The 144,179-nt window shown below is 36.0% G+C and overlaps 2 protein-coding genes across 2 annotated transcripts; both read left to right on the forward strand.

Moving 5' to 3' along the window:
• Positions 1–6,755: 6,755 nt before the first annotated feature.
• Positions 6,756–97,101, forward strand: PSMD14 (proteasome 26S subunit, non-ATPase 14). The gene is made up of 12 exons (XM_059927983.1): positions 6,756–7,079; positions 13,428–13,562; positions 15,846–15,897; positions 57,651–57,722; positions 57,951–58,070; positions 60,136–60,206; positions 61,202–61,352; positions 75,205–75,312; positions 81,555–81,629; positions 84,499–84,624; positions 94,181–94,243; positions 96,688–97,101. The coding sequence occupies exons 3-12, from the start codon at positions 15,850–15,852 to the stop codon at positions 96,784–96,786; spliced, it is 933 nt and encodes a 310-aa protein (XP_059783966.1). The 5' UTR covers positions 6,756–7,079; positions 13,428–13,562; positions 15,846–15,849; the 3' UTR covers positions 96,787–97,101.
• Positions 97,102–101,989: 4,888 nt separating this feature from the next.
• On the forward strand, positions 101,990–109,619 carry TBR1 (T-box brain transcription factor 1). The gene is made up of 6 exons (XM_059927165.1): positions 101,990–102,681; positions 103,273–103,427; positions 103,783–103,904; positions 104,530–104,688; positions 105,650–105,711; positions 108,764–109,619. Exons 1-6 carry the CDS (start codon positions 101,990–101,992, stop codon positions 109,617–109,619), a joined length of 2,046 nt encoding a protein of 681 aa, XP_059783148.1.
• Positions 109,620–144,179: the final 34,560 nt, after the last annotated feature.

Below are 144,179 nucleotides of genomic sequence, written 5' to 3' on the forward strand. Positions count from 1 at the left end.
AGTTTCACTATTGGGTGTAGGCTCCTTGGAGCAGCATTCCAATCTCAGTGGACTGCTAAGCCCATATATCTGCCTGGCTTAGAAAGGAGGTAGTCACATGCAGTCTAAAGTGTCATAGAAATCTAATATTATATTTGTTTCTACTTTAGAAAAATAAAATGATAACATAGAAGGAAATCATGTTAGTTGCACATCAGTTGCTTTTCCACCAAAAAAAAAAAAAAATCACTGGTTACTATGAATTTGACTCTGCTACTTACTAGCTACATGACCTTTCCCATGCAAGGTGTCCTCTTTGGGTTTCATTTTACTGAAGTGCAAAATGAAGAGTTTGAAAGTATGCAAAACAATAATAAGAAGAAGAACTTCATAGTAAAGAATGTGCCAGTCATGAATTGGCATTTCAGAAAAGAGTAAATATAAATGGACAACAAACATTTGGAAGATGTTCAACCTTATTAGTAATCAGGGACATGCAAATTAAAGCAAAGTGATATATCATTTTATTCTCATTAGTTGGACAAAAATTAAGAAGTCCAACAAAATTAAATGAGAGTGATGATTTAGAGCAACAAGAAAGTTTGAACATTATATTGGATTACAATTTAGTATTATCAAGTAAAATTGACAACATGCATGCCTTAGAACCCATCAATTTTACTTCTAGGTATATACTCCTGAGAATCTCTTGGTCAGATAGGCCAGGGAATACATAGAATGTTTATAGCAGTGTTGTTCATAATAGCAAAAAACTGAAAACAAAACACTGGAAACGACCCAAATGTCCATCAACTGGAGAATGGATAAATAGTGATATAGTCATACAACAATGAAAAACCTGGAGAAGAGATATGTACAGACAACAGAAATTTGCAAGTCTTCAGAATGTACATGGTAATTAAAACTTTCAGCCTGAATAAAATCATACATAAAGCCCTATAGAATGAAAAGAGAAATGGGTGGAGAATGGCAGAGGAAAAGGGATCAACAAATTCTCTTTTCAAAAGGCAGAGGAAACAAAGGCATAGAAAACCTTTGTTTTAATTCTCATCTAATACCAACTTCCTTTTCCCATTATAGATTGAATGCTATTTTCTGTGTCTTCCATATAGTTTCTTTTGTTAGAAACTCTTTTTTTATTGTGCAAAATTATTTTGTAATATAAATAATTATCCTTTTTTTAAAAAACATATACATATATATATATTTTGGCCCAGCAGCACAGCTTGTGGAATCTTAGTTTCCCCACCAGGGATTGAACCCGGGGCCCCTGCAGTGGAAGCATGGAGTTCTAACCACTGGACCGCCAGGGAATTCTCTCTCTCTTTTTTTAAATCTTTAGAATATACTGGGTTTCTGAACTTAAGGCACATCAGTTTGGAATCATTTGAGTTACTCTATGTATTTCACTTACTTTGCTAGAATACAGTAAATTAAATTTTAGAGGCCTCTTGGAAACAGAGGTTATGCTTTTTTACCCAGTAGTAACTTGAATATAGACTCTGGATTCTGATTTATCCTCTCTTTTATTTTTAATAATGTGGTAACATGCACATTACTTTTTTTTGGCTGCGTTTGGTCTTCATTGCTGTGCACAGACTTTCTCTAGTTGCAGTGAGTAGGGGCTGCTCTTTGTTGCAGAGTGCAGGCTTCTCATGGTGGTGCCTTCTTTGGTTGTGGAGCACGGGCTCTAGGTGCGTGGGCTTCAGTAGTTGTGGTGCGTGGGCTCAGGAGTTGTGGTGCATGGGCTCAGTAGTTGTGGTGCACGGGCTTATCTTCCTGGACCAGGGATCGAACCCGTGTCCCCTGCACTGGCAGGCAGATTCTTAACCACTCTGCCACCAGCGAAGTCCCTGATTTACCCTCTTTATGGCATCTTTTCTTTATAGATGCTAAAAAAAATTCTTTGTTGAATTATTTGCTCAAACAGTCAAAGAGCAATAAGGAAATTACTTGAGAAAATTAAATTTTATTGACACCAAGGATACTTAGGCCACATCACCAAAAAAAATTTATGGCAATATCAGTAGTGCCTTTTAAATTAAATGACAAATTGGAAGTGTTTAACAACATATGGTCCCTTTTTCTTGACATATATGATTAAGAATATATCTTTTTATCAAAATGTAAAATACCATCTGGCAGAAGTAACAATTATTCTATTGGCTTTATACATTAAATTAAATCACTGTACTTTAAAAAGTAAATATTTTCCTATTTTTCTTTTTTCTTGTACTAGATCTATATTTATAATATTCAAAAACTGCATAATTCAAAAACTATAAGTAGATATAACAATTAAAACTGATTTTGAATTTTGAACAGAAAACACTGTTTCTTAAATTTTTTCCAAACATTTCTTAAAAATTCAAATGGCAATAGCTCTTTTCTAATATTCATAATTGTAAAGTTAGGCTATCTGAAAACCTACTGTTACAATTTCTTGTTAGACACATAGTTAGACATTGTATGAAAGGAGTTATATGTATATGCATGGATTGCTCTTTACAAAAAGGAAGGAATTTTTATAATAAGGTTGATGCATTTTGAACAGGTATGTATTAATGCTAATAGCCAGAGTTATTCATTCAGTTGACGAACCTGTCAGGTTCAGAAGATACCAAATGAACAGGAAAGTTTCACTCTGACACATGTATATTATGTATTTAATAAGGTAACTTTTTGGCAACTTATGATTTTAGGAAACATATCAAACAATTCACAATTCTGTGCATATAGTGTTCTCCAAAGCTACATTGGGACTAACCCAAACAATGAATGTTTTAAGTATTAGATGTAATATTCATATCAGATATGTGGCCTGAATTCTATAAATTTTGTTGTTTATTTGTTTAACTTTAAAGAATTGATTATTTCAAGAGGGATTGTAGGGGCTTCCCTGGTCGCGCAGTGGTTGAGAATCTGCCTGCCAATGCAGGGGACACGGGTTCGAGCCCTGGTCTGGGAGGATCCCACATGCCCGGATCAACTGGGCCCGTGAGCCACAATTACTGAGCCTGCGCGTCTGGAGCCTGTGCTCCGCAACTAGAGAGGCCGCGATAGTGAGAGGCCCGCGCACCGCAATGAAGAGTGGCCCCCGCTTGCCACAACTAGAGAAAGCCCTTGCACAGAAACGAAGACCCAACACAGCCATTAATAAATAAATAAATAAATAAATAAATAAATAAATAAAAGCTTTATTTAAAAAAAAAAAAGACGGATTGTATATGCATTTTAAATGTTTCTGATCCTTTCGAGTATTCTTAGCAAGCAAAGTACTTGAACAAATATTACTCCAATATTCAACAACAATTTTTAGTACCTACTATGGCTGGGCCATATCCACTGCTTATTTCTTTTGTTATATATTTTTTGATTATTTTCTTAGTGGTTGCTCTGGGGTTTACAATTACCAATGTAGAACAATGTAGCTTGGATTAATACCAATTTAATTTCAATAGTATACAAAAACTTTGCTACTATATAGCTTCATTCCCTCCCCCTCCTTTGTGCTACAAATTAGATCTGTATACATAATATGTCTATCAACACAGATTTATAATTATTGCTTTATGCAGCTGTATTTTAAGTCAAATAGGAGAAAAAAGAATTATAAACAAAAAATATATTTATACTGTCTTTTATAATTACTTATATAGTTACCTTTACACGTTTCCTTTATTCCTTCACGTGGATTTGAGTTATTGTCTAGTTTCTTTTCATTTCAGCCTGAAGGACTCCCTTTAGAATTTCTTGTATGGCAAGTTTCCTAGTGACAAATTCTCTTTATTTTTGTTTATGCGTACATTTTGGAATGTACTAATTTCTCCTTCATTTCTGAAGGATAGCTTTCCTAGATATAGAATTCTTGGTTGACAGTCTTTTTCTTTCAGCATTTTGAATATGTCATCCTACTGCTTTCTGCTTCCATAGCTTTGGTTGTAAATCTTATTTAGGATTATGTGATGAGTAGCTTCTCTCTTGACACTTTCAAGATTCTCTTCTTGACTTTGGCTTTCAACAGGTTAATTATAATGTGTCCAGGTGTGTATTTCTTTGAGTTTATCCCACTTGGAATTTATTAAGCTTCTTAGATGTGTGGATTAATGTTTATCATCAAATTTGGGAAGTTTTTGACCATTATTCGTTCAAATATTATTTCTTTTCTAGGACTCCAGTTAAACATGGTATGCTTGATTGTGTCCGACAGCCCTCTGGGGCTCTGTTCATGCATCTTTATTCTTTTTCTTTTTTTCTGTTACCCAGACTGGATAATCTCAAGTGACATATATTCAAATTTGCTGGTTCTTTCTTCTGTTAGCTCAAATCTGCTGTTGAGCCCTTCTTTTTTTTTTTTGAGAGTTATGTTTTATTTGGCAGGAATTTTTAGGCCTTCAAGCCCAGGAGGCAGCATCTCAAGTAACCCTGAGAGAACTGCTCTGAGGAGGCGAGGAGGGAGCTAGGATATATAGGAGTTTTGGAACAAAGGGCAGGTAGTTGGAACATCAAAAGATTACTGTTAATTAAAGAAAACCAGGTATCCCAAGTTAAGGAATTTAGCACTTTTCTATGTATGGGAAGATGCAAGAGTCTAGGCTCACTGAAATCATTCCTTTGATATGTACCTCAGTTATCTGGGGTCAGTATCCGGTGTTTTCACATCCTCAGTTTCCTCAAGGTGCTGAGCCCTTCTTATTTTTCACTTCAGTTGTTATACTTTTCAACTCCAGAATTTTTGTTTCTTTTTTTAAAAACAATTTCTTTATTAATGTTATTTATTTGGTGAAACATTCTCATCATACTTTCCTTTAGTTCTTTAGACATGGTTTCCTTTAGCTTTGTGAACATATTTAAAATATCTTAAAGTCTTTATGTAATATGTGCTTCCTCAGAAATATTTTCTATTGATTGCTTTTTCTCCTGTGTACAGGCCATACATTCTTATTTCTTTGCATGTATCATCCTTTTAAACTTTTTTATTTTGAAAACTGGACATTTTGAATAATACAGTGTGGCCACTCTGGAAATCATATTCTACCCTCTCCCCAGGGTTTTTGCTGTTTTTATTTGTTGTATTTATTGTTGATTTAGTGACTTTTCTGAATTCATTCCTTAAAGTCTGTATTCTTTGTTGTGCATAACCACTGATGTCTTTGCTCAGTTAGCTTAGTGGTCATCTGATGACTGGACAGGGATTTCCTTAAATGTCTTCAACCAATACGTTTCCTAGTCTTTGTGGAGGGGCTTAGTATGTGTGTTGGGGCGTGACTTCAACAATCAGCCAGGGAGTTTACAACTCTATTTTTGTATCCATTTCTTGCTTGTGTAGAGCCTCAAGGTTAGCCAGAGGTGAGAGCTTAGAGCCTTCTCAGGTCTTTCCTGAGCATTCACACAGCCCTAGGCATTCACACAATCCTAAGCATGCATATTACTTGGATTCCCTGAAAGATGTCAGAGTTTTTCAAAGTCCCTATGGACATCACATTCCCCAGCTAAATACTTTAGTATGGCTGGAGCAAGGGTGCTTCAAACAAAGATGAGAGATTTTTGACCTCTGTATTGGATGAAGAGCCACTGGTGAAATTTTAAGCAAAGAAGGAGCACGACTGTATTTGTATAGCAGAAGGAACCTTTGCCAGTGAAGTGGAGAATGAATTATGGGTGGACAGACTGGAGGCAGAGAGATCAAGGAGATTAATGCAGTATTCTAGGAAAAGAGTAATGAAGGCTTGAGTTAAGGTTGTAGTAGAGAGAAAGGAGAAAGAGGAGTGGTGGATTGGAAAAGCTATTTACAGATTAGACCCTTCGTGATTTCCAGGGTGTTTCATTGGGAGGCCAGTGCGAACAGGTAAATCAGAGGTAAGGTCTGTCTATTCTCAGATCTGATTAGGGAAACTAAATGGAGGATGGGGTCATCTACCAAAAAAAAAAAAAAAGGGAGGAGGCACAGGTTTGAGGGAAAACATAAAGACGTGGATCCAAATATAATTAACATTACCTGTGATTGAAAAAATTTACGTATTTTTTAGATAAAGATCTTTGAGTGGGAAATTCTGTGTAATTGTGCCACTCAAACAGTTTTGGATTCAGATGCCACAATCCTTCCTTTCCCTCCATCCAGTAGATTCATCACCATTCTTGATTTAGGAATGCTTTAAAGATGCTAGTCATTTAGAACATATCTGAAAAAGTGAGAGGGACTTGGTAAACGTGCTGCCCTAAACAGAAATGTGATATAAACTTGTCAATAGTTATTTCTTGGGCGGTTTTGCTCTCTGAAAACCTAGCAGAGCAGATAATGGGTGAAACGCTATTGGTGATGATAATTACCTGGAGAAACGTGAGTATATGATTTTTTAAACCTTGTAAATTAAATTGGGCTTAAAATAGATAGTTTTACCGTTAGGGAAATGTTTGTTTTCCTTGAAATTCAACCTTTGCAAATTGGTAAAGACAAGAGGGTGGGTAGACTGCACTATGGAAAAGAACATCCGACCGATTTCCGCTCTTTTCACACCTCTCCCTTTTCTCTCTTGCTTTTCAGATGACCAAATTAATCTTAGTCCAAGTGAACCTTTTAGTTTTGAAGTAGGGCCGCGGTGAACCCCAAAACGAAGAAAGGGGTTCCGGCCTTCGCATTCCTGCAGTTCCATCTCGGCGCCAGCCGGGCGCGCAGAACTGGGGAGGGAGAGGTGCGGGCAGGAAAGGGAGGATGTCGGAAGGGTGGGAGCGGCCCTAGCGCTAACTTCCGCCCCGCCCTCCAAGCCGGGACGCCTGAAGCAGGGGGCCCGCGTAGTCTGTCCCGGGCGCTCCTCCTGGGACGCCCGCTCAACTCCCGAGTCGTCTTCAATTGGCCGTCGGGGAAACGGAAGCCGAAGCGGAGCAGTGAACCCGGAAGTGCTTCGCGGCGGAGGCCTGGGCGACTCTTTTGAATGGAATCGGGCTGATTCATCGCCGGTTCGCGGAGCCAGAGCCCGGCCGAGTCGGAGCTGCTGCTGTCGCTCTCGCCGCCGCCGCTGCGTCACCGCTGCTGGAAGACAAGGGTCCAGACCGCGGCCTCCTGCTCCGCCCGCCTTCAGGTAAGACGGGGAACGCAGGCCCCAGCGGTCTGCGGAGGCAGCCGCGCTAGGCCGCTGCCAGCGCCGTGCTTTCCTGAGTCACGTTGCTCAGCCGAGTTTCCACTGGGGCCCCGGGCGGTGAGGGTGGAGTCCAGGTTCCTTCGTCCTCCACGCTGTCTACCCGGGTCTCTGACTAAGTTAGGTCTGGATGTGGTCTCCTTCCTCCAAGCGTTTCTGCTCCGCTGAATTCACCACATCTTGGGAGCCTCTCCTCTCTATTCAGAGAGGACCCTTGGTTTTGGCTTCTGTTTGTCTGTGTTCTGTTGAAACTTACCCCTGTGTTGAAAAACTTCCCGCCAGACAGGAAACAAGGGCGAGAGAATAAAATTAACTTTCCCGTTGAATGCATGTTTGCTTTATCACTTGTGCTAACCTTAGGCCTTGACCTCTTTTCTCATGGTGTTAGGTTTTCAACTGCTTTCAGAAACAAACAAAACCCCAGAGGTGCACTGGTTTTTAACCTTGAAACTCTTTAAAACGAAGTATGGTTATTCCTGCTCTGCCTTTTAACTTTCAGTTTGTCCCACTTGAGTAGTCGCTGATGAATTGATTACATTTCCTGTTTTCAATAAAGTAGAAATCTGCTACTGTGTGTTACATCTTGGAACTTAATTTTCCTGGGGTCACTGCATTGTGTCAGGCAAAAGAAGAAAAATGTAAATTTCTCGAAGGAGTTTGAATATAAACCTAGTGACCTAAGGAAAAATTCTTGAAATTAAAATGGTATCCAAAAGTTGGGAAAGGCAAGGAAGAGGCTTTAAAAATTAGCAAGAAATGTACTTCTGTAGTGAAAATCATTTTTTTTCATTGCTCACAAAAGTATTTAGTGCTGCTGATTTAATGTTTGTGAGTAAGCAAGAAGACAGCCACTGATAATGTTGAAATAAAAAAGAACTGAATACAGTTATAGTGGAGATGATTAATATAATTAATGGTGGCCTTCTAGTCTTGTCCTATAAAGCTAGCAAGTGGCTCATTTAAAGTTTAAATTATGTTTCTTTTAAACATATAAATTTAAATGGGTTATTGTGCATTTGAAGAGATTAAGGTACGCGGTGGCTCAGAATTAACTACAAGATGTGTTTAGTGAAGTGGTATTTAGTGAGAAGGCTGAATATTGTCTAGAATTTGTCCCAGGACAGAATTGCATCTGGCCAACAGAAGAAAGTTTTGAAGTCGTGATCTTTCAATGAAGCCTCACCTGTTGACTTTGGGAGATTTTTTTTTTTTTTTCCCCAAGGGGCTTGATAAATATTATATCGCTGTTCTAATTGAAAAGCTGGATTTTTAACCTGTTTGACATGGGTTTATTCCATTTTTATACTTGTCTGTAACCCTTGTGTTTAATATCTAATTTCAGAACCCATCTTTGAAAACAATAACAAGGAGCAATTGTGCTTCTATTTAACTGTTTTAAATGTTATAGCAATGTTTGTTTCATAAGTCATTGTCCCCCTGTGAAAGCCTTACCTGAATACTTGTGATTTAGTACTCATGAACTTGTCATATACCCAGTTTGTTGCACTCATTTGACACTCATATTCCGTTTTATGATATTTTGGTGTCCCCATCTGTGAAGTGAGAATTGGATTAAATAATCTTTCCTGGCTCTAAGATAATAACAATGACAACAGTTACTGAGTACCTATGAATGTTTCAGGCACTATATTAGGTGCTTTGCATTTTTTTCTTACAACAGACTTGCAAGGAAGATATTATTCTCATTTTATAGATGAAGTCTAGAGGCTAAAAGAAGGTAACTTGTTCACATCATATAGAGGGTAGGTGATGAAGCCAGGATTCAAATCTAGGTCTGATTGCCTCCAGAGCCTTTCCGGCTCAATACTAATATTCTTTCACTCTATGTTTTTTCTATGGGTTTATATCGTGCCTCCCCAGGTAGATTGTAAATTCTTTCAGTGGAAGTCACTAAATTCCTTTGTGGCTCTGTTTCCGTATCACCTTATAAACAAGGTAGTATGTAATAAATATTTTGCTTCAGTGCAGTAATTAGGAGATAGCACAAGAAGATATTCATGATAATTCCATCCTCACTATTCTAAATGGGGGGAATCTTACTTTCAAAACCTTATTTGTATAATTAAGTTTAACGTTGACTCTTTCTATTTTTTCCACTGAAGAAAGCCCTTAAGAAAGTGAGAGAAAGAAGTTCCTAATTACTTTCCACAAATCAGACAGTAGAGGAATTAGAAATACAGTGAGATCACAAATACGGAGTAGTTAAAGGATTTAGCATCAATCTGAGAAGTAATAGTATATAACTGCAGCATGGGTTGAGGAGTAAAAAATGAAAAATGAGCTAGGAAACAGTAGAAAAACCTCAACAGATCAGGGCTTCATGATTTTGTTAGCTCAGTTGTGAGATGAAGAAGTGGAAAATCATCAGGCTTTTGAAAGTACTGATACTTATTTTGCACTTTTTTTTTACCAATTAGGATTCTAAACATTATGTGTGACATATTAGGCACAAACACTTTATTCATATTATCTCATAATGTTTTAGTTAATCAGATCATGAATAAGCTGTTGAGTCCTCTGCTTTTTGATAGGTGTAAAAACTTGGTTTAGATCCATAGACCTTTTGCATTGCTTTTATTTCTAAGCACTGGAAGTATTCTTTTATGTTCTAGTGTAACACTTTTAATTTTATGAACCCCTTTGCGAAGTTCTGCAAAATGCAAGTCCCTCTTCTCCAGTGTGATTCATTTAGTACTGTGAAACATGCCGTGTTTTGAAATTCACTAAATGGCAAACTCTATGGGAAGAAGAACCCATGCTGGATGAACTGTAGCTATGCTCAGGATGGTGGTGCTGATGACAGCAGCTAGCATTCATTGTTTACTTGCTATGTGCCAAGCATTGGTTAAATGTTGTTTATGTTCATTATCTTATTTAATTATCTAAACATCTCTATGAGGTGGATACTATCATTATCCCTATTTTGCAGATGAGGAAACTGAGCCTGAGAGAGGAAACTGACCCAAGGATACAGAGCTAAAACGTGTTAGAGCCAGTATTTGAACCCTGGCACTTAGATTGCAGACTCATAGCTCTTAACCTCATATACCAAGAAAAACAGTCATCACCATTTACCATCTGGGTCCAGTAGACCTTTTAAAATTTCTTACACCTTTAAGTCATTTGAAGGTATATGTACCTGAAATGGACAACACTGTTGGAATGTAATTAACTGCTCATCATCCATCATGCATGAACCTGGAACATATCCATCTTATAAAGATCAGTTCCACATTTTAAATATGTCTCTACTCTAATAGGCCCCAGCTTATCTTTTCTTTTGGTTCTACTTGCACTCGCAATACTTTGTATGTGTGTATGTGTGTTAAAATATGCATATCATAAAATTTACCATTTTAGCCATTTTTAGGCATACAGTTCAGTGTCATTAAGTACATTCACATTGTTGTGCAATCATCACCACCATCCATCTCCAGACCTTTTTCATCTTCCCTGATGCAATACTTTTTAAAACAAGCTTATAATTTTGTTGAAGTGGAGATGTCCATCATCTTTGCTTATGAAACATTTTTATTTTTAGATTTATAAACACCAATTAGAGTTAATCCAATTATTTTTTAAAATTTCTACATTCTTTCCTTTTACTCACCTTTGTGTACACTTCAGCATTTGTCCACTTATCAACTGTATCAACATCATAAAAGATAACAGAATATGTCATCTCTTTAGCAAAACAGGTTCTTGTTGTAAAATAGTGTATAATGAAGTCCTTGTTGAATACTAACTGGATGAGAATGTCATATTTCCTTTCTGGTCTTAGAAATATATTGTTCAACTCATTGCTCCTTTAAAAAGTAATTTTTCGAGGTAAAATTCACATAACACAAAATTAACCATTTTAAAGTGAACAGTTCAATACCATTTAGTACATTCATAATGTTGTGCAACTACCTCCTTTATGTAGTTCCAAAACATTTTCCATTCTTCTAAAGTAAAATCCCTTATCCATTAAGCAGTTTCTCCATTTTATTCCCTCCCTCAGCCCCTGGCAATCACCAACCTGCATTTTGTCTCTATGGATTTATATATTTTGGATATTTCATGTAAACGGAATCATTCAATATGTGACCTTTTGTGCATGGCTTCTTTCACATAGCATAATGTTTTGACGTTCATCCATGTTGTAACAATTACCAGTATTTCATTCCTTTTTATAGTTGAATAGTATTCCATATGTTCCATTGTATGTATATATAGAATTTGTTTATCCTTACCCCCTTTGATGGACATTTGGGCTGTTTCCACCTTTTGGCTGTTGTGAATAGTGATGCTATAAATATGCATGTACATGTTCTTGTTTTGAATACCTGTTTCAGTTCTTTTGGATATATACCTAGGAGTAGAATTTCTGGGTCATGTGGTAATTCTGTGTTGAGCTTTTTGAAGAGCTCTCAAACTGTTTCCAACAGTCATTAATTTTTAAGTTCGAGAAAATTGATATAGGATATTGTCAGTGGTCTGAGATTTTGTTTATATTAGTGGTTCTGAACTGGGATGATTTTTCCCTTCTAGGGGACATTTGGCAATGTCTGGAGACATTTTTTTAAAATTGAAGTGTAGTTGATTTACAACATTGTGTTAGTTTCAGGTGTACAGCAAAGTGATTCAGTTATATAAATATATATTTTTCAGATTATTTTCCATTATAGGTTATTACAAGATATTGAATATTGTTCCCTGTGTTATACAGCAAATCCTTATTGCTTATCTATTTTATGTATAGTAGTTTATACTGTTAATCCCATACTCCTATTTTATCCCTCCCCCACCCCCTTTCCCCTTTGGTAACCATGTTTGTTTTCTATGTGAGTCTGTTTCTGTTTTGTACATAGATTTATTTGTATTATTTTTTAGATTCCACATATAAGTGATATTATATAATTTTTATCTTTCTCTGTCTGACTCACTTCATTTAGTATGATAATCTCTGGGTCCATCTATGTTGCTGCAAATGGTAATGTTTCATTCTTTTTTATAGCTGAGTGATATTCCATTGTGTATATGTACCACATGTTCTTGAACCAGTCATCTGTTGATGGACACTTGGGTTGCTTCCATGTCTTGGGTATTGTAAATAGTGCTGCTATGAACATTGTGGTACATGTATCTTTTCTAATTAAGCGTTTTCATCTTTTCCGGATATATGCCCAGGAGCGGGATTGCTGGATTATATGGTAGCTTTATTTTTAGTTTTTTAAGAAACCTCCATATTGTTTTCCATAACAGCTCTACCAGTTTACATTCCCACCAACAGGGTAGGAGGGTTCCCTCTTTGGAGACAGTTTTGATTATCACGGCTGGTGGCATGCAGTGCGTAGAGGCCAGGGATGCTGCTAAACATCCTATAATGCCCAAGACAGCCCCCTACAATAAAAAATTATTTGGTTCTGAATGTCAGTAGCGCCAAAGAAACCTTGGCTTATGTCAGGTTTGTTATCATTAGAGTGCTGTTACTTGTTTCTTTACATTCACCTTGTGATTCTCTAATAATTGCGAAACATTTTTTCTCTGTCAGTTTTCTCTTTGCCGTTATGGGAGGAAAATGAAGAATTCTGAATTCTCAACTGTGTTCAATGAAAGCTAAAAAAAAGACTGCAAAGATGATGTCTCCAGTCTTTTATATCTTTTTGAAAGATGAAGCAGTGCTTTGGGCAGCACAATAAAAACTGAAGGATGATGCAATGGCTATAATTTATTTCACTCTTGCATCATTTGGGATGATTGTTACCATTCTTCCATTTTCTTATTATTTTAGTCTTTTTTGGCATAGTTGGGAATAACTGATTAAGACATGACGAAGTAATTCCTAGGATAATGAAATAACAAACCTTAAAGATATAGGAAAATTAACCACTAAGATTCCACAGTATGTTATAGATTTCTAATAATGTGCAATGAACCTATATGGTAATTGCTCAATAGAATGAATTTTGTTCTATTTAAAAAATGAATAAATCTTCTTTGTTCTTTAAAACACCTCTAGAAAGACTGAAAGTCATGAAATGTCAATCTTTACATATAATTAGAACAGAAAAGAAACTTTAGAAACAAAATTTGGATAGGGGTAATCACTATGCTCTATAGCTCCCTTGGATGGTATTTCATTCTGTACTCTCAGGAAATGGTAATTAAAAATCAATTTTGATTTCTATTTTGTTTTTAGGAATTTTGCTTCTTTTAAAGCTCTTCGTGTATTTCCCTCCTTAGTTCTCAAAATAATTGTATCTTATTTTATTTACTTTTTTTTAGGAGAGAAAAAAAATAAAAATAAAAACTTGGGAAAAACTATACCTGCCAGTATTAGCAAGAGCTTGAGTTAAGAAGAAATTTGTCAAACTCAACAAATTGAAGCCTAACACCACAAGAGTTGTAGTTACTGACCAGGTGAGCATTAAGAATATATTTTACTTTTATCTATCCTTACAGGATATGTCATAAAGATGTTATGAAAATGTATCAGTTTTAGCACACATCAAAAGCCCAGATTGAGGGGCTCATGAAAGTCATTTAGATAACTAGCATTTTTGTCCTTGTCTGCTTTCTAGAAACTTTTTTTAAAGTAGTATGATTTAGAACATTTATCGATGTATTTCATTCAAAATGTTAGTATTTTTATTGAACCTTATTATCTTAAAATATTTAGTTTGTTAAATTTTTTCCTGTTTGCTGAGACATCTAATTTTGTTAAAAACACAGATTTGACCTGCCAGATTTTCTTTCCCTCTGCTCCTCACATTGCTCATGTATATTCACAGCATCTGGAGTCTGTGTAAAGTTATCAGAAACAACACAGGGGGACTAGATAAACTGAACACAGCTGGGAATTGACTTTGGCCTGGAATATATAGAATGTCTAAAGTTTTTTTTTTCCCATTTGTTCTTTACGTTTGTAAGCTTGAACTAGGCCAAAAGAATTTTTTTGAAGGGGGTAATATATTGTAGAGGAATAAACGTATTTTATATTTTAAAATACACAGGGTTTTGTTTTGTTTTCAGTCTACAGCCTTTAAAAAGTGGCATGTATCGAATGCCATATTTGAGTTGAGGAATTTTAATAAGAATTTGATGGAGATTTTATTTGTAAATGTTGCTATTAGGAGGGTGAGTTAAGGTTATAAAGTGGAAATTTTGTTTGGACTATCCAGTTTTCTTATGTGCCTTTTCATTTTTTAAAATGAGTTTATCTGTTGTCAGTCTCACAAACTTGTGGAGTGAAACAAGCCAGACAACATATATTATTTTGTTACATAAAATTCAAGAGCAACAGAAGTGATCTGTGCTGTTGGAAGTTGGAATTCTACCTTTGCAGGGTGGTAGAGACTAGGAAGGGGATACGAGAGGTTCTTAGGTGCAGACAAGGTTCTCTTTCTTCATCTTGGTGGTGGTTATGGTGGTGTGTTCACTTTGTACAGGTTCCATGGCTGTATCATTTGTGCACTTTTCTAAATATGGACTTGAATGAAGTTTGCTGTACCAACAGTGTTAAATATTCACAGGATTAAATTGTTTGCAGGATTCAACAAATATAATTAGGCAGTAATGTAATGATCATAAGTACATTATTGAAAAGTTTGTATAGCTGGTCTAACTAGTAAAACAACGTGGACAAATGACTAAAGTAATCTGTTAGCATTTAATTTAGAATATAATTTGTGGTAATACCATTTTCTAAAGCATACACCTAGGAAGAAGAGGAATTTTAAGGCATAGTAGCAATTTTTAAGTAGAAAAAAATGCTTCATTGTCATGTTTAAAGTATTTAAGTTGTACTAATATTAATTTTTATAATTTGATTACTCCTTTTTGTGTATTTGTGGCCATACTAGTACCCTTGTTGTTTTTTCCTTTGATTTCTTCTGTGAATTTTTCAAGCTTATAAGAATATCTTCTGTAGTTATTCCAGACATAAAAAACAAATCAGATTGATATTTCAAAGTTAATTCTCTTTGTACTGATTAACTCTAAAATTGTAATTGAGAACAGCAGCCAAATTTCCTTAGTGAGAAAGGTGTATATCTTTACAGTATCTGAAATAATGCAAACTATCTGTGTGGATTCTAGAACACTATCTTAATGCATTTAATGCAATATTACTTTATATTTCTTTTAGTATAATGAGTTCGTTTTTAAAAAGCCTTTGATGCTAATTCAGAGATCCATAATCTGCTCACAATGTCTTTCACATGTAGTTTTGATGATAACTGACAAGCTGTAAGTTAATTAGCACAGAACTTACTAATGAGGATGTTAAAATTTAATTTAAAAGTGAGGATTTTTATTTGTACACTCTGGACAAATTGAAGGAAATTCAATCATACATATGATAAGCATTTCAGGCACTTTTTCCTCATTCAGGTACTTTATTAGGTAACAATAAGAAAATATAATTAACTTAATGATAGCAAAGTTTTGAAAGTATGCTAAGATTGCTTGTCTTTAAAACTGGGGATAACCCAAAACCAAAGCAGTAAAATAAGGTCTGTTAATTAGCATGGAAGACAGCTTCTTGAATTAATATGTGGTGTTAATTAACAGGAAGTCTGATGTTGTGTTGTAATTACCACCAATATTTTTGACATACTGAGTGACTGAAGGTGAATTATGTAGATAGCAATTGAGTAAACACTTTTGTGCTTAGGAACATTTTTCTTTGTTTCTGTTTTCTAGAAATATGGACAGACTTCTTAGACTTGGAGGAGGTATGCCTGGACTGGGCCAGGTTAGTATATAGACTCTAAGTGTTTCTTTGTGTGTAAACTATAAGCCTTTCACTAGTTATCCAAAGAGAAAGAAATCAGTCCCAAGAAAATCGCCTCACAGATAACCTTATGGTAAGAAGCTTCCCTTACTGCTGGTTACTGTATTCCAACATTAAATAACTTGTGGAGAAAATGTTCTATTTTCTTAATTTAATTTTCTCCTAGGAATAAGAATTTTATCTATTTGCTTTGATTTAAACTTTTGGGATATGAGAGATTATCAAACTTGCCTTTTGGTTAAAAAAAAAAAAAAGACTCAAAGTATCTTACTTCTGGGTTTACAATGTAGACTTTAAAAGTAACACATGAAGAAGTAAACATGGCATACTCTTGGCAAGATCCAGAAAACCCAGAATGTATGTACAATCTTAACACTGATAAATTCCTTCTAGTAATTATGATACATGGATGAATTAATAAGTAATACCTCTCTTTTCTTTAAATTTGGTATATATGGTTTCTTTTACATTCTTATTAAAATTAAGTGAATTTTCAGTTGTTTTAATATTATCATCTGTCTTGTTCCATACTGTTGGGGCAGATGGCCTCCAGATAGATTTCTATCTCAGGATATTCTCTCTGCTTTCAGCTAAAGAAGAAATTTCTGCCTCTTTTGAATTCTACACTGATTATCTTTCCAGTCCTCCATTCACAAAAGAGATGACTGTGTTAGACTTTTATGTAATGTATTTTATGTCCAAATTTGGGGACTATTTTTATAACCCACCTTAAGAACACTTTTAGTTGTCAGCTTTTTCCTATTTCCATATCACTGTCAATGACTTGTCTTCCTTTATTCAAAGTAGTCTAATATTTTGACTATTACAAAATAGTTTTGTTTGAGATTTCATGAAATTTTCAATGTTTTGTAGGTACTTTTACAAGGGTCTATCATGGCTTATGACTAATAAACCTTTTCCTTTTAGAAAGTTGAAATCATCTTGTGATCCTATATTGCATCCTTGCACAGACTTCAGTTATTTTTCGTTTACTTTTGTTAGTTTTTTTTTTTTTTAAGCAGTGAGGTTTATTTATTTATTTATTTATTGGCTGCGTTGGGTCTTCGTTGCTGCACGTGGGCTTTCCCTAGTTGTGGTGAGCGAGGGCTACTCTTCATTGCGGCACGCGGGCTTCTCATTGCGGTGGCTTCTCTTGTTGCAGAGCACGGGCTCTAGGTGTGCGGGCTTCAGTAGTTGTGCCGCGTGGGCTCAGTAGTTGTGGTGCACGGGCTCTAGGGCACGGGCTCAGTAGTTTGGCTCGCAGGCTCGAGAGCGCAGGCTCAGTAGTTGTGGCGCACAGGCTTAGTTGCTCCGCGGCATGTGGGATCTTCCCTAACCAGGGATTGAACCCATGTCCCCTGCATTGGCAGGCGGATTCTTAACCACTGTGCCACCAGGGAAGCCCCTACTTTCGTTAGTTTTGAATATTTCTCATGTTCCTTTACTGTAAGCGTGTTTCTTCATGATTCTTCATTTTTGTAAGATCTGTGTAATACATTCTCTTAAGAGGCCTAAGCCTCTCTGAACTTGACCCTTCTAAAGCTGCTTCCATACATTTGCAAACATTCTAGGTAGCTTCTAGAATTTCCCTAATTCATTCTGAAATTAGCAATAACAATGTGTAGGCATATGAAAGTGTCAGAAGTGAACTGAGGTGGTATGTAGATACTGCACATTTACCTGCAAATTACAGGTAAAGATGTTGCCTTAGTAGAATTCTTAAGGGAAGTTGCATCAAATTTAAATACCAAAATAACTTTTTCCTTAAGTAGTAGATGCAGTAAATTATATATCCATGCCAGAAATCCATGCTGGGAAATTGTTGGACATGAAATAATGGGTTGACTGACCACCGATTGAGTTACATCATATCTCAGTGACCACTGCAAACCTTTGCATTGAGTGGAAAACTAAGTGTTGGTTGAATAACCTGTCCTTGGTTTCGGATAATTTAATCAGCACGTGTCCCCCCCTCAGTTTGTATTCTTATTTGAACTTAAAAATGTGTTGCCTGAGAATCTGATATTTCATGTGTTTCATCTTCCTGATTAGATGACAGACTCTCAAGAGAATGATTTATGGGGTTCTTATTTCTGTGTTACCTCCTTTATCAAATACTGGGTGTTCAATGATTACATTTTTTCTTAAAATTTTATTTTACTCTTGTTCTAAACTAATTTGACAAATGGATACGATGTTACTTCTAAAACATGAAATGTTAAGTGTATTATTTTTTAATAAACAGGAAAAAAGTTAAGTGTATTGTTTATTTTTTAATTTTTTTAAAATTTTTGGCCGCGGCGCATGGCATGCGGGATCTTAGTTCCCCAACCGGGGATTGAACCTGCACCCCTGTGGTGGAAGTGGGGAGTCTTAGCCACTGGACCACCAGGGAAGTCCCGAGTGTATTGTTTATTTTTAATAAAAAGTCAAAGATCTTTGGATTGATAATAGCTACTCTTTCCATTAGATAATGCGTAGCAGCCAATAAAAGTAGAAAGGAGATGGAAGTTGTTTTATCCCTCTAAAAATCAATGGGAAATGTTACTATCTTACCATATAATATAAAAGTGAGAATTTCCTCATAAATAGGGGCAGGTTACTTGCTGTTAACTTTGCAGATGGCTCTTTTAAGACATGGAAATAGTAGCAGAACAGGGTTTTCCATCCATTCTACTGACTCAACTTTCTTTGACTAGAAATGACCTTTCTCTTTTCCATGGCTAATGCTTTGACTTATTCTCTGATCCCATCCTCTCTTGAAACCTTGCTCATCTCCACTGACCCCTTCCTCCGCCTACGAAGATGTTTAAGTGTCCTGTATCCCAAAAACAACAGAACTTCACTGCATTCTGCCATTAAACCTTTTCTTCCATTTATTTCAAGAATTCCTGAAATAATAGCTTATACTCACATATTCTACCTCCTTACCTCCATTGACTCTCATAAGATTATATTCTGGCCTCCTCCTTCATTACTGTACTGGAATTGTTCAAATTGCCAAGTCTATTGGCCTACTTTTAGTTCTTTTTTCACTAGACTTTAATATATCACACTGTTCACAATGTCTTTCTTAAGACTTTTTCTTCCATTAGCTTTATCATGGTACTTTTTCCTAGTTCTTCATTATGGTATGCATACCTATAAAACAACTTAAAGTTTTTCTTAAATATTACATTTTTAAATGTTAATACGTGAACAGTAGCAGGCTAAAATCATTAAATCTGTCCACAATCCCCTACTTCAATCTAACTTATCAGTAGTGAAGCAGAAACAGATGTTTTATTAGAACTATTAAAATTTGTAAACAAATAGCTATTATTTCAAATGTGTGTTTTTATTTACTTTGCTAAAGTGCTTTTGAACTTGAAATTACTGAAAGATGTGAGATGATTGTATTAAAAGTATTTACTGCTGTAATTTGACTGCTCGGTTGTCTTCATAACTATCCCAACTTAGGTCTTGGCAACTAAACTATTTCCAAAAGCAGTCAAGACTAAACCCAACAGATGGGCCTAGCCAAAGTATAGTCTGCAGTATCTAAAAGTTTTCTTTTTTAATAGTTTAATGATAGTTATTTTATTTATTTATATTTTGGCCATGCCACGTGATTTGCGGGATCTTAGTTCCCCAACCAGGGTTCGCACCCGTGTTCCCTGAAGTGGAAGCTTGGAGTCCTGACCAATGGACCGCTAGGGAATTCCATCTAAAAGTTTTTGTTTAAGTCTCTTGGTCCATTTTAGCTTTAGAAAGAGTCAAGATAAGCTTAAAAGTAAATGAAACTTAAGTAAAATGTCAATGACATTTATTATCTCGTCTTGTATTTACATTCTTTAGGCCAGTATTTTGAGTTTTTATGTGTTGGGTGTTATGCTATAGGGAACACCAAGGTAAACAAGAGCATTGTTACTTAATCTAGGGACCTAACATTCTAGTAGACACACAGCAGTTATGTTTCAAGTGCCTGGCACATATTAACTACTTTGAATTAGCCAATACTAGTGCTTATTGTAAATAATGTGATTTGTAGAGGATGTGGTACTTAATTTTTTTCCCAAAAAAGGAAAGTGAGACTGAATTGAGGAAATGATGCTTGAGCTAAATTTTGGAATATAGCCAACACATATTGAGAAAGGCCTGGAGAATAGGTGATGTGAGGGGAAATAATGGGAAAAGAAGATGGTAAGGGAGTTTGGAGTAGATTATAAAAGGTACTGAATGCCATTTTTAGTGATTTTTACTTTTTCCCCAGTAAGTGTTGTACTTTAATGAAGATTTTTTTTAAGCAGAGCTGTGGGATAACTGAATCTGTGTTTTTGAAAAGTAATTCTAGTGGTAGTTTGAAGAATAGGTAGGAGGAAAGAGTTTGAAGGTAAAGTCATCAGTTATATGAAATATTTTTGTCCTTTAACCTTCGAGGTACATAGTAGGGTTATACTTTTCCATCATTTTTGAACTTAGCCTGCTCATGATTTTGCTTTGGCCAATGGAGTGTGAGTTGGAAATTAACAGGTCACTTTTAGGTGGAAGCTTTAAGAATCAGTGTGTGATTTGCCTGCCCTGGTAATCAAGGAAGCATGGAAATGGAATCTCCCTTAACTGAGAGAGAGTGACATACAACCTGCAAGTCAGAAATCCTATGATTTTTGTGTGAAATTCCCTAATTTTTTTAGTCTCTGGTTTTTAAGAAACATGATATAGGCAAAACTAAGCACAAACCAAAAACATATGTGTTGCCTATAAGTTATCAGATTGTACCTTTCTAACACAGACCTCAGTAAATTTCAGATGCAAAAATAAGGGAAAATACTGTATGTGAGTGGTCAGAGAAGGCTTTCTGAAAGTGGTGAGATGTAAGCTACATTTTGAAGGATTATTTCAGGTCGCTAGACTTAAAAAAATAACTTCATGAATTGGATATGATCTATTTTATTTGTTATAACTCCCAAATCCACACAGTATACAGATTTTATATTTATAACCAATAACTATTTTTTTGGTTTCTGTTATGAGTCTTGGAATAGAAATGTTCTTTCAGTTATCTGCCTATCAGATTTTGGTCTAACATTTTATAGAAAGAATTAATTTAACATAGTAATGGGGGAAAATGCCTGGAATAAATGAAGAAATAATAAACTTTCATGAATGATGAGTCTCAGTATCACATGCCAGTTATCTCCAGTTAATCATAAATTCAATGCAGTTCCAATAAAAATATCAACCAGAATTTTCATGGAATTAGGAAACTGATTCTAAAATTCATATAGGAGAAAAAAAATCCAAGAAGAGCAAATAAATTCTTAGAAAGGAAAAAGAAACTGCTCTACCAAATATCAAAATATATTTTAATGCTGTGTGACTCAAGTAGTGTTATATTGGTATAGAAATTAGTCAGATAGATCAGCATAATCAGATAGAAAGTCCAGAAATAGACTCATGCATATATGGGAGCTTGATTTATAATAGAGATGGTATTAAAAATTAGTGGGGAAGGAGAGGCCTGTTCATTAAATGATGCTGAAGCAAGTGGCTTTCTATATGGGGGGAAAACTAATATTAGATTCTTACATTATTCCGTACACAAAAATGTATATCAGATGTATTGAAGACCTACCTGTGAAGACTAAACTTTATAATTTTGGAAGACACACCTATTAGGATGGCTATTATCCAAAAATATGTAGCAAATAAACAACTGTTGGTGAGACTGTAGAGAAATCCTTGTGCATTGCTGGTAGGAATGTAAAATTGTGTGATCTCTGTGGAAAATGCTATGGTGGTTCCTCAAAAAATTAAACAGAATTGCCATATGATCCAGCAATTCATGTCTGGGTATATACCCCAAAGAATTGAAAGTAGGGAGTCAGATATCTGTACAGCCATTTCATAGCAGCATTATTTGCAATAGCCAAAAAGTGGAAGCAACTTGTATTTATTGATGGTTGAGTGGATAAACAAAGTGTGGTGTATTAAAACTGTGGAATATTATTCAGCCTTAAAAAGGAAGGAAGTTCTGACACATGCTATGACATTGATGAACCTTGAAGACATTATGCTGAGTGAAATTAGCCAGTCAGAAAAGGACAAATATTTTATGATTCCACTTAAATGAGTTACTAGAGTAGTCTGATTCATAGAGACAAAAAGTAGAATGGTGGTTGCCAGGAGTTGGGGGTTGTAGTGGAATGGGGAGTTGGTGTTTAATGGTACAGAGTTTCACTTTGGGAAGATGAAAGTTCTGTAGATAGATAGTGCTGATGATTGCACAACAATGTGAATGTACTTAATGCCACAGAATTGTACACTGAAAAATGGTTAAAATGGTAAATTTTATGTTATGTATATTTTACCACAATAAGAAATTCAATTACCATATCTCTGTAATGAGAGTAACAATATCTACTTCAGATGATTCTTATAAGGATTAAATAAACTAACCCGTGACCATGTCAGACACACAGTACATAGCCCCAAAAAATATTTTTTGGAAGAAAATTTCATCCTTTATGACCTCAAAATAGGAAAGCAGAACTCAGAAGAGAAGGTTAGTAATTTGACTACCTCAATACATTACTAACTCTTGCCCTAACAAAGACAATAGAAACAAACTTAAAAGACAAGTAGTAGAGCAAGAGGAGATGTTTGCGACACGTTCATTCACAACACATTTAGTGGAACCATAAATCAGTAACACAAAAAGAACCCAGAGGAAAAAAGATCATGAAATGATAATCTGTAGAACAAGATTTGCCAACAAACATGAAAAGATACTCAACCTCACCGTATATCAGGGAAATGAAAAGTAAAACAAGTATTAGATTAGTTTTTTAAACAAAAGTTTGTTGTTTTAAGTGTTAATGAAGACTTGGAGAAGCAAGAATTCTCATGGAAGCCTTTTTCCTTAGGGTTGGTGTGGGTGTGGCAGTTTGGATTACTGAAAAATTGCAAAGTACTTAAGTGTCTATCTGTGCCAAAATGCATTATGATGGAATATTATGCAGCAGTTAAAATGAACTAGATTCTATATCTCAATATGCATAATAGACCTTACAAACATATTAAGAGAAAATTTCAGGTTGTAGATAATATACATACAATATGAAAGCATTAATGCTAATTTTAAAAACATAGAATAACTTTTTTTTAAGGGCATGTAACTTTAGTAAAAGTATTACAAGTTCTATAGCAGCACTGTCCAATAGAACTTTATGCTGTGAAGGAAATGTTCTATATCTGTGCTAATACAATAGCTATCAGCCACATGTGGCTATTAAGCCTTTGAAATGTGACTAGAACAAGTGAAGAACTGAATTTTAAATTTTATTTAATTTTAATTTTAATTAACTTAAATTTTGTAGCCACATGTAGCTGTTGAGTCCATGATAATGTGCCTAGTGTGACTGAAGAACTGAATTTTTAATTTTACTTAAGTTTAAATAGTCACATGTAGATAGTGGCTACCATATTGTATAACACATGCCTGGATAACTCATACCAAATTCATGAGAAGGGAGGGAGACAAAAGGAATTTCCACTTCATAAATAATGTTCTCTCTTTTTAATGAACAACCACAAAAATTAAAGCAAAAGAACAAGTCAGTGAATAACATTAAATAACATTTTCCTTTAGTAAAACTTTTTTTAAAAAGCTGCCAAGTAAAACATAATCAGAAATTCATTTTATTTTTCAGTACTTTTTTTCATGCCTTACTTAGACATTCCATATTCTCCTTGGAGTTGAAGAGGGTAACACTATAGCAGTTGCCAGAGACTAGATCATGCAGGGCCTTGTAGAAAATTCTCTTCCAAGTGAGTTGGGAGGTTGTTAGAGATTTTTGAGCAAAGGAGTTATGCTCATCATACTTCCATTTTTAAAGAACCTGGATACTCTGGAGATGAGACTTAAGGCAAGAATGGAAGCGGAGACATGAAGCTACTACGGTACTGTTTTAAAATAAATTACAGATTATGATTTATTTTTACTGTGTATTTATCTACTGGAGAGATTCTGGTGTGGCTTCAGCCACATTTGAAATAAAACCTTTATTTACTGCTGGTGCAGTAGCATGAAAATGAGCAGGTGTTTACAAAAGGCTTTTTATGAGTTCTCTTTATGTTCCTGAGCTCTGTAACCTGTCTGTATTGACAGTTTTTACATACTGATGGGTGCTTCTGGTTACCTTTTTCCCCCCTTTGATTCTTTGAGTATCCTGATGTGATCCTCTGAACATTTACAAAGAGCCTTTCTAAACATTGTTAGATTAATTTGGCCATTTTTGTTCCTATTGAGAAATAGGGAAGGGTCAAGAAATTTTAATTCTTTTATTTCTTTGCTTAACTACAAATAAATAGTGATTTTGCTTTAGAAACAGAGGAAAAATACAAAATGCTTTTAATTTTTTTTCATTTGCTGCTCTTGTCATGTAATAATTTTATTATTTAAAAAAGTATAGTTCCTAATTATTCTATTCATATACTTGAGCTGATGTTTCTACTGTAGAAAATTCGAAAGAGGTCAGGTCAAAAACAAGCTAATTAGAGCATACTCTTTCTAGGTGTCATTGTAGTATAATTCTTCTGAATAGTTATTAAACCCCATGAAAAATGTGCTCCTGAGGAGTCTCAAAATCTGTTCTTGAGAGTTCTCAAGTAAAAGGGAAACAAAACCAACTATCTGGTGGGTGCACTATAGTTAATCTGTGTTCTTTTGTTTGAACATTCTAGTTGTGACTGGTCTTTCAACGGGAAAGGTCTTTGACACTTGTGAATGTTAAATTCTGTCTTGATATGAAATTACTGTAAATGACTTTGCTTGAATACTTTAGAACATAAGGGGAGCAGTGACGTGTTTTCAGTTATAGTGAAATTGTCTTCCAAAATTAATCACATTCTGATGAAATAGAAAATCAAAATTATGAGGAAAAATGAAATGTTAAGATTTTAAAATTAAAGTCAAGGATATGATGGATCCATGACAGCTGATACTGCTTTTGGTAGGAAGGGTATATGGGGTGAGAAACAAGAGAAGATACCTCTGTCTCATATAGGAAACTAAGATGTTACAGCATAATCTTAATATTCCAAATGTATAGGATGTTACGATCATAAAAATCCAATTTATGTCTTTTCCTTCCCTACCCTCAACATTGTTTTACGTGTTAGATTTACTGGTAACCATGCTCATTTGGTACACTGATCTTTGGGTTTCCTATCTTAAACTTGTGTTACATAGTTTCTAATTTTTCAGTTCATATTATCATTTGGACAGTTCTTTAGGTTATCATACTCACTTAAAATGTGAACAGACATGGCCAGTGTTCTCTCCCACAACATGCATTCAGGGTGGTTCTTTGTGGAATATTTTCTGGGTTGAGCATCCTGGAAGCATGCCACAAGAGCAGGGCAGTGGTCTGCAGTGGGCAGCCTCCCAGTGCTGCTTTTCAAACTGTTGCCAGTGATTTCACAGGAGACTTCCAGGAGACTGAATGAATGCCTGTGTTGGGCACAAAGGGAAGGCTTAGGGACAATGAAGAGTTAAGTAATGACTATGATAGTTACACTTTTCTCTCATTCATTGTATATTCATTTCCTCTGTTTTTACTTGATTACGTTCTTACCTGCCTGTGGCATCTCTCTGTTAACTATTAGTTCTTTGTTACCTAGTGTTGTAAACACAAGAGCCTGAGTAATTAGAAGCAAAATGCTTATCAAAAGTAGATAGTAGAATGACAAAACCTAGTTTTGGAAAAGTACCCCTTTCTGTTTTATAGAAAAGGTATTCTTTTACATCATGGGAAACTACTTATTTTATTACCTAGTAAAATACATTTTTGTTCCCATTATATTGCTATATCACTATAGGGAGTTAATTTTGATTTTACTTTAGCTTATAACTAGTTCCACAGTTTCCGGCTACTATTTCCTTCCCACTTGCAGGTTCTGGTTACTATATGCATTTCCTAGTTACTATTTTATAGGCTAACTGAGGTCTTCAAATATTTTACAGCTCAGTCTTTCTACAAGGTTCTTCCTGGGGATTTCCTTGGCATCTATGAAAATTGTAGCAATATAGGGAGATAGCCAGATACTCTAAACAGGGAATATAAGTTTCAGTGGGATCTGGAGCAAATGTATGGATCTGTAAAGAGAACTCACATATTTTGACAGTTGTATCAGGATTCCCCTCTAGAGTTTATAGCAGTGGTGTGGAGAAAGGGATGAGAGCCAAATGGATGAATGCTGAGGGCTCCCGTGTTTTAATGTGAGATGTTCTATGTATATAATCTCCTCGTTTAATCCTCACAACAATCCTATATGGGTAGGGATAATTATTTCCATATTATAGGGTCAAGTCACGGAACTAACAAGAAGTGGAGCTAGAGTTGGAACACAAGTCCTTCTGATGCCAAAGCCTATCTACATCAACAGCATGTCCTCAGGTAGATAATATCTATAATAATGTTGTCACTGGCTACTTGCTTCATAAATTAAAAAACATTAAACAGTCTAGAATTTTTATTGTAAAATGTAGGTGAAGAGAAGATTCTTGCTTTACAATTTTTTAGGAGACCTAAAATATTTGAGAGGATTTTCCTTCATTATGACGTGTAATACTTGGCCAATGTTTTTAAAATATTTAAGGAATGAGTAAATATTTCATTCATTTTATTCCCTGTGACAATGTATATCTTGACATATTGATGAAGACAGAGGAAACAAATAGTACAACTTTTTAAAGAAGGTTTATACTTCTTACTCCTTTTAGTTTATAAAACATTTTCCTTACTGTTCAGAAACTGATTAGTGCTCTAAACTAATTGTCAAAATGTGTGGTTTCATTAAAAAAATTATTTTTGGAAGGAGGCTTCTATTATTAAGCTAATTTGAATGACCAATCTTGTTGTACCTTGACTTGTAATAATGAAAGAAGAGGTACAGAGAGCTGTTTTATTTGAATAATAGACGTGCCAATTAGCCATCAAGTGCTTCCATCTGTGAAATTGTTGATCAGATGGGTTAGCTGGGATGTTTCCAGACTAGGGCATCATAAATGGCACTTGAAAACTGTCACTCTGATGATGAGGTTTCAAGTATTACACTGCTTGATGCTGTGGAACCTTTTTTTCCTTTTGCAGTACCATGTTTTTTTAGAACATACTGATCCCACTTATGAATTCTGTGGCATCAAGAGAACTTGGGAGACCTGCCACTGATGTAAAGTTCCGCCTAATCTGCTGCTCTGGTCTGTGCTGAGATTAAACCAGAGTATTAACAGCTTCTTTCATGGCCTTCACAGTAATGTTGGTTGGTGATCTGACTGGCACAGGCAGGCAATGCTCATTACCTGTGGGCCATGGAACTGGCGCATGTTGGCAAGTTTCTTTGCACTTTCCCATTAATATAAACTCAGTCTCAAGTGTCTTACTCCCTTAAGTAAATGTATAATAGTCTAAGCTATGTAAGTGTTGAGGTTTCTATGTAACAATTGTATGAAGTGAATTTAACATCTGCCCTATACATTTTTGAGGATTTAAGTTACATATTGGTAATTATTACATTTAAAAATTTAATAACAACTTGGAAATATAAATTTCTGGAAATAATTGTCATATGTCCTTCTTCACAATACTATATCTTTCTTGCTTGGTCTTATACTTTATAGGATGATTTCTTTAGTAAGTTGACTTCCTTGAATACTTGTGGATATGATTAGCTATTGGAGTCCCTGAATGACATTCCTGTCTGTTAGGCCTGTATCATGCTTTTCTTTTCCCATAAACCCAGATTCCTGAAATTTGGGCAGGCTTCCTGGTCACCAGTCTGTGTGGGGACAAATTCATGTCCTTGTCACTTTGTGGACACCAGCTTGCCCTTCTGTCTGCCCTGGCACAGATCTCTGACCTGCCTAAACTCATTGTGAAAGGCAGTATGTTTTGGGCAATGCTGAAAGAAAGGCACGCTCTGGAGCTAGACCAGATCTAAACGGTGGCTGAGCTCCATGGACGAGGAAGAGAATGAGAATGCTGTGTCAGTGTGCAGGAAAGTGAGTGGTTTGGGATCTTGTTCCTATTCATTTTTCTTCCAGGGTAGATTTTCATATATTTGAACCATCCGCAGGTACTTCAGCCTCCCGGAGTGGACCATCTATCCCCCAGTGAGAGAAAAGTAACAATTCAAATGTTTTGTTGTTCGTTATTTGGGAGTATCTGACCACTGTGCCTTTTTTGTTCTCAAAGGTTTGGCTGTTCCCTCTCCTAGGCAAAAATGTCCAGTAGTTAGTGAATAACATTGATTAGGCAACAGGTTTCTGTTTTACAGGTGAGGAAATTGAGGCATATAGCAATTCACTTGTTCAGTGTACTATATCGTTTGAAGAAATACGACATTTGGAGAAAAAAAAAAGTGACTTCAAAGCAGAACTGAAAGACTGTTGCTTTTAAGTGCTCCTCTGTAGAGCAGTAAATGGAAGTAAAAGAAAAGAAGAGAGATGTGACAGTGTGACCTGTGCCTTTTGACCATAGTTGCTCTTTCATAGCTTGTAAGCATTTTTTTCCTGATGTTTTTTCTGTCCCTGTTCCTTAATTCCTCAGAAATAGCAACTTGGTAATCTTTTGCATGGTATCCCAAATAGTATTGTGAATAGATGAATGCTTAAGGAAGTTAGGGTAGTGGGCAAGAGTATTTCTAAGAAGTCTTAGAGAGGTGATTTCTGTCCCTTACCCTCTAGCTGTTATGCTTTAGAACTTCTGAGCCTTTTATGCTTCCAAGAGCATAAATCAAGGAGTTTTTTTGAGAACCAAACAAGATATTTTTTAAAAAAGGTAAATAGTTTTAAAATAGGTAGTATATGACATGTTACAGAGTTAAGACATTAATTGTGCGTATGTTGAATGTGTCCTTGCTGTTTCTGTCCCCTTCCCTAGAAACACCTGTTATCAGTTTCTTTCTGTTCTTCCAAAGATATTCTATATCAATGCTGTCTGATAGAACATTCTGTGAGGGTAGATATGTTTTATAGCTAGCTGCCTAATATGGTAGCCACTAGCCATGTAGCTATCAAGCCCTTAAAGTGTGGGTGGTATGACTAAAGAACTAAATGTTTAAATTTAATTTTAAATAGTTTAAAATTTAAACTTGCATGTGGCCAATGCTACTATATTAGACAGTGCAGTATACATACTTAATAGTATATTCTGGAGATTGTCCCATTGCATACTTATACATATAAAGCTGCCTCATTTTCTTTAAATGATTGTTTGCTATTCCTTTTTATGGATGAACCATGATTTATTTAACCAGTCCTCTGTCAATAATGCTTAGGTTGTTTCCTATCTTAATGTTTTCACAAGGATATTTACTACAACATTGGCAGCTTTGAATTTAGGCTTCACCACTTACCTTGATCACCTTGGACACATTGGTTGACTTTGAGCCTCAGCTTCCTCATTTATACAGTAGGCGCAGTAGGATCCACTTCGCAGGATTATGTGATTATTAGAAGTAATTTATGTAAAAGACTCAAGAATGGTCTAGGAGCTCAAATTAGGTGTAGTAGATAATAGCTTTACTGTTACTTATTATTTTAATAATGAGACCATAACAACCCCAGAGGCTGATGTTTAGTGTTGAATTGTGGCAGAAAATTGAGAAAGCTTTGCTTAGCCCATTTTAGGTTTGTAAGTATAGACAGTCTCTACCTTTTATTCACTTGACTTCTCTGAATTGTACATAGCCATCTGTAGATTACTTTTCATATGCTAATTTAGAACTTTTGTATATCAACTGGCAAAATTGTACATTTAAAGCTCTTACATGGTGCCTTGCCTGTCAGCCAATGGTTAAATTTAAGCAAGATCACTGTCTTAATACAACATTGCTTGTGTTTGGATATTTTATGGTATATTTGAATATTGGTGGAAAACAGGAAAATAAAGATGCTTATACTATTTAGAAGCAGCCATAAAATTATATGGATTATGGAAGTATATTATGAGTTTAGATATCATTTTTTTCTTTAGTATTTTCAGTGATGTTGCTTATAAATAAAACCCTTAGAATTTTATTGAAAGAGTAAACTTTTTGCATTGTGATTCCTTGACCACAGGTGAGTTTTTCATTCTTAATACTCTGGCAACTATTAATAAACTTGTTTTAAGTTTTCCTTGACTTCACTCTTCATAAACATTAAGATCTGTTAACAACACCTTTGCACTTCATATGAATGGTTTTCTTATTCAAAGTTATTAAAGAAAAGTTAGATTAATTTTTTAAAGGCAGTAATCAAAATTTTCACAAGTATACAGATTAAGAACCAATTTCAAGCATGTTCTATATCTGTGTATACTACAAAGGAAATGTGCTGGCGGGTTTTTGTTGTTTTTAATCTGAGTACCTAAATGGCATGTTTGTGAGTGAAACTCAGTTAAAGGAAAAACAAAGTATTAGCCTTTTTCTATCTAAATTTAGTATTTATTTCTAAAGCATATATATATTATATTGAAATTAGAATTGCTAGTTTTTGATAGACATCAGTAATTTAAGTATTAGAAGTTTATCTTTAAAAGTAGTAGGTGGAGTGGTAGCAGCCGTGTGCCAGGCACTGTATTATATGCAGTACATATGTTGATACCATTTAATCCTCATAGTAACCAGTACTGTGGGTATGATTAGCCCCATTTCACAACGGAAAGTGAGCCTTAGCTTTAAGCTGTGTAGTGAGGATTCAACCTCACATTTAGTTTTTCTGATTCCGAAATATCTATGCTGTTTACAATATTTTAGTTTGGGAAGGAGTTTTATCAAATTGTTGATAAGCATCATCATCTTCCTTATGTACTGACTTTATAGGAATTGCCCAGTGCAAATGGTTATTCTTTGTTCATGGTGATGGTCTCAGGGCTACCTCTGCAGATGATTTTGAGCAGTAAGTAATAATATTTTTCAGTGTGTAAACAGTAAGGTACATTTGTGTTAATTGAAATGATGCACTGAATCAAAGGGATTGGACTGTGGGTCAGGAGATTTGGTTCTGACGTGTAGATTGCACAGTTGTTTAAATTATCTGTGTTTATTTTCCTGTCTGTATCTGTTCCTATCTGTATGTTCAGTAAAAGTGTGATTATACTTCTTTGACCACTTCGTTGTTTTACGGATCAGTAGAAAAACGATGAGAGGATTTAAAAATGTTTTGTAAAGTCATACAGCACTCAACGAATACTTTAAAATATTGGCTGTCTCCAAGCACATAACGTTGTGGTGAGTTGTCAAGCCTTGATGAAGCATCCCTAAACTAGATTGTCTCCTAAGACCATAATTTCTCTTAACTTTTGGAGCTGTCTTTGGAACTACAAATTATGAGATAGGAGGTTTGGAAACTGCAGAGAGAAAGGGGAGTGAGAGAGGGAGAGAGAGGGAGTGTGTGTGTGTGTGTGTGTGTGTGTGTAAGTAAACACAGGTGCTGTAAACCACTTAACATTGTAGGTAGAATCAGGAGTTGATTTTTTTTTTTTTGAAAGATAAGAAAACTGCTCTTAAGTTTTAATTGGGCATCTTTGAATGAATGCTATTTTTGCCGTGATGCCTGAATTTGCTGAATTGCTATGACAGATTGTATTATCTACCCTATTTGTAGGCCTTTTTTCAATTTTATGCTTACGAAAGAGTTTTATTTTGTAGTCACTATATTTGAGAAAGATCACAAAAGGAGGTACTTGGGCGTTAAATAACTTCACAATATTCTTGAGTTATAAGAAGTTAGGATAGAAATATTTATAAGCCTTTTATTTTTGTTTTATTTTTAATAGCTTTATTGAGATATAATTGGCATACACTAAACTATACATACTTAAAGCACATAATTTGGTAAGTTTTGACACATATACATACACCTGTGAAACTGTCACTACAATCATGGTGGTGAGCATCCGTCTCCCCCCTCCTGCCAGATTTATTTATGCCATTTCGTAGCCCCTCTCCTTTCACTCTTCCTCATTCCTCAGGCAACAACTCATCTGCCTTTATACATTAGTTTTCATTTTCTAGACTGTTAAACAAATGGAATTTACAGTAGATTTTCTTTTTCGTCTGGCTCTCATTACTATATTTCGAGATTCTTCTCTGAGTGTTTATCAATAGCTCGTTCCCTTTTATTACTAAGTAGTATTTCATTGGCTGGATATACCGCACTTTGTTTATCCATTCACCTATTCATAAATATTTTAGTGTTTTCTGGTTTGGGGCTATTACAAATAAAGCTGCTATGAACACTCTGTACATGTTTTATTTCTCTTGGGTAAATACCTAGAAGTGGAATGGCTGGATTATGTGGCAGGTGTGTGTTTAACTTACTAAAAAACTGCCAAACTTCTCAAAAATGATTTACTTTTTACATGCCCACTAGCAGTGTGAGAGTTCCAGTTCCTGCACATCCTGGCTAACACTTGGTACATGGTATGGTAAATTTTTAAAATTTTAGCCATTCTAAAAGGTAGTGGTATCTGATTATACTTTTAGTTTGCATTTTCTTAATGGCTAATGATGTTGAACATTTTTTCATGTGCTAATTTGCCATTTATATATCTTTTTTAGTGAGGTCTTTGTTAAAGTCTGCTGCCCAGTTTTTACTGGGCTGTTTTATTAATGAGTTTTCTGAGCTCTTTATGTATTCTAGGTATGTCGTTTATCAAATACGTGATTGCAGATATCTTCTCCCAGTCTATGGCTTATTTTTTTATTCTGTTAGTGTTTTTCAAAGAGTGGTGTTCTTAATTTTGGAGTCTAGTTTATAAGATTTTTCTGTTATAAATTATACTTTGGTGTGATATCGAAGAGATTTATGCCAACCCAAGGTCACAAAGATATTCACTTATGTTTTCTTCTAGAAGTTTTATAGTTTAACGTTTTATATTTAGTTCTGTGATCCATTTTGGATTAATTTTTATATATGATGCAAGATACGGATCATGTTCAGTTTTTAAAACATTTTTTGCATGTGAATATCAAATTGTTACAGCATCAGTTGTTGATTATTTTTTTCTCTACCTTTGCATTTGTACCTTTGTTGGAAATCAGTTGTCCCTATATGTATGGCTCTATTTCTGGAGTCTCTATTCTGTCCCGTTATCTATTTATTTATCTTTTTAAGCCAGTACTGCACTGTCTTGAATACTGCAGATCTATAACACATGTTGAAATCAGGTTGTGTTAGTCCTCCAGTTGTTGTTGTTGTTGTTGTTGTTGTTGTTTAACAGCGTTGTTTTGGCCATTCTAGGTCCTTTGCATCTTCATATATATTTAAAAATTAGGTATGTCAATTTCAATAAATAAATATCTGCTGGGGTTTTGGCTGATGGTATATAAGACCTACACATCAATTTGGGGAGTATTGACATCTTAACTGTATTGTGTCTTCCAACGCATGAACATAGTATATCTCTCTATTTATTTAGATTTTCTTTAATTTTTCTCAGTAATTTTTTGTAGTTTTCAGTGTACAGAATTTTTATATCCTGTCATGTTTATGTCTAAGTATTTCATATTTTTGATGCTATTATAAGCAGTGTTTTTATTTCACTGATTATCTTGTCTGTGAAAACAACAGTTTTAGGGGACTTCCCTGGTGGTGCAGTGGTTAAGAATCCGTGTGCCGGTACGGGGGACATGGGTTCGAGCCCTGGTCCAGGAAGATCCCACGTGCTGTGGAGCAACTAAGCCCGTGCACCACAACTACTGAGCCTGCGCTCAAGAGCCTGCGAGCCGCAACTACTGAAGCCCACGAGCCTAGAGCCTGTGCTCTGCAACTAGAGAAGCCACCGCAATGAGAAGCTCACGCACCGTAACGAAGAGTAGCCCCCACTCGCCGCAGCTAGAGAAAGCCCGCTCAGCAACAGAGACCCAATGCAGCCAAAAAAAAAAAAAAAAAAAAAAAAATCTATTGAAATTTAGACTCGATATGAGTGAATTAGTATATATAAAAAAAGGACAGTTATACTTTTTCCTTTCCAATCTGGATGCCTTTTATTTCTTGCCTTATTAAATTGACTGTAAATGTCAGTAAAATGTTGAATGGAAGTGGTAAAAGTAGTCATTCCTATCCTATTCCTGATCTTAGGGGGAAAGCATTTATTATTTCACTATCAAATATGATATTAGCTGTATGTTTTTTAATAGATGTTCTTTATCAGGTTACAGAAGTTCTCTACTATTTTTACTTTGTCAGAGTTTTCATCAGGAATGGATGTTGGATTTTGTCAAGTCTCTTTTCTGCATCTTTTGAGATGATCGTGTATTGACCCTTTATCATTATATAATGACCTTCTTTAGCCCTTGTAATGTTTTTTGCTATGAAATTGATAGCATCCTAGCTTTCTTTTGATTGCTATTAATGTGGTGTATCTTTTCCTGTCTTTTTCATGTTAATATATTTGGATCTTTATTACTTCCTATTTGAAGTAACTTTCTTGTAGGCACTATATAGGTAGGTCTTGTTTGTTTTTAATCCACTCTGATAATCTTGGCTTTTTAATTGAAATTTTAAGATTATTTACATTTAATGCAATTATTGATATGATTAAGTTTCAATCTATTATATTGCTGTTTACTTGGTATTTTTCTCATTTGTTCTTTTGTTGCTTTTTCCTTTTCTACCTCCTTCATGTGTTATTATATTACTTCACTTATAGCATATGAATGTTAAAATAGTATATTTTGTATCTCCTCTGGTATGTTACTGTTGTTATAATTTTTAGTCTCACCTGTTATAAAATCTGTAGTATGTTTTTATTATTTTTGTCTGAGTAGTCTTTGTTTTTGGTGGCGGTGGTAAAATATACGTAACAAAATTTGCCAATTTAACCATTCTTAAGTGTACAGTTCAGTGGCTTTAGGTACATTCCCATTGTTGTGCACTTAACACCATCATTCATCTCCAAAAGTTTTTCATCTTCCCTGTACCTATCATTAAACAATAATTCCTCATTCCCCTCTCCTCCAGCCCCTGGCAACCACCATTATACTTTCTGTTTCTATGAATCTAACTACTCTAGGTACCTCATGTAAGTGGATTTATACAATATTTGCCGATTTGTGACTGGCTTATTTTACTTAGCATGATGTCTTCAGGGTTCATCCATGTTGTATCATGTGTCAGAATTTCCTTCCTCCCTCCCTCCCTCCCTTCCTTCCTTCCTTCCTTCCTTCCTTCCTTCCTTCCTTCCTTCCTTCATTTATGGCTGTGTTGGGTCTTTGTTGTTGCCAGGCTTTCTCTAGTTGTGGTGAGCAGGGGCTACTCTTCATCGCGGTGGGCGGGCTTCTCATTGTGGTGGCTTCTCTTGTTGTGGAGCACGGGCTCTAGGGCATGCAGGCTCAGTAGTTCTGGCTTGCGGACTCTAGAGTGCAGGCTCAGTAGTTGTGGCGCACGGGCTTAGTTGCTCTGTGGCATGTGGGATCTTCCCAGACCAGGGCTCGAACCCGTGTCCCCTACATTGGCAGGCGGATTCTTAACCACTGCGCCACCAGGGAAGTCCCTCCTTCCTTTTTAAGGCTGAATAATACTCCATGTATGATATACTATGTTTTGTTTATTCATCTGATGATGGACATTTGGGTTGTTTCAACCTTTTGGCTATTGTGAATAATGCTTCTGTGAACATTGGTGTACAAATATCTGTTCTAATCACTGTGTTAAATTCTTTTGGGTATATACCCAGAAGTGGATTTGCTGGATCATATGTTAATTCTGTTTTTAAGTTTTTGAGGAACTGCCATACTATTTTTCACAGCAGTGCATTATCTTTTAGAGATTTAAATAATAAGAAAAAATCATATATTTACCTATGTAGTTATAATTTCCTGTGTTCTTTCTTTTGTGTGGATCTATATTTTATTTTATTTTATTTATTTATTTATGGCTGTGTTGGGTCTTCGTTTCTGTGTGAGGGCTTTCTCTAGTTGCGGCAAGTGGGGGCTACTCTTCATCGCGGTGCGCGGGCCTCTCACTATCGTGGCCTCTCCCGTTGCGGAGCACAGGCTCCAGACGCACAGGCTCAGCAATTGTGGCTCACGGGCTTAGTCACTCCGCTGCATGTGGGATCTTCCCAGACCAGGGCTCGAACCCGTGTCCCCTGCATTGGCAGGCAGATTCTCAACCACTGCGCCACCAGGGAAGCCCTGGATCTATATTTTTATCTCGTATTATTTTCCCTTTGCCTGAAGGACATAACATTTTTTGTAATGCAGGTCTGCTGCCCATTAAAAAAATTGGACTATTTTTCTTTTAATATTGAGCTGTAGAAGTTCTTTATATACTGTGGACTCAAGCCTCCTTATATGATTTACAAATATTTTCTTCCAGTCTGGGGGCTCTCTTTTCACTTTCTTGATGGTGATCAGCCTTCTCTTTTATGATGTGTGCTTTTTTATTTTTCCTTTGGCCGCACAGCGCAGCATGCGGGATCTTAGTTCCCTGACCAGGGATCGAACCTGCACCCCCTGCAGTGGAAGCACAGAGTCTTAACCACTGCACCTCCAGGGAAGTCCTATGACTTGTGCTTTTGATGTTATACTAAGAAATCATTGTTTAGCCAGAGTTCATGAAGATTTACTCCTCTGTTTTCTTCCAAGAGTTTTATGATTTTAGCTCTTGCATTTAGTTCTGTGATCCACTTTGTGCATGGTGTGAGGTCATGCTTTTGCATGTAGATATCTAGTTTTCTCAGCACTATCTGTTGAAAAGACTCTTCTTTCCCCATTGAATTGTCTTGGCTCCTTTATCAAAGATTTATTGACCATAAATGTTGGGATTTATTTCTGAACTTTCAGATCTGTTTCATTGATCTCAGTATCTCTCCTTATTGTTCTGTAATACTTTAAAGATTTTTCTCTTTATCACTGGTTTTTAGTTATGATATGCAGTGTATAGTTTTCTTCATATTTCTTGTGCTTGTGGTTTGTTGACCTTCCCATATCTGTAGATTTATTATTTTCATCAAGTTTCAACAGATTTTGAAATTATTTTTTATAATATTTTTTCTGTCCTCCTACCACCTTTCCCACCCTTTCAAGGATCCTGATGACATGTATATTTTTCTTACAGTAGTTGTCCCTGCTGATGGCTCTGTTAATTTTTTTCCAATGTCTTTGGTCTCTGTGTTTCATTTCCTATTGCTGTGTCTTCAAGCTCACTCAATTTTTTCTTGTGCAGTGTTTGATCTTTCATTAAATCTATCCAATATATTTTTCATCTTACAGCATTTTTTTCTATCTTTTGGCCACCCATGGACACCCTAGAGATAGAGCTCCCCCAAGCCCCTCTAAATTCACCGCATATTTTATCCTGTTGCCACTGATGTATTGTGGCATTCATCATAAGAAGTTTAATTTGGGTCATTTTTATGTCTTTCATGTCTTAACTTATTGACAGTTATAATAAGACTTTAATGTCCTTGTCTGTTAATTTTAACATCTATGTTGGTTCCAGATTGGTTTCAATTAATTGATTTATCTCCTCATTGTGGGTCATATTTTCTTGCTCTTTTGCATGCCTGGTAATTTTTTTACTAGTGCCTGACATTGTGAGTTTTACTTTGTATGTTGGCTGTTTTTTATTTTTATAGAATATTCTTGATACTTGTTATGGGATACAGTTAAATTACTTGGAACCTGTTTGATTCTTTCTATTTTGCTTTTAAAATTTGTTAGGTGAGACTGGAACAGTGCTTAGTCTTGGGCTCATTATTTCCACTACTGAGGCAAGAACCTTTCTGTCTAATCAGTGCCTTGTGCATTTTAAAGTTTTTCTGTTTGGCTGATGGGAAAAGCATTATTACCAGTGCTATGTGAGAGGTAGGTACTCCTCCCTCTAATCTTTTTGGGTGTTCTTAACCCAGCCTTAAGTAGTTTCCTCATATACCTGCACTGATTAGTACTCAGTTGAATATTCAAGGAGGACCCTCAGAAGATCCCAAGGTTTTTCTCCCTTTGCAGCTATTTTCTCTCTGGTAGTCTGTCCTGATAACTCTAGCTGCTTTGGTATCCCAGTAACCTCAGCTCTTAACATCCCAATTTAGAGAGTCCAGTAGTCTTTGCCTGGTTTCCTTTCCCCTGCACCGTAGCCTGGAAACTGTCTCAAGGCAATAAGCTAGGGTAGTGGCAGGGTTCACCTCCTTTGTTTCCAGGTTCTCAGAGATCACTGTCTTTTGTTGCCTGATCAGTGTCTTGCAAGCTATTGTTTTATATAGTTTTATCTTTTTTATTTGTTTCTGGTGAGAACGTAAATTTAGTCCCTGTTACTCTATCTTGGACATAAGCAGATGTCTTTTTTATTTACTTTTTAATAAGAAAAATTTGTGTGGGACTGGATATTCTAGATGGATTCTCTTTTCTAGTGGAACTTTAGAGAGATCAGTGTTAAAATTGTACTTAGATTTTAAGAAAATATGCTGACATTGAATAGTTAATTGAAACCAAATTAACAGAAAGTGCTGTTCTTTCTTAGCGTTCAGAGATAGTAAATAAACAAGATAGGTTATTGCTTTATGGACACATAAAATTTAATGTGTAAGGCAGGATTTCTTAAACAGGATAGATAGCACAAATACTAACAGGATAGATTGATAAATTTACATTGAAATTTAAAATCCGTTTTCCTTTATAAATGTGATTATAAAATAAATAGTTAATATTTGTGGAACACTTAGATGTGCCAGGCACTGTTCTAAGTACTTTAAATATATTAACTCATGCAGTCTTTCCAACAACTATATGAAGTTGTGTTATTGTTAAGAGTCCTCATTTTTTCAGATAAAACTGAGGCATGAAGAAATGTAAAAAGCAAAGTGGGGAGCTGCAGATTGGGAAGGATATATCTAACATATAATGGACAAAGCACTAGTCATCAGTATATATATTTTGCTTCTACAAATCAGTAAGAAAAAGACATACATTTTTAAATGGGCAAAAGATAGGAACATTAGAAGAAGAAACACAAATGGTTTATAAACATGTATAAGCTAGTGGTAGTGTACAACCACCTTGTACATTTTGGTAAAATCTAGTAACGATGAAGATTTGCTTATCCTACATCCTAGGAGATCTTTTCCTAATTATATTCCCTAGGGAAAGTCTCCCACGTGGATACAAGAACATTCACATTGTGAATGGGCATTGTTTATAACCCTTCGGTACGCCTTTCTTAAAGGGCCGGATAGTAAATATTTTAGACTTGTGGACCAAATGGTTTCTGTTGCAACCACTCAATTTCACTCTGCCATTGTAGTGTTAAAGCAGCCATACATATATAATACAAAATGAATGTGCCTGCCTGTGTTCCAATAAAACTTCATTTTTCAAAAACAGTCAGCTGGTTCTCCCACAGGCCCTAGTTTGCTGATCTCTAGTTTATAATATCAAAAAATTGAAAACAACCTAATTGTCCATCAGTAGGAGAATGTGTACATAACTTTGCTTAACAGTGGCCTTTTGTAAAGTAGGTGATCTACACATATCAGCATGATTAATCTGTACTAACATACTGGAGGAAAAAAGCAAGTGGAGGAATAATACATTCTAAGTTTTAATATACAATTTAAAAACATACAAACTCTATAAAATATATTACCTATATGTACTTACATAGTGAAAGTATAAGGAAATGCATGATATCACCAAAAATTAGAATAGTGGGTACAACAGGGGGTATGGAGAAGATGCAGTAAATCAGGGAGGATGACGCAGGAGCTTCAGCCTAACTTTTGGTGATGTTTTATTTCATAAGCTGTTTAGTGAGTGTATTATTTATTAGGTCTTTTGTGTCTCTTAAATATTTTATAATAAGGTTTAAAAGAAACAGAGTTTAAAAGAAATTAACAGTGGTTGGTTTGAAAAAAACATTTGTTGTTTGCTCTGTGGATAGATGTCACTTGGCTCTCTTTTTCTCTCAACTGCTCACACACCTGCCTCATTGGCCTCTCTGACACCCAGGAAGGCAACTTTCTACTCTTAGGCCTAAAACAGATTAGTTCCCTAAACAATAACCCTCGTGTCCAGTCTGCTGCCTAATTGGTTTACTATCTCAGTCTCTTGTTCTCTTTCTAAGTATACTTCAAGCATATTAGTTTCCTTTCCTCTAGCCTCTCATTTATTTGGCCTTTTGGATATACTTATCCTCCTGGAGAAGGGATCTAAAGTTCTTAACGGAGACCACACAAGCATAGGATTGCCTTTGGCATTTTCATGTGTGCTTGGCTCACAGAGACATCAGAATGCCTTGCTTGGCATGTTTGTGGGTGAGATAATGATCAAAAAATAAAAGCCAAAACTGCATTTATTTATGAAGAAATTGAAGAGCTATTTATTGAGCATCTTTTTGTAATTCCTCAAGTGTCCCATGTCATTCTTCTCATTCATTCATGACTTTGTATAAGGAATTCTCTCTAAACGAATGTCCTTTGCCTCCATTGTTTGTCTAATGAATTACTACTTACTCTCCTTCCACAGTGCTTAGATAATCCCCTTTCCCCAGAAGTCTTCTATGGTATGTCAGTGAGGAAGGCTGGGGTATGCTTTAGCAACAACCCTTAAACCTCAACCGCTTAAAACTACAAAGCTTTCTTTTTTGTTTGCGCTGGGTCAGCTGGGTACTATTCTGTGGTGTCATCCTTACTCTGGGACTCAAGCTGATAGAACATCATCACTGAGCACTGGCTCTTAAAAAGCTTTGACTGGGAATGACAGGTCACCTCTGCTTACATCTCATGGGCTAAAGCAAGTCACATGTTCACATCTAACTTCAGTCAAGGAGATGCAGTTCTATTATGTTCCAGAGAGAAGGGCTATAGCAGTAATTGTCACCCATGATGTCTCCAAACCTGGTTAATCTCTCATTTCATATTTCTGTGACACTGTGTAAAACCTTTGTATTTCACTGAATTGAAATGATAATAAAACCCTATAGTAATATTGAATGTGATATGTTTGGCAGTTGGCTGTAGACCTCTGAAGTTCCTAGCCAGGTAGCTGGGCAGACTTACCTCAGTCATTTCATTAACCTTGCAATAATGAAATCTTTGCTTTATAAGTTTACAACAGTGGTTCTCAACCTTGGCTGTACTTTAGAATCACTCACCCCAGGGCAGTTTAAATCAGAGTCTCGGAGGGTGGGTCCAGGCATCAGAATTTTTTAAGCTCGCCAGGTGATTCTGAGGAATAAACAGGGTTTAAGAACCACTGGCTTCCGTGTTCATTGCTTGTTTGCTTTTTGGGGAGGCCCTTTGAAAATAAGGCTTTATTTTTATTATATCCCCAAGGCTTATTCTCTTGCCTATTTTTTTGGTACCAAACCCATATTACAATTATATATATATTTTTATATTTACTTGTATAATTGTCTGTCTCCTACATACATTTTAAGGACTAGCACCACATGTAATTGGTTCATCATATACCTAGTTCATGTCATAGTATGTAGCACATACAGTTTCCCCAAGTCCTTCTTTTCCTTTTTCTCTCCCTAGCCATGCCCACAATTTTTGGATTCCCTCTACTCTGTATGGTACTTTTTCTTATATAATACATGGTTCCTTGGTCTTTCTCTTCTTTCATTAGATGAGATAAATAACATATTTGAAAAAATATAAAGCAAGATGCACCCAAACAGGCAAGGTTATTAAAGTGTTCTGTGTTAACACCTCTAGGGCCTGGCTTTTATGGCTGCTTAGTGGCTCTAATAAGCTGGTCACAGTAGCATCCACTTAACCCTCAGCTCCTCTGATCAGTGATCCAACTAGTCTTGAACTCTGTCTTCTCTTCCAGGGATACCCATTGCTTGGATGTCAGGTAATCAGCTTTTTATAAATATTTGTTGAAAAAATATTTTATTTTGAGAACTATATGTTAAAGAGAAATAGCCCTTGGCCTCAAGACTGTAAGTCAGATATAATATTTGTACAACTTCTATAAACCAAAGAGATACTACATATTACTATAAGCATTTTGTATGGAAAACACGCCATCTTCTCTCTTGTCTTATAACTGTGTATTTCTTTTAAGCATGTCAGAGAACTCCAAACTGTTTGATTTATATTCTGAAGTGCTGGATATTTTTCATAAAAGGCAAAGTGTGGATAAGAAAAAAAATGACCTTTAAAAAAAGTCACATCCCCAGTAAAACACCCATTGAAATGGAAGCAGTATTAACTCATGTTTGGCTTCTTAAGAATCCATGCTTCAGTCAGCCCATTTTATTTTTTTAAAAAGCTTTGAATGGTAATGTACAGGATGATTGCTGTTTCATGTCTTTGTGCCTTTAAATGTCAGTTTCTTTCCTTGCCACTCTCCTCTCTTTTTTTTTTTTTTTTTGGCTTGGAAAAGTTATACATATTTTTCAATTCTTAGTATAAGGGAAAATTGTATCAAATACATAGCTCTGGCTTCTTTGCCCCCTATACATGCTTTTGTGGTGCTTTTATAGTTTTTCTTGCCTGCCTTCTGGTTTGTAAACATTTTGAGGACAGGGGCCTGTTTACCTTTGTATAACCAGTACATGGCAGTGTGCTCTCAGGTCTGTGGTTGTTGAGTGAATAAATAAAAACATGCATTCTTTGTATATGTGTGTGTAACATTCCATACATGACTTTGCATACTATACTTTAAAAGATGAGCTACTTAGTGAATTATGAATGCTTCCCAAAATAACCAGTTTATTTGTGGCTGACTATATTTTACATGTTTTGTAATTTAAATACATAAATAGTTGAACAGTATAAAAGGAGAAAGGGCCACCAGTGACTGTAAGAACTTTAAAGTCAAAGCCAGTTGTAGGGTCTGTTGTGCAACAGTTCTGATGCCTTAATGTTCTGTTGTAGGACTTTCGAGGTTCTGCTTGATTCTGGGACCCTATTTCCAGTATAAAAGATAGCATGTTTTAGCCACTCCTAAATGTTTCTAGTTACAGCTTCTGAAGTTTGACTAATCAAACCTCTGTGGATGATGCTTCTTTATAGCAGAGGTAGTTAAACACTGTGCTTGTTCCTCCCTCATTGCTATGGGGCAGAGTGAAAGTCACCCAGAGTGGGAGACAATAGGTCCTTGTTCTGGTAAGACAGATTTCACAAAAATGTCTGAAGTGGTTGGTGCTTATGGCATTTTTTACACACACACATACACACACATTTTCAAGTAGGTGAAAATGTTTCAAAGTGAATATCAAGGGCGGTCTTAAAGAGAAAGAAATGTCACAGCTGGGCATTGTTCACTAGGCCGCCAGCCCCTATGTTATTTTGATCAGGTGTCTTTTTAACCAAGTAATGGTGTCATCTCCCCTTCTCCCCGACTGTTACCTTGCCTTACCCCACTGCCTGTTCCCCACTGAAATTTTTATATTCTCAAAATATTGGCTCCAGGGTGGCCACTTAGCTTTGCTGTATTGGAGGAGCTAAGTAGGGCTAGGGAAAAAAGTCAGTTTTCAGAGAGGAGGAACTGAGTTTGTCATAATTGGAATGCTTGAAAGAAGGAGACGAGTGAAAAGAAGGAGGAAAAGAATAAAGAATAGGTTGTAGGAATATAGCATGTATGATTCCCATTTTTTGACATCCTCAACCATTAAATTTCCCATTATTATCTAAGCCCTTGCTGATCAAGTTTTTAATAAGTGTATTGTTGGTTATAGTTACTTGAGAGCCCAGCTATGTTACAACAGTGGATGAAATTATGTCTCTGTTGTCATGCTGGTAGTTTTTTTATTGATTTATCACAAGGCATAATTTTAAGCATTATAGATTTTCTAATGTTTAGTTCTTACTCTGATAATATATATATATATATATTTTTGGCTGCGTTGGGTCTTCGTTGCTGCGCGCGGGCTTCTTCTAGTTGTGGCGAGCGGGGGTTACTCTTCGTTGCGGTGCGTGGGCTTCTCATTGCGGTGGCTTCTCTTATTGCGGAGCACAGGCTCTAGGCGCGCAGGCTTCAGTAGTTGTGGCTCGTGGCTCTAGAGCGCAGGCTCAGTAGTTGTGGTGCTCGTGCTTAGTTGCTCCGTGGCATGTGGGATCTTCCTGGACCAGGGCTCAAACCCGTATCCCCTGCATTAGCAGGCGGATTCTTAACCACTGCGCCACCAGGGAAGTCCTCTGATAATATTTTTATTAAAGGAGATACTTCCAAGATTACTCAACGATGAAAGGTGTAGCATATGTACGTTAATTTTTTAAATTGTAATATTTAGAATATTATTTATATAGTTGAGTTTTAAATATCTCTAATGCTCATATGGGAATATTAGTATTTATAAATAAGGCATTTCAAAAGTAATGCATCATTATTTTAACATTTCTATTCTTATTCTTCTTTCCTTCTTTTTGTCTCTCTTTTTTTTTTTTTTTTTTTAAAGAATTAATGTGCCATCTGGAAACCTCTGAGATCATGCTATAAAAGGAATTTTGGCTTTTTGGCAACCAGTCATCAGGATATGCTGTGACTGTGCACCTTATCAGAATAATGAAACTTAATTAGAAAGGTGTTTATCTCATATATGTTCCAAAACATTTTCATAATGGGGATTCTTGTATGGACATTGTGGAAATAAAAAAATTATTACTACTCTATCCCAGGGTTAAGGTGGTTAAGTTATCATCATGAAGTAGTCCTTGGATCTTAAACAGAAATGTAAATCAAAACCCTATGTGGCTAAATGGTTCTGAGCTATTTTTAAACACTATATCCTATATCTTTTTTCAGTGTTAAAATAAGAATACATTTAGTTTATATGTTTTTCAGGGGGAGAGTTGCAGTATTACCATGCAATTAACTTGCTCTGTTCTTCTCTTCTGGAATAATGTAGTCATTGGAACTGTCAGCCAAAGGACCTTTATTTGGAACTTTTTTTTTTAACTCTAAAAAGTAACAAGTTTTTAAAATTAATTGAGAGAAAACAGCTGAAAGCATGCATTGAAAGGGTTAAGTCGACATGAAAGAATTCATTTCCACTTTAATGACCTAGCCTTGCTGGGTTAGGACTATGGGGAACATGCTTCTGACTTGTACTCCTATTGCCAATTAACACCTCCTATTACAGGTTGCCTCAGCTAGTCATTGAAGCTTAGACAGTAGAAATAGTTTACATGCAGCTTGTTTTTCACACTAGTCGTTTAATACTCACAAAATTAAAGTATTAAAAGGTTGTTTCTTACCTTGCTGGGTAAGAGATAAACAATACAGTGGTAGTTATTTGTGAATGTTTGAATTTGCTTATTTTCTGTTCAGGTTTTTTTTTTTCCCCTTCAGGGGTTATTAACTGAGGAAACTGAAGGTGGTGGTTTTATCAAATTTTAAATTTTTTGACAGAATTTGTCGAGGGTTATGTTGCATACCATAAATTAAGAATTATTTTCTGTCAGCTTTCCAATATATTATATGTTTAGGTTTTATTTTGTTTTTAAAAATATAGTCACCTTCATTTGTTAATAAAACTTGTTTTCTCTTTGTTGAAAAATATTTTAACAGACCTCTAAAAATAATTCTATAATGCAGGACCAAATACACACCTTAAAACAGCCATTATGAAAATAAATAAGTCCAGGTAATATTTTAATCCTAGAATAACTTTTTAATAAATTTTGAAATGCTTTATGTCATTTCCTAAGGTAACTTTATATTTTTGGGGTTTTTTGGAGTGTTGCAGTTCAGTGATACTACTTATTTTACATTTCTTTTTAAGTGACACTTTGGTTCATGTTTAATCAGCAGGTACTTTAATAACATTATAAAATTGGCTAAATAATTGATACCAGTTCACACTAAGAGAAAGGTGGAGTAATATAACTAATAGTGTTAACATATTTGTTAAAAGGCCTGAGTAGGTAACACTTTGAGGCATTAGTTTTTATCCTGTTATAATGGCAAATGCCTTTTTTTTTAACACTTAGTCAACAAGGGCTGCCCAAGTAAAAGTCACAGCCTTTTATGCTGGATCAGATTTTAACCTTCTAAATGGGGAGGGAAAAACCTACAAAAACACAAAAAAACAACTCATGTCTCATTTAATTTTACCACATTTAAAATTTGTGGACCTGGATGATAATTTCTGTTTTACTAAATGTGACAGATAAAACTCGTACAGAGGTAAGTTTGATGCCCTTGTGGGGTCCCTAATAGGTATTATATCACTGGTTAGGTAGATTTTCATGTACGTATAAAGGTCAGTCACACTGCTTGTGCCTATGGCTCACCTATTTTACCCTGCAGTTCTGTTAGATAGCTAACTTATACTCTTAGTCAGTTTAAAGGTATGGATTCCCCCCTACCTCATTTTAAACAAACTTATTTTAAAGAGTCAGACTTACTTAAGTGATTTCAAAGTTGTGCCTATAGGATTTGAGCATTGTGGATTTATATAGCAAAAGTAATTATTTCAGTTTCTTATTTGTATGAGGGGTATGTGCATTTTAGTTCCATGTTTTTTTACAGAAATATATAACTAAATCGTATTCCAGTTTTCAAATTGTTACATTCATTTAAGTTTTAACAGTAGACTATAAAGTTGTAGAACATTCAGATATTTCTTATTTTACTTATTTGTTGTCAGTGATGTGTGTGTGTGCTTTTTGTGAAATACAGACCAATTTTCTTTAGTTTTTTATTTTATTTTTTCTTTTGCTTAATACCACTTTAGTTATAAAAGTACCTTCAGTTATTCTCATAGTTGTTTTTAAAGAACCTTGGAGTTTAAGTTACATCATGTTCAATCTTTTAAAAAAAATGACTTTCTGTACTTGTTTATTGTGGTTAGATAGTTGTTATAAGGTCAACAGAGTTAACTTGACTAGTTCAAACACCATGTAAATTGGTAATTTTAGAGCTATGCTGTTGATTAAACATCAGAAAGAAACATTTTCTTCATTGTTTATTTTTTAGAATAATAACAGCCTAAGCCAATTTTTGAAATTCAAAAAATATTTGGGCCCAGGTTTTCATTTGATTTATATCACTGTATAGTTTTTTACTTTAGTTTACCCAGCATTTAGCTTAGTTTCTTTTTTTTTTTTTTAGTTTCTTAAACATAATAAATTCTCAGTAAATGAAAGATATTTGAAAGTAATTCAAATTCTGTACATTTATTCAAATTTTTTTCATCCTGTGAATGGAACACATGTAATTTGTCATTGTATGTGATCACCATATGTCCATTTTAGTTGAATGTAAACATAGACTAACAGTAGTTGATTTAAATCTAACATTAAAGTTTGTATCACTTTCTACTTGTGAAATCTTTTGTTTCTCATTAAAGTCATAGGATTGTAAATATGAGACATGAGGGCAGGGGTAAAGGGACGTGGAAACTTTCTGTGGGTGAGGAATAAAAACCATCCTAAATCTCTTTTCCTGGGTGGCACCTCCCAATCCTGGAAGTCCCTTTCTGTGCCCATTACCACTTCATTAGCCTGACTGCTCCTACTCTGTACATTTCTCCACCTTGAATCCCCTGACTCACACGTTTTTTTTCTTAAGTTATTTAACATTTGATATAGAGCTATACCTCGATATCTTTATTTGCCTAGGGTATAGCCATCTTGCGCCTCAAGTATCTTGAAAATTCTTACTTGATATCTCTGCTTCTGTAATGAACTAGTGTCCTACTTTTGTTGTTGTGCATATTTACTCAGTTCTTTAAAATACGTTAAAGTAATACTCAAATAATTTGGTGTGCTTACATATGTACAACCATGATTTAATTATTTGAATAAGGTGATATGTTTGTGAACTGTGCTTGCCTTATTATTTTTCTATCATTTGAATGCTGTGATTAAAAAAAAAAAGCCCCAAATGTTGTGTGACTTGTTTCCTACAGTATATTTTAATAAAAAGGCATATTTTTGTTTTCATAGTAGTGTACATACTATGTTATGAGTAAATTCAGTAGTGCCTTTTGGTCTGCCAAGCCCCCTGTGCCCATCTAGACTTCAGAAAATAAAGGGAGGACCAGAAGTGTTCCCCGTTCTTAGTGGGCATACTAACTGCTTTTAGGTAGGAAGAGCATCCTAAGGACTTATTTCCATTTTCTTTAGTAGGAAATGGCTCCAGGTGGAAGAGGATTCTAAAATTGTAAACAATGGAAAGGAACTAAGCTTCCAGAATAGAAGTATATTTGGGCATATGAAAAAGGGATGGTATGCTGTAGTGGAAAGGCCACATTGCTAGAAGTCAGAAATTACATTTCAGTCCTGATGATCTGTGCCAATGTGTGTTTCGTCTGCCTTTCCATTTACATTATAAGCTTCTTGAAGCCTTCATTTAACCATGTAGCTGTAGTACTAGGCACATAGTAAATACTTAAATATTATTTGGAGCCTGGTCTTGATCTCTGCCTCACATTTGAAAAAATGATAAATTTTTTCAGAGCCTGAAAAAGAAAGTCCAGATTTTCTCTGAGAAGACCATGTGGACCATGGAATGAATTGGAAAACATCAGGTTAAACAAAGATAAACAGATTTTTTCCACTCCAGGATTTTTCTTAGAGCCTCTAATATTCTAACATACAACATAAATTTGGGGGGTAGGGTGGATATTCATTATATTCCAAACTTACTTAACTAGGAGTGAACTCTATGGATGGTATTTTCTTGAAACTCTTTTCCCAAAAATGAGTATTTTAAAAATCTCTGTCACACTGCAGAATAACAAAGAATTGATGAAACTTGGTGATATATTGACTATAAGGACTGAAGGAGAGTAAATGAAAATTTTGCCTAGGTTTGTAGTTTGAGACTCAAGATAATTATAAGTTGGGAAGGTTAGTTTGTAGAGAAACATGGTGAGTTTGATTTTTGAAGATGTTTAATTTGAGATGTCTCCCTTAGGAAATAATATGATTGGTAGTATTACTAAGTGAGGAGGGAACCCTTAAAAAAATATCATCTGATTTAATTAGTCATCAAATATTCGAACCCCTCTGTAACATTTTCCCCAATATGAACCACTTACGTTTGAATAACTCCAGTTACAGGGAACTCATTAACTGGAGCTCTTCTTTAGATAGCTTGGACCAATACAAGATTTTTCTTACATTGAACCCAAATTCAGTCTCCCCATAGCTTCATTCCATTAGTCCATAGTTCTACAATCTGTATAGTCTAAATCAGTGGTTCTCAAATTTTAGCAAGCATCAGAATCACCTGGAGAAGGCTTTCTAAAAACCAGGATTTCTGGGCTCTGCCCCCAGAATTTCTGATTCAGTAGGAATGTGCATTTATAACAAATTCCCAGGTGGTGCTGGTGCATCTGGTTTAGGGACTGCACTTTGAGAGCTATTAGTCTGAACTTTGTCTGACAGCTTTTCATATATTTGAAGATAGTTGTTTTGTACCTTGTCTTTTCCAAGCTTTATAAAGTTCTTTTGAATATTTCCTATATATCATGACTTTAAGTCACTTTTCCATACTTGGTAGCTCAGATTCTGAGAGTGAAGAACTCTGAAGGAGAATCCTTTACATGCAGTCAGGAGCCAACCATAAAAAGACCTCATGGTTCAGTGCTCTAAAATACTTTGCACTGGTAAATGTTGAAACTTGTGTGGTGTCTTATAGGTTAGTTCCTAATTTACCTCTGTTTGTTATCATGGTCTTCAGGATGGGAGAGGAATCTGCCTCCATGTGAATGTACTTCACAGCCATACTCCTTTTTATTGGCTTTCTTTTTAAATTAAGGGAAGGTTCCTTCAATATTGTAAGTTAAAAATATTCAATATAGCAGCAGGCTAGGGTACTTTCAACTTAAGGTAATATTGCTGATTAAGATGGCTAGAGCCATCTGAGATCTCAGAGAAAGGAGCTTTCAACAATATTTTTAAATTATTGGTTGTTATTTGCATTATTAAAAGAACTATCATGAATATTCTGGTTCAAGCAAACATCTCTGTTTATTTACTTAAATAATTTCTAGGAGTGCAGAAGCGGGTTAAAAAGTTTGTACAGTTGTAAGGCTCTTGATATACATTGCTCAGTTGCTTTTCTGATAGTTTGTACTAATTCACATTTCCACCAGTAGTGCTGAGAGTGTCTCTTTTATCACACCCGCTCCAAAATTGGGCATTGTAAAGCTTGTTTGATAGGAAAACAACAGCAACAACAATGTCTTAATGTGTTAATTGGCATTTCTTAATTAAAGGAGGTCAACTAGTGAGGTTGAATATTTTTCATATTTATTTCATTATTTCTTATGTAATTAGTTGCTTTATATTCTTTGCCCATGTTTCCATTAAGATTTTAGTATTTCGTTAACTTGGGTATTGACTTTTTGTCATAAATGGGGCAACTATTTTTTCAGGTTTTTTTTTTTTTTCCTTTTAACTTTTTTAGTACAGGTATACCTCGTTTTATTGAGCTTCACTTTATTGTGCTTTGCAGATAATTGTTTTTTTACAAATTGAAGGTTTGTGGCAACCCTGCATCCAGCAAGTCTGTTGGTGCCATTTTTCTAACAGCATTTGCTCACTTTGTGTCTCTGTGTCATGTTTTGGTAATTCTCAATATTTCAAACCCTCCACCAGCAAAAAGATTATGACTCACTGAAGGCTCAGATGATGGTCAGCATTTTTTAGCACTAAAGTATTTTTAAATTAAGGTATGTACCTTGTTTTTTTAAACATAATGCTATTGCACACTTAGTAGACTACAGTATAGTGTAAACATAACTTTTATATGCACTGAGAAACCAAAAAATTCATGTGACTTGCATTATTGTAATATTCACTATATTGGAGTGGTCTGGAATTGAACTCACAGTATCTCCAAGGTATGCCTGTATTCAGAAATTTTAGATTATGTTGTCAGTTTTATATATATATTTTTTGTTCAGTTGGGTTTGTACCTAGAATGTATTTCCTCGCCCAGATCAAATTTAGTTATTTAGTTATTTAGTTATTTATTTATACCGAAATATTATCCATTAGTAAACAGTAACTTTCCATACCCCCCTCCATGCAGCCCCTAGCAGCCGTCATTATATTTTCTGTCTTTACGATTTTTGACCTGCTCTAAGTACTTCATCATATAAGTGGAATCACACAGTGTTTGTCTGTTTTGATTGCCTATTTGACTTAGCATAGCGTCCTCAAGGTTCATCCATGTTGTAGCATATTGCAGAATTTCCTTCCTTTTTAAGACTGAATAATATTCCGTGGTGTATGTGTATACCACATTGTGCTTATCCATTCATCCATCGGTGGACACTTGGGTTGCTTCCACTTTTTAGCTCTTGTGAATAACGTTGCTGTGAACATTGGTGCACAGACATCTCTTTGAGAACCTGCTTTCATTTCTGGGTGGTTATATACCCAGAAGTTGAATTGCCAGATCTTACAGTATTCTATTTTTAACTTTTTGAGAAACCACCATACTGTTTTTTCACAGTGGCTGTACCATTTTATATTCCCACCAGCAGTGCACGAGGTTTTCCATTTCTTCACATCCTTGCCAATACTTGTTTTCTGTTTTGTTTTGTTTTTTATTAGTAGCCATACTAATAGGTGTAAGGTGGTATCCCCTTGTAGTTTTGATTTGCATATCTCTAATGATTAGTGATGTTGAGCATCTTTTCATGTGCTTACTGCCCATTTATATATCTTCTTTGGAGAAATGTCTATTCAAATCCTTTGCCTATTTTTAAATCAGGTTTTTGGTTGTTTTAGGAGTTCGCTATGTATTTTGGGTGTATAATTTACAAACATTGTCTTGGCACCCTTGACACTCTTATTAAAAAATCGTTTGACCATATATGCAAGGGTTTATTTCTGAGCTCTGTTCAGTTCCATTGGTCTGTATGTCTGTTTTTATGCCAATACCACATTGTTTTGATTACTGTAGCTTTGTAGTAATTTTGAAATCAGGAAGTCTGAGTCCTCCAGTTTTGTTCTTTTTCAAGATTGTTCGGCTGTTCAGGGTCCCTTGAGATTCCATATGAATTTTAGGATGGGTTTTCTATTTCTGCAAAAGTTGTCATTGAAATTTTGACAGAGATTGCTTTGAATCCGTAGATCACTTTGAGTAGTTTTGACATTTGAACAATATTAAGTCTTCCAGTCCATGAACATGGGGTGTGTTTCCACTTATTTATGTCTTCTTTAATTTCTTGCAGCAATATTTTGTGGTTTTGATTGTACAAGACTTTCATCTTCTTGGTTAATTCCAAGTATTTTATTCTTTTTGATGCTATTGTAAATGAAATTATTTTTGTAATTTCTTTTTCAGATTGTTCATTATTTGTATGTAGAAATGCATGGTTTTTTGAATGTTGCCTTTGTATCCTGCTACTTTACTGAATTCACTTATTAGATCTAATGTCCTTTTTGTGGATTCTTTAGGCTTTTCTTTGTATAAGATCATATCATCTGCAAACAGAGGTAATTTTCCTTTCTAATTTGAGTGCCTTTTATTTCTCTTTCTTGCCTCATTGCTCTGGCTAGAACTTCCAGTACTATGTTGGATAGAAGTGGTGAAAGCAGGCATCCTTGCCTTGTTCCCCATCTTAGAGGAAATGCTTTCAGTCTTTCACCAACATGGGATATTATGTTCACTGTGGATTTTTCATCTATGGCTTTTATTATGTTGAGGTAGTTTTCTTCTATACCTAGTTTGTTGAGTGTTTTTTTCATGAAAGAGTGTTGAATTTTGTCAAATGCTTTTTCTGCATCAATTGAGATGGTCATGTGGTTTTTTTTTTCCCCTTCATTCTGTTGATGTGGTGTATTACATGGGCCAGTTTTTGTTTGTTGAACCATCCTTGCCTTGCAGGTTTTAATCCCACTCAGTCATGTGTCTAGATAGTCCTTTGAATATGCTACTGAGTTCTGTTTGTTAGTATTTTGTAAGGATTTTTGCATCGATGTTCATAAGAGATACTGGTCTGTCTGTAGTTTTCTTTTCTTGTAGTGTCTTTGGTTTTGGTATCAGGGTAATGCTGGCCTCATAGAATGAATTAGGAGGTGTTCCCTTCACCAATATTTTTATCATGGTTTTGGTTATGATTTGATTTTTTAAAAATGTAAATCATTGGGACTTCCCTGGTGGTCCAGTGGTTAAGACTCCACGCTCCCAATGCAGGGGGCCTGGGTTCGATCCCTGGTCAGGGAACTAGATCCCACATGCCACAACTAAGACCTGGTGCAGCCAAATAAATAAATTAATTAATTAAAAAAAAAAAAGTAAATCATTGATCTGTCTGGGTAGTGATAATGTGATATGGAGAAACAAATTTAGTTTTAAATGTTTTCCATATTGAACAGTTAAAAAAGAAAAGATAAAATAGAATATGTTCGATTCTATGGTGATAACTTTGAATATAAATGAAATGAAACTTTCTGGAACAATATAATATTCCATCTAGTTTCAAGACAGGTAACCTGAATTTAGTAATACCACTGCAAATGTTATAAAAATTAGCTCCAAAATCAGCTTCAGAGCCAAATGTTTCATTAGTGAACTTGTCCAAATTTAAATTTTAAGACATGGATAATTTAGTATATATACATTTTATTAGAACATAGAAAATGGGAAGTTGTAAAACTTTCCAATTCATTTTATACATCTAGCATAATGATATCAAAACCTGACAAATTTAACAGAAAAAAAGAAAATGCCAGGTCAATCTCACTTACATAAAAATAATATATATAATAATATAAATACAAATTATATATAAATATATTTTAAAATTTAATATAAAAATAGTAAATCAAACTTGAACAATTTATCCTGGAAATAGAAAGGTGATTTAATACTAGGAAATCTATTAATGTAATACATCACTGAAGAAAGGCAAGGTAAGTAAAATATAGTGGCCATTGTGGCTTCTTTTGCAAAAAAGAAATAGTTATGTCACTGACAAATTTCACCAATCCTTTTGTTTTGTTTTAATTCTTATTTGTAAGCAACATATACATGAATTTCCATTTTAAACCCATTATAAAAGGCCTTTAACAAGGGACTTTATCTCATTTATATTTTTTCATTACCAATATATTTGGTCTTACCTTATGTTGTTCGCTATTTTTGTTTTGTTCCCTTCTTTGTTCCCTGTTTTTTATTGTCAGTGTTGTGTTAGCTTTTTCTTCTCCAGAGATTTGGTAAGGTGTATATTCAGTTTTAATGTTTATTGTGGTTATTTTAAATTTGTTCAAAAGACTCTCAAATCCATATTTCTGTAATAGTCTAAACAGGTCTCTTTTTTCCCCTCCTATATGTCAAACAGAGAGTTTTGTATACTTCATTTCTCTCCATCGCCCTATATAGTTATTGGGTGATATCTGTGGTTTTGAACCCTGGTTATTTATGTTATTTAGCTCTCTCTGTTTTTAACTGCTTTCAGTGGTCTTAACAAATTGTTTTATATAATGGATTTTCCGTTTTTAATTTTCTGTTTTTGATTTGTGGGGTCTCAAGTGGATCATTTATTCAAAAAGTTCTTTGAAGGACGATACATGGAATCATATTTTCTGAGCCCTTGTGTATTTAGTAATATATTTGTGGGCCTTCAGACATTTTTTTTAGTGGAGTGTAATGTTTTTGACTCCACAGGGTTTCTCTCTTAAAAGTCTGAAACTTTTGTTTCATTGTTTCCTGCCATTTAATGTTGCAAAGAAATCCAAAGTCAACTGAGTTGCATTTTTTCTTCAGGTTATGTAGTTTTTCTATTTGTATGGTTTTAGAAATTTTGCTTTATTCATGTAGTTAAGATTTACCTAAGACTTTACAAGGTATATAACACTTTTCTTCATTGATTATTGCCTGACATTTAGTGATGCAAAAGTTGAATTTTTTTTCATTCAGGAAAGTTTTCTTCAGCTTTGTCTTATTGGTGCTTTCCATTTCTTATTTTATTCTTAGGATCAACTGTATTTCTTAGCTTACATCTCCTTCCTTTCTCCTCTAGTATTGTATTTTTAATAGTTTTCATCTGTAACTTTTTTACTGTACATTCTAAGACATCTTCAAAAGTTTATGTTCTATATCACTGAATTAAACTTGTCATAGTGTTTTTACCCTTGTTTACTCCAGTGTAACTTCAATTCTTAACTATTTTTCATCTTTTCATCTTGGTCTATCCTCCAACGTTCTATTTCAAAGATAAGAAATCGTCTTGTATTCTCCTGGTGCCAAATAGTTTTCCAGAATTTTGTATATGATTCCTATTTTTAAATGACTTTCCTCTCTTTGAATTATCTGAATGCTATTCCTCAGGAGTGTTTGCTGAAAGGCAATGTATGTAAATTGTCCATAGCTCCACATTTTTCTCAACTCAGGTCATCTTTGATCTACAGCTGTACTGGCTCTTACATAACTGTTTTAGTTCAGTTTCCAAGGTATTTAATGGAGTTTTCTTCACCTTCATTGCCTGGTTGTGTGCTATTCTGAACAGGTGAGCATGATGATAGAAAAGTGATAGCATCTGCTCCAGAGATCCTTAACACATGTCCCCTAGACAGTGTTTTACATGGGTTACTCTTTTTTTTTTTTTTTTCTTTAGGTTGCAGTTCACTGTTACAAATCCTTCTCTACTTCTTGTCAAGTTGTTTTCTGGGAAGTTTATTCTAACTAGATCAAGAAACAGAGTAGTAATAGAGTGAGAAGGGTAACAGGAAATATCACTGGTTGCTGTCTCAAAAAACAACAATAGAGAAACCAGCTACATGGTTTTCTGTTAGTATGTTTCTGAACCAGAAGAACATAGTGAGAGAGGAGCTAGCGATCTTTGTACTTACTTGCATATGGCTTGTTCTCTCTCCCAGGGTAACTGGTGGGTATTTTCCCTTCCTGTTCCATTGGCTTGTACTACCTTAACTTGTTCATTCTTTTTTTTTTTTCAACCAATACTTAGTGAGTTCTATGTGCCAGGCACTTTGCTAGGATAATGCTGAACAAAACAGAGTGTTTCTTCTTTCATTGATGGCAGAAATATTTTCTGAACTTTGTCAGTAATGCATTTTGGTGATGATGTGATGTTTTATTTCCCTATTCTTTTTTTTTTTTTTTTCTTATTAAGTATTTCCTGGCAAGTTGAGAAAGGCTGTATTAATAACTGTAGCCTAGATACCAGTTTTAACTTCTTTTGTCATGGGCATTTTTAAAGTTGCTCTGAATCAGGAAATAACTTTTATGAATACAGTGTTCATTATCCTGACCTTAGAGTATTATTTCCCAAAAAACATCTTGTGACAACTAATTTACTATTTCTTCTCTTTTTTTCTTAAACTTTCTTAACTTTCTTAATTAGATGAATAAAATTATCATATCAACAAAATTATCTTGTTTTATGTGGTGACCTCAACGAATGTTTTGGCATGATAGCACTTTAGCTTACCTTAGAATTTTTATATCTATTTGAAAGGCAAGCAGTAAAGCTGCATTAGGTGATAATAATGATAATAATGCAGAATTCGGTTCTTTTTAAAATATGTTATCTGACATGTATTTTTAAACATAAAATTTGAAGGATTTTATTTTTCTCACCACTTTGTATATAAGGAAGTAGAGGTTATTTTTGTATGTGATGCTTATATTTAGAGAAAACTTATTCTAGAACTTTTTATACTCAGTATAAAAAGTATATGAGCTTTTAAACAAAACAAAACCAAAAAAAAATCACAGAACTTGGCATATAAACAGACAAGAAGCACAAAGTACACACAGACCTATAAGTGTGAAATGTAATGAGTAAAGCAATTTTTTAATTTTAGTAATAAGCAAATCCATAAAAGCAAGATAGAATATTGACTTACAATTTAGATAGCTAACATGTTCATTCTGTAATTGTAATAGAGTTATTGTTAAGGAAAGGGAACTTTAAGCAAAACAGGACCTGGCAATTAAAAGTCACATCTCATTTTAGTTTCCCAGACTGCTCAGTATTAAAAAACAAGAAGCTTTCTATATGCACTGATTGGGGCAGAATTAAATTTATAAGACTGTAGTCATCTTGAGAGTAAGGACTATATGTAAATTACTTTGGGTAGCAGAATGTTACAGTAAAAAGTGGTTTGGTGCTTTTGATGAAGAAGGTAGAATCCTTAGGGAGAAACATAGTATCTTCTTAGGCTGTAATAAGATTAATAGTAATATTTGTTTTAAAGGTAGTTGTCAGGATTTGGAAGTATTTTCATGTTAGCTACACCAGTCTCAACCAGTTTGTTCACATCTGGGGCAGTTGTGTTAAATTTGATGTTGTATAGGGGAGGGGAACAACTTCATCAGGTGAAGTGCAGAGCATGTAAACAGCTCTTTAACCTAGGGATTAGAAGTCTTCTCCGCCCCTCGCCCCCCCATACCTAAGTTTCTGCAGAGATCCCATAGCCCTAATCTACATGCTGTCTTTAGCTGAAAATCAGGCTCAGAGAATTTACTGTTTGTGTTGGTCCTTCAGTTAATCAGTTTACATTCACATTGGGGTAAGAAACATAGCTAATTGGTGCATTATAGTTATTTTGTAGTGGAGGTAAATTAGCATCCCTGAAAGATTCAAGCATTGTGTCCATTGGACACTTACCTGAGTACTAAGTTTGATGTTTTCTACAGGTTTGATATTTACAAGTTTGTTCTGATTGTTTGTGTTGTAGCTGAATACTTAACATGTTTCCCCTAAACTCTTTAAAAAAATCATGTTTAAATAACTTGTAACTTTAATTTTAAACTCATAAGTTCTTTGTATTTATAATGATTTGTGTGCTTGTTCCTAGGGGCCACCTACAGATGCTCCTGCAGTGGACACAGCAGAACAAGTCTATATCTCTTCCCTGGCACTGTTAAAAGTAAGTGTTGAATGGAGTTACTTACTTTAGAGAGTTCAGCTGCTTTCTTTCTTTTACTTTGGAATATTTTTCACATTAACCCTCTCACACATAAGCCGTTGTTTTAGGTGCATGTATAAAATAGAGTGTTTTATTTCCACTGAAACACAATTAAGTTATTAATTTAAAAAAGGGGGGGGGGGTCCAAAGATCTCAAAGCTTTGTGTCTATATATCTTCCTCTTTACAGATGTTAAAACATGGTCGCGCTGGGGTTCCAATGGAAGTTATGGGTCTGATGCTTGGAGAATTTGTTGATGATTACACTGTCAGAGTGATTGACGTGTTTGCTATGCCACAGTCAGGAACAGTGAGTACTTTTATGGTTGCCTGATGCAAGTAAACGTATTACTTTTCTCTTTTCTTTTCCTGTGCAAAATAACTCTCATCATATTGTAATTTTCTCTTCCTGATAGAAAAATTCATTATAAGATTAATGATAGAAACTTTTAGACTGTATTGAATCAAATCGTTGATCTTTTAAATGCATTATGAATTCCCTGTAGATCCACAGATTGAGTGATGCTAACATTTAATCCCTTTACTTGTTCTTTCAGCTTTAACTAGCATAGTGTACTGGATTTATAAGTTAGTTACCTTAAAATAGTAGGATACTAGTTTGATTAGTTTGAACACATGGTTCAAAAGATTTCAGAGACACTCTTAATTAGAGTTTCAACTCACCTACATTATCTAGTCCTCATGTTTTGTTTTTATTGTTTTGAAATATCGCCCTTTTTAAAATGTTCTGTATATGGTGATAAATGACTCTTAAGCTTTTCCTATTCAAAATGTTAAGTTTAAAAAAAAACAAAAAACCATGACAAACTTTAGTTCTTTTTGCCTTTTTGCATGGTAATTTGTTAATAGACGAACCATACTGCATACACATTTTGAAAGTCCTCTACTTTAATGCATTTAGAATGCATTGTTCTTTGTGGGAATTTTTTGTTTTGTTTAATGCATTGGACTTGTAGATAGGTGTGTATTTAGATTTTTTTTTAATGGCCAAAAAACAATAACCATTTACTTACCTTCCAAAAAATAACACATATATCCTTCTCATCTGCTTGCCTAAGAAAATATAATACGTATATTTGTCTGATGAATGTCCTTACGTGGATATCCATTATAGTAAAGGGTTCTTAAGTTTTAATATCCTTTATTTCCTTGTACTACAAGTGCTTGTTTGACAATATAAAATAGAATATTTGATTCCCCATGTTCATTCTGTGTAGTAGAGTTGGAAAATTTTTCTTCTAGCCCAAGAGTTAGCAGACTTTTTCTGTAAAGACATATGTCTCTGTCTCATATTCTTGTTTTGTTTGTTTTTTTAACCACCCTTTAAAAATGTTAAAAAACATTCTTAGCCTGTAGGCAGTAGATTGTGTACCCCTGTTCTTGAGGATGCACTCTCAATTAGAATTCAAAATACTGTTTATTTTGGTGGGAAGAAGTGCTTATGTTAACTGGTTTGTTTAAGTAGATTAGACTTAAATTCCTCATGTTAGAGGAAGACCTTGAGGGAGCTATAATGGCAGTGATCTGTCACTGGAGAGATAATATGAATGCCTTTAATTCTTCCATGTCCTAAAATTTTCTTTTGGTTGAACTAGCAAAATAATGCAGCATTTAAAAGACTTGGTTGCACATTGCCTCTTGTGGGGAATATTTTGAGAATGCTGTTATATTTGAGGTAATATTCAAATGTATATATTGCCCTCCAATTGCCTAATCTACCAAGTAGTCCTAACTAAAGCACTGAACATCCTCCCCTCCTAACTCAGCCAACCAAAAAACAAATAAAAATAACTCTGGGAAACTATTATTTTCCTTCCTCAAGGTGTTTACATTACTGAAGAAAAAAAAAAACCGACTTGAACTGTTGATTATTATAATAGCAGAATAGTTGTAGAACTTTGGATGAGATGGAAGAGGCCTAGTGCTTATCAGTTATCAGAGGATGACGTTAGGAAGTATGCTTGCCTAGACCGATCTAACCACAAAATAGTTGGTTCACTTATTTGGTATTTCTGGTGTGTGTATATATACACACACACATTAGTCATGGCCATAAACTCTTTTAAAGGAGCCTAAAAATTATCTTAACTCATTAGCTAACAGCAGTATGGTACTTGGCAATTTTTTTGTTTTCTTGGTACTTGGCAATTTAAAAAGTTTTATTGATGTATGGTTTATAATTGAATGACATGAGTCGGTGTCAAATATGGGTATCAAAACCTATTAAATTATTTTGGTATCCCAAAATAACATACACAGGTTTTTAGGCAGTAGCTTTTTGTTCGTTTACCTTGTAATATAAATTTTTTCTCATTGTTATAGAAGCTAATCATTTTCCTTTCTTTCTAAATCAGGGTGTCAGTGTGGAGGCAGTCGATCCAGTGTTCCAAGCCAAGATGTTGGATATGTTGAAGCAGACAGGAAGGTAAGTATTTCAAATGATCATATAATGGAATGATGGGAAATATTTTCAGAAATGTATCTCAGAATTTTACATGTTCGTGAATATCATTCTTAGGGAAAAAAAAGCCACGTAATTAATGTAAAAGTATCACTGTCAGTGCTCTGCACCACCTATCTAGTATCTCTTTCCTCTAGAATCATAGAAATTTGCCAGTTAGAAAACTGCCTCATGTTAAAATTCTCAACTGTTACATAGTAAATTTGGACTGTAGCTTCCCACCGTTTAGCATATGGAGTTACTCTCTAGTCACTTATAATTGAAAGAGCTTGTATGTTCCAAAATTTGAGAGTTGCAGCTAAATAAAATTCTGAATATTTAATTATATTTGTAGTCATATTGAGTTTTAAAGACAGGGAAAGTAGAATCCAAATATTGTTCAAGTTTTTTACCCCAGATTAAATCTCTCAATAGTTGTCATTCTCTTGCTCAAATTCTTCTACTGTGGAAAAAACTTCAAAATTAATGTTAGCAAAAGGCTCAGCAGCTGAGCAGAACAGTGCAAATTGGTTTTTGACTGAGTTCCTAGTTCTACTGCTGGTTTAATTGATATTTAATCCTTTCACAACAGTGGATCCTGGTGTCCATTGTTAAAAATGTACTCTGCCTGGAAAATCCAACTCCCAGAGCTAAGGAGTTAAAGAGTAGATATTTACTTGAATGCTGAAAGGGTAAAAACTGGCTCTGAGAAAGTGTGGTAACAAGGTGAAAAACTGAAAGCCTTATCTACCACTGCTAATGTGCATCTCTTAATGATAGCACTCCTTTGTCACACTTTTTCGTTTCCATGTTTTCTGGATAATATGGTGTATGATTTCAGTGTTTCTAATGGTGCTTTTTCACACCTGTGTGTTTTTCATCTCTTCTTAATTTATACCCCGTTAGTGTGTTGTTTCTTTTCATATCATAAATGTATTACTTGTTCTGTTCTGAACGGCTGAACGCCCTCTTTGTTTCAGGCCTGAGATGGTTGTTGGTTGGTATCACAGTCACCCTGGCTTTGGTTGTTGGCTTTCTGGTGTGGATATCAACACTCAGCAGAGCTTTGAAGCCTTGTCGGAGAGAGCTGTGGCAGTGGTTGTGGATCCCATTCAGAGTGTAAAAGGAAAGGTAGAGTGGATTCTATCTTTATTAGCATCTCCTGCCACATTCTGTTTACAGATACATTACATAAAAATCTGTTTTGTTTAAAGCATGATTCTTAATTACACAAAAAACCAACCAAACAAAAAACTGTACAAGATAATAAATGTGTCTTGGTATTATTATTAGCAATTTACCTATTTAGAGATTTGTTTCTACTTTAATTAGTCTAATTATAAATGTTTATCTTTAATTTTTTTTTATTTCATAGATTTAGGAATGTTAAATCATACTGAAAGCCTTCTATACACATTTTATTAATATTTTAATAAACATTGCTCTACCTTCTTTTATTTTAAAATGGTGAATTTGGGATCGGCACAACATTTAAAAAATCTAAAGAGCTCTGTTTGCAGACATTGTGCAGGACATATTCTGCAGTTGTAGGTTCCAAATATTTTAGACAGTGAAAACTTGCCCCAAACACTTGGTATCAACCGTTTGCATTTTTGGAGTGAGGACACAGATGAATGATTAGATATGCTAAATGATTCTGAAAAGAGATTAACTTGCAAAGCATATTGGGTTATAGTTGTTCTTTGTTGAAATCTTTTGTTCTTGTTTAGTTCTTTTTTCCTTCTTTTTTTTTCTTTTTTCTTTCTTTCTTTCTTTTTTTTTTTTTTTCTTTCTTTCTTTCTAGCCCCATATGCCATTTTCCTATTTCCTGCCTCATGACAGCAGGGAGCAGCTCTATTATCACCTTCACAGAGCTGTCTGCAAATGTGAGAGGCAATTCGATTTTGCTCAACCACAGGGAGAGTGGATTAGAAAAACTACAGAACATACAGAAATTGGCTAGGTGGTTACTGCTTTAAAATACTGCTGAGGTGTCTTGTTTGAGCATGTACGTCCATTGTAGTGTAGAATAATTGTTAAAATAAAATCACAGTACATTTATGGAATCCTTTTTATGCAGCTTTTACAAATAATTTTTGGAGCCCTTAAAAATAAATATTAGCTTGCTATCTATCAGACCTGGAGTTTGATAGTATTGCAGATTACATTTACATCTGCTCACCAGCTCAAACTAAATATGGCTGTTTAAACATGGGGTTTTTATCTGTCATGAATTTGAACACTTTCTGACATTATATTATTATGATGAATAAAAATTGAGGTCTTTTCTAAATCATGATCCTATTAGATGTGATTTAGCTCTTTAGAGGCAGAAACTAGCCACAAAAACAATAATAGAAACTGATATACTAGGCAGTTCTGAATGCATAACTTCTGAGGCTTGCTATATAATGACATTTCAATTTATTTACTTTCTTTTTTACTAAGTGTATTGTTATTTAACTGATATAGATAAAAGGAGTTGAAAATCTTTGACTTTTGTTAGTTTTATGAATTAAAGTACAGTATAATATTTAAGTTTAATTCTCTGATAATTAAGATACCTTATAAAAAAGTAAACAATAAGTAACTCATTTAAGTAATAATTATTATTTTAGAAACATAATAGAATTATCTGATTAAATTCCCACGCCACAATATATACTACTAATGATTGAAGCTTAATTTTAAACATAATTAGAATTCTGTTTTGTAGTTTTGGTGTGACTTTTTATGATACTTAACTCATGTGATGGTGGCTGCTTTGAAAAGGAAAATATAAACTTAAATACAATGAAAGAAAGCATTTTCAAAATAGAATGTAAATAAATGAATATGTATTTTGGTTATCTTGTTTATAGTATTTTAAATGGCAATTTTAGTTTCCAAACCTAGTTTAGGTATTATATAACTGTGGAGTTTGCATTGTTTGTTTCTAATTAACCATGATTCAAAGAATGCGTTTCATTAAAAAATATACTTGTATCACATGACTCTGTTGTCATGTGGTAAAATGTAGTATTTAAAAATATATCTCAAAAATTACTTTAGGAAATTACATGTATCACTGTCTAGTTTTATATGTCATGAAAAAAATTTTTTGGAAAAAATTTAGTATAAGCATCTATCACTGATGATTCGCATCACTTGTTGTACCTAACAAGATTTATACAATTATATCACCTCAAATAAGGATCCATTTTTTTGTCAATAATGTAACTTCATTTATAAGGTGTCTGAGTTTGGTTATAATTTATAGTTCTTTCAGTGTCTCAAAACTGAATTAAATTAAATGTTAGTAAATCCATGGCTAGAGTGTTCTAGTTAAATCATTATACTTAAGAATATAAACTTACAAGAAAATGAAGAATAACATAGGACTCTCCCTTCCCCTTCCCTGCACATGATTTATCAAAGCTGTCAAAATATTTAGTAAGGCAATGATTAGATCAAGAGTTAAATGACAATCTCTATATAAAGGATTTAAGTGGGTGTCTGTTCTTTTAATACCTCTTTCCTGTATATTTTTATATTTTCATGTTTGTAAGTCCCAGTATTATCTCTGTTTTTTTGAGTGATTAGGTAAAAATGGATTCTTTCTTTGTAATCTCAGTTGATTCAAACTGTTTGGTTTCCTTTTATAGTGACTTGACTGTATCTTTATGGAATTATTGCTGTGTGCCAGGTATTATGGCAATAATCATTTGAACTTGTCTCATTTATTCTTTTCGGTAATTCTGGGAATAGGTTCTATTATTCCATTTGTCAATGAAAGGGTATAAAAATTTAGGGTCAAAAAGATTACTTTGCCCAAAATCATACAATTATGTATTAAGCAGCAGAACAAGGATACAAATCTAGGTCTATAAAATTTCAGAACTCAAGCTGTTTACTGGCTCTTTAATATTAGACAGTTATGAACAATGTAATTAGAATAACTCAGGAATGGAAAATGAATACCAAAGTCATTGCAGGGCCTTTTCTTATTTACGTGTGTAGATGTCATTCCCTTCAACATAAGTCAAGAGGAAGGAGCTGCACATTTTCTCAGAGTTCTCGAGAGTTCTGTGTACTATTTTTAGTAGGTATTATATATTAATTGATTTTCTCATATAGTATTTTTCTATTAATTAAAAACAGCTTAGACAGACTCATGTCTGTCAGCTTTTGTGACATCCCTAGGACCAAACGTTGAGACCAACATAAAAAATAAAATGTACTATACGATAAAGAATCCATATCACTCTGTATATCACATAATCCTGGAAATGTTTAAAAATGATACAGGTGAAAAATCAATGATAATAACATTTGTAATTTAAATGGAGTGTAAGCTTATAGAAATTACCAGTGAACTCCACTCAAAACTTACCAGTGAAATAGTTTTTAAGATTCTGTTTTAGTTTACTTGTAAAGAAAACACGTATTAAAATATTTTAAACTTCAGTTCTCAAGTGGCATGGTGGCAACCTCTTGCTTAATGTTTTGTTATCCTGTATATTCAGCCTACAACTGGACTTAATCCAGCAACAAATTTAGAAGTAAATTCAACTTGTAATATGACTACACTTCTTCATTAGGGCAAAAAGAACAGTCACTTTGTGCAAAGTCAGAAAACTGGCCTACAACTATGACTACTTTTGAGAACTAATTTTCTTGTCAGGATTCCTGTTAGTAAAATGTTCACATGTTACCTGCTAACTCCAAACAATCTTTGTGTCTGTTCTCTATTTTGAAAACAAAACAGTCACTAAAAACCCTTTATCCCAAATAAATCTTCACACTGGCTGGACTTTCTTGAAGATTTTTTATTTACTTTGATTGGAAATATTCAATGGGCTTCTGAAAATGTGGTGTTTAGTTTCAGATCAACTCATCATCAGGTATTTCTTAAGTACAGCTGATATGCCTGTATGCTAATGATTTGGGGATACAAATTAAATAAAAAATGGTCTTAGTCTTTTTGAGAAGATAAGTCATATACATTTAGTGTCCCTAGTGAGCCAGATAACATTCTGCTAGTTATGTGCTGGTAGTCCTACACTGCATACTGACATAATACAAATTATACTGATACTGCTTTGTTTCTGTAACTAAGTATTAAATTGGTTGCTAGTGACACGTAATTCAACAAATACTTATTTAGAACCTTTTATGTGTCAATATGCAATAAAATAGTACTTGTATAGCAAACATAGTAAATGCAGATTAAAAGTAGGCAGAAATCAGTGTAGACTGCACAAAGTAAATGAAGCTTGGACTGAATTTTAAGGACATCACTCTGTTATTGTTGTCTTTTAATCAGCGTTTTACAGAAAAGGTAGGACTCTGAAGAGTAACTACAAATATAGGAGGAAAGAATTAGGGAATGAATGTTATAGGAGCTTACCTTTTATTTTCAGATATCTAGAAGGTCATGTCTTTTTCAAGGTAAGGGGGAAAATATTTTACTTACCCAAGAAATTTTGTATTCGAAAGTTTTAAGATGGTGGAGATTTTAAACTACTCCACTAATAGTTTTGTTTTAACATTTTCTTATTGTTATTAAAAATTATCTACCATAAAGGCTGGGCATAAAGTAAAGAGCACAGACTTTGGGATCAGGCCTGTATTAGAATCCAATTTTTATCTCTTCTTTATAGCATGACCTTGAGCAACTTACCTAATCTTCTTGAGCTTCGGTTTTCTCATCTATAAAACAGGGATTTTAGTAACTATCTCATAGTATTATATTATGAATATTATGAAGTGATATATATAATCATTACAGTGCACATGCATATAGAAGGTGTGCAATAAATATCACTTTATTATTCTGAAGATTAAAATAATTGATACTTAACAGGAAAAACAACTAGCATATTTAAAAAAATAGAATGTGAGTATTTCTGAAAATGTTGTTAAGAACAAGTCTATAAATTAATTACTAACTTGCTCACTTTAGGAAGATGAAGGTAATAATTACAAAAGAAATGAAAACTTTCCCGTTTATATTTTCTACGTTCAGACTAATTTAGTAATACTCTTCTGATTCAGCTGATTTTTTTATTGAACACTTACTATTTTTCCAACATATTTCTTTGGGGCATGCTGATGAAAAAGAAAATGAATATATTACTTTAAAATTCTGGCCTTCGAAGTGATTGATGTGATTAAAACCATTTTGTGTTTCATTCACCTGTCTGTATGTTGTCTCTCTCACAAGATTGGAGCTTCTTTTAAGGGAGAAATGTTTCCATATCTTGGAATTGATGCAGTGTCTGCAAAAAGTAGTTTTTTAAAAATAAATGTTTATAAGGTAAAATCAGGAATGAATGTTTCACTGGTCAGCTGTTACCAATTCAGACTTTTAGAAAGAAAACTGCAGCTAATTTTGTGAGGTTTAGTAAGTAATTTGTATACATTAGTGGTGATCACTTATTAAATGAGTGAAACATGAGATTGACAAGGTCAGTGAGCCAGTTTGTTCACAGACATTAACCTTGATGAATCCGAACCTTGTGTAATCAGAGCTAGAGTTCAAGTTTATCATGTCATTTGTCTTCCAAAGGGTAGTGGAAGATATTTAGAATAGCTGTCATTCATAAGATTTTCTGTTAATCAGTATCCCATAAAGGTTAATTGGGACTGAATAATTCTGATCTCAAATTGTATACATACACATACCTTTCCTTTGCCTAGTTTTTCAGACTGAAAGAGAAAAATAGAAAATAGGACACATAAAAATTCTATTTCCGTTCCTAATATAGCTCTGGGAGCATACTCACCCAACTCTTGGAACAAGGTTAGTTACTATATTATCTTCTGTTTGCGTCCTGTTTTTTACTCCTAGTATCAATTTGAAGTTTTATAACACTCTTAGACATAATCTGTGAGGATGTCTAAGAAAATATTTTAGGTGCTAATATGCATGTACTATTCCTGATAGACTTAATAGTTTATAACATTAATTTAGCTGATATAATCAGAAATTGTCAGCTAAGAATTTTAAAGCAATTTTATGTTTAAAATTCTAAGAAGCATAAATCTGATATAGAACTAACAGTTCTTAGTTTTGTTCTTTTAATTTAGAGCTTCTGTATTAGTAATATAATTTCTGAGCGAATTTATTATTGTTTAGTAATTGCTATACATTTGAGTGATAGACATCTGCTTCAAATTAGTTTGAATTCAGCTGTTTCTGTAAAGATATAGGAAAACCTTTAAAACAATGTCCCATTATCTATAAGAATATTATTTATTGACCCTTTTGCCTCTTGAATGCTTTTCTTTCCCCAATCTAATGATCCCTGGTCATTCATTCAACAGACATTTATTGGTCATTACTGTGTGCCAGGCATACAATGGACACACAGGAGAGTAAGATCTCCTCCCTGTCTTTAATGCCAGTGTTGTACCGGAAAATGGAAACTATGACTTTGTATAAAAGGCCTTTGCGTAGCCCATGTATATTAATTGTTTAAGATCATATTCAAATGATTTGACATTAACCCTTGTTGATCGTGAGGATGTTTCTGGGCCTGGGACTTCGTTTTGGCGGGTTTAGTCTGTTGTTATCACTGTAATTTCCTGAAGAGGGTAGAATTGATTATGGTAGTAAATTTTCTTTTAAGTCATAGTTGATTATTATTCTAATAATCAGTAATTATTCTTAGACTACTAGTAAGCTTTTCAGTAGATGCCCACTGCCACTTTTTACATTCCAAATAGCTTTTCTGTGTGCAGTTTTTATTCCTAATTAAAAACAAGTCAGTGCTTTGTGATATTTGAGTGTTTCATGAATTCAAAGCTGAGCGGTGATAAGGAAACGGGAAGTATATATTTTGTAAAGCTAGTGATTAGATTTTTATAGGTAATGAATTTGTGGGGGCATTCCATGGTAAAACTTTATATAAAACAGGTACCAGAGGGACTTCACTGGCTGCCTAGAGGTTAAGACTCCGCGCTTCCACTGCAGGGGGTGTGGGTTAGATCCCTGGTCAGGGAACTAAGATCCCATATGCAGCGCAGTGTGGCCCCAAAAAACCCCCAAAAAACATAACCAAAACTGCTTTCTTGGAGCTTTTCATTTTAATAGATATTTATTCTGCACCATGTTAGGTGCCCCAGGTACTCTGCTGGGGAATGGATATTCAGTGGTGAATAAAACACAAACCTTGCTGTGAAGTAACTGAATCTAAGAGTGATCTTTTCTTGCTTTTGTGTTAGGATAGCTGTTACATCAAATAGCTTGGTGATGAAGAGTACTGGCTTTGGCATGCTGTGTGTGTACAAATGATAGTGGTGTCACTTACTGGTTGTCATCTCATTTAATTTATTCAAGTCCTCGGAACCTCAGTTTCCTTATCCATAAATTGAGAATATTAATACCTACCTCTTGGTTGTTGAGTATTAGACAATATAATTTCTATATGATATTTTAACAAGCCCAATAAAAATATGTAAAAGTCATACATAGCAAAGTAACTGACCTTTGCATATTTTTCCTACGAAAATGACTATATATTTTTTGAGAGATGGCAGTCTGAAGGATATATTTGTATTTTTCTTTGAAGGTAATGTTAAAGCACAAGAAATGTATGTAAGTCTTTTATTTCCCTTAGCCCCTCCTTACTGCCTTTCTAACATGGGTGAGCCCTAGCCCTTAGTCTCTAGAGCCTTTTATTCCTTTACTTTATGTGGGACTGTCAATAAGCATACCAATTGTGTTGCTTTCGTTTGTCTACTAGAGGGGAATCTGAAGTCACTTGCTCATTTTGTGTTGGCTGACAGGGTAGCCACCAGATAGGATTGGTAGTCTGAGTTGGTTATCTGACCAGTGACCCAAAGATGCTAGTATCTTGTAGCTCATTAATAGTCCCTGAAGAGTTCAGTTTTTAAGTTCACTGTTTATTCGTCACCTATAATTCTAGAAATACCTATCATAGAGGAGTATCAAAATTCTAGGCATATTGTCATTTTTTAAAAGAGATAATATTCAGTATAACTGTTACATTTTTTCTTTATTTTATTTAGGAATTTTCCTAGGGAAATATGTCTTTAAAGGTCTCTCCCTAATTTCCTGTTGGTATTTTCATATGCCAAATGTCTGTGGATACCAAATTTATAATTCTGATTTGATTTTGGGGGTGGCTTTTTTCTAACTTTAACACTGTATTGCAGTAGCAGTATTCTGCTTAGTTTACTGGTCAGGTTGAGTGCTACAAGAAGCAAACGCCAAAATGGGATTCAATCTGTCTGACTGTGCGGAAGGAGAAAGAGAAAGTAGAATTGGGTAGGAAGGGCGTCAGACTGCAGCATGTTCCTAAGAAAGTTTCAGCCATGCTATTGGGGAGTCCTTGAGACAGTTGTCCTTTAGAAGAAGCCCTTATTTGGCAGGAATGGCTAGGTTTTTAGTACCCCTGCTGTGCTCAGACATTGGCTGGGAGTAGCCCAAGGGAGGTTTGACCTGGGGTGAACCCCCAGAGGATCCAAAAGTGTAGCATCTGGAGTTTGTGAGTCAGCTATGCTCTCTACAGTAGGTTCTACTGAAAGGAGATCTGAGCTAGGCAAGACCATGAGCGCCACAGTTAAAAACACTAAGAACTATAGTGGTAGGTAATCACATATTATTTCATTTAATCTTATCATTAAATGGTGTCATTCATGAGCAAATGGAGACATTGAGAAGTTAAATAACAGTTATCTTAGCTCAATAACTAGCAAGTGTTAGAACCAGAATTCTAACTTAGGCAGGCTTCTGACTGCAGAGTGTCTTAAGCATTTAAATACCTATACCATACTGAGTACATGCATACACTGTAAAAATTTTGCTAAATTTATTTTATGACATAACTATATTCTTTTTAGAAAGTTTCATGAATCTAAAAATGTTTAATTACCTTTCACCATACTAGTTTTTAGAGATCGATTTGTTTTTATTAAAGTATATATATCCAGAACGGTGGCTTTACTGTTTGAATTTTGATGCATGTCTTCACTTGTCAAAAAAAAGTACATTATGCTAGTTATACTCCATCCCCTTTTCTCCCAATATATTGAAGTTGTACTACAGATCTCTAGCTTACAATAAGCAATTCTCCAAGGATGAAGAAAGAAAATGTACATACACATAGGAATTTCTTTTCCAGAGCTAAAATTGACATTTTATAAATAATTTCCATGTTGCAAAGTTGAGACTAAGAAATCACAGCAATTCAGTGATATGCATTTGGCATGAGTCAGTTTTAGTTCTTAGTGCTTTTCATTGGAAATGGCATAAAAAGTAAGATTTCTTTGAATTTTTTATGCTGTGGGCTTACAAGAGACATAAGATGTTTTTCTCTTATAGATGCCTGGCAGTGCACGGCAGCAGAAGTAACGAACGGGTCACAAACCCCAGCAGTACTTCCCAGGTCACGTGCACCCTCAATTTTTAAAGAATCTAGAAACAACCTAAGCAGTTGATAACAGGTCATTTCTAGGTGATAAAGGGTATTTGATTTCCACACCTAGCATTTTTATAGTCATTTAGAGACTTATTTTTTATGGTGGTGGGTTTATATGTGTTTAAGTGTGTAACCTAACTGGTCACTGAATTGTAACTTTTTTCTTTTCTTGATGTTTGACATTGATTTTGAGGTCTGAATTTTTTTTTCAAGCTTTTTTTCTTCCAGCTCATTTTATATATAAACACTTCCCATAGTCATTGACTTCAATATAAGGGCAGCTGGGAATGCCAAAGGCAGCTACTGTTAAACAAAAAAAGAGAGGGGGGTGGGGAGGGAGAGAAATTATGAATTACAGTATCTACTGCCAGAAGTGCTTGTGCATTTTTCTTTCAAACACCTTTGTATTAAATTAATTTTACAAGCTTTACTTAAAAATTAGTCTCCTTTGAGTGTAAAAATTGGGAACCATACATTGGTGCTTTAGAAATTTAGTCTAGTCTTTCAGTGACCTAGCAGTTGATATGAAAACATGAATTTAAAAATAAATAGCATATTGGATAAACTGTACTATACTCATGAAAGAAGCCAAAAAATTATGGATTAAACCGAATTTGAAAATAATTACAGTTTTGTGTCCTAAACCAGATTCGTTGTTAAAATGAAATGATAGGTGTTTGACCCTTGGGTGTGCTTGGAATAAATGTGGAACACAGTATTGTTTTTAAAACTATTTTGCTTTTATAAGCTAAGACAGATGTACAAAAAAGATGCAGTTTTTATTTTGTATTGGCAGCTTCCAAATATTTAGTATCTATTTCCAAGAGTTGCAATTAGTAAAGCAACCATGGTACTGAAATCTGCACATCCCACAAGCTAATTATATTTGCAAGGTCAGAGTGAATACATATTTTCAGAAAAATAAAGGGTTATATAAATATGTGTCTTCTACTTGGCTGTTATATCACAGTTTGTTGATCTGGGGTATAATGTGTACAATTCACAAATTTGTCTGATAACAGAAAGTGGTGTGTGATTGTGTTTATTTTACTAACCAGTATATTCACAGCAATCACTTCCAAATATCTCTCCAGTAAAGATGTGTTAATTACAAAACAGACAAGGTCTTCTATTATATTAAAGCTACTAACAAGAAGACAGCAGGAATCACACATGTAAATAGCATCATCAACCCCTATTTTAGTCCTCTGTTTTGATCTGTGAGTTGCGCATAGACCAAAGGTGCTATTAAAGACTGAGTGTATGAAATAGGCAGCATTATATGAACAAAATTTATTCAACAAGAAAACAGACCTTTAACATGAATTTAACAAGCCTGAGAAATTATAAACTATCATATGCTGCAGATTCATGCAGTGATAATAAACAAAAAAGGAAAGTAAGAGGTTTCCCTAAGCTAGCCAAACTGCTAATGGTTTTGTTATAAGCTGTCTACTGTTGCAGTGACCTCTGAAAAGTCTCAAGGCACTTGTACCAGAAAAAATTAAATGGTCAGGCTGGTGAATAGAGATTCAATGTGGTGCGTAGGACTGCATCATGGAAAGGAAATATAAAAGTCTAGCTTCATATTCCTGAAAATATTCGTCATACTTTAGCTTGGAAGTTTTTGTTAGTACATATTAAGGAGGTAGTTTTTGTGCAAAGTTTTTTGGCTAAATTACTTTTTGGATTTATAACCTTATAAGACATAAGCTGAACTGGTTTAATGTATATATACTTTAAAACAAACCATTTAGAAAATCCATGTAGCTCAAAAAAATGAATTTTCCCCCTGCCCCCCTCCCATACCTTAATTAATCCTTGGGGGTTCTTTGTTCAGTATATTGTATCTAAGATTTCTGTTCTCATCCATGGAGTGACCACTTTGCTGTCATTCTGTTGCATCATGCTGTAAATACATAAGCATGGAGAAACGCCTTCAGCTTATACACACCTCCAAGTGCTCACCAAGGCTTTTTCTTGAATCTTACTGTGGCATAATTAACACCTTCTTCACCCATTGCTCATTAGTGCACTGGACATTAATGAGTCTATTTTGATAGGCTGCTCTAAAGGAGAAACCCACTTATTCTTACAGCACAAAAAGCAATTATAAAATTGTACAGAAATTAAAATGTAGACTATATTGCCATATTTATATTTTTATTGTGTACTAAATCTAATTTTGGTCTGCAGGTTGTTGAACATGTTAGTTTCCTTAAGACAGTTGCTATAGTGATGGCAGCAAATTCCTTTAATCTTGGTGTAAAGTGTTCATTTTCTATTGGCTTTCATATTGCTGCTCAGAAATCGTCATTCTAAACATTTCATTTCGTATAGGCCATCATTTACTAGTTGAACAGTGTATTAAATTCTTGGATTTTTCTCTTAATTTTAAATAGAATTAAAATTTCTAAATTTCAGATTGTTTTTAATGGATCATGATATCTCTTTAGCTGGTATTTTCATTTCCCTTTTACGAAGTTTCACACCTGTTAATAATATTCCAGAGAAATATTACAGAGATTTTTTTTGTGTAAAATAGCTGGTCTCCTGTTCTAGTTTGAAAGCATTCATTATAAAAAAGATATTTTGTGATATATTGTGGAATTTTCATAGTTTTGTAGAAGTGTTCTTTTTCTACAAATGATACTGAAATCTTTAAATGGAATCCAAGTATTCTAAAAACAATTGGACCAAAATGATGCTTTGCTCTTAAATATTTACTGCTATTGGTTAGGGAAGCAATTCTTAATTTTGTATTTATTTAAGTTGTACATCTGTCTATCAAAATGGTCTCTTTTCCCTTCTTTAGCCTACATTTTATCTTATTTTTATGTGCTTTTTAGTAGAAAATTTTAGAAAATTTTACTTTTATATGTTTTTAAACAATTGTTTGAAATTATTTATGATAATATCTGATTAAAGCATGTTTGATAGTAGTACTTATTACTTTATGAAAATGTGATTAGAAAAAAATTTAAGTATAAGCAAGAGGTATAAACCTAGGCCATATTTATTTATACATAATTGTGAAAGTTAAGTCGATTATAGTTACTGTATAAAAAGAAAAAAGTTTTCACAAAGTATTAAATCGTGCATGTTCTGGGGATACTTGGTTTTATTTTAAGGCAAGAGGAATCTTTGGGGAAATTCAAACTGTTAGAAATAAAAGCAAAATTCAAAGTTTTGGGGCGGGGGTGGGGATTGCCAGAGTAGATGGAGGCCCTTAGATTGAGTCACTTGTCATAGTGCTTTGGTGTAAGTTTGTATTCATTAGTACCGTTGACCCTTCATGGCAGCTTTTTAGAAAGGGTGATTTTTCCTTTCTTTCTTTCTTTAAATCTTATTCTTTAGCATATAGCATTTAGTAATACTTATTACAGATTTTTCAGACTTGATTAGATTCCAGTTGGCTTATTTTGGAAATAAATTTTTTTTAATCCCTTAGTATCCTCAAACAATAATTATACAAATGAGAAACAGTCTAGTTGACAATAGCTTTTAAAACATTGATAAATCTCAGTTGTTTAGCACTTTTAAAGGCAAATCTAGAAATAACTATATTACCCTGCTTTAAGATACTTTCATGTGAAGAATGTATTGAGTTTATTCTCTAGGTAATTGATTTACATTCCCTGAAAGAGGCATCTGTCTTAAGATCCCCGGTTCTTTACATAAAACTTAACAACATTTAAAAGCTTTAACAAGTTCTTTCAAATCCATGATAATGAACAGAGAAAAGCATTCAGATAGTATGTGATTCTTGTTAAATCTCTTAATATATGAGCTAAGAGATGATTTGTATCATGTAAGAATTTGAAGTGTTTCTCTACAGAAATTTTGAATACACCTAGGCAAAAAGAGGATACCTATTGCTATTTCTTTACTCTGAACTTAGGACTGTATCATTCTATACCATGTTCCTGGCTTAAAGCACGGATGACCTTGGTTTTCTTGTATTGTGCCTCGTATTCTTGACAGTGGCTTGGACATTTAAGGCCATCAGACAAGGTACAAAGTCTTTTATAGTCACAAGAAGTAAAAGGTATCTGACTAGAAGAGAATACGTGGAGCAAGTGCCTTGCTGGTTGTAATTTTGTTGTCATTTCAAGTACTGTGGTGGTATAATTGATGTGACAGGGCTGGGCTTTAGATGTGGTCCCTTAGCTTGTGCTCACTTTCAGTTTTAGTTTCTCTTTGTCATTCATTTTGATTAGGTAAAATTTAGGTGACAGACATATGCACACCAATGAAGGCTGTTTGGTGTAAGTTTAGTAATGACGTATTTCAATAATAAAGATGCAAAGTTAATATTTCCCTTTACTGCTTCATGAAAATTGCAATAACTGGTGTCACCTTACATTACAAGATGGAGGGTGGTGTGCTGATGGCGCAGTCAGCAGGAGGTTCTTTTTTATTAATATTATAATTAAATGATTTTCTGGAAATAGGCCAGAAACAGATGCAAGTTGATCATGCCTTGTCCAGTGTTGCTTGGCACCATCACTTGCTTTTTAAAAAAGAAATGACCTGACACCTTGTTTTTTTTACAGGTTGTTATTGATGCCTTCAGATTGATCAATGCTAATATGATGGTCTTAGGACATGAACCAAGACAAACAACCTCAAATCTGGGTCACCTAAACAAGCCATCTATCCAGGTAATGCCTGTATTTGATAATGTGTTAAAACTGTTTTACATTTTAAAAGCCTGTTATAAATGACCATTTTAAGATCCAATACTTAGCATTTTAATTTGTTTTGCAATTTTTCTTGTGCTTTAAAAGGAGATTATGGAAATAGTGTTGCAAAAGTTAGATTTGCTCACATATGAGTCTGCTTTCAGTGAAGTCTTTAAACTTTCCTAACATAGTTTGAGGACACCCTTTTGGGGGGGCATAGTAGAGCCTTAATCTTGAGAGTACCTTACAGCTTTGCACGGTTAACACTGTAGTAAAGGACTGATAGGGGTTTTAGGTGGAGTGCATTAGGTATCATGGTATGATTATTGATTTGGTTAGTAGACATTTCTTATAGTAGTAAATAATGGTAAATTGTTGTATACTTTAAGAGGTCCCCAGAAGCAGTTCCTAAATAGTACTTAAATATTTTTACCTTTTTCTTTTTTCTTTTTTTTGGCTTAATCCCTACTTTTAAAACAAATCATACAAAACACAACTACATATTTCTTTTGATTAGAGTTTATATCTTGTTCTTTCTAGTGATGTCAACCACCATTATTACAGTTATTCAGACACTTAATATCCTCCTGAGTGATTAATGTTTTCTTTGTATCATCCACATGCTTCATTGTTTTTATACAGATCTTTATTGTCTGCAAAAATTATTTTAAATGTGTTTTTAAATGCACCATAACCTGTGTCTATATAGTTAATTGCTTCTCTGAAGATTAATTAAAAGGACATAAATACCGTGTTTGGTTAAATAGAACACATAGTACAGAGACATCATAGTAGCTATTGCTGCTCCCCTTCTGAAACCTTGCTCTGTCACATGATTGTCTTTGGGGAGTTGTGGCTTTGACAGTTAACCATGGTTAAGCTTGGTTATACTTTGATAACTTTATACTTTTAGATGCTTACTTTTTCAGCAGTCACTCATCTGAAATCTTCATCAAAGTGAAAAAGTTTTTCAAAGGATTGAGGTGTGTTCCTTTTGAAAAAATTACTTAGAAGCCAGGGAAAACTGCAAAGTATAGTGAGTATGAAATAAGCTACTAGTGTTTTTGATTGGGTACAGACAAGCCCATGCTTGCATGTTCCAAGAGAATATATTATTGGACCTGTTTAGCCTGTGATAATGACCTTTCTTATAACCCCCATAGCATCATACTGCTTCATTATTTTTTTGCAAATATTATTTTTTTCGTTAAGTAGCATCTCACAGTCTAAGATCATTGTGATTACTGCATGGTGTGTTTCTGCCAGAAGTTTTTTACTAATTGCAAGTCAACAGCCACCTGTTGCAGATTTCATCTTTTACATTTAAACACTGGTTTTTAACCTTAAAATTTGAGTTAATTAAATAATTAAAATCTGTTTCTTTCTACATCAGTCCGGTTTGTATTTTTACCTTATAGTCTGTAATTTAAGGTGAACCTTATGAAGCAGGTTCCAAACCCAAGTTAAAAGGACCTGTGTATATAACAGCTACAGCATCATTGTTTTCCATTTCATTTTAGTTTGTTTTGGCTTCCAGTTAAAATCTGTATATATATTTATTTCACAGTTTTTATAGCGCCCATCAGGAAGACATCTATCTGGGTGCTTTACAGTTTTGAGACAATTCCAATACTGAAACACTCAAATGGGATCAAGCCAAAAAGTGACAGAACAAAGGCACACCTTAAAACAATTTCTTAGTTTTCTAAGACAAGCTAGAATGAAAGCAACCCAGAAGAGCTTGAAGTGAATGGTGATATTCATAATAGAATTTTAAGATGTGTTAGCAGAATCTTTACCTCAGGGATCAGAAGCCTTTCAGAAAGGCCATGCCTTTTATTTTGAAGGAAAGTTAGTTTGTATTTAGAGGGATCTTGTTCCTAAACCTGCTTATTACTGGTAGGAATAGAAACCTAACAGGTACCATCAGCACTCATGTGGGTGGTTACTAATGCTTTTCTAACACTGATTTTTTTACTATCATACTTAAAGTAGGGGGGGGAATATTAGGGTTATACTGTAGACTACTATTTAATATATTGAGGAAAGTTCAAAATATGTTAAGAAAAAGATTATAAAATCACATATGCAAGTTCTCCTTTTTGAAAATATGTATTTATTTTATAAACTGTGCCTATATATTTACAATATGATATTAGTATTGATTACCTTTGGGTTGTAGGATTATTGAATTTTTTTTCTTGTTTTTCCTTCTCCATATTTCTTAAACTTTCTACAATGAAACATATATTGCTTTTAGAAAATGTTATTTTTAAAGCACTAATAACAATGTTGAAGTATCTGCCACAAGACAAAGCTAATAGACAAAGTTTGTGTGAACTTTCATGTTTTAAATGAGAAGTCATTAATAATCCTGATAGAGAAGGAAAAGTATAATACCTGTACTATAGACTTTTCTATTAATATATGTGACTTTGTATTATTTTGTACTTGGAACATTTGACTGTTATTGTCAAATGTATAGAATTGAGAGTTAGCAAGCATTTATTTTAGTAACTAAAAATGTGAAACTATTCCACTAAAAATTGTTCAACAACGTTTCAGATCCTTAAGGGCCACAGTGTATATGAAGATTGGTTGTCAACTGAATGGAAATTAAGTAACTGTTGATGCATAGATGCATTATACTAGGGTTATGAGCCTCTAAGTGTAGCCCTGAGTACAACTGCATTGTCTAATGGAGTTAAATTATTTGAAAAACATTGTTTTCGGTAGTTGTTAAACAGTTATAAAATAGTTGTACTAGAAGGAACCATTGTGATGATTTTGTAGGTGAGGAAAAGTGAGGCCCAGCAGTTTGTGATTTGCATAGGTTATCCACTGAGTTACTGTAGGAACTAGTACATAACCAGAGCTCCTCATTCTTTTATACTATATTTGGAAGTTTCATTAATTCATTAATTTTGGCATAGATAATGTATATATACAGCTCAAAATTCAAAAGGTATGAAAAGGTATTTAGCAAAAATTCTTTTCTTCTTTTGCCATTTGTGACCCAGTTCTCCACCCTAAAGGGAACAAAGCACATGTTTTGTTTCTTTTCAGAGCTATTATATTTATATAAAGAAAGATTCATTTTAAAGTATGATTTACTGGATGATATTTAGCACCACATTTTCAGTTTATCAATGTAAAATAAGGCAAACAGATATACCTTTAGATCTAAGTAAATATGCCTTTTTTAAGAGCATGAAACTTTTTTAACCTATCAAGAACCTATAAATAGGTTATTACATAGTTCATAAGCTGTGTACTTTATAATATGCCTGCTTTTCCACAGCAGTGAGTAAATGGAGTTATAACTTCTAACCTCTTGTCATTACTCTGGACAATGCCAATGAAGTATTATTTCACCGTAATGATTATTTGTGTGCTTTTCTTTGAATTTGTCATACCAACAAAATTATAAAGCTCTACTCTAAAGATTAGCTTAAAGAAACATAGAAATAACCTGGAAGTTAATCAGTGGGATCTCAAAACTCTGCTTTGTCTAGTTCCTCCTCCAAACCACTCTTTGTCTAGAATAAATAGCATCTTAGACTGATAGTACCAACCTAGGAAGAACTTCCTTCTTTGAAAGGTTGGCAGCCTTTGAGCAAAGAAAACAAGGGTCAGGATATCCAAGAAGCCAATAAGCTAAGTCCTGTTAGTAATTCCAAAAAGTATTGTCCCAGAAACAGTGCTCTAAAAGGTGGCTAGCTTCCCAGGTCAGCCACTGAAATATTATTTAGCCCACAATATAAACACTATAGAATAGAACCATGCTTTTTAACAGTGCTTCTATGAGAAACTGTTGCAGATTTCAAATAATTAATGAATGAGCTTCAGGACAATATCCTGTTTCAATGAAGAATTGCCTAAATTTTCCTAAATTCATCATATGTTTGTTAGGTGTAGATTTAAAAGTTAAGTATTGATGTTTTGAGAAATTTCCTGATTATGTAACTTCTTTGTCTGCCTGACATACTATGGCATTTGCTAGTATGTTATGTTTAATTTGCAATTTGACCCTGTCAAAAGGCTAGTCTCCCCCTTGGTAAAGCTAATCTTATATTTGGTGTATGCTGCCACAACTTGTAATTCAATGTCAACTAGAATGGGGAATTTGAGAGAATTTATTTTTCACTGAGCTAAATAAAAGAGCCTGTGCCTTTGGGTTTATATGGAAGGAGGACTGTACATGGCCAGTTTACCTATGATTTGGGATGAATGTACTTGGGGGCACACAACAAGTGAGTAAGTGAAATTGGAAAATGGCTTGAGGATATCATTTGATTTAAATTTATATTTGTTTTATTATTGTCCCTGCTAATCTTTTATGCTGCCTGTTAGTTGTACTACTTTCACCTAAATAATGTAATTGAAAATCAAGTAGGCGGTGCCTTCAAGTTCCAAACTGTATATTTCAGCAGTACAGTTCATCTCCAAAATGTGGACCTATCTGTGTGCCCATTTGTCTGACTTCTGTATCTCTTGGCCATACCTGTTATTAGCTTTATGGCCACTATGTAGAATTATATAGTTGGAGCACTGCATAAAGGTGCTTGGATGAGAGGGCAGTTGGCCCCTGAAATCTAGCCTAAACCTCGCTCTCCAACCAGGCTGAGTTTGCTTGGAGCACTGGGCACCTTTTTCTAATTCTTCCACCCAGAGGATGCACTTCCTAATTTGCATAAAGGTGAGTACAGATTAAGGGAGGCACTGATTAGCTCCACTTTTTGAGCCACGCAGTACAGCGTATCCAGGCACTGAAATTTAATTCACTATTCCTGATTATTATTGAAATGAATAAGGCTTTAATAGGTACTCCTAGTACTTTAATTTCATATAGCAACCATTTTATTATAGCAGATGTTAGGAATATAAGAATGGATTGTTATAGTACATACCTAAAATGGGTTAGTATTTGGTGGGGCGATTTTTGCTAGCAAAGTTTAAAACTAAGACTATGCTTTGTTTTGTTTTCATTCTGATCCCTGAAGTACAAAGACTTAATTTAAGAATTTCCTAAGATACATTGTAGCATAATATGATAGAAAAAAACATGGGCTTTGGAGTCAGAAAAACTTGGGTTCAAATCCCAGCTTTGCCTTTTACTAGGTATAAACTAGGACAAATTGAGATTTGTGTCTTATTTCCTCATCTGTCAAAATACAAATGGAACCAGCCTACCTTACTGGATTGTTGTGAAGATTAGAAGACTTATTGTGTAAAGCAGGTGCAGGTGCTCATCAAATGTTTCCTTTCCACCCCTTCTTCTTATACCTCAGCACCTTAAGACTACATTGTAAAAATCCAGTTATTAGTGTGGTGGTTGTTTTAGTTAGCTTTATCTTTAGATTCCTGAGAGTTAACCCCAAAGCCCTTTTTGTTTTTGTACTTGAAGATATGTCCAAGGTGTATTTCTGTACTTTAATGTCTTAGAAGGCTGATAGAGGGGTCCACAGAAACTGTTCTGGACCTCATTTGAAATTTGAACCTATGTAGCTAGAGTTAGACATTTGAGCAGCTCTGAATGGATTCCAGCACATGCAGGATTATTGTTTCTTAATAAAGCCATGCCATTAGCTTCAGTCTTTATGATGATTTGACGGTTTGTCTTGGCGATCAAGTACAGTGGAAAAAATTCTGCTTAGTGAGATTGCCTGTCACTGGACCCAGTAAAAAACAAACTCCATTTCGTTAATTTGGAGACATATGCAGACACAGTTATTTTTAATATATTAGAACTGAATTAAGAAAAACGGAAACTCCAGATTAATGTTGTGGGTGAAGGAATAATTATATTATTATGGCTTTTTAGGCTTTTCTTTTGAAATAAGAAAGAGCCCCCTGTGTAGATAATCATAAAATCAGACTTAATAAATTATGTATTATTTATAAATTATGAATAATTAATTTATAGGTTAGATTATGATGAGGTCAAATCATATCTCTGACTCTGAGCAAGGCTACTAAAACTTGAATTTGTGCGACTCTATGTCATGTTTTAAAGAATGTGTGCCCTGTACCTCTAAATCTCACTTCTAAACTTGTAGCTGAGAAAAAAATAGTTTAATATTTATTTAGGATAAAAAGTTATTTTTAGAAGATGGTAAAGGTATTGTCTACAGGATATGTCAACAGTTTCAAACAGTTGTATTTATTTTATTAGATGAAAAATACTAACTTGTCCTTCTTCTAATCATTTGTCTATATAGGCATTAATTCATGGACTAAACAGACATTATTACTCCATTACTATTAACTATCGGAAAAATGAACTGGAACAGAAGGTAAGCTTAAATTTTTATCTTAGAGGTGGAAAAAAATCTATTTCAAACAATTTAAACTATTACCTGGTATATTTGAATTTAAATTGTTGACCTCTTTCATTGATGCTTTCAAATATTTTTTCATTCCTGATGAATTGTAGCATAAAATAAAGGAATATTTTATTGGACAAATTGAGAGATATTTTACCTTATTGGTAGGCGCTAAAGCAGGAGAGGAAGTAGGAAACAAACATTCCAGTTTGGTTTTATGATAAACTATAAAAATCTTTTCTCTCAACTAATTCGAAATATTTAAGTCTGCCTATTGCTTTTTGAAATTACAATCTGAACTGCTTTTTTTCTTTATTATTATAATTAGTCATCCTCCAAATAAGCTTCTTGTATTTCTCTCTGAGAAAGACTTAAAAAAATTTGAAAGATCATGAGTACCATTGACAGCCCCTAAGTTTTGATTTCTACATGCACTCTGAAGTCCAAACATAAATAATCAGTAGTAAACAAGACCTTTCTTACTAGTTGAAAGTGCTCCCCACAAAGTTACCTTAGAAGGGATTCTAGTGCATACGGTGTATGGGAGGTGGAGTAAGAGGGCTCTCCATACTACTCCCTCTTTCCACCAGATCATCTCCATTTTCAGTCTTATTTATATATTGTGGGGAGAATGTGCTGTATAAGATTTTCTGAAGTCTGATAAACAATTGTTTTAAAAGTTCAGAGCCACCAGTAAACTCACTCAAAGGTCCTAGATGCTTGAGCATGGTTTTGAGTGAGGGGCTGCAGGGGACCAGTTCTTCCTTGACCTGAGGGGAGACACAGAGCCATAAAGTTCTCTTCCATCTGCTTGCTTTCGTCCCAAAGTTCATATCAGCTGTGGTAGATTTAGCTGATAGCTTGAAGTACATTTTCAACACTTATTTTAATTTTATGTAGAATAGGTACAGGCTGTGGGCTAAAAGGGTTACCACTCAGACATAAACTGAAAAATTCATTCAGATACATAAATACTTTATCAGTCTGACACCCAACTATTTGGAAATATCCATCTAATTACATCAAATTTTCTGTTTCTTTTTTTCCTTTTTTCCTTTATGGTACCCCATAAACTTAGCCACCATCCTTGGTATAAAAAACACACATATAAATACTTACATAAATTAATTAATATTATATTTATGTTCCTAGTATAGCTCAGTTCAGGTGCTTTCTTGATACCCAAAGCCCTGCCTTTACTCTTATCTCACCAACCTGTATACTTAACTCCAAGTGTTACCTGAGGGGCCCAATCCAATCTTTGTCCAGGCATGGTAGAATTATTCTGCTGCTCTGTGGGAACTTTCTTTGTTTGCTTTTGAAGTGTAGAAAAATCCAATTCTCAACACTTAATTATAGGTAGCTTTATAGCATAGGTAGTTGCAGCTGCACCAAAATTTCCCGAGGATGTATTTTCTAAAACACTGTCACTGGCGAAGATGGGAAGCAATCCAAGAAATTCGGGTTACATGTGCAGGAGTTTTCCAGTGTTTTTCCAAACTACTCTTGCCTCCATGGGCCCTAGGAGGGGCATGGAGGAATATAGATCTTTTGTGTCTTGAAAACTCTCATAGGTGATTTTGACATGCAGCTTATTCTCCAGCATAAGGAAAACTTTGTACCGCTTTTAGCTGCAAACCTCTAAACAAATAATTGTTCTAAACTAAACTCATACACTTCCGACTATGTCTTTAGATCCTCATAGCTTGTGGATCTCACTTAAAGTATACTGGTTCTCATAGCAAAAGAACAATAGTCATTCTGTAGGTACCATTTATTTTTCACATTGCATAATTTTATCAATCATTTAGAAAACTCTTCTTATTCAATGATTATCCTCAACTGAAGGACATTATTTATAGAGTAGGACTTTTAAGAAAAACTGTCTTAAGACTCTGAACTTGAAAACTTATGAGCTTCGAAGAATATGTATTCAGAACTAGGAGTCCAGTTTGAGAAATAATGAACTAAGGTGTTTAGTTCCATGATCACTACTAATAGGGTCTGATCCCAGTTTGCTGATGTGATTCCAAAGTGGATGAATCTGTGATTTCCTTCCCAGTTTTATGACTTTTCATTCTGGTATAAAGAAGTTTAAATTTTTTAAATTAAAGATGGAATATTAGAATTTGAAGAAAACTTAAAAGATTATCTAATACAAGCCTTCAATTCATAGATATGTAAACAGGGACTCAGAAAGATTGACACAGTCATTCAGTAAATGGAGGCATTTACCTCCTTATCTTGGCATTTGAGAGCTGGGCTATATGAACTATTAGAAATCCTGTGTGTAACATAGTAGTTTCATTCATTCAACATATGCTTATTTAGTATTTGCTATGATTAGATTATGATCTAGATTCTAGAATCTAGACCTTGGTGATCTTGAAATAAACAGCAGAGTCCTTGCCTTGATTTCTCTTTAATGGGAGAGAAATACACTAAACAAGAAAACAAAAATTTCAGCTGTTTATAGTGTTATAAAAATAATAAAGCAAGTTAAGGAAAGAAAGATGTTTAGATAGTAGGGGGTGGCTTTTTTATATAGTGGTGAGGAATGGCAGCTATCTCTAAGGAAGTGAGAAATGTAAGCCATACAAAGATAAGAAAAATAGCCTTTGAGGCAAAGGGACAGCAAATGCAAAGGCCATGAGTTGGAGTATTCCTTAGATTTTATTAATATAAATTTAGGAGGATACTTATTACAGTTTATTTAAATTAATAAAATTAAACTTAAATTCATTAATTCCAAAAGTTGTTTGTAAAGTTGTTTCTCAAGACAAATAAAGGAAATTTCCTCAATACAGGAAAATAATTAATTTTTCTTTATATTTTTTAGATGTTGTTAAATTTGCATAAGAAGAGTTGGATGGAAGGTTTGACACTTCAGGACTACAGTGAACACTGTAAACACAATGAATCAGTGGTAAAAGAGATGTTGGAATTAGCCAAAAATTACAATAAGGTAAAAACTTACTTTCAACATTTATTTCTTATAATCTTTGGAATATATATGATTAGATATCAGGCATTGTATAAACATAAATAGTTAAGAGTAGAGTGGCCTATTTTGTAGACCAGATAGTAAATATTTTAGGCTTTATAAGCCATCCAGTCTGTTGCAACTACTCAACTCTGCCGTTATAGTGTAAAAGTAGCCATAGACAATACGTAAAGGGATGAGTGAGGCTATGTCCTAGTAAAACATTATTTACTAAAACAGGCAGTTGGCTAGATTTGACCCGTGGCCTATAGTTTGCCAACCCCTGTTGTAAATAGCTCTACAATTGAAATCTCTTCACTATTCAGAGGACTTTTTTTTGGAAGGGAAGGAGGAACAAGGAGATGTGAACAACAACAACAGCATTTAATACTTGATAACATATAACTTATTTTATGAGCTTCTCTGTTTTTCATTTAATACGTATTTATTGAAAACTTGCTATGCGCCAGGTGCTGGGGATATGGTAAAAAATAAGACCTATCCTCATGGAATTTATTTTCTGGTAGGGGAAACAGAAAGTAAACAAATAAACACAACATAATACATTGTAATTAGTGCTGTGAAGACAATAAACAGGATGATGTAAAGAGTAGCAAAGGGAGACCACTTCATATGAGGATGTAAAAAAAGTTATATTTTTCACAATCTCCTGAAAATATTTATTGTATGCTAAAGTATATGTGGCCATGATAACATTTTGTTCATAGATTTATGTTCTTTTACAGTTCTGAAATTAAGAGAATACTTGACCAAGACTAAAATGTATCTTCTGTATTATATCAATTTCCTAGCATTGCCATCACAAACTACCATATAATGGGTGACTTAAAACAACAAATTTATTCCCTCACAATTCTGAAGCTAGAAGTCCAAAATCAAGGTATTGGTAGGGCCATGCTCCCTGTGAAGCCTCTAGTGGGGAGGAGCCTTCTTTTTCTTTTCTAGCTTCTCTTGGTCCCCAGGCATTCCTTGGCTTGTGGCAGTATAACTCTAATCTCTAACCAGGGTTATGATTTCAATGTATCCTTTTAGGGGGGACATGATTCAACTCATAACATGTATTTTTCAACTTTCTTGACCAAAACCCATATAAAGAGTAGATTTTACATTTGACCCAGTACCTGCAAATGTATATGTATGTGTGTATATATATTGCAACAAAAGTTTTATGAAGCAATATTTACCCTTATTACAAGTGGTTATAGTCTCTTTTCTTTCTCATTTGACTCAATTTCATACTGTTTCAGTTATATACATACGTATTATATACATAGACATATAGTTTGCAACCTATTAATGGGTTGAAAACCTGCAATTTGTAAAACATGTATACATACTATACAGTGTTATGCTTACAGATATTTATTGAATATCTTCTGTACAATTTGCAGTGGAAAACAGGGATCCTTCCTTCATTTTTAGGAAAACAGGGGCGTTAAGAAAAGTTCATAACCAGAGTACTTGACCAAAATTCGTGTGTTTGATAACACCTTAGTATTCAGATTGTCCACAGACCAGCTGCATCAGTATCACTTGGGATCTTGTTAGAAATGCAGGTCTTTGACTTACTAAATCAGAATCAACATTTTAACAAGATTTCCAAGAGATCTGTATACTCATTCAAGTTAGAAGTTAGAGAACACTGCCATAGAGAAGTTCATGTGAAGTCCTGTAGAAGTTCAAAGGCTTTTGCTTTCAGCTGGTACAGACCCAGGATGCTGTCTTTAGAGAATAACATTTGAACTAGACCTTAAAGCATGAATAAGATTTGGACGTACAAAGAAATGTTACCCTAGGCCAACTGAACATCATGAGCAAGACTAGGAGACAGAAGAGCAAGGGCATCTTTAGGAAACTGTGTTTGGCTAGAGTACATGAGAAGGGTGTACATAAAAGGGTGAATAGTGGGGAATAAAGATTTTTAAAGTTACTGAAGTCAAGTAACAGAGTTTGGAAAATCAGGATAGAGTTATTTTTGATCAAGGGCATGGTATACCCAGAACCTGACTTTAGAAACATAATTTGACAAGGCTATAGAAGAAAGAGTGTTGTAAGAGGAGATTTGAAATGGAGATTCTGTATTTAGGAGGAGCTTGCTATTACCCAAACAAAAGGTACTAAGTGTCTGAATTACTGTAGTGGCAGTGGGAAGGGAGATATCAATAGACTAATAAAATAAAACGTGGTGCCAGTTGGATAGATAAAGTAAAAGAAGAAGGAATCAAAGATGAGTTAAAGGTCTCCCGCCTAGGTGACTAGAAGTATGTTGGTACCATTAACATTTCCAATGTAAGTAGAAGTAGAAAGATTGAGGAAGAAGATAAAGAGATTAAACAAGCAGGGAATTCCCTGGCGGTCCAGTGGTTAGGACTCTGCACTTTCACTGCCGAGGGTGCAGGTTCAACCCCTGGTCGGGGAACTAAGATCCCAAAATCATGGCTCAGCCAAAAAAGAAAAAAAGAGTTGAAACAAGCAGTTTACTATGTGGGACTAAAAATTAATGGTGGGGGCTAGAGCTTTTGGAGACAGTTAAAGTTGATATTGGTTGTCACACCAAAAAAGTAATATTTTACTTTTTAAATTAAACACATCTTACAGAATAAATATTAACCAAGAGACAGTGTATAAGATTTGCCAAGTGTTAACAAGTCTTTTGAGAGAATTGAGCTTTGAAAAAATGTTGATGGGCCCATACAAGCTAAATTCCAGCAGAATTAGGTTTGGTTTTGAAGAGCATGCCCTGATTTATATGTAGTGTTCCAGCTGGAAATTCCCATTTCTTCTGGATTGTAGGGAAAAAAAAAAAAAAAAATATATATATATATATATATATATATATATATATATATTTAATCTTTCTAGTGTATGTTTTCGTGCTGTGGAGATTAAAGAGAAAAAATTTGTTTATCATATTTAAAACAGTTAACCTTTTATAAATTAACCTTTAAAGAAATTTAAGTTATTATTCGGCAGACTGTAGGAATGGTTTTCATTTCTCTGTAACATTACAAGTTTAAGTAAATTCTTATTGGTACTACTGCCAGGAAATAACCTATTTATGGTTACTGCTGCCCATCCACAGAAGTTTTTGCTATTTTACAGTTTTAAAAAATCTCTGAAGTACTCAAAAATTTGTAAGGTTTGGTTATAAAGTGAAAACAATGTATAAGCTGTGATATGAAGGAGTCCAAATTTGGGACTGTAATTCCCTCTGTGATTGAAAGAGAATGTGGTGGAGTTTTTAGTAACACTTAAAATATAAAAAGAAAGGCCCATACAACCAGTTCTTCATAGTATTCTTTTTAATTGGTTGGTGTTTTAAACTAAGGTAATTACTGTTAGGTGCCAGTTAGCTCCTAAAGTGAAAGAAGGTTAGAAAATAATTAAATTCCTTTGTACCAACTTTTTAATTTCAAGTCTGAAGTCTACGCAGAGGTTCTGCTTGATTATTAGTCATTGATTTCTCTAGTTACTGAACTTTAGCACCCACAGCTCTTTTATTCCAAATCTCCTAGTTTATTTGTGCCAAGATGCATCAATATTTTAATATTGATAACATTTGATTGGATATTTGTAAATGAATCTGCCAGAGAAAAAATGAATTGTAAAAGACTTTTTTAAAAATAGCATAGACATATAAAAATTTGCTTTGTTTTCAAGCATGTAGCCCCGTAAATTCAGAGATCTGACAGTTTACTTTTCAGGTAGAAAAACTGCCTACTTAGTAACCTGAAAGAAGGTTTGGATGCAACTTTTATGTAATTACATATAAAATATGTAATTATATGATTACATTTGGTTTATTAAAGTAGCTGTATTAAATAAGAAGGTCTTGTTTTGTGCTAGTGCAATAAGATAAGAAAAACAAAATAAGATATAAATATTGGGAAACCAGGCCAGATTATCATTATTTAAGTATGATAGGATATGTTTGCAATCAAGCATAGAAATACATGAAACTAAACTAGAGTACTATTAGAACTATCATGATTGAGAATTACGTAGCCATGCAGTTACATAGGCTGAAACCAGTTGAAAAATATAAAAGGCAAATCAGTTCACAGAAGCATCCAAAATTACCAAGTATTTAGGAATAACTACCATAAAAATGTAAATGTATAAATATGTATATGTGACTTCTTTGAAAAATACTAAAAACATTTGTGAATAAATTCCCGTTTCCAAAAAGGAAGACTTCGTATTTGTAAAGCTGTGGTCAAGTTTCCCAAAGGTTACTTTAGTGCTAGTAAGAATATCAGTGAGCTTTTAAATTTTGATAACTTGACAGTAAAGTTCACCTGCAATAAAAATAACATTTATTGAATGCTTATTAGGAGTCAGACTGGCAGAAAATATTTGTACCTATAACACAGAAAAGGCTAGTATCCAAAAAGTACATAACAGACAAAGAATTCCTATAAAATATAAAGAAACGATAATAAATTGGACAACAGAGCTGGAAAATTCACTGAAGATGAATGGCATATAAACATGAAAAAGAGTTCAAGCTTATTAAGTATTCAAAGAAAAAAGTTAAAAGTATAAGTAGATTTTTTTTTTTTCTTTTCAAATTATAAAAAATGGTTTGGGAGAATGCGCCACTAGTGGGAAAATAAAAAAGTGATATATGACATTTTTGAAGGCCATCTCCCATTTTATCTTTAAATTTTAAGTGCATATAACTCTAAGCCAACATGTTCTCTTTTAAGGATTTATTATGAAGAATGAAATTCTACAAGTACCAACTTAGAGAAATATTTAAAACTTGATGTTATGTGTATAAAACAAAATTGTGTAACAATATGAAAAGTCCCTGCTATGTTACCTTCCCTCCATTTTTCAATGATACCTCTGTCTCACATATATCTCAACGTATTATGCTGTTAACAGTGTCACCTCTCAGGTGGAAGGTGGGGGAATTTTATACTTTACGTAAATCCTGGATTCTTTTTAGTTTTTGCACTAAGCAGGTGTTATTTATATCTAAGATTGTGTTAGCTTGAGGTAGCAATGGCTTAAACAGGATAGGAATGTATATCTCTTGCAATTCAAGGCCATGTGAAACTTTGAAGTTATTACATTCGCATACCCAGATATCTCTGTCTTTTGCTCCACTTTCCTTGTATTGGCTTCCATCGTTTAGATCTCCTCATGATTCATGGTGATTGCTAAAGCTTTAGCCATCCCATCTGAGTTCCAAGCAACAGGAAGAAATGCAAGGGCAAAAGAGAGAGACCTCTCAGCTAAATCAATTCCTTTTCAGGATCCTTTGTATAAGTCCCACCCAGCACTTCTGATTATATCTCATTGGCAGAACTTAATCAAGTGGACATACTTTGCTTTGAGAAAGGCTATATAGTCTTTTACTGCCTTTAATAAAATTAGAGCTATATTATAAAAGAAGAAAGAAATGTGTATTAGGTAGGCAACTAGCAGTAGACTCTGCCATAGAAATTTTTTTCAACTGTCTAAACTACAGTTTCTATTATACATACACACACTTGTATGGGCACACACATGATCTTTATTTTATATCTCTATTTTATATAATTACATTTTAAAATTGGATTCCTTATAATATTTTTAGAAAGAATTTACGTATTCAGGGTCACTTAATAAATCATGGGTTTGGCTTTATTCAGGATGTGTCATTAAAAAGTAATGATTTCCCGAATTACCATGAATGTTGCTTTGAGGTCTTTGGAGATAGATAAGACTATATTTAAGTCACAGTTTCATTGCTTATTGGCTGTATGGCTATATAGTGTCCCCATCATTCATTGGGCACACTCCTTTTTTGTATATTTCATATTGCATTATAATTTGAGATTTACAGGCAGGTAAAGTAAAGCCCAAATGCAAGCTTCTTGAAGAGCAAAAACTGTCTTACTCATAGTGAGTACTTAATAGTTATTTACTGAATGTATAAAATGATGAAAATTCTACTGTTGAGGACATACATAGAATGTACTAGAGTGTTATAAGTACTTTCAAAAGAAGAGTTAGAAAAAAATTTATAGTAAAAGTATTGCTGGAATTAACATATAGGAGATAGTGCCTAATTTCTTTATGTAAAATGTAGATTACTTCACTGGGATGTTTTAAGGATTCAGTAAATTAATATGTACATGTTAATGTTTAATTACTGACGGTTGTAGGAAACCCATCTTTTTGTTCTCCATATTCACACGTGTAATACTTTCTCAGATAGTTTTCTAATTGTTTCATGTTTGTTAATTTTGCTTTCCCAAGTATGTTTTATAAAAGCCATTTCTTTAAACTTATTCTCTATACCCATAACCCATAATGTGATTTTCAGTTATATAGTCAATGCATTGACTTTTTATGAAAATCAAGAAAGAACTAAAATGCCTGTATTACATTCACTAGCAGTTTATGCAGAGATTGTTTAATGGTGAGAAAATACACTATATAGGTGATTTTACAAAGCATGTGCTTAAATGGAAGCATGGCATGTTAAGAGTGAACACTGCAAACATATCAAAGGGAAAAAAAGAAGCCCAAGGAATGGAATAGATGTGACATATAAAGTGAAATAAGAGACATGGTGTCATGAAAGCAGAGGTTAAAGGATGAGAAGAGAAAAGGGGTATTGGAAAAGGTGTTCAGAAAGTTCAAGTAAACTGAGTCCATTGGAATTTGCCAGGTGGAGATCCTTAAAAGAGTATTCATGAAGTGCTAAGGGTCCAATCCATGTTTGTTAAAGGGTAAATAAAATGGTAAAATTTGAAACACAGGTTTTCCATTTGAGAAATTTGACCATTACCAGGAAAAAGATAATGAGGTTAATGGCTTTAGTAAAAGCCTCTTTAAGATAGGGGGTACATCTGAGGGGATTATGATAACATAACAGACCAAATTCCAGGAATTTCTTAGAACTGTGCAGACCGTGCATGATGGGATAGCCATCTGGGGGTCTTTGTTGATAAACTGTTAAAAACGTTTCTAGTGTGAATAGCCACAAACATTTTCAGTGCTTTTTTGTTGGTTGAGTAAACCGAAGAGCACGAATGCAAAAGCAAAATTTGATGCCAAATCACAGAAGTTGCCATAAACACAGAAGTTCCCCTAGTAAGGACACTGCCTGTGCCTGAATTTCATTTGTTTTTGCTGCTACCATTTCTTAATTTTTCCTGGTGACTAGCCAGATTAGAGCTATGAATGAAGGCAAACTGGTCTTGCCCAGATGATAGATGAGATAAAGGTAACTTAGCTAGATGGAGAAAATATTTAGGGGTTTAATGTGATGATCTGGTCTATCTCAGAATGTAAGAGATGTGCTTACTCTTTTGTCATGGGGGTTTGCAACCTTAGTATATGCCTAAATCTACAGCTGCTCCTCATTTTCCAGATGGCATCTATGGCTGGGAGTACTTTTTACCATCTGCACTTCTCAAAGAGTTTGTGAACTCTCTCTTTTAATTATAGGAAATGGAAAAACTAATTGGTGAAGTGGTTAAATGATATAAAAGATTTTTAAGATTGAGTTAGAGCTTTTTATATTCTGTTTAACCTTTCAAATAAGATCAATGCTTTAAGTGCTTTTTTACTTTCGTCTTTGCGTGTCTGCCATCTTTGATATTTGCAACACTACAAAATACTCCATAATAACTATTTTGTACATGGATTGGTATTTTGAGCCAAATTCCAAAACCCTTACCTCCTTCCAATACTGTAAAGTACTATTGTTGGCGTGTGCCTAGAACAACTAACACTGAATGGATATAGAGTACAGACTTAACGTGAATTAATATGTTCCATTTATCTAATATGTTTTCAGGTTGGTAAGGTATAGTGTCATGATTTGTAAAAGTAATTTAGAAAGACAAACTTTTTATGCGTTGCCAGTGTTTCCGTATATGTAAAACACTGAGATAGTAGGAGAAGCAATTTCCCAGTTAGAAGATACTTTTTTAACTAGCTGCGAATAATAGGAGTGACATCTGACTCTGAAAATGAATATATTCTCTGTCTAGGGAATTCTAGATTTGGAGTGTTATTAACTTATTTTCCCTTTTTTAGTTTTATGAGTCATAAATGTATTTCCTAATGATGTGTTGTAAATAAGTATCCTGTAATAATCAGTAGATACAATACTTATTCACTGTCTTTTCTCTTTAGGCAGATTCTACTGCGGAAAATTCTCCAGATAGTTTGTCCGTTTATAAAATTAGATACTTGCCATCTTTGCTCATTTTCAAGTTCTCTGTTTACAAAACTATTAAGAAGGTGTGAAATGCAGCCAAACTTCCCAGTTTATGGGAAATGTCTGATGATTGCATTTCCTACGTGTTCATTGTTCACACATGAAGAAATTTGGCAGCTGCGAGATGATTAAGTTTAGAGTATCCAAATCTAACCCTCACTGGGATTTTGGCTTCCTGCTTTCTGCCCCTGTCCTCTCACCCCCTTTGTAACCATATTAAGTGCTATGGTATTACTTCTTAAGATTGGTGATACTTACATTTTCTTCATTTTCCATTTATCAAATGCTGTGAATAAATCATAGACCAGGAGTTCTCCTGATGCAGAGTCCTAGCTTCAGGCAGTAGCATACCCAAAGCTGTTAAGAAAGAAGTTGCTTAAACTTAGAATTCTCAATAAAGACGTTACACAGTGGTGCCATTATTAGGGTAGAGGGCAATACTGGTAGCTAATCTAAATGCTGTAATTACTTCAAAATTATTCTGCTAGAAAATTTATGATCATACACATAAAAATTTGTAGCTGGCTTTGAAAATAGTAGAAAGTGGTTTGTATATATGGTTTGGTTGATTTAATTTTTATTTGATTTGGCATTTATTTCAAGTAATTTTTTTGATGTTGAAAACTTCAGATTACTCTATTTCTTCATGATTATTAAAGATCATTCATGTGGAGAAGTGAGAATTTTTTCTGAGTACATCTATTACTTTTAGAGATTTAAATATGTGAAGGTATTAAGGGATTACACTATATGATTTGTTAACTGTGGATCAAAAGTCAGTAGCAGGTCCTTTGATCCTAAGTGTTACTGATAGTTAGATACTGGGTATGCACAGTTTGGTTGATAAGAAAAAGGAGACAAAGATAATAGGAAGTTGGGGGAGAACCATAGTGAAAGTAGGAAAAGAAAAAGAAGACAGAATAGGACTAGTTAGTACCCCAGTGCCACAAGCAGCTCCCTTAGTTTCTTCCATCCTCCAGTTTAGCCATCCCTCAGATAATTCCATAACAGTTTTCAAATGGTTACCACTTCCATTTGGTGGTCCAATTTGATATTTTCAATGCCTTTTACAAATTTCTTAAGTCTGTTTTCAAAATGATGGTGGTTATAGTTTTTATTACCCTGAAGGCTGTTCTGAAGATTAGCAAAATTGCTTTTTTGTGCAATAAATTACTTGAATAAAAGGTTCTGTGAATGAAAATTATGATCATCATTATCTTTGATGATTATTCTGCAGTGGGAAAAGTACATTTAGAATTTGAACCTCTGTCCTTTGTGTTTCATTGACAGGCTGTAGAAGAAGAAGATAAGATGACACCTGAACAGCTGGCAATAAAGAATGTTGGCAAGCAGGTGAGGTGTACTGTAATAGGTTATGCAGTCACATAATAACATACTCTTGTAGAGTTAAAAGTATTTTGGAGCCTGTGTGATTTTTTTTTCCCTGTCTGTTCACTGTACGTTTTTCTTCTGTCATGTAAATGTGATTCTAATTTTAAAGGTCCCTGAATTATTTGATGTCAGATTCTTTTTGCCATCTATAGAGAAGTAAATCACAATATACCTGTGAGATACTATCTTTAGTGAAAACAATTTTGTAGAAATAAAGTAGGAAACTTGTGTCCTGAGTTCATTTTCCAAGCACTATTTTTACTTGAAATAATATTGTCCATGAAGATAATAGAATGGTAGGTTTATTTCATATGTAACAGTTTTAAAAATGATATAGTTTATCAATATGTAGGCTTCAATATATAGGTAATATTCCTGAGAAAGCTTAGAGCCCTGTTGGATTCTACTGAGTGAAGAGAAAAGGTTTTAAGTATTTGCTCTTTCACTTTTCCCAAGATGAAATATATATTTTAGTTCCTATTTTTCTGAAGGTTGGGGGGAACACACCAACCAATTAAAAGAATCTACAGATTAATTAGACTGTTTTTTAAAGAATGTTGATTACATTTTTTCATTTCATGGAACATGGTTATCATATTGCTGATGTTGGCAGAATCTTGATATTTCAGATGCAAGACACTAAGCTGTCTTTGCTTTCAGCCATCCTACCATATGCTCTGATCCCATCACATCTCACAAGCTATGTAGGTTTGGGCCAGGACCATTCTTGGATGGGAAATCTCTAAGAATCACCCAGCTGCCACAAGAAGTAATGTAGATAACTGAGGGAAGTGTGTTACCAATTCACCGCAAAACTAGTTTCTTCAATAGAGCAGTAGGGGCAAAGGTCTGACTTAAATATCATAATTGGTGAAGTCAAATCTCACTGCATTCTGAATATTACAGTTTCAATAACAAGAGGAACCCTCCAAAACCGAAAATGAGATATAATTCATTTTATTCTCTCATCCTGTGTGATACAGTCACCCTTGTTGTCTTTTCCCACTACTTATTTTAGTCTAATATGTAATATTAGATCACCAACTTGGAGCCTAGCATTCAGTAACTATTTTTTGAATAAATGACTCTGATGCTATAGTTTCTTGATGTAGATTCTATTTAACAGTTAGCAGCAAAGAAATTAAAAGTGAAACTGAAAATATATATAATTGGCAAAGTTTAATAATCATCAGAATCATTTTTTAAAAATATAGTACTTCACTAGTTTGGCCTCCTGTGTGGCAAAAGCAAAACTGCCTATGATGGAATCAGACCAATATCTTTTTCTCCTGTCAGTCTTTCTTAGTCTCTGTCACCTAAAGTGTCCTAAGGCTTATTTCTGAAATAAAGAAAATTTAATGTTGTGGTCTAGTTATTTGAAATTATTTGTAGCGTGTTGTATCTCTGGGTATTTTAAAGAAATCAAGCGTATTGAAATTGTAGTTTAGAAAAGAACAGCCAAGAAGTAATTTCAGTGGTGAACATTTGTTTAAAGTTAGGAGTCTTGGTATTTTAGCAATACATATAAGAAAATAATGGTTTAATTGAAAGTTTTTTATTGTGTGCAATATCTATCCTTTATTTCAAAGCTTTCAAATTTAGCTGCAATATTTCAATCAGCTCAGCCTTAAACATAAATGTATATTAAGCATTTAAACTTAACTTCCTTTATTACAATGCAATTTTAAGTCTTGTTTTTAACTCGGATGTTTCAAATACAGATTTGATCAGGTTTAAGTTAACGGATTGTACCTATATTCTTTTCTGTGATACATTTTTTCAAAATAGCTACACAAAATATTTATTCTTAACATTTTAGAATTGATCCAAATTGTATTTAAATTTTTAAATTACTAACAGTGACTTTTGATCCAAGAATATTTCCTGAATCATTTAAAGCACTATTCCTGAAATATTAAAATTATATAGGAATTAAATTAAAATTACAGAGGAAGTGATGAGAATTCACATTGAACTCTTTCCTTTTGGTATGTCTGCTTTGAGTAAAGTACCCCCTCAGACATTCAGTATACATGAATGGCAGAAAATATACACACATAATCAGGCTTATACACACAGATAAAATGCTTATGCTTTTTTTTAAAAATCACATGATTTCGGACTGTATAGAATTCCTTGTGACACTTTATCATTTCTGCTGCAGAGTCATAACATTGATTGTGTAAATCGATCTTTATTTTATCAGCTCCTTAACATTTTAACAGATTTAGAAATCCTGAAAATGTAACAATATATTGGGAAAGTTAAATTGTAAAATATATATAAATTTAGTTTTGGCTTTCTTTACCAATTTCATCAGCTACTGAAAAAAAAATCTAAATAATTCATCTACCAGTAATATGGTTCTTTTTTCTTTTTCTTTCCTTATTCCTTTTTTCTTTTAGGACCCCAAACGTCATTTGGAGGAACATGTGGATGTACTTATGACTTCAAATATTGTCCAGTGTTTAGCAGCTATGTTGGATACTGTTGTATTTAAATAAAGCAATGCAAAAAGCTCTTAGTGATACTTTCAGTGTATAGTCCTCTTGTTCCTAATGCTCAAAATCAAGGGACCTCTGAAGGTGTATTTGGTTAAATGTAAGACATCTGGCATCATTTGCAGCACTGTAACACCTTCAGTCTCCGTTGTGCAATTACTTCTGTTTCTTTAGTCAGGGTCTTTGCAGATTCCAAAGTTGTATAAGAATACATCAAAGTGGACAAATTTTGTTAAGATCCCATTTAATATTTGAAGAAATCAGTAACACAAATATATTTTGATTGTTGCTTACAAAATAAAATACATTTACAGTCTATGTCTCCTGAGGTCTTTTTGGCACTGGGTGGAATTGACAGAATAACATTTGACAGTGCACTAGAAATCTCACACAAAGATATGTTTTCCTTTGTAATTTAAGATAACACATAAAACATCAGTGTGATAACAAAACTTCACAAATGTAAAATGACTGCCGTTAATGAGTGGCTACCTCGTTAGTGAGTAACCCAGAAAAATGTTGACATTTTATTAAAAGTATTTGTCACAAGTTAATATTGAATACTCAATATCTTGTTAACAGATTATACTTTCAGTATTTCAGAGGGGTACATATAAGGAGAAAAGGGAGGCAATTTAAATTTAGACTTTGATGATTTTTTTTTTTTTAAAGAGTACATTCCACCAACAGTGTTGCGATTGTCTGGGAATTGCCTGTTGCAAAACTTCACTAGACTTTCAGCTGAGACAGCCATAGAAGGTGTGCAGTGTCCTCAAAGCAAAACGAGTAACGTAGCCATAATGTGAATTTAATATCATGAGCACATAAGCAATAATTTTGTTATTGTTTTCTCTCATCTTTCTTAAATTAACTTAGAAGTACCCAGTTTTCTGATAAAGACAAAAATTTGACTAATGGCAGTTTTCATAGATGACCTCGTCCCTCAGCCTCTTTCTAACCTGATGTACATAAGTACTCACTCATGGTACAGCACCATACTGGGTACACCAAAGAATGTGCAAAACACATGGAGACAAAGATTTAATTCTGTCTCTCCCTTTGTGAAAATATGGTAAGAATGTTTCTAAGGCTTCATTAAAGAGGGAATTTACTTGGGGATTTAGAATTGAGATTTAGTCTCTGATAGAGGTAGTAGGAATAATGTGGTGAACCAAATTACTCTCCTATTTGAATAATTCTAGGCTGTTCTTGGTTGCCTAATGAAAAGTTACCAGAAACTAAAAGTGGAAGTGGCTTAAATTCCCACTATGTTTCACAGTCTCTTTTTTCGGTGGAATAAGGTATTCTGAGCATTTCTTGATTGTCCTGTGGTTTCTTCTTTTAAATATAGTGATGGTATATTTTATGTAGGACTTGTAATATGTATTAATTTAATTGTTGGGATTACAACAGCTAACCATTTACAATTAAAATATGAGTTGAAGTTCGTAGAAATTTTCCTTTTGCCTGATTTAAACTTGTGTGCAAGTGTTTTGTTTTTTTTTTTTAATACATGATTTTCCCCTTTACATAAATCAGGTTCTGTGACTTCTTTCACAGATACTGTGAAAAGCTTAGTCAAGATTTTTTTTGTACAATATGCCCGCAGAAGAAGGCCTCAGTAATACAAGGGTTATTCTCAACATTCCATTGGAAACTACTTTTTTTTTTTTTCTTTCACTTTAGTCCCCTGAAAAATAGCTCCTGAGTGAGTAAAGTGACTGAGAAGGCTTACACAAGGCCTGCCTTTTGCTCTTCTTATTTGATCACCTCATCTTCCGGGACTTCCCACAGTCACATACCATGTTCTCCCACTTGGTTCATGTTGGAGACGTTCCCAATTTCAAAATCTTACCAGAATCCCTCCTAGCAAAAACCTACAGTTTTGTAGATGTGGAGTCAATCAAAATGAGGATGCCTTAAGAAGGCTCAGTGAACACCTTTCTCTTGGAATGCACAGCTATTTTAGCAGCAGCCTGATAACCCAGGCCCAGGCAGGCACTGAAACAACTTATTTAATCACAAGCTCAGTAAGCCACTTCAGGGGTTGTGTGTGTGTGTGTGTGTGTGTGTGTGTGTGTGTGTGTGAGCATCTTTACTGGTCTCTGCAGCACTAAAGCAGCACTAGAACCAAAACTCTTGCCTCTAAATACAGAGATGTTCCTGCTTTCCACTTAGACTAGTATGGGGGCATCAAAAGCTCCAGCCTCACTATTCAGTGCCATCTGCCTGGACCAGGAGCACCTGAGTCTTCTGGGAGCTCATTAGAAATACAGACCTGCTGAATCCGAATCAAGAATCCTGGTGTGGTGCATAAGCACTTTTAAAGTTTGAGAAGACCAGCTCTACAGAAGTATGATTCAAGAGCTGATGTGCTGATTCTGAGAAAAGCCTGTTTTCCTTCTTGAGCATATATGTTAAAGACGTAGCCTGTATATGAGGAATCACTGAATTCAGTACTGGTAATCTAAGTGAGAGTGCACATTTATCTCCTAATCCAATTCCTTAGAAACTCTGAGGAGGAGGCACTCTCCCTTTCCTCTACTTTAACATGTCATTTTTAGCATTCTTCATTTTTTAAAAAGCCAGTTCAGGGTACCGGGAATAACAAAACCCGAATAAGAGCCCAGGTAGAGTCTCTCCTTTCTGCGACGCACTGAAGGCTCTGTCCCACCGAGGAGGGGGTGAGGTGGGTAACTTCGGAGGCGGTGGAGAGAAAGGCATTCGGGGACAAAGAAGTGAATGATGGAAGAAAGGGGAAAGCAAGAGTAGCCAAAACCAGGCCAAAGGCTCTCGGGAGAAATGGCGGTGAAAGGTAAAAGGCAAAGAAAACCAAGCGTCCAATAATGTCATAGCTACTGTCCCCTCCCCCCACACCCCAACGCCTCAACAGTTAAGGCCCTGCTTGTTAGTGAAGCTTCCTGGCCACGAGCTGAGATTTGCTTTCGACAGGAAAATGGGGTCTGGCTGTATTTGTTTTTCCCAGTCCGGGACATCTGGTCACCAACCCTTCCGGCCCTGGGCCGCCCTCGCCGGGCCTTAACACGGCTGGTGCCCTCTGCGGCCAAGGCGCCCGCCCGCCGCGGGGGCGCAGCACGGGCTCAGCGCTGGCCGCTCGGCCCCCCAGAGGCGGCGCTCTCAAAATGCGCCCGCCTAGGCGCAGGTCGAGTCGGGTTAGCCCCTCTCTGCGAAGCGCCAGACCCACCCAATGTCCCCGGCGCCGCTCTCCCTGAGGGAGCGGCGGGGCCCGAGGAAGGCAGATGCACTCTCTCGGAGGAAGGTACGAGCTCCACCGGGCGGAGGCGCCCAGGCCGAGCCTCCGGCAGGGAAAGAGTGTGTGCCCCCGGGATCCGCGCCAGCGGCCGCTCGCCCCGCGCTCCCCGGGTCTGCGGGCGGCTCCCTCTCGGGACCGCCAGGGTGCCGGGGAGCCTACGGGGACCTTAGACAATGGAGCCAGAGCGGGGCGGCTGGCCTGGGGCCGAGCGCCGGGCGCGGGGGTGGCTTCTCCCGCCGCCGGCCCCCGCAGTGCCCCGCGTGGAGCCGGCCCGCCAGTCAGCCAGTTCGCGGGGCCGAGCTGAGCTCCGGCGCTGCGCTCCTCCTCCTGGTTCCCGCGCGGCTCGGCGTCCCGGGAAAGCCACAGGAGGGCAGGTTGGCGGGTGCCGGCCACGGGCAGCAGCTTAGAGCGGTGAAGCCTCTTGGCCATCTGGTTCGGGCGGAGGGTTGGGCTCCTCCGTAGACCCAGTACCGGGAGATTTCTTCCTACACCTCGGCGCCGCTTTGGGCCTCGTGCTATTGATTTGTGCCAACATCCTTTTAAACTGGTTCTTTTCTCTATTCCTCTTTAGATTCTTTCTCATTTTAAAATTACTGGCATGGATTCTTTTCCTCCCCTCCAGATTATATAAACATTAAACACACACACACACACACACACACACACGCACACACACACACGAGTCTTCCGTAACGATCACTGCGTTGACACCACTTCCACTCTGTCTCCCCAGATCAGCGCTTCTAGGGAACCCATTTGCGCGAGGACCCGGCCCTCTCTTTTCCTGGCGAGGCTTTTGAACCTGTCGCCAAGGCCGTACCTCAGAGAGAAGGAAGTGCAGTGGGATGCGAGGGAGGCATGGCGCCTGCCCCCAGTTAGATGCTCTTCAGATAATCTGCAACCAAGCTCGCTGATAAAATATTTAGGAAAGACCTCGTAAACATCACAGCAACTACATTAAGGCACTTCAGCCCGACAGCTTATGATTATTTCAAAACTTAAAAAGGAGATCATTGATTGTCACTGTTTCTGTGCTCAACCAAGAAACCGAACCTTCCCGAGGTGGGTGGATGGGTGGCTGAGTTGCTTGCTTTTCTCCCCCACTACTCCCCCTTCCCGCTCTCTTTCATGGAGGTGGCTCTCAGCAGCAGTGATTTATTTATTTATGTATGTCGTTTAAAAGGTGTGCGTTGGTGGGGGTGTTCGTGGAGGACACACAGGACCTGCTCACAAAGGACTGGGTCAGGTGTCTTGTGCTTCTGTATTAACTGGAAAAGACAGACTCTGGAACTTTTACAGGGCGAGAAGAGGCCACCGGCTCGCGCTTTGTATACTTTGCACTTGAAATCGTTACATTCAACTGAATATTTGGCTCATTCAGATCCGAAAAGTCTCCTAGCATCGTTGAATTCCCTCCTCCGCCCCTCAGCTCCAAAGGAGGGAGGTGGGGGGAGAAGGTAGGAAAATGTTTAGTAAATTGCACATCTTTGAATCTTCCTAAAGCAGTGGTCACAAAGCTTAAAGGTGACACAACAGTGCTCACGTAAAACTAACACACGTTCCCCACCCCACCCCCAAGCCAACAATAAAATCATCCCCTTCAGTTTGCCATGATCGCAGCGACCAGGAGCCAGGTGATTATCCTAATTAATGTCTATCTAATTAAATTACTGTCAGCAGTTAACCAATGGCAGGAGCCGTTTCATCGGCTGCACAAGCAGCAAGATCAAAAGTGAGCCTTTTCTGATTGCTGCATAGTGTCAATTGGCCAATCTCTTCTCCCAGGGAAAAAAAAAGTAAATCAAACCTTTGAGAAGCATTTGCTGGTTGAAGTGCTTTCTGTCTAGTGAGGGGGTCTGTGGATTTCTAGTTTATGATAAATAGGACTTTAAAAACCAGGGACGGGAGGGCGAGTGTTCAGGTTCCAGAGCTATGCAGCTGGAGCACTGCCTTTCTCCTTCTATCATGCTCTCCAAGAAATTTCTCAATGTGAGCAGCAGCTACCCACATTCAGGCGGATCTGAGCTCGTCTTGCACGATCATCCCATTATCTCGACCACTGACAACCTGGAGAGAAGTTCACCTTTGAAAAAAATTACCAGGGGGATGACGAATCAGTCAGATACAGACAATTTTCCTGACTCCAAGGACTCACCAGGGGACGTCCAGAGAAGTAAACTCTCTCCTGTCTTGGACGGGGTCTCTGAGCTTCGTCACAGTTTCGATGGCTCTGCTGCAGATCGCTACCTCCTCTCTCAGTCCAGCCAGCCACAGTCCGCGGCCACTGCTCCCAGTGCCATGTTCCCGTACGCCGGCCAGCACGGACCCGCGCACCCCGCCTTCTCCATCGGCAGCCCCAGCCGCTACATGGCCCACCACCCGGTCATCACCAACGGAGCCTACAACAGCCTCCTGTCCAACTCCTCGCCGCAGGGCTACCCCACCGCCGGCTACCCCTACCCACAGCAGTACGGCCACTCCTACCAAGGAGCCCCGTTCTACCAGTTCTCCTCCACACAGCCCGGGCTGGTGCCCGGCAAAGCGCAGGTGTACCTGTGCAACAGGCCCCTTTGGCTGAAATTTCACCGGCACCAAACGGAGATGATCATCACCAAACAGGGCAGGTAATGGCTACGTTCTTGGCTGCCGCTGCTCCAGGCGCGCTCCGGGGGCAAGTGCACCCGGCTTGTGACCGCCGCGGCAGCGAAGATTTGGGGTCGGGAGCGGAGTGGAAGGCGCTCTGGCGCGTCCTAGAGTTGGCTGGTGTTGGGAAAACGGAAAGTGGAAGGTCTAGCCACCGCGGTGATGTCGGGGAGGGGGGTCCCGCTCTAGAAAGGTGGTCGGAGAGCCAGGCAGTGGCCGGAGAAAGGAGAGCGAGAGAGAGAGAGGGGGAGAGCCCTGGCCGGCGGCCGGGAGATGGGAGGGACGCATCAACGCCCGATGCACCGACAGGTGGAGATTCGGGTCGCCAATCTCGCTTTCCAGCTGGGCAGTGCTACCTGCCGACTCCCCACTCCAGCTCACCTGCCGACTCCCCGACTTCAGCCCCACTTCTTTTCCTCCGCCACCACCCCTTTTCCAACCCAGCAAACATTCGCTCATTGACGCTGAGAGAACAAGTTTTGCTTTGCTATCTGGCGCCTCGCTTCTTGCATTTAATCTTTAACATTTATGTTTTTCCCCCTTGTTTTCTCCCCCCTTCCTAATTTAAATAGGCGCATGTTTCCTTTTTTAAGTTTTAACATTTCTGGTCTCGATCCCACGGCTCATTACAATATTTTTGTGGATGTGATTTTGGCGGATCCCAATCACTGGAGGTTTCAAGGAGGCAAATGGGTTCCTTGCGGCAAAGCGGACACCAATGTGCAAGGCAAGTCCTTCCAATTAACACGTTTTCCTGACACTTATTTAGGTGAGAATGATTAATTAAAGCCTTTGTGGACTGGCTCGAGCGACTTTTAAAACGATCGGCCAATGACTTCTAAAAGGAAACGAGGGGGATAGGGGGACAGACTGAGCCGCGAGAAGGGGGAGGATTATGCAAAAGCTATTTTAATCATCCCAGTTAATAGGAAGAAAGCGCGGCCTAAAAAAGCCCCGGCTAATGGGCCTCACAGTGGAATAAGGGGTGTGCGTATGTGTATGTGTGTGTGTGTCCTACGTGGTGAGGAGTTGGGACTGGGCAGTGCCCGGGGCACATGTAAACAACTTGTTTCTTTCTCTAGGAAATCGGGTCTATATGCATCCGGATTCCCCCAACACGGGGGCTCACTGGATGCGTCAAGAAATCTCTTTTGGAAAATTAAAACTTACAAACAACAAAGGAGCTTCAAACAACAATGGGCAGGTCAGTGGCTCAAGCGCTCATTTCTCCCTCTCTTTCTCTCTCTCTCTCTCTCTCTCTCTCTCTCACACACACACACACACACACACACACACTCACTTTTACATACTCGTCCCTCCCTAAGATCCAGTTCATCACTTTAAATCAACATGAGAAACTGGACACGTTTCTTTGCTTCATTAAAAAAGACTTCTAAAAAATTCTATTTCCATCCTCCAAAATTATATTAAACAATCTACAAAGTTGTTCTTGTCCCCCCCCCCCTCACGCCCAATTCCCGAGTTCCCAACCTTCCCAAGTACAAATACTTGGTTGATTTTGAGAAGGAAACGCGCAGGATCTGCAGGTTGTGAAAATCTTTGTTTCTCCTTAAAGGAGGACTGGGAGAAGGGCCCTGAGGATCGCGCGGTCGGGTTTGGTTTTCCTCCCGTGCTCGGGCGATCCGTGCTCCGGGACAGCGAGGGCTGGTGTGCCCCAGCCAGCTAGTCACCAGCCGGGCGAGGCCCGCTGCCAGTTAGTAGGGGCGACGGGCTCCTTGCAGCCTCCGCGCGGCCCGCGGCGCAGAGCCCCGCGCACGCCGGCCGCCTTAACGCGCCGCTCGTCGCTCCCCTTTCTCTCCGCCGGACAGATGGTGGTTTTGCAGTCCTTGCACAAGTACCAGCCCCGCCTGCATGTGGTGGAAGTGAACGAGGACGGCACGGAGGACACCAGCCAGCCCGGCCGCGTGCAGACATTCACTTTTCCCGAGACTCAGTTCATCGCCGTCACCGCCTACCAGAACACCGATGTAAGGAGGCCTGGGGGCTGGGCGCGCGGCGGTCGGCACCGGCTTCTCCAGGCCCGCGCCACTACCCCTGGCCATCCCCGTCTCTGGCACTAACGTCAGCCGCAGCTGGCTCTGCTGAGCCTTTTAGGCGTAGGGCTAGGGGCCTGCTGGGCACCTTCCCTAAATACCTAGCCGGTGGGAAAACGCTTCCTATTCGTCTCCGTCGCGGGTCACCCGGGCCACCTTTAAGGTGACCAGCATTTCTAGGGCCTCTTGGGAATTTTTATTTAGTTTTCAAACATCACTTTCTGGGTGATCCAAAGAAACCCACATTCATGTACTTAAAAACTACAATAAATTACTGGGGGCTACGAAGTGAGTTTTCTAGCACTTTGAACTTAAGCATTTGCAAGTTTGCAGAAACTTATTTTACTACTGTTGATTTGACTACTAGAAGTGATGGTGTTTTTTAAAAACTTAAATGAAAATATTAGAAGTTAAAAATATGCATTTATTTTAAATCAAAACTGATTTTAAGATGCAACTTGTGGGTTCTTCAAGTTGTGTATCAAAAGCGACCAACTTTAAAAAATATGATGAAACATTTAAGATACGCAACATTTTTTAGTGATGAATTCAAGTGCCCCTTAAAGATTTTTGCCTGAGTAAGTGCATTATGTAACAAGCATTTTAAAAAATGAGCATTTGAACCAATTTAGAACACATGGGAGAGCTAATTGAAAGCAATTCTTTAGTTTTAGTCACCATTAATTTAAACATGTTCCTCATAACTTTCATCATACTTTCTTTTTTTTCCTTTCCACCCATTCCCTCAAATTTTTCAGTTAGGGAAACTTTGCTATTTAATGAAATTGTGGGCCATAAGCCCCTGTAAAAAGCGGCAGATGACATATCCTTAAACAAACACCCAATCCTCTGTATACAATGTAAAATCGTATTAATCTTTTTTTCTCTTTTCCAGATTACACAACTGAAAATAGATCACAACCCCTTTGCAAAAGGATTTCGGGATAATTATGACACGTAAGTAGTTTTGCACCTTCTCAAATTTGTGGAATTGGGCTTTAGGTCAAAGGTGGATTGCTTTGTACAAGGCTTTTGGAAGCTAGAAAGTGTGAAGACAGGGTTGTTTTCGAGGTTTTCCTTTCCTTTCTGTCGGCTCCCCTTCTCTCTGGTGACCTGGCTTAGTACTTCTGCGGTTTTGGTGAAAGGTTTCCTCCGCCTATTTTTAGCTTTTGCGTGAATTACAAAGTTGTTGGCGGGGCTCGGGGACTGGCTGGCTGGGGAAGCCGCCCTGGTTCCCGGGTGCGCGAGTTGTATGTGGCACTGCAGATGCTCAGCTCAGATTGTCTGTGTCTGAAACCGCCCGAGTCTGCCTGAAAGTGCATGTGGCTCTGGCAGTTGTTACAGTCTCCTTGGCATATGTGACTTTTATTTACCCATTTCCAAGTTTTGTGTAATAGCTTTTCCTGTGCAAGTTTACTATGGACTGAATAAAAATGTGCACCCACTACATACAAGTTCACGAGCACAGCCGATACTGCAGTCACTTCAGGCTTTGGGAAGGACCCAGGTTCTGTTGCTGTGTATTATTTATGCTTCAAAAGAAAAATATTTCCTCTTATCGTTTGTATCTAGGTGCGTTTTAATTAAATGTGTTGGTTCCCTTTTCTCCAGGACTCCCTTACCTATTTCCATTTCTTTTCTATCAAAATGCTGTCCTCTGGGGGCAACAGTAGGTGTAAACTGAATACTTCCTGGGCTTGTTTTAGCGTTCTTGCTCAGAGCCCAGGTATAGTGCCTAGGAGTTCAGATAGAGTTATACAGCAAAATCTAAATCTGGATTGTGGTGATCCCTTCACTTTTTTCTGACCATAGAAGGGAAGGATACATAAATTTTGATTTCATGGCTTGCATTAAGTGCTTGGGATAGAACTACAAAGTTGAAGCTGTCTTTGACTAGGAATAGATTAAATTTGTGGAGGAGACAAATGGCTACCTCCAGGTAGATACCAAACTTCCCTCCTGATATTTTTATAACAAATTGAAAAGACAGTCATTGATGGTACTGCCTGTAACTGTCATGTGCATCCCTCAAAAGTGGTCCAAAGGAAGCAAGCCTCATCAGTGTGATTCCCCAGAAAAAAAACTTGGCTACTCTGGTCCTTCCTCACAATCTAAAAAAGGTGGGCTCAGCACAGTGGAAAGTGTGTGGCCCATGAGACCAGAGATATTGGTCTCTGTACTAGGGGGTCTTGTAGATTTTGAGCTTTTAATTCTGCTGTGAACATCTGTTCCAAAGCATTTATTTTGCACAAATCAATTCAGTAATCCCAAGTGGGTTGGGACCTGCATGGGCATACAAACTGTATCTTTTGCAGATTGTTTTTTTTTTTTTCTTTTTAAAATATTGTGGTGGTAAACAGAGACGATATTTGCACCTTGCTGGTTATGTTCCCTTCCTGCCTCCCTCTACTTGTTCTTATTTGAGGCTGGAATTAAATTTCAGGAGGGAAATTTTGTGCCGTAAGCAAACTGCACCTGAGCAGCCACAGCATAACCCTCACCTGCCCCTCTTCTGGCTGACTTCTGTTGGAAAAAACCACTTCCATTTGGTTCTTAAATCACTATATATTTCTCATAAAAAGCTTCTTTAACTATACAGGTGGATATCTTAGACATTTATAGGTTAGAGAAGAGTAGAATGGTTTATGACACTCCCTTTCCACTGTTAATGGTGGTTATTTGGGCCTGGCTCACTTTTGGAGAAACAGGGAGAGCAATAAAGAGTTCAGGGGGGCCAGGGCGTTTGCTTGGCCACTCACCAGGGAATCTCCTCCCCAAAGGATTGAGGTCTGACAAGACTGAGGCTCTCTTTCAAAACAGTCTGTTGATTAAAGATTAAAACATTTATGTGTGAGCTAAATAAAAAGGGAGGCATGTGTGTATGTGTATGAGAAAATACTTCGACCAATCTTGATCCAATCTCTGGTTCCTTCCCAATTCGAATGGGATTTTCTAGGCCCAGGGCCTACAGCTAATCTTTGACTATTTTACTTAAGGTAATTCTTAGTAACACAATTACTGTATGTGATTGGGCAAGTTATTTAACTTCCCTTTCCCTCAGTTTCTTCACCTGTAAAGTGGGATAATAATGGTACCTAACTTGGAAAATTGTTGTGATGGTTAAATAAATTACTGTCTGTACAGTCCTAGACAAGGGTGCCTGGTACACATAATCAAGTTGTATAAGGATGGGCTATTATTAGTGGGAGATTGCTTGGCGGAGGTTGATAACTGTAGTTTAAGAGTTTGCCCCCCAAGTTGTTGTTGCTGTTGTTTTTAACCAGTAAGAGATCAAAAGCTGGGGAAAGAAGGTCAGAGTAAAGAATGCTTTTTCTTTGCAAAAGAATTTTACTGATTGATGACTTTGTTTCCAAGTAGTAATTCTTGTTCGTATTACGGGTGGGGGGCGGGGGGGTTGAAAGCTCACACGGGGAAAACAAGACAGTAAGTCCTGCGGAGGCTTCCAGCAGTAACCCTCCGGGTCTCAGCAGACTGGCGAAGACCAGTCCGATGCTTATCAGTACCTGGGGGGCCCGCGTGTCTGTCAAATGGAAGAAAGCGGTCTTAAAAGGGTGGAAGTGGGTGACTTGTTTAGAAATTTCGCTCAGAAACTCTCACCGAAGAAGAAAGGCCCACTGGGCAACACCTTGGTTCCTGGGTAAATCTGCCTCAATGTGTACACATAGAGTGGAGAACTGGGATGAGAATCCCCTGCTGTGCTCCTCTCTCAGGCCCCCTGTGCACCTGGCGAGAGAGCGCAAGAGAAGAGGGAAGCCTTCCTCTTCACCTGTATCATTTTTAGGTCCCTGAAGAGACAGATTGATTCCTTTATAATTTCACGATTTATTTTGGAGAGGATGCAGGTCTGTGACCTTTTGTCTGTCTCCATCCTGGACGGCAGCTTACACGTGGAGATGGTGCGGGTGGGCGACCAGGGGTGGCCTTCCCTTTTGCCCCCCGAAGGGACCTGGCGCCACCCTTCGGTTCTCTCTCTCTCCCTCCCTCGCAGGATCTACACTGGCTGCGACATGGACCGCCTGACCCCCTCGCCCAACGACTCCCCGCGCTCGCAGATCGTGCCCGGGGCCCGCTACGCCATGGCCGGCTCTTTCCTGCAGGACCAGTTCGTGAGCAACTACGCCAAGGCCCGCTTCCACCCGGGCGCGGGCGCGGGCCCCGGGCCGGGCACGGACCGCAGCGTGCCGCACACCAACGGGCTGCTGTCGCCGCAGCAGGCCGAGGACCCGGGCGCGCCGTCGCCGCAGCGCTGGTTTGTGACGCCGGCCAACAACCGGCTGGACTTCGCCGCCTCGGCCTACGACACGGCCACGGACTTCGCGGGCAACGCGGCCACGTTGCTCTCGTATGCGGCGGCGGGCGTGAAGGCGCTGCCGCTGCAGGCGGCCGGCTGCACTGGCCGCCCGCTCGGCTACTACGCCGACCCGTCGGGCTGGGGCGCCCGCAGCCCCCCGCAGTACTGCGGCGCCAAGTCGGGCTCGGTGCTGCCCTGCTGGCCCAACAGCGCCGCGGCAGCCGCGCGTATGGCCGGCGCCAACCCCTACCTGGGCGAGGAGGCCGAGGGCTTGGCCGCCGAGCGCTCGCCGCTGCCGCCCGGCGCCGAGGACGCCAAGCCCAAGGACCTGTCCGACTCCAGCTGGATCGAGACGCCCTCCTCCATCAAATCCATCGACTCGAGCGACTCGGGGATTTACGAGCAGGCCAAACGGAGGCGGATCTCGCCCGCTGACACGCCCGTGTCCGAGAGCTCGTCCCCGCTCAAGAGCGAGGTGCTGGCCCAGCGGGACTGCGAGAAGAACTGCGCCAAGGACATAGGCGGCTACTACGGCTTCTACTCGCACAGCTAGGCCGCCCCTGCCCGCCTCGGCCCCGCGCCCCGCCGCGGCCGGGCCCCCGCCAGCCCCTCGCGCCTCTCCCCCTGCGCCTCCTGCCCACGCCCCACTCGCGCGCCCCCTCAGTTTGTTTGACCCTCGAACACCGTCTGCAGCGGATTAGTACAGGTCTCCGAGTGCAATTTTAACCTTTTTTTTCTTTTTCTTTTTTTTTTTTTTTTTTGCACAGCAGTTTCCGCAGTTAGCGCACCGACCTTCAACTTGGCTGTAAACCTTTTGGTTTTCCTACTTACGAACCTTCTGTGAAGTTATCCTCCCAACAGTTCCCCTCCCCCTCGTCTTTTTCTCACCCTCTCCTTCCCTTTCTGGTAATGAAACTCTTCACCTTTAGGAGACCTGGGCAGTCCTGTCAGGCAGCAGCTATTCCGACCCGCCAAGTCTCGGCCTCCCCATTAACCGTAGGATGTTGACTCTAGAACCTGGACCCCCCAGCGCGTCCTTTCTTATCCCCGAGTGGATGGATGGATGGATGGTAGGGATGTTAATAATTTTAGTGGAACAAAGCCTGTGAAATGACTGTATATAGTGTTAATTTACTGTAACGAATGGCTAGTTTTTATTCTCATCGTCAAGGCACAAAACCAGTTCATGCTTAACCTTCTCGTTCATTTCTTTTCCTTTCTTTGCCTTTTCCTCCACACCCCCTCCCCTTTAACATTTTTTCTGGTGGGATAATTAACAATATTCTAAGAGGCTCTGAAAACTTGAAACTTGAAAAACTAGATAATGATGGGTTTCTCACTTCTCCTCAATCCATTGCATGAAATAATTACTCTGTGCCCTACTGCACACAAATAGCTAAGGAGAATCTGACCAAACACCTGTAAAGGATAGGTGTCTTTTCATAGGCAAGTCGATTAAGTGGCATGATGCCTGCAAAGCAAAGCTAACTGGAGTTATATGTGTTTTACCCCTTCCTTCTAAATAGAATAGCTCGACATCAGCAATATTATTTTGCCTTATTTGTTTCCCCCCAAGTGCCAAATCCATTACTGGTCTGTGCAGGTGCCACATATGCTGACAAACTGTTTCTGAGTATCTTTTCAGTTCCCCCCTCCACCTTTATATGCTGTAAATCTTTGTAATGAATATTCTACTAATGATATAGATGACTGAATTGTTGGTAACTATAGTGTAGTCTAGTGAAGATGAATTGTGTGAGTTGTATATTTTACTGCATTTTAGTTTTGAAAATGATTTCCCCGCCACCTAGAAACAGCTGCAATTTGACTTCCTTGGGAAAACACTAGCATTAATGCAAGTAAAACTGTTTTTCCCCCTCCCACTAAGTCTTGTTATATTTGATAAGGAGCACTAATCCCCCTGAAAATAGATTAGTAGGATTTCTAATGTTGTGCAGCAAACCTATACTTTTTTTTGTATTTTAAAATTAATGTGAAATATGCATCATACACAATATTCAATCTAGATTCCAGTCCATTGGGGGGATTTTTTTTCCTGATAGGAATTCAGGGTCTAAACGTGTGTATATTTTGGCTCTTCTGTAAATCTAATGTTGTGATTTTTATATTTGTTTCGTTTTGTCTGTGAACTGAATAATTTATACAAGTACACACTCCATTGAGAAACGTTTTGTTTTTTGCTCGTTTGTATTGTCTGTGTATAACAAGTAAAATAAATCTGGTAAAATGCTATGGTGTTTGAAAGCAGTTTACAGTTTGAAAATAATTTAATTATAGATGATTATTTTTAAGGGTTAAGGAAGAATAGCCTGTCCCTACTCCAATATGGGGCAGTCTGTTTAGTGGGAGCTACCTCCCGTTTTCCTCTTAAATTTGTTTTATAGCACCACCAGTAATTACTTTTTTCCTCTTATTTACAACTACTTAGTTCCCTGTGAGTCGTTTCACTTTGTTGCACTCTTTTTTTTTTTTTTCAGGAAAATGTAGACACTTCCTTATATCTTTAAGTAGGAAATAACGTGAGCAGGAAAAGGAGGGTCTTTAATACGAAATTTAGAATTTCTTTAAATTTCACAAAGTCAGGAGGGAGGCTTTGGGCAAGAGAAGGGTGTGATTTAAATGCTTGTCAAAATAGGCTGTTGACCGCAGCTCTAGGCAGATGTCGAAAATTCCGGTCTTTAAATACGAGGCCTTGGAGTTGAGTGGTGAATCCGTAAATGAATACACAGGATGGCCTACATTTCTTGAGTGGATTGTTTTGGGGGGATTGGGAGGGGTTAGAGGTGGGGGAAGGACTCATAGAGCAAACTCGTGAAAGGTCAGTATTTAACCACTGAGCTTAAAACTTGCTTTAGGAGGTACCTGGGGGGCACCACTCGGTCTTTTCTACAACGGAACTCCTGTGCCAGTCCTGCCCAAGCCAGATCCCCATCCCTTGAGAAAAAAATGCAGAAATGTGGATATTCCAGCTGGGGGGTCGCTGCGTCTTAGTCAAGGTGTCCGCAGAGCTCTGCCTTTACCTCCTGGAGAAGCGATTTTTGTACTTTTGTGTCCAGAGAAACGAGATCCAAGAAAGAGGTGGAGAATGGTTCAACCTTCTTGCTTAGGCTGGGCCAGTCTCAGTTTATGGGACGAAATTTACCACCACCCAGAGATGGTCGTGTATCCCCTTTGCAATTTGACAGATGCAAAGAGGCTTCAAAGTTCCAATTAAAATGAAAATTGGTGGGGGGAACAAGACCGATTTGCCTTCCCTGGGCGATTTCGCCACTAGACGGCGTTCCGCGGAGTTTTGTCTGCCACACAGAAAAGCGAAGACTGATTTTCCTTTGTGTTTCTCCGTTCCCACACCTAAGAACTAAACAAGAGGACAAAAAGCACAAAACAGGGGGCCTGCGTGGCGAGTGAAGTGGAGCAGTGTATTCCTGCAATCACCCACTGGCCCTGCGCTCTTGCGACCTCGGTGCCGCCGAGCAGGAAGCGCACGTGCAGCCGGGAGGCCCCGGGGGCGCCCAGGCCGAGGGCGAGGGTAGCGGGGGCCGCGCTGGGCTCCCGGGAGTGAGCCTGGCGGTCGGAGCGCGGCGCCTGGCCAGGCCTGCCGCCCTCGGGCCAGAGTCACCGCGAGCAAAGGAGTCGGTGTCATGTGCGGAAACGAAGCTCTTAGAAGCCGAGGATAGATTTCACAGGAACGTAGTGCCCGGTACTGAAAGACGCACTTAGCTGCTATTAGGAAGTACTTAAAAAAATTGGGGAGGTCGTTTCCCTTGCAGCTCTGCACCATCTGCTGTGTGGACTAAGTCAGCGTGAGGTAAATTTGCAGCTCCGCGCTGCTCTCGGAGGCAGTGTGCTTTCCTGTCCTTTGCAAGCATGATCATTTCTCCTGGCTTCCAAGGAGTCTTGGGTGTCTAGTGAAGTGACACTGTCAATGTGTCGGAGAAGCTGCTGCTATTCCAAGGAAATCAGAGTTTGTTTTGGGAGGGCCTGCGGGAACCAGAGTTCGCGTCCCGGGTTAGATTTCGAGTTGCCTTTTTATCTCCGTGAGGGTAGGAGTCAGGGGAGGGACGGAAAAGGATGACGAATCCTCCCCGTAAACTGCAGATTTCCCCAGTTTTCCAAAGTGTCTTTTCAAAAAGAGAAAGAAAGAAAAAAAGGCGAGCGTGCGGCTAGCATTCTATTCTGGCTCCAGCCTTCCCGCCACTCGCATCCCTCGCCATCTTAGCTCCTTGCCCACCAGCCGCTTGGGGCCGAGCGCGGCGGGCAGGCGCCGCTCGAGTCCAGAGACGCTGCGCCCTGCGTTCTTCACCTTCGAGCCGGTGCCGCGGGTCAGGGTGGCCGGCGGGCGGGCACAGAGCGCGCTGCGGCCGAGGGCGTCCGGGAGCCCAGGCCGGCGGGGACGGACATCCGCACGAGTTCGGCCGGCAGTGGGGCGGCTCCGAAGGCCTGGTCTGTGCCGCTGAGCCTGGGCCCAGGCTCTCTGGCTTCGCCGTTGGGTGGCGGTGGGGGGCGGCTGCGTCCTGGCTGTCCCCGCCGTGGATCCAGGCGAGGAACGCAGGCAGGGATCCAGGCCGCGTGTCTAGACAGGGTGCCCAGCGTAGGTCCAGACCTGGAGTCCAGGCGGTTCTCCTGTTCCTTCCTTCAAGAGTCCGGTCCAGCGTGGCTCGCGGCCTTGACTCTGGCCTTGGGTGCGGCCCTCCCAAGCCGGGCAACCCACTAGGATTTAGGGCGTGAAAGCCTTTGTAGGCCTAGCAGAAATTTACTGGGTTTGTTTAAAAAATCAGGTCGTTTCTGTCTCTTTAGGACTGACTTAACATCCCCCGAGCTCTTAAAATGTTGCAATTTAGGGTCTACGGAGAACTTTATGAACCATCTTACCTCCTGCAGTTACATTTTCTTACAAATCCTGCTGCTAAAACTCACTGTGACCCACCTTTTTTTTTTTGTGATGCTAAGTATTTATCTTTTTAGGAGTGAGCTTTCAAGGATGTTGTACTTTCTGTTTAGGGTGCAGGCTAGGAACAAAAGCCTTGTTGGGGAGAGGCTGTTTACATTCTCGGGGAATTTAAAATGCACTGTAGCAGTATTTGGGCAACGTATTTGTGTACATAAGTGATTTTTATAAAATGTTCTGCTTGTCCTCTGGTGCAGCACCTTTTCTATGCGTATATGAGTTATTTTATCATGTATGCGTTTTAGCCATGGAGATAGGAAAAATCGCAGAGCTTATGATCCTGTATGAAAACAAACCAATCTAGATTCCTCCATAGGAAACAGTAACAATTATTCTCATTTTTAGGCAAACTTACTTTGAAGAAGTCAGCAACTTTAAAGACCAGTGATAAGCATTCAGTTTTAAAAATATTTACTCTGGTATGTGGGCAATTGCTTGGTTAATTTTAATATTTTAAAGAGTAAATGTTCATCCTAATGTCAGTAGAATCAATCTTTGAAAAAGTAGCTGAGAATTTTTAAGCAAGTTGAATCTCTATGATTTGTTGAATTTACAATTTGAGTGCAAGATTTAGTTTTGGACAGTCAGTTTTTCTTTTGCCAGAACAAGATGAGTCTCTCAAGGAAGACAGAGACAAGGTAGGCAGTAGGAAGACAGAGGATTTTAGGCATTGCATTATACTTGATTTAATTCAGTTGCTTTGAGATTTGTATGTCTTCCTGGTTCTGGTCTTCAGCTTGTAAGTTAGGTTGCAACGTATTTAAAAATATACTCACTTGAAAGAAAACCCCACTGCTTTCACAATAAAGTAAACTTGATGGTGTACAAGTCACTGGTCTCATCTGAGCTGATTATATCAGCCTTGCATGTATTTTACACCCACAGTATGGTTTGCAGTGGTGTTCAAGGCATAGTGTGAAAAATTTGATTTGAATAGTTCCATTAAAGCAATGGAAAAAAAAAAACCATGGCTTAATAGACCTTCTAGTGATAGATCCCCGTCTTCCTATGCTAACTCTGAAATAAATATGTGGTCTAGTATTAGGAACATAGCATTTAGAAGACCCTTGCTGGTAATATTTAATTTAATAAACATACTAACTGTGACATTATTAATGCAATGAAACTTGTACCACAAGCTGATTCTTTCAGGTTGTTTGACCTATTACTTATCACTAGATTCCTTATAAACATATCCTGTGATTTATAACTTGAATTTTATATTAAAATTATTTTGGATTTCAACTCTAAAAATATCTGCATGACAAGGCACTCATTTTATATACAAAGCATTTATACTTATGTATCTTGGCCAACCTTTTATGAGGAGGAAGATGGAATTTATGAAGGGAGAGCATCTCTAGGGATATGCCTCTGGTTATTTTGGCTAATATAGTTATTTTGTTTCAATACTAGTAGAAAAAAAAGAATATAAGGTTAACTTTAAGTTTTGGGACAAGAGCTATACTTACTTAGTATATATATGTCATATATATGCATTATATATGTATATACATATACACTAAGTTTCAAGAAATGGCAAGTTAATTGAACTTTCTGGTTGAAAGGATATTCCTAGCTCAATTTTCAACTTTTAAGGTGTATTTCTCTTTTATTTTGTCATTCCTAGTATGAAGGGGAAGGCATTTTTCAATCTTAGGATAATTCAGAAGCAATTTTTTGGTTCTCAGTTAATTCAGTCTCATCTTAAAAGTTCAAATTTAGCAAAGCACATGTTCCCTTGTTCATGCCAAGTGTGATAAAAACTAGTCGAAAAATAAAACTATTGCAAACAAGTAGAGCACTGCACTTTACTGCATACTATACAGGCCACATCATTTCTAGGTCTGATGTCACTGCCTACTGGGCTGCCATTTGTGGGCACAAGTAAGGCCTCCTTTGAAAGTGGATAGAAGGCACTACCGTTTCAGATATGTGTGTTTGAATTGTGTGTGTGTGTGTTTTAAATATCCTTTTTGAATAGTGATAAGCATACTTGTGAGCATTCAAACATTTGCCGTCTTCTATCAACAAAAGGTTATTCTTTTTAGGCTCTGGGATGTGTTTTTCTCACTCTGCATTGGAAGCTCTTTTCTTTGTATCTAAAACATGAATTAGCGAAATCATCTCTCCCCCTTTGTAATATAGTCAAATTATAGGCTATTCTGTGTAATTATAACTTTCTCAATAGTTTAATCTTTCTATTTACGGTATGAAACTATCACATACATATTTAAGTTTAACATCCTTGAACTTCAATGAATGAAATACACATACATGTTATATAGATGCAGTTTAGGCCATCTGCAATCAACAATGATATTTTATGAGAACATCTCAGTTATCATATAGATTTGTTATTTTGAATGGCTCGCTCAGTTGGGAATTTACAAGAGGCCAAACCATTATTTCTAATAAAAAATGTTTCAAAGGTGGTTAGTACTTTTATAACCTAATTTGCTTTTTAGTTTGAATTGTATAATTTTGGATATAATTTTACCAAATAATAACAATGTTTACTACTCGGCACCTTCCTAAAAAAACAGAAGCTGTAATGAGGACTTATCCTTTCACAGTTTACCTACCACTGAATGCTGTGTATTATGTTCAAATGAAATCTTTTATTCCTACCTCTGTCTTAATTTGCTACACACACACACACGCGCGCGTGCATGCGCGTGCTATTTTTTTTAATGACTGTGTTCTAAATAATCCTTAGAGCTCACTCACCTTTGGGATTCACTCTCTTAATTTATGCTCACATTCTGCTTTGTTCCTGTGAAGAAAGTCAAAGAGACATACTGATTCCTCCTCAACAAATTTGTTCTTTCCTCCCCCCAGCTCTGCTGTCTCTCTGACACTCATTTTGCCCTTGTCAACTCTCTTGCCAACAACTTTTTTTTTAAACCTACTCTTCCTTCTCATGCTACCACCCTGAACCTGAGTCTTTATAAAATCTATGCCTGATTCATCAGTTTCTTTCAGATCAGAATTTTTATGCTTTCCCCAAAAGCAGTTGTAAAGTTTTCGGGACAAATATCAGATACAATATGTCTTTTTATTTAACTTCTCCCACATTGGTTTTTTATTTTGAGCTTTTTTCTCCTATATATTTCTAATCACTTCTCTCAATATTCACTTTATTCTCTTATCTTGGATTTTTTTTTTGTGAAAGGACAGTATTTTTCTTTTATTGGTATTTCTGTTCTCTTTTTTACCCCTAACATTCTTAGCTATGTGAGGCACTCCATTTATTCCCTGCCGTCTTTTGTACTTAGGACCCATCTTTCAATGCTTTCTTTGATCCTTTTCAATTCAGCTTCCTCATTTGCACAGACATTAAAATCTTTCTTACATTTACCAGTGTGCCCTTAACCAAATGTAATGGCCTTGTTATAGACTAATCTTTATTCTCTTAGCTATTTAAACATCATAATTAGCCCTTTGGGTGATTCAGAATCACAGATTCTGCAACTCCTTCACTTTCCCTTCCTTCCTCCAGCTTTTCTTTCATGGGGCTCTCTGCTTGCTTATTTATTTATGCAGTTTCTACGTTTCTATAGGGTTGCTTTTCACAGGGTATGCCCTCATATACCTCTTCCAAGAAAGCTTGCTTGACATCTGTTTTGGAAGAATGGGATGGGAAAAAGAAGATCTAGTACTAGTTTTCCTAATACATACCTTCCACCCATTGTCTAACAACCTTCACCTGCTTAATGGTTTCTTATTTCTAGTAGCCTGATACATTTTAACTGACATTCTGAATTTTTCTATCTGTCCTTCCTTGAACCATCTGACACAGACTCATGTTCTTCTTGCCTTTAAGTTTAACATGAAGAGAATTGAAATGAATTTTAAAAATTTAATTTCTCTTAGTTAATATTAATGTAACCCCTTAAGGAGATTGGAATGTGAAGTATATGTGCCAGCACCACTAAGGAGGAAGGTTTTTTTTTTTTTTTAAATGGCTATACAATTGTATGTACTACATCTTATTTATTTATTTTTAACATCTTCATTGGAGTATAATTGCTTTACAATGGTGTGTTAGTTTCTGCTTTATAACAAAGTAAATCAGTTATACACATACATATGTTCCCATATCTTTTCCCTCTTGCATCTCCCTCCCTCCCACCCTCCCTATCCCACCCCTCTAGGTGGTCACAAAGCACCGAGCTGATCTTCCTGTGCTATGCGGCTGCTTCCCACTAGCTATCTATTTTACGTTTGGTAGTGTATATATGTTTAATGACATCACTATCAGCCCTTTCTCTACATAGTTACAAAAAATAAAATACCAAACTTAAGAGATTCAGGCCTTATAGATTATGAGGAACAGTTCTACCTGTATCATCACTTTTTAGGAAACTCTTTGCTCTGGAGTTTAAAGTTACACAGATTTTTAATTTCATTTTCAATTCTTTTTACAGATTCTCTACAGTAATCTTTTAGAATATAAATGGGTGTGTGTGTGTTTGTGTATAACACCATAATGAAACTAGAGAACAAGAACGTAAAATCAAGAATAATGAGTGGGGAATTTCTGACACTCCTTGTATCCTGCATCTTAGGCACTGTCATAATTGTGTGCTTTATGAGGATCTCTTACTGGAGCCTGAATACGTACCCGTTTAATAATCTCCTGTCTATGAAAAGAATTCTATAACTCTGAGCACTAGAATCAAGAGCCTTTAAATTTATAACTTAATTTGCACACAGTATACTTTCCATTTGAGTAATAAGTTGGTGAAAATGCCACCATGTCAAAGGAATGTTCACATGATATGACTGAAAATCTGTAGTTGGTGCCAAAGCCAATGTAGTATGCATGATACTGCCTTAAATTTGTTTTGTAAGTATAGGTCTCAAAGGAACCTGACTCCTAAGGTATAGTAGAAAAAATTGGACACAGAACATTTTATTTCTGTGATTTTCAATATCCTCATTCGTAAAATGAAATGATAAGCAAATCTTTTAAGTATCTTCCAGCTTTAAAGAACTTTGGTTTTTTTTGGACCTCTGATTTTCTATGCAGTTTGAGTTCAGATGTTCTGAGCTGTGGTAGAACGACCTCTAGGGCAGTGTCTTAAAGTTTTTAAATTGAGACTTGCAGTAATAAATAAATACACATAGACACATACAAGTGTCACAAAACATTTACCTTTACCACATTCAATACACTCTGATATTTTTTCTTTTATGGTCAACTTTATTGAAAAGAAAATTTTGGTTATGACCTAGTAAATTTGACAGTGACTTGAAGTTTGAGAAACATTGCCATAGTGATAGTGTTAACTTGACTAGCCTGTAACATCCTCAGTTTCCTCTTATATCTCTGCATTTTAATATTTCTTTTCTAGAATCGCAGAATATACGTATTAGTGAAATAGAGTGAATCACTTCTTGTTTAATAACCTACTTGAATGTATGGTATAAAGCATGTTTTGATATAAAAATCGAGAGACTGTCATTTACAGTATTCTTTCCATTATGATCTGCAATTTAAAAATCTTTTAAAGTTCTTTCTCTTTGAGATTGCTAGATTTTATTTAAGACTTAACTTTATTTTTTTTGGCATTTAACATTTCTCTCTCTAACACGCAAACATACTTACTCTAAGCATATTGATTTATTGAAATCGAGGTCACTTCTAGTCTTTGAGATAAGCAGGCCCATACTTGCTGGTGTGGTTCTTTGTATGAACTGCCCCTTGCCCTTTCTTGATGCTAACATAGCTGGATGCAGGAAGAGGCTATCAGCATCTCAGATCCTTTAGGTCAGTGGCTTCGCAGTAGAATCCTCAAGGGAGCTTTTAGAAATTCTGTTGTATGGATTTGCACCCCATTCCAAATAAATCAGAATATGAATGTTTGGTGGTGAGAGCTAGGCATCAGTGTTTTTAAAAGATTGCTTGGTGATTCCAGTGTGTAGCAAAATCTGGGAACCACTCCTCTAGGTTTTTTGTTTATTTGTTTGTTTTTGTAATGCAAGAAAAGGTAGAGTGTTTTTTGGTTTTGTTTTTTTTTCTTTTTTCTTTTAGTTTAGCAGCTATTAACCATGGTGGCAAACTATCTGTCCATTATAATTTCATGCCTAGGGACTCTGATAATGGTAACTTTCTTAAAAATAGAAATAAGTTCACAGATTTAAAAATAACTGTTTTCAAATACCTTTCTGTTTTTTAAAACATTGTGACAGTATGGTCATGTTTTAGAACAGGCAGTTTATCACCTTGACTCTAAGAGAAGATCAACCTGAAGAACACTGTCTTCTCACTTTCTGTATAGAAGAAGCATTTGTACTCAAGCTTATCATGATTAAAATGTGGTGATTAGTGCTGTCTCTGGAAACTCTACAGACATCCATAAGGTAGCCCTTATCTACATACACGGAAGTTGGACGGTTGTCTGGAAGTATTGCATGTTTGACATCTATCTGATGTCATTCTCAAAAGAGTAAATGCCAGAGTATCTAGAATAGTTCTAATCCATGGAACAAATACAGAATTCTAGGGTAGGAAGTCAGTATAGCCATGCCAGCCATATATCATATTTCTATTCGGTTATAGAGGGATTACCTCCAAAATGTGTTAGATGGAAAAATTTCTTACCCTTAATATAGGCTAGATACAAGCAGCTTACTCAGATAGCTTCATAGTCCATGGCAACCTCCCAATTCATTCATTTTTAAGTGGTTGCATCCATTTGAGTCATGATGTGAACATCACCCAGCAAATTGAGTCACAGATTAATTTACATATTTGAGAAGTTGTTGTATTCAGTATATTGCAATAGAAATATCAGAGAAATTTTGCTTTTTTGTTTCATTCAGGTTCGGAATCCACTAAATTATGTTAAGGTTATTATTTTCTGTTATCTCCAGGAATAATAAGTTAGTTTGAATTGAGTTGTTTGTGTTTTATGTAATATTTATATAGTGAAGCATTATATCATAACTAAAGGATAGGATGAAATGAAATCTGTTCATTTGCTGAGAAATATAATTTAGGATATGCAAATTCATCAGCTCTAGGACTCAAAATGGTTAAAACTCAAAAGGTTAAAAGGAAAAAACTTGGTTAAATATATTTTGGGATTTCCTAAGCTTAAGGTATTAGAAGAGTTATAAAGTTTTTGTTATATACAAACAATTCAGTTTCTTCAATCTTTAGAAGTCTGCAGGCTCTGGGATTTAAAAATAAAAGAGAACCACAACAATGAGAAAAGTTGAAGTTATTGATTCTACTTATTTTTCACTGCCTACTACCCACCTCTCCAAATGCAATATTTCATCTGTGCTGGAATTAAGTATTTATTAATGTTCAAGAAACTAGGCAGTCATCTGACCATGGCTTATTATAGCTCACTCCTAAATTTAAAAGTGTTTCCAGATTGAAAAATGGTGAAGGGAATAGAGAACAAATGCACAGCTTTTAGTTTACTCCTTGTTTTGGATTTTATATATTTTTTGAAACTAGATTTTTTATCCTAATCATACTGTATTGAGCCTTTTAAGAGAGTGAAGTTAGATTGTGTTAGAATTTTTTGAGATCTGCAGATTTTATTTGTATAAATTATATTTCTTTTGTTTGTCCAATTAGCATACTTTCTAGAAATGATATAGTCAATTTAAAAAAATTCAGACAATTTCCTATTTCTGAATTATCTGTGTACATTGCTTTTCACTTGCTTCCATCTGCCAATCTTTTGATTACTTTTACTCCTTATTTTTCCTAGATAACAAAAAAGGGAAGTTTATGGTAAAAATGAAATCTGTTTATCAGTGAATGCAATTTGGCAAGAAGGAGGATACAGATATTTCTAAAATGAAATCTTTAGACCAATTGATTTTTTCCTTGCTCTTTTGCAGTCTTAAACTACAATTAAATGAAATATTTTAGTTCATTTTTATTGCAAACTGAAAGCAACATTGTCATAGTTCATCTCCTAGAAATCCTAGTGAATATGTACTTCCAAGGTGAACTCTCTAATACCTGAACCAGAGCTCAGGATTTCTCTGCCATTATTTCGAAAGCCTCCTTGGTAGATCTGCAGACTGGTTGTCTGACTAGTCCTCATTTTTCCTGCGGATTGCCAGTTGAAAGAAGAGTTATAATGGACACTGGTGCCACCCCCCACTCATGTCTCTGTTTAGGGTTACAGTAGTTTAGATAAATTTCCTTTCTCTTCTACCACTCTTTTGTGTTCACAACTTTGAGAAAAGTATGAGCTCCTATTAAGCTCCTCTTCACAGAAAGATCAAGGATTCTTTGTCTAAGATAAAACTGATAACAGTAAGAACTTTCTATGTTCATCTGATTATTTTAATATTATTTATTTATTTATTTGGTTGTGCCAGGTCTTAGTTGTGGTGTGCTCCTTAGTTGCGGCAGCTGGGCTCCTTAGTTGCGGCGTGCATGTGGGATTTAGTTTCCTGACCAGGGATTGAACCCAGGTCTCCTGCATTGGGAGCACGGGGTCTTAACCACTGCGCCACCGGGGAAGTCCCGATCTGATTATTTTAATATAGCAAGCCCTTGTTGATTGCTGACTATGATAGAGGCTTAGATAAGGCACCATGGAAACTGTAGGATGAATTAAATATGGATTCTCTGTGACTTGTGAAAGACTATATTGCATGATAAAACGTGGTGAGTGATGAATTCTAGAAGAGAAGCACAGGTAAAAATCCTTTGGGACCACAGGAGAAGGTGTGATTACACCTAGCTGAGGGAATCATGGAAGGCTTTATGTATGTGTTACTTGTTGAGCCTGGATTTGCAGAAGTCAGAAGTTGGAAAGGCATTTTGGATAGGAAAAAAAAAGTCTTAAGCCAAGTGTAGGAGGTAGAGAAGCAGAGGCCTGCTGGAGAAATAGGTAATAGATTTGATGCTTAGGAAATAGCATGTGTAGAGGAGGTAATAGGATGGTAAGTTTGGAAGGCTGGTTGCCATGAAATGGAACACCTAGATGGAACACCTTGAGTGTTAGGTTAAGACACTCTGGGCTTCTGATTAAATGAAAATAACTCGATCTGATTAAATTTAACTGACTTTTACTATGAATTCCATTAGAAGAAACCATGTGTACTATTGTGCAACTTATATTTTTCATTTAATAATATATTAAGGCTGTATTTCTAAATCAGTACCTATTGACTGCATTCTTTTTAACATCTTTACTATTAATATTACATGGGTAAATTATACCTAACTTAACTAGTCCTTACTGATATACATGTAGTTGTTAGTAGGTTTTCCTATTGTAAAAATGCTACATTATACATTTATCTCTGTGTTCTTGTGTTAGATATGTATTGGGTAAGTTTCTAAAAGTGGAGTTTCTGGGCTAAAGGCTGTTGTCAATCTACAGTTACTCCATAGGTATATGAGAATTAGTTTCCTCACCCACTTACCAGTTCCAACTGTGTCAGCCTTGACGTAACTAAAAATTTGATTGCATTGATGAAATTAGAAACTGACATCTAAAATAGAAGGGTATCCACTAGCTAGAGAACATATATCAATAATTTTGGAGGATGTGTAGTCCTGGGGTAAGGGATGGTGTGACAGTAGAAGAGAAGACTTACAGGAATTATCTTACGTGCCTTTCTAGGTTGTTAGTTTTACTTAAAGATTTGGGAGGAAAACATGTTATTTTCATTTTAAAACAAGCTGAAAAAGGGAGAATTTGGTGTTTATATGATTTTTTATTAACAAAAATGAATATAATGTTTCATTATTAAATAATGTTTATGATAGCACTTTGCATAGTGGAGTGCTATACAAATTTTATTACTGTGTTAGTCAACAACCTATTACAGGACATAAAATCTCCTTTCATTGCTCAACCAAGCCATCAGTATACAAGAAAAAGGGATGGCAAATTGTTTATTTCTTCAAATGTTCTGATAGAATAGTTGCATACACAAATCAAAAAGTGTCAGAGAGTAGGATTTAGGTATAAACACCTACTTCTCTCTCTTTAGTTATAAACACCTACTTCTCTTTTTTTTAACTTGCAGATATCAAATAATTTTTTATAGTCACCACATAATGTACACAACTCTCTTGACTGGTAGATGAACTGAAGGGCACAGAGGCTAATTCATATTTAAGGTAACACATTTAATAGAAAGAAGTACTAACAAAAGATACTGACTCTTCAGTGTATCTAAGGTTCTCAAGGAGGACGGTTGTCTTCACACTTAAAAATTCTTTAGCAACACAACTCTTTTTCAAAGTGCAGAATATAGATGTAAAAGTGGAGGTGTTCTGTTGAAGCAGGGTGAGGTCCCAGGATTTCTGGTGACCAGGACTCTCTCCCTCAGTTCCTCCAGTGACTCCTGAGGGTAGCTCCAACCTATCTAGGTTGTTGGGAACACGGTGCAGGAACAATACTCTCCTAGGCGATTTTGGTGCCCTTGCTTTTTAGGAGCCACTAGGTGAAAGCCCCCAGATTACTCAATGGATTATTCTCTACTCTATTTTTGGAAGATAATAGGTCCTGAATTTGCTATATGAAACTCTAAAGGTCCAGGTTTCTTGGCTGAAGCAGACAGGTCTTTGAATTTCATTTTATCATATTGTTTATTTGCATGAACCAGGTAACGATAGTAATAAATTAAGCTACCTCTGTGACCCTCAAAGAACTTTCTTATTGTGATTCATTGATCCTTTCTCTATGGATTTCGTTTAAAACATGAATCTTCAGGGAAATTTTATACTTGGGCTGGATGCTTTGGGCTCTGCTCCTGACTTCTAGGCTCTCCTAAACCAAAATATTTTGGTGGAAAAGTTAGAAAAGGACTCCTTAAATTTTATGATGACAGTTTCCTTTAAATAATCATATATTTCTGAGTTATGTTAAGTAAGCTTTGATGATTGGCTCATTGATTTATTCTAAAGATAGATTTATTCCACAAATTCTGCCTTAAATATTGTATTATAATAATACCACTTCTTTCTTTTTATTAATTAATTAATTAATTTTTGGCTGCGTTGGGTCTGTTGCTGTGCGCGGGCTTTCTCTAGTTGCGGCGAGCAGGGGCTACTCTACTCTTCATTGCGGTGCATGGGCTTCTCATTGTGATGGCCTCTCTTGTTGCAGAGCACAGGCTCTAGGCGTGTGGGCTTCAGCAGGTGTGGCACATGGGCTCAGTAGTTGTGGCTCGTGGGCTCTAGAGCGCAGGCTCAGTAGTTGTGGCACATGGGCTTAGTTGCTCCGCGGCATGTGGGATCTTCCCAGACCAGGGCTCGAAGCTGTGTCTTCTGCATTGGCAGGTGGATTCCTAACCACTGTGCCACCAGGGAAGTCCATAATACCACTTCTTTATCAACATGCTGCACATAGCAGGAGATCTGTGATGTGTGGCAGATAACTAAAGCCACTAATGCCAGCGCTGTACATTAAAACTTGTGATTAAACCCAAAAGGAGATTGGAGGTGTCATAAAATGCTCCTGTTGACCTTCAAAAACTTTGTCTATGAAGTATGAACACAGATTGAACTGAAAAGATAGAAACTTCACAGAGATTTAATTTTCTTTTTCTTTTTTGTCAACATTCTTTGATAAATACTTTAAATTATTATGGTAGTTAACGACAATGAGCAGAGGACTCTACATAACCTGGAATATTCTAGATGACCCTCAGTATAATAGTGTACTGAACATGGCCATCAAACCAGTTTTCTTAGTTAATGCTATAGCTTGCAAAGGTATTAACTGTATTAACTTATGGATTTAGTTGAAATTTTAAAAAATGTTCTTTTTACCTTTGACTAATGAATGAATAAGAGAAAATTGATTGTTCTGCATTTTCTAATGGGGTTCATAGCTTTTTCAGTTCTGATCAGAATCATCTGACTATTTAAATAACACTTTTCTTAAAGAAAATATTTATGAAACGCTAATCAACTATTAAGTGAACAGGTAATACAGTATGTGATAATTTTTACACCCTTCCTACAGTGCATAAAATTTTAATACAAACTTAGTGTATACTTGATAACAATTTACATGTTTATTTTACCATCTGGTAAATGTGTAAACGATATTTTGAGAAGCACATTTCATATTCACTTTAACAACTTATTCTTGACAATATGTGCCCTATCTTATGTATTGACTGGAAGGATCTTGAAAATTTTTGAAAAAGATGAATCCAGGAAAAAAAATTCATGTCCTAGTTTGTTTGTTTTAAAAATATTATGGAGATTTAAGACTTAGCTTTTAGTACCAAACTGAGGGATTGTGTTGTTTGCTGACTTTTACCAGACATCCTGCTAATTAGGGTAGAATAATCAGAGCAGCTTCCAAACATAATATCATTACCATCAAACCAGTTTTCCTGCTAACACTATAGGCCACATAGGTAGCAATAATAAAGTAAATATGGTTCTGTGTGTTGTTGTATAACAGTATCACATCTTTTTCAGAGTGTTTGGCTTGCTATCGCTTGTGTCTAAATATGAGAAGATCATTTTTTCCAATGTGTTGCAGTGAACCTCAAGTGGGTAGCTTTTATCGAATACTTGAACAACATTTATGACACTTTGGCCTTCCGCCTTTTTTATTTCATTCTCTCTGTTTATTGGTCTCACTGGAATAAATCTCAGGGATTTAACACAAAACAAGCAAGTAGATAATTCCCTATTTAGCTTGGTTTTAATGCACTCTTTCTTAGCTGGTAATAATCTAAAAACCTTTGTAAAATTTCATGGACTACCTCTACATACTAACTACCATCTGCCCACCTATAATGAAGAGGTTTGATAAGCAAATTGCAGATTTTGGCTTTAACAAATAGATTCCTCATCACAAAATCTTTAATTTGAAATAAAAATAAAACTCAGAACCACATTTTTATCTACTAGATTTAGAAATCAATGTACAAGTGTATCTTAAAAATATTTTTGTAAATGAATCATATCACCAGTTACTTTTATTTTATTGTTTTTTGGCTGCGTTGGGTCTTTGTTGCTGCATGCGGGCTTTCTCTAGTTGCAGCGAGCGGGGGCTCAGGCTTGTGGTGCTCAGGCTTCTCATTGCAGTGGCTTCTCTTGTTGTGGAGCAGGGTGTCTAGGCGCGCTGGCTTCAGTAGTTGCAGCACGTGGGCTCAGTAGTTGTGGCACACGGGCCCTAGAGCGCCCAGGCTTCAGTAGTTGCAGCGTGTGGGCTCAGTAGTTGCGGCACGTGGGCTCTAGAGCACAGGCTCAGTAGTTGTGGCGCCTGGGTTTAGTTGCTCTGTGGCATGTGGGATCTTCCCAGACCAGGGATTGAACCCGTGTCCCCTGCATTGGCAGGCAGATTCGTAACCACTGCGTCACCAAGGAAGTCCCACCAATTATTTTTTAATTTATTCTAAATTTATTGCATTTTAAACGCGTCAGATTATTGGTAGTTGCCTTTATTATGTTTCCTCATAGAATGCATATTTCACTTTTATGATTATATATCATAATTCTGAGAAATATTGTCATCTGTGTACATCTTTATTTACAGCTATGATGTTAAGCTACATTATTCCTAATACTTTATAAAGCTTGTAAATGACTCTCTGCAACAACCCTGCAAGATGGGCATTGGCTTCATTTTACAGATAGATTGAGGACAAAATTTTAAGTTAACTTTCCCATGCGTATACAACAAGTAAATGTTAGAGCAAGAATTTAACCCCAGATTTGCCTTGCCTGAAGCCATGTTCTCTTCAATACATTATTGCCTCAAATTTTTAAGCAGGAAGACATAGAATCTACTTTTATTGAAGTATTTAAAGGTCCAACATAGAGTCATTTGGTCTTGGAAGGATAAAGCTACCTGATATCAGCGTAAGATGGTAGGGGTGGAGATTGGGAAGAGAAGGGAAGAAATGCAGATGACCTTCTAGAATCCTTTCAGCACTTTGAGTTTATACTTCTAAAATCTGCCTCTGTTCAAATTATTATTATCATGCCTCCAACCCTTACGTCAAATCAATGCACTTGGATTCAGTTTGTCATAAGATGGATTAGAAGTTCAAATCAAGTGTTTAAGAATCAACTAATATTCAGATTTTTTAAAAACAAGCAAAAATAGTATTTCAAACACCATGGCAACTCTGGAAGAAAAATGATTTTAAAAAATACTAAAAATATTATAGTGATAATAATAATAACAATAAGTACTTACTGAATGCTTACTGTATGACATTTGTTTTAAGGTATATTAACTAATGTATAATATATATTAACTAATTCAATTCTCATAACAATCCAGTGAGATAGATACTTATTCCCATTGCTCAGATGAAGAATAGAGTCATTTGCCTAAAGCCATAGTAAACAGTAGTTGAGTCAGGATTTGAACTCAGGCGATCTGGTTTCAGAATAATGACTAGTATTAGCAGTGTTATTAAAATAAATGAGATGGTAACTGATCTCTCTTTCAGGACTACTACTACAAAAGTAGTATGAAGAAAAAAAATTGGATCAAATAGGAGTTAAGAACTCAAGAAAGAAAGTAAATCTGCGTTGGGTCCTTTAGAACTTTAGTTTATTTAAGGATGTAAATATGAGCAAAACAATTTTCCTTTTTCAAAAAATAATATTTTATTTCAGGAATACAGTATTCATTATTTATTCCAAATGGAATAATAGCATAGTATGTTATTTGTGAATCGGCCAAAATTTTCCTCTTTATTGGTCTCTCATGATTCTTTATAGTTTCTAATCAGTAGAATGATTTCTAGTAAGTAAAATTAAAGACAGTTTAAGCTATGTAAGCTTGTTCTATACATCATGAACTGAAAGGGTTTCAGCTTTTGTTCAAAATTATCAGTGTCTCAGTGATATTTTTCTTACATGGCTTTCTTTGTACAACAGAAATAAAATATATCTGGTAAAATGAAGTTATTATTTTGAATTAAAAAACATTTTCACCAATAAAATGCACATTTAAAAAGAAAAGACAGTATTTGTAGAATTATTAGAAGCTTGTTAAATTTATGCAGAATCATCTGGTCCCTCATTTGGCCAATAATAATGGTCAGAACCTTTGAATGAGATTGCTAAAATGAAAACTTTTAATTGTTTTTTTGATGTGTTTTGAAACACAAGATTTACTAAAATCCTTATATAGAGCACATGGTAGGCCTAATCATAGGGTATTTACACTTAGAGATCAAGTTTTTTTTTTTCTGTAACAGTTTTTGTTCTAAAGTTGGACATCCTCTATTTTATAAGCTTTATATTACTAATTTCACACTGTAAATCTTTTTGTCTTTTTCTTAAAAAAGGAGCAATTTATACAAAAAAGGAAAGAGGACATGTAAAAGAGAAAAATAGTAATGGTAGTATTTCTTTTTTACCTATATGGCTTATTTTGAGTTTCAGTTAAACATATCTATGTGCAAATTGAGAAATGTTTTTTCCCTCATACTTTAAAAATGTTTACTTGTGTGTTTTTATGAATGGACTTTTATTTTATGGTCTAAACTTTCAAATAAGAAGGCTATAAAAGTGAGTGAATACTTCTGAATTAGAAATTATTTTTAATAATTTAATCCATACCTTATTATGGAAAAACTCATTGAGCCTGTTTGTGAAGACAGACTCTACAAAACTCATTTCTATGTCTGTGGTGGTAAAATGATCTGCAACTGGATCTTTATACACTTTTTCCTCCAGAAGAACCCTTGTTTTTGTGTCTCTGTAACTGTGTCTCTGTTTTATATATTGCTTTTCTCCTTCCTCAGTTACCTCATATCCTCTTGCTTTCTCCTGTATCTATTCAAATTTGCTCAAATACTCTACCAGTGGTTCTCAATCATGGCTACTCATTAGAATCACCCATCATTCTCCATTACTTCCCTCACACCCTACCCTTCCCCCAAAAAACCAAATGCCCAGGCTAAAATAAGAATCTCTGGGGGACTTCCCTAGCGGTCCAGTGGTTGGGACTTCACCTTCCAATGCAGCGGCTGTGGGTTCGGTCCCTGGTCGGGGAGCTAAGATCCCACATGCCTCGTGGCAAAGAAACCAAAACATAAAACAGAAGCGATATTGTAACAAATTCAATAAAAGACTTTAAAAAAAAAAAAAAAGAATCTCTGTCATGCTTACAAACAAGCAAAAACAGTTGCCCAGGGCATTGATGTTTTTAAGAAGTGTCCCAGATAATTCTAATGATTAGCCAGGCAGATTCATGAAGAATATACTATCCTATTATTCCATTTGGAATAAATAATGAATATTATATACCTGAAATAAAATCTTAATTCTCTTTTGAAAAATAAAAATTATTTGTTTTGCTCAGGGATTAACCATTACATTAAATGATGAAATATTTGTTTCAAGAGTCAGCAGACAGGATGGAAAGAAGACATTTTGGGCCTGAGTGCCTTTCCTGTATGCTTAAACTCACATTACATAGAGAGTGCCTCATTGGCTTATTCATACGGCTAACCATGGTATAGCTGGTATCCCAGTGAGAATAGGCTGAGTAGAAGTGTGTATCTGTAGAATTTGCTTCATTTGTGTTTATCATCCCCAAGTAGCTGGTGTTAAGAAAACAAGAAGTAAAATTTATCTATACCTTCTCCTAAGAGCCTGCATTGCTAATGATCTTACTTTGACATTTTGAATAACAAATTATTCTGACTTAGTCTGTTCCTACCTAGTAGGAAAAAAATTCAATAAATTCAGTAAATTCAAAAATTCACAAAAAATTCAATACTATATGTAATGGGAATTGATGCTAGTTTTGATAGCTTATCCATTACTCAAGTACCTTTGTAGAAGAAATTAAAAAAAAAAAACACCTTTTTTGGATAGGTCAATAAATAACATCCAGAGCTTGATTAAATCTGGTCTCAAGCTCTAGCATTTAGACTAGGTGTTGTCTGAAACTTGCATAGATTAATCGATTTTTGTCTTTTAAAGATCTTACACTGAGATGCACCATAGTGGATCAAATACTTTTAATTAACTGAAATGAAAGCAGTATCCAGCACCTACCTATGGTTTTGGAAATTGTTTTGCTGTTTGGTTGAACTAAGATCATTCAGACTATTTGATGGAACCTTTTCAGACTGGTTCTTGAGGAACTAAACTCATTTGAGGTGTCTTTAAAGTCTATATTACTTTGGATTAAGTAAGATTTTTGTAGAAAAATTCATTTATATTGGGGAAGTAGGGTGTGGTATTGGGAGTTACTTCTGAGTTCTGTAAGTCATTTAATTTTGTTGAGCCACTATTTCTTCACCAGCAATTCAGCTATAATAATGATTGCTCTGTACATACTTTAGAGGGATTTGGAGGTGGAAGATTTTGCTATAAATATATTAAAATTCAGTAAAGCTTTGTTGAATTCTGTTAATAAAATGTGTTGTAAAGATAGTGAATTAGAGCAATAAAAATCAACAGTCACAAATGGTGTATTTTGCCCCCAACAGCACTTTGTATTACCTTTTCTGTATAATTCTGTATAATGAGTTGCTTATATCTATTTCTCCTATTACGCTTAACTGATCTTGAGGGCAGGCACTGTATTTGTCTTTGTATTGAGTCTAATATAGACCTTGGCACATAATAGATTCAACAAATGTTTGCTCAAGAAGTATTTTTCTTATATATCTAGGATAAAAGTGTTAATTAAATTAAAATCATTATATCACTTTTTTTCTTTTTTGGGAAGATACTATTAGAAAACATAATTTTACTATCTCTGAAGGTATGCACATATACATGTAAGAGGAGATTCAGTGCTTTTGAAAATTCACATTGGACTGGGAAGTGAATTATGTTAAGTTGGAGTGACCTAGTAGAGCACTAGTTACTGTGTATAGTAGGTGGGCAGTGAGGTGTCAAGGAAAGATCATGGGCTTTGAAGCTAGACAGACCTGGATTTGAATCTGCCACTTTCAAGATAGGTGATTCTGGGGAAATTTCTTAATGTCTCAGTTTCAATTTCCTTATCTGTGAAAAAGGGTAATACTATTTACTTCATGGACTATTTGTTATAAGTAAGTAGAATCCTTAGTAAAGCATCTGATATAATGTCTGTGCATAGTAGGGGCTAGGATAGCTGTTATTATTAGATAAGCTAGCAAAAGGATTCTTTTCAGGTAGAAAATGATTTAAAGATGGGCTTTTCTTTTCCAAAGACAGACTTTTCAGTTGAATAGGAATTTCTGCCTTTTTACTTTTTCTTTTACTTTAATTTGCTGAAAGTTAATTTCCAAATGTTTTAAAATTAAACATTGTGAAAGATTGCATAGAATATATTTTACTCCTTGCTCATAAGGGATCTTGTACTATCAAGAGGATTACAAGGTGAAGCTAAGCTGGTGGTTTTCATTCTAGCCTCTGTTAGTCCCTGTCACCAAACTACCACACAATTTGGAGCGTTTGCCAGTGTTGGCTCAAGAGAGGCCAATCGAGACACTAATAGATGCATTTTCTCCATGAGTACACCCTTGGATCACACATAGAATTCCTATTAACAGCAATGAGAGTTAAACTTGTAAATCCCTTATGCACTGATGGGAGAATAGACCTTTTAGTTTACTTAGCCATCTTCCAGTTATTTGGCACTTTCCCCATCCCTTGTGAGTTCTCCAACATTTTCATTAAAGGCTTTTCTATTTTCTATTCTGCTTCATTCAGTTTGGGTTGTAATTCACGTTGGCCTGATGCCTTGGCAGCAATGAATAATTCTAATTGCCTCACTATCTATCTAGTCTGGCCTAATCATAAAGCCTTTCAACTTTTCATTCAAGCTTCCAGCAGTATCAACTTCATGGGTCACAAACTTCCCACTCATATCCTTTTATTGCATTTTAGCTGCTTACCTCTTATGTTTTTAAGAAACTCCAGAGAGTTCATCATTATTTCATTCCTTTTCTTTTATACCATCTTACCCTTTCTGTAAAATTAAAGCAAGCACTGCAGAAACCTAAAGATGCAGGGCGACTTTTGTCCAGACATTGTATCAGAAGAGCTAGATACCCTAGTTCTCATCTATTTTAGTTAGTTATAGTAAAGGGTTAGAAACTAGAAAAGTTTTAAGTATTCTTCCATGCCTATTCTGTCACCTTTTTATAGTCAGCTCCACTTCCCTGTCTACCTACTGAAATACACATTTTTCTTTTCTGATCCTAAAGATTGATATAGTATGAGAACCATAATGGTATGCTGAAAACAAAGGTCCTGCTTTGAACTCTTGGGATTTTTTGGCAGACAGGGAGGCTTCTCCAGTACTCTATATAGTAAGGGTGTTCTGTTTTGATTCTGTATAGCAATGCTTAATGCTTATTTTAGAGATTTTGCAGGAACCTTTCTCATATGGTAAAAAAAGAAAATTGTGTTTTAAAGATTCCCAAAAGGCTTAAAAGGAAAGAAATACATATTCATTGATTATGAAATAATTTATTTTTCCTTCTTCCTTCTCCTTTAAAAAAGTATTCTAAACATTTTGAAATCTTATTGCTATAGAAAATTTCAAATATTTCATAATAGTATATAATGAATTCCCATTTATGCATCTATTGATAGATCTAGAGGCTTTAACAGATTCAGGTTGGAGTTTTGTGATAAGACTAGTACTTTAAATGTGATATTGTGTACTTCTGTAATACCTGTTTGTCTCTCTTTTGTCAATCAAAAGAGATGTCTCTTTTGTCTCCCTTTATCAGCCAAGATGATTATTGCCTAGAACCATTAATTCATTAGAGTTTGCAAAATGGGATTTTAAAATTCTATCATTGCTTCATTTATTACCTAGAATACTTATATAAAGTATTACAGTCCCTTGTTTGGTTACAGCAAGATAAATGAATCATCTCCCTTTATTTGCCAGTTTTCAAAATAATAAGTTGGTTCATCAATATTTTCCATAGGTGACCAGTGAGTTGTTTTCTTTTATCATTATAAACACATGGATTTAAACTTGTTGATGTGTTACAATCTATTGTAGTTATTATCAAGTTGTCCCATCTTTGGCCCATGAATGGCTTGTTCAGTGTAAATCTTGAGTGCTTTTGATAGAACTCCTAGCCTTTGATAACATCTTTTCCTTCCTTGTATAACAAGATATTTTAGTCTTGTCTTCAATTCTAAGTGGTTCATCTAAATTCCATTTCCCTCCCCTTAGGTGGAGTCAATTAGTTCCCTAATGAGCTATAGTTCATTTTAGTGTGAATTGGGAATTAGAAACCACAGACTGAATGCTAAAGGTGCTCATTGCTACTGGATTGGTCCTTTCAGGAGTCTGTGCTAGGGAATTTTATACACACATGCACACACACACACACGTAATAAGAGTATAAAATAAAACACATCATGGGTTTGTACTAATACTTCCAATTTCAGTGAAGGACATTTTTATTTAACCATCTTTAGTCTTAGATTTGTAATGGCTTTCCCTTATGCTGAAAACCTCTATTCCCTCTCCTAGTGAAATCTCTGTTCCCTACCTAATGAACCTAATTATTTGCTTCCCCCTCACAATGTACTCACAAGGGTCTCATAATAAAAATACCAACAGCACTACTAACAATATGATCACTGAAAACAGTTTAAGATTTTATTACAGTTCTTTCCATCCTTAGAATATATCCCATTAAGTATGTCAAATCACTGTGTTTTAAAGTCATGTGGAATGTTCCTTCCTTGATGGTTGTACCATCAAGTGATATGGTAGGCAGAGCAATGTCCTTCCTAAGATATCTATGTCCTAGACTCTGGAACCTATGAATATGTTATCTTACATGGCAAAAGAGATGTTACAGATGTGATTTTAAGAGCTTGAGATGGGGAGATTTTCTTGCATTATCCAGGTGGGCCCAATGCAATTACAGGGGTCCTTAAAAATGCAAGAAGCAGAACAGGAGGCTGGAGTGATGTGATGTGAGAAGGAATCAACATACCCTTGCTGGCTTCAAGACAGAAGGGGGCCAGTGACAATATGTGGTATTGTTTTCTCATAACTAGAATACCCAGGTCTGGTTACCAAAGGCTTGAAGGTGTGAGCATTTTGCTTGTTGCAAGTATATGTAATTGCAAGTTTTGGTACAAGGGAGTTAGTGTATATTGCAAAATATAGTAACCATGCTTATAATTCCAGGTTTTGGTACAAGGGAGGATTGATTGTTCATTTGAAGGTGGCATCTGACTCTTCACTTTTAGCATGGTTTATTGAACATTAAAAAAAAATTATTGATAGTTTTGACTGGTAATCAATGGTTACGGACTCTTCCCTTGAAACTTCATGCCTGTCAGTTGGAGGGATTTTTCCGTTAGACTAGCTTCAGGCTCCATACATGGCTTCAGACGTTTTCTCCCTCTATTCCCCAGATACTTCCAGTGTAGGAAGTATCATCATGCAATGTGACTTCTGTGTCTGTGCCTTCATTGAGTGAGTCAGAACAACCTGGGGTAGAAGTATTTCTGAAAACCCGTTCCTATAGTGGTGTGGCTAGCAATATGTCGTGGAAATTACCACAGATGTATCCAATTAAAAGTAATGTGTTCTTGGGCTTCCCTGGTGGCACAGTGGTTGAGAGTCTGCCTGCCAATGCAGGGGACACGGGTTCGGGCCCTGGTCTGGGAGGATCCCACATGCCGCGGAGCAACTGGGCCCGTGAGCCACAACTACTGAGCCTGCGCGTCTGGAGCCTGTGCTCCGCAACCAGAGAGGCCGCGATAGTGAGAGGCCCGCGCACCGCGATGAAGAGTGGCCCCCGCTCGCCGCAACTAGAGAAAGCCCTCGCACAGAAACGAAGACCCAACACAGCCAAAAATAAATAAATAAATAAATAAATAAATTTATTTAAAAAAAAAAAAAAAGTAATGTGTTCTTGATGCAACTTCCCTTTAGCAGGATCCTCAATATGCCTGCAGCCACTCCAACATTACTCAACATGTGGTGGAGAATTTGGAGTGAAAAGAGACAGTGATCTTAACTAATTGTGGTTAAAATATATTACTTTTGCACATTTTACAAAATCTTATTTCCATGCGAACCCATTGCTAAAACCTCTTCCAGGAATTTGGAAGGGGTTTGTATTAGTTTCCTACTGCTGCAGTAACAAATTACCACAAACTTGGTTACTTAAACCAACACAAATTTATTATCTTACAGTTCTGGAGGTCAGAAGTTTGAAACGGGTTTCACTGGTTTAGAATCAAGGTGTCAGCTGGATTGCATTTCTTCTGGAGACTCTGTGGCAGAATCGATTTCCTTTCCCTTTTCAGCTTCTAGAGGTGGGCTGTATTCTTGACTCCTGGTCCCCTTCTTCCATCTTCAAAGCCAGTGACATAGCATTCAAGTCTTTCTTTTTGACTGTCATCCTCCTGCCTCCCTTTTATAAGAGTCCTTGTAGTTACATCAGGCCCCAAGACAACTTACTATCTCAAGATCCTTAATTACATTTGCAAAGTTCCTTTTACCATGTAAGGTAGCATAGTCATAGGTTCTGGGAATTAGGGCATGGACATCTTTGGGGAGCCATTATTCAGCCTACCACAGGGCAGGTGCAGAGCCCTGAAACTAAGGAAGCATTTTTTTTGTTTTTGTTTTTGTTTTTCTTTTTTTAGTTTCACAGTACATCTGTCTCTGTCCTTTAGTAAGATTTTAAAGTTTTCTTCATACAGATCCTATAGGGTCCTTGTTAAATGGGTTTTAACTATTCTGTATTTTATTGTCACAATTATAAATAAATCGCTTTTTTTCCCATTTCCATTTCTAGATGGTTATGGGGGTATAGAGAAGAGTCATTAATTTTTACATGTTTCTACTTAAATGTGGAATTAGAAAGGCATACCACATTTCCTTATTAATTCTAGTGTTTTATTTTCACTAGAATCTCATATGCTTTATAGATATATAATTATATCATCAGCAAAAGGATTGTTTTATCTTGTCCTTACCAATTATTTTTTTTTCTTATTGTATTCACAGTCTTCACCTAATGCCCAGGTCTTGCTGAAATATTTTCTACTTTAGTTTCAGATTATTATTAGATTTTTCATAGTAGTATGCCTCTTCTATTCCAAAACTCTTATTTAGCACTTACATTACAATTTTTTTTGTCAATTTGTTATTATCTAAATGAATAATTATAAACTATATTGATTTTCAACCTCGGGCCAATTTTGCACCCCTAGGGAACATTTGGCAATGTCTGGAGACGTTGATTTTCACGACTAGGGAAGGGATATGCTACTGGCATCTAGAGGGCAGAAGCCAGAGTCAGGCTAAACATCCCACAATGCACAGGTCACCCTCTCACCCCTGAAACAAATAATGACCTGGTCCATGTCCCAAAACTGAGAAACCCCGAGAGTATTATAAGGTTCATTGCTTACCTCTGTTTCTGTTCTCTTCATTTTCTTGTACCTTAAGGTCATTATTCTGATGCATGTGTTGTTTTTAGATTACTATCTTCATTTTTTTTCTCTTGAATGGCTTATGTTGATGATATATTCTCTGCATTCTTATATATCTGCAAACATCTTTATTTTGCTTGGCAAGTGAATGATATAATTTTTTTTCCATTGTAAATAACTTGTTTTTGAATGATATCTTGGCTAGGTATAGGATTTTTGAATTGCATTCCCTTTCAGCATTCTGTCAATGTTGTATTTTTTCTGTTTCCCAATGTTGTTGATGCCAATCTGATTTTTTTCCATTATAAATAGCATTTAGTTCTGAAGCTTGTTGTATAGTTCTTTTTATCTGTGAAACTTGAGATTTTTACTAGGATATGCCTAGGTATATTCCCTCTTTTCCTCCCTCCCTCCCTCCTTTCCTTCCTTCATCAGTGAACTCTTTCAGTTGTAGGCTTGATTTCTTTTTTTTTTAAATTCCAGGGTAAGTTTCTTCTTTTATTTCTTGAATTATTACCCCTCTTCCATTCTCCAGTTTCTTCTTCTGGGGTTTCTGTTATTCGTATTTTAGGATCTGTTCTCCAACTTTCTAAACTTTTCTCTCAAGATTTTTGTTTTTTTTTTTGTATTTTTTCTCTAAGTCAAACAATAAGCTCTTTTTAAATTTTTAAAAATAAATTGAGATATAATTTACATACAGTGAAATATACAGATTTTAAGTGCTCAGATGTGTAAGTTTTGACGTATGTATACACACATGTAACCCACATCTTCTCAAGATACAGAACATTTTTATCATCCTAGAAACATCCCTCATCTCCCTTCCCAGACATTTCCAAGTCACCCTGCCAGGCAAGCACTCTTCTGATTTCCTTCACCTTAGATTAGTTTTGCCTGTACTAGAACGGAATGTAAATAGAATCACACTGTCTGGCTTCTTTAACTGAGCAAGATGTGTTTTGAGGTTCATCTATGGGTGTTGCATGTATCAGTAGTTCATTTCTTTTTATTGCGTAGTAGTATTCTGTATGGATATACCACAATTTTTGTTATCATTTCTCCTGATGTTGGAGATATAGTTTATTTCCATTTTGTACTGTTATAAATAAGGTTCCTATGAACATCACTGTGAAAGATTTTTGTGTACATGTTTTCACTTCTCATGGGTAAATATGTTGAAGTAGAATTGTTAGGTCATAGGGTAAGCACATGTTTAACTTTATGAAAAACTTCCAGACCAATTTCCAAAATAGTTAGTGGGAATATAAGATGGTACAACCACTTTGGAAATTGCTTTGACAACTTTATTGAAAAATCAATTGGTCATATCATCATGGCTGTATTCAGAACTCACTATTTTGTTTCATTAATCTATTTATCTTTAAATTTTTTTTCTATGTCTTTACATCAATTCAATACTGTTTTAATTACTGTAGCTCTATAATAAGTCTTGAAGTCAGGAGAGTAAGTCCTCCAGCTTTGTTCTTTTTCAAGATTGTTTGACTCTTTTAGGTTCTTTACATTTCCACTTGAATTTTAGAACCAGCTTGTCAATTTCTGTAGAAAAGCCTCCTGTGAATCTATAGATAAATATATATTAATATAACAATATTCAGTCTTTCAATCCATGATGATGGTATATGTCTCTATTTATTGGCCTCCTTTAATTTCTATCAGATATGTTTTATAGTTTTCAGAGTAGAAGTCTTCTGCATATTTTGTTAAATTTATCCTTACATACTTTTTCTATTGTAAATGGCATTGATTTTTAAATTTCTGTGGTTTTTTTAGATTTATTTTTTATTGAGGTAACATTGCTTTATAGCATTATATGTTTCATGTGTACAATATTATATTTCTACTTCTGTATACCCTACAGCATGCTCACTACCAAAAATTTGTTTCCATCTGTCACCGTACAGTTGATCCCCTTTACACATTTCACTCTCCCCTCCCTTGTCCCTTCTCCTCTGGTAACTGCTGCTTTGTTCTCTGTTACCTTTGTGTTTGTTTTTGTTTGTTCATTTATTTTGTTTGTTTGTTTGTTTTTAATATTCCACATATGAGTGAAATCATACAGTATTTTTCTTTATTCATCTGACTTTTTTCACTTAGCATAATACCCTCAAGGTCTATCAGTGTCACAAATGGCAAGATTTCATAATTTTTTTATGGCTGAGTAGTATTCCATTGTGTGTATGTACATATGTATGTACATATGTATATATATGTATAAATTTATGGATAAAGATGTTTTATATATTTAAAAATATATTATACAAATAAAATTATAAATTTATATTGTATAAATATATATATATATATAAATATATAAAACAACTTCTTTATCCATTTGTCCACTGATGGGCACTTAGGCTGTTTCCATATCTTGGCTATTGTAAATAATGCTGTGATGCACATAAGGGTGCATATATTTTTTCAAATTAGTGTTTTCTTATTCTTTGGTTAAATACCCTGAAGTGGGATAGCTGGGTCATACATGGTAGTTCTATTCTTAATTTTTTGAGGAATCTCCATGATGTTTTCCATAGTGGCTGCATCAATTTACATTCCCAGCAACAGTGTATGTGGGTTCCTTTTTCTCCATATCCTTGCCAACAGTTGTTATTTCTTGCCTAAAATTTCTTTTTCCAATCATTTATTTCTAGTAGATAGAAAACTATAACCACTGACCTTGTATTTTGCATTCTTGCTAAATCCATTAATTAGCTCTAATAGACTTTTTTAAAAGATTACTTAGGGGGACTTCCCTGGTGGTGCAGTGGTTAAGAATCCACCTACCAGTGCAGGAGACATGGGATTGATCCCTGGTCCAGGAAGATCCCACATGCTGTGGAGCAGCTAAGCCCGTGCACCACAGCTACTGAGCCTGCACTCTGGAGCCCACGAGCCACAAATACTGAGCCTGTGCGCTGCAACTACTGAAACCTGAGTGCCCTAGAGCCTGTGCACCCCAACTACTGAGCCTATGCACCGCAACTATTGAAGCCCGTGCGCTCTAGGGCCTGCATGCCACAACTACTGAAGCCTGCGCGCCTAGAGCCCGTGATCCGTAAGAGAAGCCACCACAATGAGAAGCCTGTGTACGCAATGAAGAGTAACCCCTGCTTGCCGCAACTAGAGGAAGCCCGCGTGCAGCAGTGAAGACCCAATGCAGCCAAAAAATAAGAAAAAAAAAAAAAAAAGATTACTTAGGATTTTCTGTGTAGATGATTTCAGTGGCAAAAAACACACTTTTGCTTCTTCCTTTACAATCTGTTTGCCTTTTACTTCTTTTTCATGTCTTATTGTACTTGCTGCGATCTTAGTAATATGTCAAAAAGTGTTGCAAGTAGATAGCCTTGCTTTGTTCCTGATCTTAGGGGAGGAGCATCCAATCTTTCATCATTAAATATGATTATTAGTGGTAGGCATTTTGTAGATGCTCTTTATCAGTTAGGTGACCAAGTTTTCCTCTTCTGGTTGGCTGAGATTTGAATTTTGTCAAATAATTGGCCTACAAATTCTAAGATTAAATACTTTTTCTTCTTTATTCTGCTAAATTTTGCATTACATCCATTCAATATTGATTTTCAAATATTGAACCAACCTTTTGTCCCTGGGATAAACTCCAAATGATAATCATGCTTTATTATTTTTATTTCATAGTTCTTGGTTCAATTTGCTAATATTTTGCTAGTGTATTTTTGTGTCTATTTTCATAAATGATATTAGTTTGTAGTTTTCTTTTAGTTTTGTATTTTTAAATGGCTATGATGTCCAACTACATAGGAAAATACCATAGAAAACTTAGATGAAATAATAAAGGAAACACAATGATAGTGGCTGTCTTTGGTTATTAGGAATATAGGGTTTTTCTACTTCCTGTATACTCAAAACATATTTATATTATTTATGACTTTTATAAAGTAATGTAAAATATTTTTTGTAATATAAAATTATTGTTATTATTTTTCTTTTCTTGTAATGTTTTTATCTGATTTTGGTACTGGAGGAATGCTGGCCTCTTGAAACAACTTGAGAAGTACTCCTTTCCCCTCTATTTTCTGAAAAAGTTTGTGTTAAGATTGGTATTTTTTCTCCTCAGATGTTTCATAGTATTTACCAATGAAGCCATGTGGGCCTGGAATTATCTTTCTAGGAGGTTTTTAGTTATAAATAAAAATTTAAAAATACATACAGGGCTATTTAGATTTTAAAATTTATTCTTGTGTTAGTTTTGGTAATTTGTGTCTTTCAAGGACTTTGTCCTCTTCAGTTAAGTTGTTAAATTTGTTGTCAAGTTGTTCATGATATCCCATTATTATTTTTCATATCTGTAATATCCATAGTAATGCCCCTCCTTTCATTTCTGATATTGGTAATTTGTGTTTTTTCTCTTCTTCTGTCTTGGCAGGGATTTATCAATTTAATTAACCTTTTAAAAAATCAGCTTTTCGTTTCATTGACTTTTTATATTATTTTTCCATTTTCTGTTTCATTACATTAGTAGTTACTTTTTTGTACTTTGAATTTTATCTTCTGTCTGCAGAACTCCTGGTTGAATTTTTTTCCAGCATATAAGAGATGTGATTCCATTCTTTTCTAGCTTGCATAGTTTCTGACAAGAGGTATGAATTTCTTATGATGGTTCCTCTGTAAATAATGTCCTTTTTTTCTGGATGTTTTTAAGATTTTTTTCTTTATCATTTGTTTTCAACAATTTGATTATGATATGCTTGGTGGTTTTCTTTGTGTTTATTCTACTTAGGGTTCATTGAGCTTCTAGGATCTAACAGTTTATATTTTCCATCAATTTTGGAAAAATTTCAGGCATATCTACTTAATTTTTTTCTGTCACTTTTATTCAACTCAAAATAATTTATAACTTCCCCTGTGACTGCCTTTTTATACACTTACTTAGAAGTGTGTTGTTTAATTTTGAAATACTTAGGAATTTCCTATTTATCTTTTAGTTATTTTTTTTCTAGATTAATTCTGTTATGGTCAGAGATCATACTTTGTATGATTTCAGTTCTTTCTAATTTTTGAAGATTTGTTTTATGGCCCAGGATATGGTCTATCTTGGTAAATGTTACAGGAATGTTGAGTAGAGAATTCTATGAATGTCAATTAGAATAAGGTGGTTAATAAGGTCTTCTATATACTAATTTTATTTCTACTTTTTCTATTGATTGTTAAGAGGAGTGTTGCAATCTTTATTGTTTTAAATTTGTCTGTTTTTCCTTTGAGTTCTGTCAGTTTTTGCTTCATCTATTTTGAAGCTCTGTTGTTGCTAAATACTCATCTAGGATTTTTATGTCTTAGTGAATTCACACTTTTATCATTATATTGTGTCCCTCTTTGTCCTTGGTAATATTTCTTGTTCTGAATTCTAATTTATATGATATTAATATAGCCACTCTAGCTATCTTTGGATTAACATTGTATTTTTCTACCCTTTTACTTTTAATCTATCTACCTGTTTATATTTAAAGTGGATTTTTTTTTCAATAGTACAAAAACTGGGTCTTCCTTTTGTTCCTACAAGTGTGATAAGATGATCTATATATTTTAATTGGTAGGTTTATACCATTTATATATAATGCAATTATTGATATGTTTAGATTTAGGTCTGCCATTTTATTATGTGTTTTCAGTTTGCCACCTCCTTTTTTGTTCCTGTGTTCCCTTTTCAGTTGTTTGGATATTTTTCAGTGTTCCATTTTAACTCATCTGTTGACCTTTCATTATATTTGTTTTTGTTAATTTTTTGGTGGTTTCTCTTAGGATCACAGTGTACATATTTAACCTTTCATAGTCTATTTAGCACTGTACCACTTTGAGTAAAATGTAGATATCTTTTATATTTTCTCAGATGATTGTTGTTCCTTTATTTATTTTTTTGTTCCTTTATTTTTTAAATTTGGGTTTCCTTTTCAGCCTGAAGAATTTTTTTTTTAGTATTTCTTTTACAGCAGGTCTGCTGGTAAAAAAATTCTTTTAGTTTTTCTTCATCTCAGAACGTCTTTTTCACCTTCACTTCTAAAGGATATTTTTGCTGGTTATAGAATTTTGAGTTCACAGTTCTTTTCTTTCATCACTTTAAAGACATTGCTCTACTGCCTTCCAGTTTCTATAGTTTCTGATGAAAAATTTGTAAATATTCAAATTGTTGTTCCTCTGTAAGTATGGCCCTCTACAGCCTCTGTGGGCTATAGTTCCAATTTAAGTTTAGTTTTCAAATGCTTACTTAATCTGTCTTGCATATGAATCATCAAAGGATTAGTTGGAAATCTGGGTGGTGGTCTAAATCTTAGTTCAGTTCTCAAAGCCTTTCTATGCTACCTTTGGATTTGTCCCATACATGAATATTTCAAAGGTAAATCCATGATTTTGAGGTTCATATACAATACTTGAGGATCACCTTCTCTACCTCTGTCTTCTCTGGGAGTCTCCTTACTCTCTTTTCCCTAAAAGCGTTCCTGTTCCTTATTATTCTGGTCAGAAAGATGGAATTTATTTTGGAGTTGTAGTCAAGAAGCTCACCCTTTTGCAGGTTGCCTGTCCCAGTTTTGATCACTTTTTACAATCTTACTACTTTCTTTAAAATTAAAAAAAAATTATTGTGGTAGTAAAACACATAACAGGATCATGTGGGGGAGTGGCAGAGTGCACTGCTGTCAGGCCAGGCTGAGGGGCAGAGGCAGGGGCTGGGGGGCGGCAGCAGTGGGAAAAAAAAAAGAAAAAGAAAAACACATAACATAGAATTTACCATC

This window comes from Balaenoptera ricei, chromosome 7 (assembly GCF_028023285.1).
Source record: "Balaenoptera ricei isolate mBalRic1 chromosome 7, mBalRic1.hap2, whole genome shotgun sequence".
NCBI lineage: Eukaryota > Metazoa > Chordata > Mammalia > Artiodactyla > Balaenopteridae > Balaenoptera > Balaenoptera ricei.

Bases quoted from the DNA above. Each gene is read 5' to 3' on its own strand.
- TBR1 (XM_059927165.1), top strand. From the start codon at position 101,990: ATGCAGCTGGAGCACTGCCTTTCTCCTTCTATCATGCTCTCCAAGAAA. The intron at 103,428-103,782 runs GCAAGTCCTTCC...TTCTTTCTCTAG, and splicing joins AGCGGACACCAATGTGCAAG to GAAATCGGGTCTATATGCAT. The intron at 103,905-104,529 runs GTCAGTGGCTCA...TCCGCCGGACAG, and splicing joins CTTCAAACAACAATGGGCAG to ATGGTGGTTTTGCAGTCCTT.
- PSMD14 (XM_059927983.1), top strand. From the start codon at position 15,850: ATGGACAGACTTCTTAGACTTGGAGGAGGTATGCCTGGACTGGGCCAG. The intron at 75,313-81,554 runs GTAATGCCTGTA...TTGTCTATATAG, and splicing joins TAAACAAGCCATCTATCCAG to GCATTAATTCATGGACTAAA. The intron at 94,244-96,687 runs GTGAGGTGTACT...TTTTTCTTTTAG, and splicing joins TAAAGAATGTTGGCAAGCAG to GACCCCAAACGTCATTTGGA.